Source organism: Lissotriton helveticus, chromosome 9, assembly GCF_964261635.1.
Source record: "Lissotriton helveticus chromosome 9, aLisHel1.1, whole genome shotgun sequence".
NCBI lineage: Eukaryota > Metazoa > Chordata > Amphibia > Caudata > Salamandridae > Lissotriton > Lissotriton helveticus.
This window is the reverse complement of record NC_136070.1, coordinates 927,402,622-927,546,800: the sequence shown is the minus strand read 5'-3', so window position 1 is coordinate 927,546,800 and position 144,179 is coordinate 927,402,622. Positions and strand designations below refer to the sequence as shown.

At 46.7% G+C, this 144,179-nt stretch overlaps 1 protein-coding gene and 1 long non-coding RNA gene across 2 annotated transcripts in view; one reads left to right on the top strand and one right to left on the bottom strand.

Annotated features, from left to right (window-relative positions):
• The first annotated feature begins 45,645 nt into the window (after positions 1–45,645).
• Positions 45,646–126,755, top strand: LOC144782019 (delta-like protein C). Its single transcript, XM_078661132.1, has 9 exons — positions 45,646–46,282; positions 63,580–63,819; positions 93,959–94,016; positions 97,959–98,216; positions 114,201–114,562; positions 117,186–117,402; positions 120,955–121,627; positions 122,450–122,564; positions 125,851–126,755. The coding sequence occupies exons 1-9, from the start codon at positions 46,208–46,210 to the stop codon at positions 125,854–125,856; spliced, it is 2,004 nt and encodes a 667-aa protein (XP_078517258.1). The 5' UTR covers positions 45,646–46,207; the 3' UTR covers positions 125,857–126,755.
• Positions 126,756–143,889: 17,134 nt separating this feature from the next.
• The window catches only part of LOC144783062 (uncharacterized), an 11,627-nt gene continuing 11,337 nt past the window's right edge, over positions 143,890–144,179 (bottom strand). Inside the window, exon 3 of the long non-coding RNA XR_013601381.1 lies at positions 143,890–144,004. This is a non-coding gene — a long non-coding RNA (uncharacterized LOC144783062). The remainder of the gene's footprint in view (positions 144,005–144,179) is intronic.

Here is a 144,179-nt window from a genome sequence, read left to right as displayed (position 1 = left end):
ATTCCTACCCTGCGGTGTGTGTAGCGGTTGGGCTTCAAGCGTGCTATTGTTTTACCAGATAAATCTCATTGAATGATTAACTGAAAACCACTAAGTATTAGGTACATATAATACAATCAAGATTTGAATAAAGTAAGTTCTACTGAACTTGGAGTTGGGCAAGCCAAGGGTCTAGCACACGCTTTCTCCAACTCAAGAGAGCTTAGTCTCCACTAGGTTAGGTAGGTGCCTACACCACATAACACATGTATATCTTCTAGAGGAGAAGCCAGTGGCTCGCTGCTAACTAGCTACAATGGCATCTCATTTCCAGAATTGAGAGCCATATGAGCATCTAGGAAGTTGAGGACCGGGGGAACAGCAAACAACTAACGTCTCATTGAGATTTTGCTCTTAGATGACCCTAGAAAGACCCCAGAGTCTGATGAGGTGGACAGAGTGGGTGGCTCAGGCTTAAGAAAGAGCAATTGGCTCTAGACAGGGAATCCATAGAGCTCCAAAGAGCAACAAGAAGATTGGGACTAGAGTCCCATGGTGGTAGAAACAGTGTCCCTAGAGCTAGAGAATATTCTCATGACCATAGGAACCCGAACAAGATAGTCCCTCCCTATCAGAGTGGGGATGACATCTACTAATGGATAACTGCACTAGAGAGGGCCTGTAATGTACAGAGGGTCCCTCAGGAGCAGTGGGCAGCTATCTTGTGGCTCTCCTTTGCTGACAAAGGTAGAGATAAGCTCCTCACTGTTAGGGAAGAGGATGCTGACAATTACTCAGTTTTGAAGAGTGCTCTCATTGATGGGTTTGGCTTAAACGCTGAACAGTACAGAATTAAGTTCAGAGACACTCAGAAGGCACAGACTCAAGACTGGGTTGACTTTGTAGATTGTGCTACTAAGGCTCTGAAAGGCTGGTTACTTGGCAGTAAGGTGTGTGATTTTAAAGGATTGTACAATTTAATTATGAGGGAGCAGATCCTTAATAATTGCCAAAATCAGTTGTTGCATCAGTACATGGTTGATTCTGATCTGACATCTCCCCAAGAATTGGGAAAGAAGACAGACAAATGGGTCAGAACCAGGGTAGAGCAGAAAACTCAGAATCAAGGTGGTCACAAAAAGAAGCAAGATGCTAAAACCTCAGATAAGGGTGGGGAGATGGGTAAAGACCATAACTCTTCACAAGGGCCCCAAAAACCTGCATCTGGGGGGGGGGGGGTCACACTCTAACAAAGGAAAAGGCATAAAGAAACCTTAGTGTCAAATCTGTAGAGAGAAGATACATTGGACAAAACAAGCCAGTTGTCCATGGGCCAAGCAATCTACTCCAGCCACCACTGCCCTAAGGCAACTGTACCCCCTAGCTCAGTTCCAAGTGGCGGTGTACAGAACAAGGGTATAGTAGGGTTAACCTTGGGATCTGAAATGGATTCTGGCCTAGTCAGAATTCCAACTCAGGCTGTTTTTGTCTGTGATGGAGGCATGGATATTGCCTCCTTATTTGTCAGTCCCAGTAATCTGGGCAAGTACAGACAACAGCCTTTGATCAATGGCCAGGAGGCCATGGCATACAGGGACAGAGGTGCAAGTGCCACAATAGTGACAAAAGATCTTGTGGACCTTGAACAGATCATACTTGGTGAGATGTACCAAGAGATCAATAACTGCACAGTAACTGGCCCTAAGAAAGTTGTGGTTAGCTCAGACCTCCCTGTAGAATGCTTATTGGGCAATGATTTGGAAACTTCAGCTTGGGCTGAAGTGGAATTCAGGACACATGCAGAACTGCTGGGCATACCTGCAGATGTGTTTGCCATGACTAGGTCACAGGATAAAATGTCTTCCACTGAACAGGCCCTGGATCCTGAAAAGATGGACCAGGTGCCTTCCAAAAGAAGGAGCAAAAGGGGTAAGGCAATGTCTCCCCCCAGCTGCAGAGTGAGGATCAGTCTCTTGAGGGAGATGATCCCAGTCCCTGTGAAGGAACAGTCTCAGAGGAACTTGAACCTGATCAGGTTGAGTTCTTGGGGACAGGGGGCCCTTTCAGGGTAGATCTGAGCCAGGAGCAGCTGAGCTGTCCCTCTCTTGAACCCCTCAGACAGCAAGCTGCTGCGGAGGCTGCTGGAAGTGCCAGGATCTACTGGAAGGATGGACTTCTGTATTCAGAGGGTAGAGATCCCAAACCTGGTGCTACCATTGCCAGGTTAGAAGCATTCCTGGAAAACAGGCCAAGGGGCGCCGGGGGCGTTACTGATTCACGCGGACGGGACCCCGCTCATAAAATTCCAGTTCAGGAGGGTCATGGGCTTGGCCATGCAGAAGGCCGGTTTAGACCCAGGCAGTTTTTGGGGCCCACTCTTTTAGGATAGGGGCCACCACAGAAGCAGCAGCTAGAGGGTTTACTGGAAGTGAGGTGCAGAGGATCAGTAGGTGGTCCTCAGATTGTTATGAGCGCTATGTGCGATTGCATTTGCTCTAGAGGTAGTGTTAATTTTGTTTTTTCTCTTCATGGTTTGACTTGCAGTTTCAACATCCTGTCCCGCAGGAGGGAAGCATGCAGCGGTCCATCCTCCCTCAGCAGATTCTACATCCTGTTCTGCAGGAGGGAAGCATGCAGCGGTCCATCCTCCCTCAGCAGTTTCTACATCCTGTTCTGCAGGAGGGAAGCATGCAGCGGTCCGTCGTCCTTCAGCGTGTGTTGTAGACCAGGTGCCCACCTGGGAGCAAGGAGAACAGGACGTATGCGTTATTGGTCATTCATATGTTGAAAGGTTACAACAATTTTTTCTTACAGGCAATTATGAGTGTAGGGCACGGCAGGCAGGTGCCAAAGTCTCTTTCTATGGGCAAGGCTGGCTGCGCCTTGGCCAACTCAGGGATCTGGTGACACGCTTGCTGGACCAGAATCAGGTACCCCTGGCAGTGTTACTTTTGCTTTTATGAGGCAACGACCTGATGCACCTGGGTGGGAGAGGCGCTGTTGAGACCCTACTTATGGAGGTTGGGTGGTTGGTGAAAAGATGCTCCGAGGCACTAATAGTATAGTCACACATGATTCCAAGGTACCAGTAGAGAGGGGGCAAGTCTGTATGGGCCTTGAATCACTCAGTGAAAAGGATTAATAACCGGATTGATAAATTATGCAGGACCCCGAAACTAAGGACAACATGGCATGGGTGCATCCTGGGTGAGCCGTTTTTTCCTGCAAGATGGCGTGCACCTCTCTAGACTAGTTAATGAGGTTTTCATGGAAAACCTACTGGCATGGTTAGAAGGGGTGTTGGACAGGCCACATGAAGGGCTCGCTCCCTCCCCGCAGGACAGGGCCCGGGCCACCGTCAGCACCATTGCCGGCCCAGCCGCCATCTTGGACACGGCACCACGCGGCCGCGCGGCCTCAGCCCGACCCCAACCCTGGGCCTGGCCAGGCCCCGACATCCCGGCACCACCCTCCACCCAGGAGGTGAACGGCCCACTTGGCAGGTCAATGGGAGTACGAAGTGTCGACGGCTCTCCCCCGCCAGGTGCCGAGCACCCCCAGCCTCCTCGGGCGCTGGCTCCACCCCCCTGCTGGGTGTCTGGACTCCCTCATCCCAGACCTCCCGACCTCCAAGAGCGAGGGTCCGGTCATCAAAGGGCGCCAGACCTATAACTGAGGCAGCCCCAGGACAGGAAGGCAGTTGTATCCTGGAGTCGAGAGACACCGCGACAAACTCATCCTTGACGGACTGTTGGCGCTGCCACAGCCCTGCCTTGTGAACTATTGTCCTGCCTGCTGGCGCTGCCGCGGCCCTCTGCAACCTTCATCCTCGTGGGACCTGCTGGCGCTGCCGCGGCCCTCTGCAACCTTCATCCTCGTGGGACCTGCTGGCGCTGCCGCGGCCCTCTGCAACCTGCATTCTCTTGGGACCTGCTGGCGCTGCCGCGGCCCGTTGTAACCTTCATCCTCGTGGGACCTGCTGGCGCTGCCGCGGCCCGTTGCAACCTGCATTCTCGTGGGACCTGCTGGCGCTGCCGCGGCCCGTTGTAACCTTCATCCTCGTTGGGACCTGCTGGCGCTGCCGCGGCCCGTGCCACCTACGACCTCTTCGGGACCTGCCGGCGCTGCCGCGGTCTGACCCATCCGAACACCGAGCTCGAGGATTGTGAGCTATCACCGTTACACACCCGTACCCGTGGGTACCAAGACTGTCCCGCTACCCCCTTCCCTTACTAGAGACTAGAATTGAGAGGATCATCGTGTCCTGATCGCCCTGTATCGTACCACTCTACTACCCGAAGTACCTATAAAAGGTGTTACCATAAGCTTTGTGTGGTGTCCATCTGTGGGGGGGAAGTTACCTGTCTGTGCGATCACTGTGCTCGGCCGACCCTCCAGGTCCCCGTCTAACATTGGTGGCTAGCGGCGCGATCCGAACCAACGCGTACCGTACAGACAGTAACTCACCCTACGACTAAAACCACAATGACGACCAAAGAGAGCGGATCGGCGGAGAAGTTCCAGATGGAAAAGCTGGAAGAATACAACCACCGAGAGCTCAAACAATTTTGCATGGACTTAGGCATTGCTACCACCGGGCTAAGCACAAAAGAAGACTTCAAAAACGCCCTAGAGGCCTGGACAGAGACAAATACCGCAACCCCCCGGGACCCCGCAGCCCCGGAAGTCAACACCACCCGGACGGAGGAACGGAGACCAGGCCCCTCCCATGAAGAGATCCAGGAGCGGGAAAAAAATAGATTACACGAGTTAGACTTGGCACGACTCAGATTAGACGGAGAATTGAAACTGGCGGAACAAAAAATAAACTTAGAACACTTACGGCTCAGAGAAGAGCGAGAGGAAAAACAGAGACAGAGAGACCTCGAAGAAAAAAGACTGGCATACGAGCACGAGTGCAAACTAGCGGAGATAGAAATACGCAAACTGAACAAAAACCTAGGGGTGCCCGAGCAACCGCACTCCCCGGGTCCTACCGAGCAGAAGGTCCACATCCCCAAGGATGTGGTCCGAGAATATCACCGAAACGACGACATACAGCAGTGGTTCAAAGCCTATGAGATTGCCATGACCGCCCACCGGGTCGCTCGAAGTGACTGGGGAGCCGGTCTATGGGGGAGATTCGTCAACGAGGGTCGTGATGCCCTGCTGCAGCTTCCGGACCATCAAATGACGTCCTATGACCACATGAAGGCCGCCCTCCTCAGTCGATATGGACTTACACCCGAAATGTACCGCCAGAGGTTCCGCAACTGCACCCGGATCCCAGGTACGACGTGGTTGGAATACGTGAACTATTTCAGCCGAGCCTTCGAGGGGTGGATCAAGGGTAACAACGTAACCACTTACGAACAACTCTTCAATCTCATTGTATGGGAGCACCTCTCCAACAACTGCTTTGTCGAGCTCAGGCAGCACCTCCTCGACAGTAAATTGACTGAACCCCGGCAGCTCGCCACCAAGGCTGACCGGTGGGAGAGCACCCGAGTGGCCCGGAGTGGGCCGAATGAGCAGAACAGAACCAACCAAGGTCACCATCGTCCCCGAGGAGGAGGAGGAGGCCCGGGCCGGGGCAGAGACGCCGCCCCGGCCGCACCCACTAACGCCACCCCGGCTCCAGCAGGCCGGGGAAACCCCCCGATGCGCCCGGGGTTCCGAGCTAACGTGACGTGTCATCGATGCCAGCGAGTCGGCCACTATGCCAGTGACCCGACCTGCCCGAAGAACCAGGTCCCCGGGCCCCGCCAGATGGCGGCCGCCGCCCTGGGAGAAGAACAAATCTCCGAAGACACGGAGACCTATGAGTCGGAGCAGCTCGAGTGGGAACCCGCCGCCATGACCCTGGCATGCCTGGGAGGAAGAGACATGGTCCCGCGGACTCCCCTGCCCGCCAACACTCGGAAGTACAGCCAATGGGTGAGCATCAATGGGCGCAAGGCCGAGGCCCTGCGTGACACCGGGGCCAGTGTGACGGCCGTCCGCTGTCACCTGGTGACCCCAGAACAAATCCTACCAAACGTACTTTGCCCCGTCCGATCGGCAGACAACTCGGAGAGCCTGTGTCGGATGGCCTGCGTCCCCTTCGAATGGGGAGGAGTGTCCGGCATGCTGAAAGTAACTGTCCGTGACGATGCCCCCGTAGACTGCCTCCTGGGGAACGATCTCGAGAGCTCCCCGTGGGCCGCTGTGGAAAGAAGAGAGCATCTGGGGATGTTGGGTCTCCCGGACTGGGCATGCGTAACCACCCGGTCCATGGCCACCCGCACCATCCCTAGACCAGAAGAACCAGAATGGGCAGCGCCTCCGCCCTTGATCACTCCAGAAGAAGACTTCCTCCAGACCGACCACCCGGACCCCACCCCAGAGGGGTCCACACAGCCCCCCGAGCTTCCCGACCTGGCTCAGTGGCGTCAAGAAGGGGGGCCCACCCAGGAACAATTCCGGCAGGAGCAAAAGACCTGCCCCTCCCTCGAGGGATTGCGACAGCAAGCGCTCGCCCAGAGCCAAGGAGACACCACCGGGGCCCACTGGGTTTATTGGGACAATGATCTCTTGTACAGCGAACAGAAAATCGCAGAACTGGGGGCCGGGCGAGTGCTGGTGGTGCCCCTCCACTTCAGAGACTTCCTGTTGAACCTAGCCCACGATGTCCCCCTGGCCGGGCACCTGGGCCAAGACAAGACCTACCACCGCCTGGTGACTGTAGGAAGGTAAATCCCTGACTATGGTTGCCCCCAACTTTTTGCCTGGTGTTTTGCTGGTTTTCTGACTTAGTTGACCTGGGGCCCTGCTATTCAGGACCCCAGGCCTACTGCTCTCTCTGTAAAATGGATTCCATGTACCTTAGGTACATATCTAAATTGGATACTGAGTCACCTTATCAGTCCCTGTACAGTGTACCTTAGGTACCCAGGGCATAGGTGTACCCAGGGCCTACCAGGGGCTGCAGCATGTATTATGCCACCCCTGGCTGGCCATCCAAATCTGACACAACTGGCTGCTTGACAGCTGGGGCAAGGTGGTGTAATCACCCTTTGCTTTAGATATAGTATACCTATCTCTAACCCTAAAATGGACACACAGATCTCCTATCAGTCACTCCTATGGCAGGCCTTAACAATCCTGAAGGCAGAGTGCTTGGAATCGTGTGAGATGGTGCTCTGGCATGAGCTGAGCCTGTCTGCGGCTTTCGGGATCCATCCCTTAGCCGTTTCCATGATATCGCATACCATATACTCTTAAGTGCATTATAATCCTCGCGGTTATATGCCAACTCTGGTATCGCTTTATCAAAACATGTCGAGTAAGGTGTCATACGAATTGGAATACTAACCCCTCGCCAATTCTGGCGACGGGGTTAGCATTCCACCCTCCTAGAGGGACACGACATGTATGTAACCCCTAACCCCGGTTAAAGTCAGACAGAGCCTTAGCATCCACAAAATGGATGCTGCCACCGAGACACAAGTCTGCCCTCCTGCTGCTGGGAGTCCTCCCAGAGCAGGAGATAAGGACAAAGGGTTTCCTGCCAGGGGCGGTGCCAGCACCGTCCCAGACAGGGTTTTGTGTATTGTAGGTAGGCAGGGCTTTAGAGGAAGGTGACTGCACGTGGCACCCCGGTGCTCACTGTGCATAGGCTGGCTGGAACCAGTTCCAGGGTCACTCCAGACCCTGTGCTGGGGAAAAGCCCGCCAAGGAAGTGGGTGTAACCACCCCCCTCCTAGTCCCACCCATAGGGCAGGACTTAGTCGCGTGCCAGCCCCCTTTTACAGGATAAAGGTAGAGACTGGCCCCCTTCCAAATCAGATCATCTTTGAATCCTGAAACTACTTTCTGCGAAAGGAACTCAAGACTTCTTCCTAAGATTTCTCCCTTGTGACTAAGGAGTAGTCACCCTGCACCCGCAGGCACCATCTAAGAACACTGCGGTCTGCTGCAAGTCCTTCCTCCGGAATCCGACTGCCCAGCTCGACGAGAACCGGCTTCCCTGGCACCTCTGACCTCTACCTGCATCATCAGTCACGCTGAGATTCGTGGGTGTGACGAGACCTCGAGGGACCGGCCATCTTCAAGACTGCACGACTTCTTTCCAGCAAGCCCGCCGAGTGAATTCCTGGTGAGTGCTTTGGGGTCCGAGAAGCCCCCACCCTGAGCAGCTCCAGCACCGAAGAGCAGCCCCCCAGCATCTCCACGATCTGCGTGGGGCCCTTCTGCTTTTTGCTGCTCACCGCGTTGTTTGGCTACTAGCCCGCTGGCTTGTGGCCTTCCTGACGACGCCCGACGACATTTCTGCTGCTGGTCTGGTTGCTCCAGACTGGCCCTTGCTTCCCTCCATCTGAGAAGTACCCTGGACCCTCCTGGTCCACTCAAGACGCCATTTTAGGTCCACCGCGTGGGCCTTGCATTTGCCAAGACTTGTTGCCCAATCCTGGGTCCAGCGACGTCGACAGCAAGAACCTTCGTGGGACAGCTCGCACCTCCATCCTGGTCGCCGACAACGCCTCCTGGTCCGAGAGACTGCAGAGCCCAGCAGCGCCCACTCACCTGACTGCGGTGACTTCGCCCGGTGCCATCCTGGTGCCCACTTAATCACTGGCTAGTGATTCAAGAACTTGGTCCCCTCTGCTTTCAGGTTTTCTTCTTCCTTGATCCAGGCTTGGATCCATCGAACTTTTCTTCACTGGTCGCCTGCCAGCAACTTCTTCCTTCCAGGCTCCTGGTCCGGCAACGAGATCCCCGACGTCTTTTCAGACCTATGCAGCTGCAGCCCCTGGGCTAGGTAACTTCGGCACTTCGGTGTCCCAGCATAGCCTCACTATCCTAGGGTCAGGATCCACTGTCGTTTTCTTCCTACCAGGTCGGGTTCGCCCGTGAACACTAACTTTGCCTTTACTAGCCTCCATAGACTTTGTCCCGCATCCCGCGTGAGAGTGCACACTCTGCACCCGAGTCCCCTGGGTCTCCTAGTAGTAATCTAACGATTCCCTAGTCCAGTCCTAGCGATTCCAAAGCCTATTAGAACTGTTACTTACCTGCTAGTAATTCGCATTCCACTTTTAAAGTATATGGTTTTTCGTGCCCCTCGGGCATTTGTGTATAACGTGCTAACTTAAGTATTTTCGTAAGAGTTTTGTTGTGTGCCTAGCACCCTGTCCTCATAAAGAGTACAGGGTTGTTGTGATTCTAATAAATACACTGTTTATTTTCATAACACTTGTGTGGTGTCCTTTCACTGGGTGTTCAAGGGGTAATGTGATGGTAAAACAGCTGGCTTAACACGCCCTCTAGAGTCTTAGCCTTAGACTGCTCGTATCCATGCTACTAGGATAGCTGGTCTATAAGGTTGACTTACAACCAATCATCAATAAGGGTTGTTTGGACTGATATATAGTGATCACTAGAATAGTGAGCACTGCACATCAGGCCAACTTCTCACATTGGTGAGCAGCGGTTGGGATTTGAGCTTGCTGTTGTTTTACCACACATGCCCTAAGAATATCTTGTGAAAGATCACATAAGTACTAAAGGTACATATAACTTAGCTTAGAATACTCTGAGTTCTACTGAACCAGCTGTTGTAGCTCCTAGGGCCTAGCACACCCTAAACTACAACTCTAGCAAGGGATCAGTAGGCAAACATATAGTGTAGGTAAGTGCACCACTTACACCTCACTAGAGAAGCATGTCTACCCAGGGAGAATCTACTGAGACTCCCCTGGTCAGTGTTGACCCTCCACAGGTCACTTCAAGATATGCAGCTCTCAGTTTCCAGGAGATGAGACAAATCTGTGTCTCCAGAAAACTGAAGCAGGGGTCTAACCCCACCACTCCCTTTCTGATAGGTCTCTTAGAGACATATGATGCCAGAAAGCTTTCTCAGTTACATGAGAACATGCCAGCCTTAGAGGGAACCTCTGGGGATCCAGATCTCCCCAACACTGATTCAGCAGTTGAGGAGGAGGATCAGGAGGTACTCTCTGGGGATGAGGTAGACAAGGGTCTTGAGGTAGTCAGAAGGCTAACTAGGACCAACTTAGACTTACTTGGGCTAGGATCTGGGGGACCCCCAGTACTAACCCGAAGTGGGCCTAACCTTGGAGTTAGGAGGGATAGATCTCTTTCTAGGGACTCCAATAGATCTCTGCACTCTAATGCCTCTTCTCAGGGGAGAAGGAATCCTCCACAGAGGAGATTTACTTCCCCTCAGAGAAGGGAGCATGAGGCTAGGATGAGACAAGCTGAACTGAGGATTGAAAGGGAAGAAATTGCCCTGGCCAAAGAGAAGCTTGCCCTGGCAAGAGAGCAGCAGATGAGTGGGCTAGCTCCCACTGGTGGCAGCAATCTCCCAAGAGATAGAGAGAAGGGTTTAGATACTAAACACCTGACTAAAATAGTGCCCCCCTTTAAGCAAGGGGATGACATCCAGAAATGGATGGCTGCTCTGGAGAGGGCCTGCACTGTGCAGGGCATTCCCCAGAGTCAGTGGGCAGCTATACTGTGGCTCTCCTTTGATGGTAAAGGTAGAGATAAGCTCCTCACTACTAGAGTTGAGGATGCTAACAATTACCAGGTCCTGAAAAATGCACTGGTTGATGGGTTTGGTTTAACCACTGAGCAGTACAGGTTGCTGTTCAGAGACACCCAGAAAACTCAGTCTCAGGACTGGTCTGACTTTGTTGATTGTGCCACTAAGGCTCTGGAAGGCTGGCTACTGGGTAGTAAGGTTACTGATTTCAAGGGATTGTATAATCTAATTATGAGAGAGCAAGTCTTAAATAATTGTCAGAACCAGTTATTACACCAGCACCTGGTAGACTCTGATCTGACCTCTCCACAAGAATTGGGTAAGAGGGCAGACAAATGGGTCAGAACCAGGATTAGGCCCAAGAACCAAGGTGGTGACCAGAAAAAGGAATCAACCAAGCCTCAAGAGAAGGGTGGGAATAAATCTACAGATCAAACCACATCAGGGCCCCAAAAATCCTCTGAGGGGGGTGGGTCCCAGAATCCTTCTAATAACCAGAAGAAACCCTATTGTTATCCCTGTAAACAGGTGGGTCATTTGAAAACTGACAGCAGTTGCCCAAAGAATAACAATAAGGAAAACATACCCCCAAGTAACATTCCCAAACCTCCTGTTACTACTAGTAGTGATCCCCCAGGTGGTGGGAGTGCCCCCAAGAATTTGGGTGCATTTACTTTGGGAGTTCCTGGGGACTCTGGCCTAACCAGGTCCCCAAACTTAGATACTCTTGTCTGTGAGACTGGCATGGGGTTTGCCAACTTCACAACTTGTCCCAACACTTTGGGCAAGTACAGACAGGAGCCCCTCATCAATGGTATAAAAGTTGAGGCCTATAGAGATACAGGGGCTAGCATCACAATGGTGACTGAGAGTCTAGTCCCCTCAAGGCAACTTTTACCTGGTGCCACATACCAGGTGACCAATATTGATGGAGTACAGAGAGATCATCCCATGGCAGTGGTCAATCTCAGCTGGGGAGGTGTCACTGGCCACAAGAGAGTGGCAGTGTCACCAAACTTGCCTGTAGATTGCCTATTGGGGAATGATTTAGAGCTCTCAGCCTGGGCTGAAGTAGAGCAAGAAACCCATTCTAGAATGGTAAACATCCATGGTAAGGTTAGTGGGGCAGTGGTAGCCACAGCCCCAGTCCAAGATATCCTCCCTGAACAGGTCAGGAGGGTTGTGCCAGTCACAACCCAATCTCAGACAACTTCCTTCCCAGAACAGGTTGTCAAGGCTGTGATGGTCACAGCCCACACCCAAACTGAGCCCCCTCCTGAAAAGGTTGGGAGAGTTGTGATGGCCACAGCTCAAACTCAGACAGATGATAGTGTTGTGAAGCCTGAAACTATGGATCACTCCACTCAGACAGAGAGTATTGAGGAGGAAGAGAAATCTCCCTCCCACCAGACTTTAGGCAAGGATCAGCCTCCTCAGGGAACTGATCTGACCCCTTGTGAAGGAACTGCCACAGAGGTAGTCAGGCCTAGCCTGGCAGAACCCCTGATGTCAGTGGACCCTTCCAAGGTGGGACCCAGTCTGGAGCAGGTAACCTGCCCCTCTCTACCCTGCCTCAGTCAGCCCAGGGCTGTAGAGGTCAGGGAGGCCAGTGTTGGACCCCAAAGGGCCCCCTGTCCAAAAGAACTTCCCAATTCACAGATTAAGGGCACTGAAGCTAGTAATCCTAGCCAAGTGAAAATAAAACAGACTCCTGAGGGATCCCCCTTAAATTTAGTTAGGGACCTCCCACAGATGGACACTGTTGGGCACAGCCAAACTTGGGACCTGAGGGCCCCAGACCTGACCTGTCCCTCCAGTAAGCCAAACAGAGGGACCCAACCTCCAGCTGTAGGTAGCCAGAGGTTGACCCTGAGAGCCCAAAACAACTCAGTCTTGGAAAGAAAGGCCTATATGGTGGAAAATGATTGGAGGAAGCTGAGCCCAAAATTAGTGGAGCCTCACTTCAGTACTCCATTTCAGCACCAGCCTTTTACTTTGCCAAAACACGCCACAGGTAGAGATTCCCTATGGTGGAGACCCTCAGACACCCTTAGGGTGAGGGATTGCTTAGTGGACCATGAGTAGGGGGTAACCATGCCAGTGCTGGTACTTCCTTATATGGCCACTCAGGCAATATAGGCTTACCTGGCAAGGATAGCCTTATCTCCTTTCGTTTGGGGGGGGTTATGTAGGAAGGTAAATCCCTGACTATGGTTGCCCCCAACTTTTTGCCTGGTGTTTTGCTGGTTTTCTGACTTAGTTGACCTGGGGCCCTGCTATTCAGGACCCCAGGCCTACTGCTCTCTCTGTAAAATGGATTCCATGTACCTTAGGTACATATCTAAATTGGATACTGAGTCACCTTATCAGTCCCTGTACAGTGTACCTTAGGTACCCAGGGCATAGGTGTACCCAGGGCCTACCAGGGGCTGCAGCATGTATTATGCCACCCCTGGCTGGCCATCCAAATCTGACACAACTGGCTGCTTGACAGCTGGGGCAAGGTGGTGTAATCACCCTTTGCTTTAGATATAGTATACCTATCTCTAACCCTAAAATGGACACACAGATCTCCTATCAGTCACTCCTATGGCAGGCCTTAACAATCCTGAAGGCAGAGTGCTTGGAATCGTGTGAGATGGTGCTCTGGCATGAGCTGAGCCTGTCTGCGGCTTTCGGGATCCATCCCTTAGCCGTTTCCATGATATCGCATACCATATACTCTTAAGTGCATTATAATCCTCGCGGTTATATGCCAACTCTGGTATCGCTTTATCAAAACATGTCGAGTAAGGTGTCATACGAATTGGAATACTAACCCTTCGCCAATTCTGGCGACGGGGTTAGCATTCCACCCTCCTAGAGGGACACGACATGTATGTAACCCCTAACCCCGGTTAAAGTCAGACAGAGCCTTAGCATCCACAAAATGGATGCTGCCACCGAGACACAAGTCTGCCCTCCTGCTGCTGGGAGTCCTCCCAGAGCAGGAGATAAGGACAAAGGGTTTCCTGCCAGGGGCGGTGCCAGCACCGTCCCAGACAGGGCTTTGTGTATTGTAGGTAGGCAGGGCTTTAGAGGAAGGTGACTGCACGTGGCACCCCGGTGCTCACTGTGCATAGGCTGGCTGGAACCAGTTCCAGGGTCACTCCAGACCCTGTGCTGGGGAAAATCCCGCCAAGGAAGTGGGTGTAACCACCCCCCTCCTAGTCCCACCCATAGGGCAGGACTTAGTCGCGTGCCAGCCCCCTTTTACAGGATAAAGGTAGAGACTGGCCCCCTTCCAAATCAGATCATCTTTGAATCCTGAAACTACTTTCTGCGAAAGGAACTCAAGACTTCTTCCTAAGATTTCTCCCTTGTGACTAAGGAGTAGTCACCCTGCACCCGCAGGCACCATCTAAGAACACTGCGGTCTGCTGCAAGTCCTTCCTCCGGAATCCGACTGCCCAGCTCGACGAGAACCGGCTTCCCTGGCACCTCTGACCTCTACCTGCATCATCAGTCACGCTGAGATTCGTGGGTGTGACGAGACCTCGAGGGACCGGCCATCTTCAAGACTGCACGACTTCTTTCCAGCAAGCCCGCCGAGTGAATTCCTGGTGAGTGCTTTGGGGTCCGAGAAGCCCCCACCCTGAGCAGCTCCAGCACCGAAGAGCAGCCCCCCAGCATCTCCACGATCTGCGTGGGGCCCTTCTGCTTTTTGCTGCTCACCGCGTTGTTTGGCTACTAGCCCGCTGGCTTGTGGCCTTCCTGACGACGCCCGACGACATTTCTGCTGCTGGTCTGGTTGCTCCAGACTGGCCCTTGCTTCCCTCCATCTGAGAAGTACCCTGGACCCTCCTGGTCCACTCAAGACGCCATTTTAGGTCCACCGCGTGGGCCTTGCATTTGCCAAGACTTGTTGCCCAATCCTGGGTCCAGCGACGTCGACAGCAAGAACCTTCGTGGGACAGCTCGCACCTCCATCCTGGTCGCCGACAACGCCTCCTGGTCCGAGAGACTGCAGAGCCCAGCAGCGCCCACTCACCTGACTGCGGTGACTTCGCCCGGTGCCATCCTGGTGCCCACTTAATCACTGGCTAGTGATTCAAGAACTTGGTCCCTTCTGCTTTCAGGTTTTCTTCTTCCTTGATCCAGGCTTGGATCCATCGAACTTTTCTTCACTGGTCGCCTGCCAGCAACTTCTTCCTTCCAGGCTCCTGGTCCGGCAACGAGATCCCCGACGTCTTTTCAGACCTATGCAGCTGCAGCCCCTGGGCTAGGTAACTTCGGCACTTCGGTGTCCCAGCATAGCCTCACTATCCTAGGGTCAGGATCCACTGTCGTTTTCTTCCTACCAGGTCGGGTTCGCCCGTGAACACTAACTTTGCCTTTACTAGCCTCCATAGACTTTGTCCCGCATCCCGCGTGAGAGTGCACACTCTGCACCCGAGTCCCCTGGGTCTCCTAGTAGTAATCTAACGATTCCCTAGTCCAGTCCTAGCGATTCCAAAGCCTATTAGAACTGTTACTTACCTGCTAGTAATTCGCATTCCACTTTTAAAGTATATGGTTTTTCGTGCCCCTCGGGCATTTGTGTATAACGTGCTAACTTAAGTATTTTCGTAAGAGTTTTGTTGTGTGCCTAGCACCCTGTCCTCATAAAGAGTACAGGGTTGTTGTGATTCTAATAAATACACTGTTTATTTTCATAACACTTGTGTGGTGTCCTTTCACTGGGTGTTCAAGGGGTAATGTGATGGTAAAACAGCTGGCTTAACACGCCCTCTAGAGTCTTAGCCTTAGACTGCTCGTATCCATGCTACTAGGATAGCTGGTCTATAAGGTTGACTTACAACCAATCATCAATAAGGGTTGTTTGGACTGATATATAGTGATCACTAGAATAGTGAGCACTGCACATCAGGCCAACTTCTCACATTGGTGAGCAGCGGTTGGGATTTGAGCTTGCTGTTGTTTTACCACACATGCCCTAAGAATATCTTGTGAAAGATCACATAAGTACTAAAGGTACATATAACTTAGCTTAGAATACTCTGAGTTCTACTGAACCAGCTGTTGTAGCTCCTAGGGCCTAGCACACCCTAAACTACAACTCTAGCAAGGGATCAGTAGGCAAACATATAGTGTAGGTAAGTGCACCACTTACACCTCACTAGAGAAGCATGTCTACCCAGGGAGAATCTACTGAGACTCCCCTGGTCAGTGTTGACCCTCCACAGGTCACTTCAAGATATGCAGCTCTCAGTTTCCAGGAGATGAGACAAATCTGTGTCTCCAGAAAACTGAAGCAGGGGTCTAACCCCACCACTCCCTTTCTGATAGGTCTCTTAGAGACATATGATGCCAGAAAGCTTTCTCAGTTACATGAGAACATGCCAGCCTTAGAGGGAACCTCTGGGGATCCAGATCTCCCCAACACTGATTCAGCAGTTGAGGAGGAGGATCAGGAGGTACTCTCTGGGGATGAGGTAGACAAGGGTCTTGAGGTAGTCAGAAGGCTAACTAGGACCAACTTAGACTTACTTGGGCTAGGATCTGGGGGACCCCCAGTACTAACCCGAAGTGGGCCTAACCTTGGAGTTAGGAGGGATAGATCTCTTTTTAGGGACTCCAATAGATCTCTGCACTCTAATGCCTCTTCTCAGGGGAGAAGGAATCCTCCACAGAGGAGATTTACTTCCCCTCAGAGAAGGGAGCATGAGGCTAGGATGAGACAAGCTGAACTGAGGATTGAAAGGGAAGAAATTGCCCTGGCCAAAGAGAAGCTTGCCCTGGCAAGAGAGCAGCAGATGAGTGGGCTAGCTCCCACTGGTGGCAGCAATCTCCCAAGAGATAGAGAGAAGGGTTTAGATACTAAACACCTGACTAAAATAGTGCCCCCCTTTAAGCAAGGGGATGACATCCAGAAATGGATGGCTGCTCTGGAGAGGGCCTGCACTGTGCAGGGCATTCCCCAGAGTCAGTGGGCAGCTATACTGTGGCTCTCCTTTGATGGTAAAGGTAGAGATAAGCTCCTCACTACTAGAGTTGAGGATGCTAACAATTACCAGGTCCTGAAAAATGCACTGGTTGATGGGTTTGGTTTAACCACTGAGCAGTACAGGTTGCTGTTCAGAGACACCCAGAAAACTCAGTCTCAGGACTGGTCTGACTTTGTTGATTGTGCCACTAAGGCTCTGGAAGGCTGGCTACTGGGTAGTAAGGTTACTGATTTCAAGGGATTGTATAATCTAATTATGAGAGAGCAAGTCTTAAATAATTGTCAGAACCAGTTATTACACCAGCACCTGGTAGACTCTGATCTGACCTCTCCACAAGAATTGGGTAAGAGGGCAGACAAATGGGTCAGAACCAGGATTAGGCCCAAGAACCAAGGTGGTGACCAGAAAAAGGAATCAACCAAGCCTCAAGAGAAGGGTGGGAATAAATCTACAGATCAAACCACATCAGGGCCCCAAAAATCCTCTGAGGGGGGTGGGTCCCAGAATCCTTCTAATAACCAGAAGAAACCCTATTGTTATCCCTGTAAACAGGTGGGTCATTTGAAAACTGACAGCAGTTGCCCAAAGAATAACAATAAGGAAAACATACCCCCAAGTAACATTCCCAAACCTCCTGTTACTACTAGTAGTGATCCCCCAGGTGGTGGGAGTGCCCCCAAGAATTTGGGTGCATTTACTTTGGGAGTTCCTGGGGACTCTGGCCTAACCAGGTCCCCAAACTTAGATACTCTTGTCTGTGAGACTGGCATGGGGTTTGCCAACTTCACAACTTGTCCCAACACTTTGGGCAAGTACAGACAGGAGCCCCTCATCAATGGTATAAAAGTTGAGGCCTATAGAGATACAGGGGCTAGCATCACAATGGTGACTGAGAGTCTAGTCCCCTCAAGGCAACTTTTACCTGGTGCCACATACCAGGTGACCAATATTGATGGAGTACAGAGAGATCATCCCATGGCAGTGGTCAATCTCAGCTGGGGAGGTGTCACTGGCCACAAGAGAGTGGCAGTGTCACCAAACTTGCCTGTAGATTGCCTATTGGGGAATGATTTAGAGCTCTCAGCCTGGGCTGAAGTAGAGCAAGAAACCCATTCTAGAATGGTAAACATCCATGGTAAGGTTAGTGGGGCAGTGGTAGCCACAGCCCCAGTCCAAGATATCCTCCCTGAACAGGTCAGGAGGGTTGTGCCAGTCACAACCCAATCTCAGACAACTTCCTTCCCAGAACAGGTTGTCAAGGCTGTGATGGTCACAGCCCACACCCAAACTGAGCCCCCTCCTGAAAAGGTTGGGAGAGTTGTGATGGCCACAGCTCAAACTCAGACAGATGATAGTGTTGTGAAGCCTGAAACTATGGATCACTCCACTCAGACAGAGAGTATTGAGGAGGAAGAGAAATCTCCCTCCCACCAGACTTTAGGCAAGGATCAGCCTCCTCAGGGAACTGATCTGACCCCTTGTGAAGGAACTGCCACAGAGGTAGTCAGGCCTAGCCTGGCAGAACCCCTGATGTCAGTGGACCCTTCCAAGGTGGGACCCAGTCTGGAGCAGGTAACCTGCCCCTCTCTACCCTGCCTCAGTCAGCCCAGGGCTGTAGAGGTCAGGGAGGCCAGTGTTGGACCCCAAAGGGCCCCCTGTCCAAAAGAACTTCCCAATTCACAGATTAAGGGCACTGAAGCTAGTAATCCTAGCCAAGTGAAAATAAAACAGACTCCTGAGGGATCCCCCTTAAATTTAGTTAGGGACCTCCCACAGATGGACACTGTTGGGCACAGCCAAACTTGGGACCTGAGGGCCCCAGACCTGACCTGTCCCTCCAGTAAGCCAAACAGAGGGACCCAACCTCCAGCTGTAGGTAGCCAGAGGTTGACCCTGAGAGCCCAAAACAACTCAGTCTTGGAAAGAAAGGCCTATATGGTGGAAAATGATTGGAGGAAGCTGAGCCCAAAATTAGTGGAGCCTCACTTCAGTACTCCATTTCAGCACCAGCCTTTTACTTTGCCAAAACACACCACAGGTAGAGATTCCCTATGGTGGAGACCCTCAGACACCCTTAGGGTGAGGGATTGCTTAGTGGACCATGAGATAGGGGGTAACCATGCCAGTGCTGGTACTTCCTTATATGGCCACTCAGGCAATATAGGCCTACCTGGCAAGGATAGCCTTATCTCCTTTCGTTTGGGGGGGTTATGTAGGAAGGTAAATCCCTGACTATGGTTGCCCCCAACTTTTTGCCTGGTGTTTTGCTGGTTTTCTGACTTAGTTGACCTGGGGCCCTGCTATTCAGGACCCCAGGCCTACTGCTCTCTCTGTAAAATGGATTCCATGTACCTTAGGTACATATCTAAATTGGATACTGAGTCACCTTATCAGTCCCTGTACAGTGTACCTTAGGTACCCAGGGCATAGGTGTACCCAGGGCCTACCAGGGGCTGCAGCATGTATTATGCCACCCCTGGCTGGCCATCCAAATCTGACACAACTGGCTGCTTGACAGCTGGGGCAAGGTGGTGTAATCACCCTTTGCTTTAGATATAGTATACCTATCTCTAACCCTAAAATGGACACACAGATCTCCTATCAGTCACTCCTATGGCAGGCCTTAACAATCCTGAAGGCAGAGTGCTTGGAATCGTGTGAGATGGTGCTCTGGCATGAGCTGAGCCTGTCTGCGGCTTTCGGGATCCATCCCTTAGCCGTTTCCATGATATCGCATACCATATACTCTTAAGTGCATTATAATCCTCGCGGTTATATGCCAACTCTGGTATCGCTTTATCAAAACATGTCGAGTAAGGTGTCATACGAATTGGAATACTAACCCTTCGCCAATTCTGGCGACGGGGTTAGCATTCCACCCTCCTAGAGGGACACGACATGTATGTAACCCCTAACCCCGGTTAAAGTCAGACAGAGCCTTAGCATCCACAAAATGGATGCTGCCACCGAGACACAAGTCTGCCCTCCTGCTGCTGGGAGTCCTCCCAGAGCAGGAGATAAGGACAAAGGGTTTCCTGCCAGGGGCGGTGCCAGCACCGTCCCAGACAGGGCTTTGTGTATTGTAGGTAGGCAGGGCTTTAGAGGAAGGTGACTGCACGTGGCACCCCGGTGCTCACTGTGCATAGGCTGGCTGGAACCAGTTCCAGGGTCACTCCAGACCCTGTGCTGGGGAAAAGCCCGCCAAGGAAGTGGGTGTAACCACCCCCCTCCTAGTCCCACCCATAGGGCAGGACTTAGTCGCGTGCCAGCCCCCTTTTACAGGATAAAGGTAGAGACTGGCCCCCTTCCAAATCAGATCATCTTTGAATCCTGAAACTACTTTCTGCGAAAGGAACTCAAGACTTCTTCCTAAGATTTCTCCCTTGTGACTAAGGAGTAGTCACCCTGCACCCGCAGGCACCATCTAAGAACACTGCGGTCTGCTGCAAGTCCTTCCTCCGGAATCCGACTGCCCAGCTCGACGAGAACCGGCTTCCCTGGCACCTCTGACCTCTACCTGCATCATCAGTCACGCTGAGATTCGTGGGTGTGACGAGACCTCGAGGGACCGGCCATCTTCAAGACTGCACGACTTCTTTCCAGCAAGCCCGCCGAGTGAATTCCTGGTGAGTGCTTTGGGGTCCGAGAAGCCCCCACCCTGAGCAGCTCCAGCACCGAAGAGCAGCCCCCCAGCATCTCCACGATCTGCGTGGGGCCCTTCTGCTTTTTGCTGCTCACCGCGTTGTTTGGCTACTAGCCCGCTGGCTTGTGGCCTTCCTGACGACGCCCGACGACATTTCTGCTGCTGGTCTGGTTGCTCCAGACTGGCCCTTGCTTCCCTCCATCTGAGAAGTACCCTGGACCCTCCTGGTCCACTCAAGACGCCATTTTAGGTCCACCGCGTGGTCCTTGCATTTGCCAAGACTTGTTGCCCAATCCTGGGTCCAGCGACGTCGACAGCAAGAACCTTCGTGGGACAGCTCGCACCTCCATCCTGGTCGCCGACAACGCCTCCTGGTCCGAGAGACTGCAGAGCCCAGCAGCGCCCACTCACCTGACTGCGGTGACTTCGCCCGGTGCCATCCTGGTGCCCACTTAATCACTGGCTAGTGATTCAAGAACTTGGTCCCCTCTGCTTTCAGGTTTTCTTCTTCCTTGATCCAGGCTTGGATCCATCGAACTTTTCTTCACTGGTCGCCTGCCAGCAACTTCTTCCTTCCAGGCTCCTGGTCCGGCAACGAGATCCCCGACGTCTTTTCAGACCTATGCAGCTGCAGCCCCTGGGCTAGGTAACTTCGGCACTTCGGTGTCCCAGCATAGCCTCACTATCCTAGGGTCAGGATCCACTGTCGTTTTCTTCCTACCAGGTCGGGTTCGCCCGTGAACACTAACTTTGCCTTTACTAGCCTCCATAGACTTTGTCCCGCATCCCGCGTGAGAGTGCACACTCTGCACCCGAGTCCCCTGGGTCTCCTAGTAGTAATCTAACGATTCCCTAGTCCAGTCCTAGCGATTCCAAAGCCTATTAGAACTGTTACTTACCTGCTAGTAATTCGCATTCCACTTTTAAAGTATATGGTTTTTCGTGCCCCTCAGGCATTTGTGTATAACGTGCTAACTTAAGTATTTTCGTAAGAGTTTTGTTGTGTGCCTAGCACCCTGTCCTCATAAAGAGTACAGGGTTGTTGTGATTCTAATAAATACACTGTTTATTTTCATAACACTTGTGTGGTGTCCTTTCACTGGGTGTTCAAGGGGTAATGTGATGGTAAAACAGCTGGCTTAACACGCCCTCTAGAGTCTTAGCCTTAGACTGCTCGTATCCATGCTACTAGGATAGCTGGTCTATAAGGTTGACTTACAACCAATCATCAATAAGGGTTGTTTGGACTGATATATAGTGATCACTAGAATAGTGAGCACTGCACATCAGGCCAACTTCTCACAGTGACTCACTTTTTTTGGCCCAAAATGAGGATCGACGTATCCAACCATTGCCGGTCCTGCCCGACCTGCCAGGCCAGTGGGAAGAGCGGCCGCAAACTCAAGGCACCCCTACAACCATTCCCCGTGGTGACCACCCCGTTCGAAAGGGTGGGAATAGACATTGTGGGGCCCCTGGACCCCCGAACAGCACAGGGACATCGCTTCATCCTGGTCCTGGTGGATCACGCTACCCGCTATCCTGAGGCGGTCCCCCTTCGTACGATAACAGCCCCAGTAGTGGGTCGAGCCTTGATGGGGATCTTCTCTCGAGTGGGCTTCCCCCGAGAAGTCGTCAGCGACAGGGGTACGAACTTTATCTCAAAATACATGAAGTCCCTCTGGCAACAGTGTGGGGTCACCTACCGATTCACGACCCCCTATCACCCTCAAGGGAACGGACTGGTTGAGCGGTTCAACCGCACGCTCAAAGGGATGATTGGGGGGTTGGAAGAGCCCCTCCGTCGCCAGTGGGATGTGCTACTACCGTGCCTTCTCTTTGCCTACCGAGAAGTCCCCCAGAAGTCCCTCGGCTTCAGCCCTTTCGAACTCTTGTATGGACACCCGGTGCGAGGCCCGCTCAGCCTAGTCAAAGAAGGCTGGGAAATGCCCCCTCTAAAGAACCCTCCAGATGTTTTCAAGTACCTCCTAACCCTCCGCAACCAGACCAGAAGGTTCGGAGAGATGGCAAAAGCAAACCTGGAGGCCAGTCAGGAGGACATGAAAAGGTGGTACGATAGAAATGCATCCTCCATCGAATTTGAACCCGGTCAACAAGTGTGGGTAATGTCTCCCACCGAACCATGCGCCCTGCAAGACAAATGGACGGGGCCCTTCAAAGTAATCGAGCGCAAGAGCCCTGTCACCTATCTCATCGATATGGAATCTTCCCGAAACCCTCTCCGGGTCCTCCACGCTAATAGACTGAAACCCCACTTTGTACGCTCCGAACTCAGCCTCCTGATGGCAACCGACAATGGAACCGAGGAGGACTCCGAACCCCTCCCTGACCTCCTACGGTCACGGGAGAAGGACGGCTCCGTGGACGGGGTCCGACTCTCGGAGGCCCTCACCCTGGAACAGCGCCAAGGCTGCCGAGTCCTCCTGCTACAGTTCTCCACCCTGTTCTCCCTCACCCCAGGGGTCACCCCCTGGTGCTTACACGACGTGGACACGGGAGACAGTCCCCCTATCCGCCATCGGGCCTACCGCGTACCAGATCGGGTACGGGCCTGCATCCAAGAGGAGGTGGCCAAGATGCTCACACTCGGGATCATCGAGCCCTCAGACAGCCCCTGGGCCAGCCCAGTGGTACTGGTCCCCAAAGCGGCCGCCCCCGGCGCCACGCCGGAGCTCCGGTTCTGCGTCGACTACCGGGGCTTGAATGCGGTCACCAGAACAGACGCACACCCCATCCCCCGAGCAGATGAACTAATCGACCGCATGGGAGCTGCCCGCTACCTCAGCATCTTCGACCTGACAGCGGGCTACTGGCAGATCGGTCTCACACCCCGGGCCCAAGAACGATCTGCATTCTCTACCCCGGATGGCCACTATCACTTCAAGGTCATGCCATTCGGCATGAAGAATGCCCCAGCAACCTTTCAGCGGCTAGTAAACCAGGTCCTGGCAGGACTCGAAGGATTCAGCGCCGCCTACCTGGACGATATCGCTGTGTACAGCCACCACTGGTCCGACCACCTCCACCACCTCCGAGAGGTGCTACAGGCCCTCCAACGAGCTGGCCTCACGATCAAGGCCAGCAAATGCCAAATTGGCCAGGGGTCCGTGACCTATCTCGGGCACCAGGTGGGAAGCGGTCTGGTGGCCCCTCTGCAACTCAAGATCGCGGCCATCCAGTCGTGGCAGTCCCCCATCACCCAGACCGAGGTCCGCGCCTTCTTGGGACTCACGGGCTACTACCGACGGTTCGTGAGGGACTATGGCAGCATCGTAGGGCCCCTCACGGAACTCACCTCCAAAAACCAACCAAAGAAGGTCAACTGGACCCCAGACTGTCAAGCGGCCTTCGAGAAGCTGAAGGCCGCCATGTGCTCCGCCCCGGTGCTCCAGGCCCCCGACTACAGTCGGGAATTTATCGTCCAAACAGATGCCTCCGACCATGGCGTTGGGGCAGTCCTTTCCCAGCTGAACCCCGAAGGACTTGACCAGCCAGTGGCTTTCATCAGCAGACGGCTCCTGGCCCGAGAACGACGCTGGAGCACCATCGAGAGGGAGGCCTTCGCCGTGGTGTGGGCCCTCAAAAAGCTCCGGCCTTATCTCTTCGGCACCCACTTCCGGGTCCAGACCGATCATCGACCCCTGCAATGGCTCATGCAGATGCGGGGGGAAAACCCGAAACTACTACGTTGGTCCATCTCCCTGCAGGGGATGGACTTCACTGTGGAACATCGACCCGGCCAAGACCACGCCAACGCGGATGGCCTATCCCGCTTTTTCCGCCTCGACGAGGAAAGTCCCCAAGAAGATGGGTGACTCTCCCCGCCTTCAGCTGGGGGGGACGCATGTTGGACAGGCCACATGAAGGGCTCGCTCCCTCCCCGCAGGACAGGGCCCGGGCCACCGTCAGCACCATTGCCGGCCCAGCCGCCATCTTGGACACGGCACCACGCGGCCGCGCGGCCTCAGCCCGACCCCAACCCTGGGCCTGGCCAGGCCCCGACATCCCGGCACCACCCTCCACCCAGGAGGTGAACGGCCCACTTGGCAGGTCAATGGGAGTACGAAGTGTCGACGGCTCTCCCCCGCCAGGTGCCGAGCACCCCCAGCCTCCTCGGGCGCTGGCTCCACCCCCCTGCTGGGTGTCTGGACTCCCTCATCCCAGACCTCCCGACCTCCAAGAGCGAGGGTCCGGTCATCAAAGGGCGCCAGACCTATAACTGAGGCAGCCCCAGGACAGGAAGGCAGTTGTATCCTGGAGTCGAGAGACACCGCGACGAACTCATCCTTGACGGACTGTTGGCGCTGCCACAGCCCTGCCTTGTGAACTATTGTCCTGCCTGCTGGCGCTGCCGCGGCCCTCTGCAACCTTCATCCTCGTGGGACCTGCTGGCGCTGCCGCGGCCCTCTGCAACCTTCATCCTCGTGGGACCTGCTGGCGCTGCCGCGGCCCTCTGCAACCTGCATTCTCGTGGGACCTGCTGGCGCTGCCGCGGCCCGTTGTAACCTTCATCCTCGTGGGACCTGCTGGCGCTGCCGCGGCCCGTTGCAACCTGCATTCTCGTGGGACCTGCTGGCGCTGCCGCGGCCCGTTGTAACCTTCATCCTCGTTGGGACCTGCTGGCGCTGCCGCGGCCCGTGCCACCTACGACCTCTTCGGGACCTGCCGGCGCTGCCGCGGTCTGACCCATCCGAACACCGAGCTCGAGGATTGTGAGCTATCACCGTTACACACCCGTACCCGTGGGTACCAAGACTGTCCCGCTACCCCCTTCCCTTACTAGAGACTAGAATTGAGAGGATCATCGTGTCCTGATCGCCCTGTATCGTACCACTCTTCTACCCGAAGTACCTATAAAAGGTGTTACCATAAGCTTTGTGTGGTGTCCATCTGTGGGGGGGAAGTTACCTGTCTGTGCGATCACTGTGCTCGGCCGACCCTCCAGGTCCCCGTCTAACAAGGGGCAAGGAATAAGGGCATGATATTTCTTGAAGGCAGAGGGGGAGGCCAGATAGTCGGGCAACTATACTGGCCTGTGGCGGTAAGGTCATGATTGGTGAGCATAGTTTACGGTCCTTAGCAGGCATCACCATTGTAAATGGGGAGACCCGTGGGGGACAGATGGTCCTTCATGTTACTCCAGGGGCAGTTACAGCTGGTAGGCTGAAAGGGTGCAGGGAAGGGGAAGTTCTGTTTCCGGTAGGCTGGTTGGCCACCCCTGCACGCGCATGCACCCAAGGGAGCAAGTAAGCATAACTGCACGGGCCCTTATGGAGATAATGTTGAGGGCGCAGGAGGTGCCAGGGAGGGATATCCGTCTGGTGAGCTGGGCCCCCCTCCGGTAGGAGATTGGGACCTAGCTTGATCTGGATCTGGGGCCAGTCATTGACCTTGCTGTAGGATCAAACAGGAATACGCAGAAAAGTTAATATTGTTGACCATCGCTTAGCTTACGAAAGGAATGGCTATGTATTAGAAAAATATTAAGGTTAGCCAATGGACATATTGTACCTATCAATGTATTTGACCGGACTTTCTGCGTATTGTGTACATAATGAAAATAATATTCATTATTAATATTTAATCATTTTGTAATAAATACGGCAGGGGTTTAATCCAAACAAGTGTGTTGTTTAAATTGCTTGCCTTGGGGGAAGAGGGGCGGCGAGCAATGCTGGAGCCAGGAAGGGCCCCCACCTCTTGGGTTTGGAATTAAGGGAGGAAGGGGACTGGGCCGTACCTGACCATAATCATAGGGGACCTCTTCTCACTACAGACTTAGTCGTAGTGCGGGCTACAACCCCCTCACTGAGAGGGTAGACCTGAGAATGCGTCAGGATGTTACTTCCTCTTTCTAAGTCTGCTGCATTCTGCAGCACACATAAAAAGAAAAAAATACCTCAGAGGATTGTTTTTGTGCAGGAAGGTGTCCCTTTCTGCACAAAACAATCCTGCTTACAACGCAGGCACCCGGGAGGCTGCGTTGCTGCTAGGCAGCACACTGTGTGTCAGCGCAGGGTAAAGACAGGAATGTGCCGTATTATGTTAAATTCAGTGCAATCCTGCCCTTTCCCTAACACGCAGCGCTGCATGATTTTTTCTTAAATATGCCCCTCAATCTTCAATGATACCTGCTAATCCCAGTGCTTACTTGTCTTTCTCCTGCTTCTCTTTTTGTGTTTATCTCTTTCTAACTCAAAATCTGATGAGTAAAAGCAAGTGCCTGTCCCCAAAAATGCATGCCAATGGGCCTGCAACCACCGGCTCAAACTAAGCAATGGTAATCCTGCTATAAACATGTGAAATGTCACGTGAGTGAGGAGACCATTTCTACAGATGTGATTTCCGAATCACATTTCACTTACTACAATGACCAAACTCGTCTGATTTTGAGACAATTGTGACGTGGCAGAGTCAAACTCGGTCCTGCTTTTTGACAAAGCCTGCCTCTTCCCTGGCCACTTCTGGGGGTTAGGTGGGGTCCCACTGTTTGAAGACCAGAGGCATAAGGACAGAGACACAGATGCTCTTATGGTGACCTCCAGGAGGTCTGTGGCCTCAGCTGCTGCCCTGGAGCAAAGCCTGCAATGACCTCCACCTGCACAAGGTACTGGGGTCTTAAGTTATCTCTGAAAGGGGGAGCCTCTTGGAAGACCTGCAATGTACTAGAAATGAGGGGTGAGCCTTGCAGTAGCCTCCTGGGGCAACACCCCGCCTTCAAAGGTAAAGAAGGGGGTAAACATTAGTGTTCCTGAGCGAGGCCTGCAGTGTTTCTGGTTCTCGATAGAAATGAGGGGCGAGCCTTGCAGTAGCTTCCTGGGGAGAGACCTTCAGCCCCCACCCCGACTCCTCTAGAGATGAGCATGAACTTTGCTGTATTCTCTTTGGGGGCAGTGCTTGAAATGGAAAAATAGAAGTGCAGGTACTCTGTATCAGAGTACCTGCTTTTTTCTGAGAAGTGTCGGTACTCTCCAATTAAAAGTATTAAGTCACTCTTGAGAAGTGCCGGTACTCTCCCTCTCAAAATAATAAACAAAAGTGCTGGTACTCCGTACCGGACAGTACCGTCAACAAACCTAGACTTCAATATCCGAGTTTACTCCTCTCTCTTGACATTCAAGGCTAGTTGGTCACTGGACTGTGTTAACCACCCTATTTTTCATGCTGTATGTTTTGTTATCCCTGGTTTGCTTCCTTACTGACTGCCTACGATGTAATGCAATTTCCGTCCTTGTTTTTTTACAGGGTGTATGTAAAGCGCTCTGATACCTACGGGTCAAGCGAGCACTATATAAAACTTAGAAAATAAATAAATACCGGCCCATTTAAAGCACTGCTTGGGGGGGCCTGCGGAACCCCCATATCCTCCCATCTGGAGATGAGGAGCGGTATGTAGTTCCTCCTCCCCTCGTACAAAATGAGGGTGAGCCTAGCTGTATTTTCCAGGAGAGAGAACTGTACAACACCCACCCCTACAGATTAGCGGTGAGCCTGTTGTATTCTCCTGGTGAGGGGGTGGTGGAGAGGTCCCCTCTCTCCCTGCTAGAAACTAGGGGGCAGATTTACAAGCCCTCTGCGCCTCTTTTACACCGCTGTTGCGTCACTTTTGTGCGTCACGTTGTAAAGCCCTGCACCAGAATGAGGCGTTCCATCGCAGGGGGGGAGGGCGTTCCGGCGCAGGAACACCCCCCAAAAGTGGCTGAGTGAAATCTACAAGATTTCACTCAGTCACTTTTGGGCCCATGCTGCGTCAAAACCCTGCGCCTGCTTGAAGCAGGCGAAAGGATTGATGCAGCATTGTGGAGATAGGGCCCCCCAAAGCATTGCTAGCGCTTGCGACGCAACTCCGGCAATGCGCCGCTTTTACGGCACAGATGTGTGACGCATCTATGCCGTTTTTGCCACATGGTGCGCCGCATTGTAAATGCAACGCATACAGGGTGGTGGAGCTGCGGCGCACAATAACTGGAGCTTATGCAGGGATGCGCCAGTTATTGTAAATCTGCCCCTAGGAGCGAACCTTCTATTCTCCTGGCGGGCGGGGGGGGGGGGGGCTGTAATGCCCCTTGCTAGAATAAGGGCTGAGCCTTTTTCTGTATTATTCTGGCGGGAAAGCATACAGAGAGAGACATTTCCCCACCCTAGAGATGAGGGGTGAGCCTTTCAGCCTCGCTGTACGTTCCTGGGGTGGGGCCTGCAGTCCCAGCCCCACCCAGTGCTGAGGACGAGTGGCGAGCCTCGCTATAGTCTGAGAAGAGGCCAGCAGTGCCCCCGTCCCTCAGCTAGAGTTGGGCGAGCCTCGCTGCGGCCTCCATATGGGAGGCCGTCGGGGCTCGTATCGGGGGACCACCTCTCGATGTGTCTGTGGGAGCCGTCATGGAAGCCGGCGCTGTCTGCTCCCCGGCTCTTTGTGCGGGGGCCCCCTGCACCAGCAGGTTAGGGTAATGAAGGCGGGAGCCCAGCTGAGGCACGCGTCCCTTCATTAGAATCACAATACAGGCCAGAGGGAGCAACAGTTTGCAGGGCTCCCGCCGGCCCACCCCCCACACAGACCATGTGTCGGGCCCTAAACATCAGGCAGGCAGCAGCACTTCAATGCCCCCTCTCTGAAAGGGAAAGCACTGTCCCCCGCGCCCGCCGACGAGGAACTTAACCAAACTTCTGTTCGCATCAATAATGGCTGAAAGGGCGAGTCCTCCTCCCGTTGTGTAGGACAGGCTGTCCCATGCACCCGGGGTCACGACCCCGCGAGCAGCATGGATGAGATGGACAGTGAGGCAGGGCTACACTGGAGAGCGTGCATGACGGCAACACATCACCGGAGAAACACAGCCCAGCCGGGACTCACTGCAGAGAGGGCGCAGACAACATTCACCTGAGAAACTGAGCAGGTGGAACTCAAGGGGGCAGGCAATACAGTGCAGGTGGAACTCAAGGAGACAGGCAATACACTGGAGGTGGAACTCAAGGGGACAGGCAATAAAGTGCAGGTGGAACTCAAGGGGGCCAGGCAATACAGCGCAGGTGGAACGCAAGGGGACAGGCAATACAGTGCAGGTGGAACTCAAGGGGGCAGGCAATAAAGTGCAGGTGGAACTCAAGGGGACAGGCAATAAAGTGCAGGTGGAACTCATGGGGACAGGCAATACAGTGCAGGTGGAACTCAAGGAGACAGGCAATACACTGGAGGTGGAACTCAAGGGGACAGGCAATAAAGTGCAGGTGGAACTCAAGGGGACAGGCAATATAGTGCAGGTGGAACTCAAGGGGACAGGCAATACAGTGCAGGTGGAACTCAAAGGGGTAGGCAATAAAATGCAGGTGGAACTCAAGGGGGCAGGCCATACAGTGTAGGTGGAACTCAAAGGGACAGGCAATAAAGTGCAGGTGGAACTCAATGGGACAGACAATAAAGTGCAGGTGGAACTCAAGGGGGCAGGCAATAAAATGCATGTGGAACTCAAGGGGACAGGCAATAAAGTGCAGGTGGAACTCAAGGAGACAGGCAATAAAGTGCATGTGGAATACAGTGCAGTTGGAACTCACTGGGTGGGGCACTACAGTGCTGGCACATGTAAAGCCAGACATCAACGCAGAATCGATGCTGTTAGAAATCACCAGGGCAGCTCAGTGGAGACACAAGCTGCACGTCTAGAAATCACAAAGGAAACAGAGCACCTGGAACTCACTGGAAAATCAGTGCATCTAGAATTAAAAGGGGAAACAGGCCATCTTCGTACCACTGTGGATGCAGTGAACCCAAAATTCTTAGGGAAAGACGGTGTCATTGGACAGAGCCCCCATGTTCTGGGCAAGGGCAGTTTAAGGCCAGGGGCGGTTTCCTGACGCTACACCTCGCGAGATGTGGGGTAAGGCAACATGAAGTGCACTGTGTCGAAGGAGTGTCGCGTCACTTCTGCCTGCTGCCGCGGTGGACATGGGGTATAAAGATTGCCTGGCCATTGGCCTTGGTTACTTTTTGGATCTGGGCATTGCGGCAGCAGCGTGCGGACCGGCAGCAATTTTCCCTCCCACCTGACCCTATATTTAGGCTTGTCGGTCTATAATCCTAAAGTCACCCCTAGTTAGTAGGTGGGTCCTTCAAAGCAGTCACCCCAGGACAGCACTAAGTGGTAAGGTCCATCAGTCCTGAGCCATCAGAGGATGTACACACCAGCTTGGGGGCTAGGGTGCGCAGATCATCGGGGTGGGCACAGGGCCACTGCTCCTGCCCACCTCCTCGCAGCCCCTTGGGGAGCTTGTGTTTGGGGGCGGGGCCCATAATGAAGACAAGGGTACAGTGACACGGGACCAACGTTCACGGATGCAGGTGGTTGCACCTGTGTGGTCCGATGGCGTTCGATATTGCGGAATGGCCCTGCTGTTGATGGTGCTTGACACAATCCAATGTTATTTCGTGTGATGTTTTCATTTCTCATGTGCCTTTATCACAGAATTTTTATGACTGTTTTTTTACACAAGTATGGTTTGACCATTCTGAGCCTGTTTCTTACCTTACTGTAATAAAATCTACTCCACCAAAACCAAATTTGTCTGTGTACGTTCTGCTGGTGCCTCATTTGGGGTGTGTGGGGTGCAGGCGAAAAGTGGGGCATCCGGGTCCTTTAGACCTCAAGGGGAGAGATAGACAGTCCAGCTAGAACGCACTGAAGAAACACAGCACATCCACAAATCACAGGGAAACAGGCAGAGCAGATAGAACTCGCATAGTAATGTAATGTAATGTAGAGGTACTTGTATAGCGCACGACTACCCGGAGGCATCTCGGCTCTTGTACGAATACCGCTGAGGAACCCTTCCTGGCCTTTCCCTGTGAAGTGCCCACTCCTGGGCACCCCCAAGGTGAAGCCAGGCATCCTAACGTTGTTGGGGCCGTTGTGGAGAATAAGCAGGCTATTGCCCAGAGTTGCAGAGTGGGACCCATGATTAGAATAGGCACCGAGGCGAGAATTAACAGGTCCGAGGAAATTGAGCCCAAGACCCACCGAGGCGGGAATTGAACCCTGGTCCCGGGCCAGACTTCTGCATCAGGGTCTGCCGCTCTAACCATTGAGCCACACTTCTAATGCAGTCTAGTCACAACTTGAAGGGAAACCAGGCAGAACATGCAAAACTCACTGATGACACAGTACTGGGAGACTCACAGGGGACCACGATGAAGCCAGATCTCACCTGGCTCACTAAGCCTGGGACGACCTTCCCTCTCACATCAGAGCCTCTAGCTCAGTCCTTGAATTCCGCAAGAAACTGAAAACCTGGCTATCCAAATGGTCCAAGCCAGGGCCCCACCTTTCTTCTTTAGGTGGCAGGATAACCTTTCGGTGAGATGCACTCCAAATACACATAACATAACGTAATATAACATGACGTGGCATAACATAACATGAGAAACTGTGGGAGAAGCTAGTACTCATCAGAGAAAGAACACACTAGGAATTAACTGAAGAAATAGAGTGGAGCAGGTAGAGCTCAGGTGGAACTCACTGTAGAGATAGAGCAGCTGCCACAGCAAATCCAGTGCATACGCCTCCCCACAAAATGTACATCAATTGCAGAATGGAACAAACTTTCATTCTATTTGATGACTTTATCCTGGGTCTGGTCAAGTGCCTAGGCTTGACCTAATTCTTATTGAATTCGTAGCATGTATGTTAAATTCCATGTATTTCCATATGACTTTTTCATCTCACGTATAAACATAAACCAGGAAGGTGGAAGGCGCACTCATAAATGATAGCCAAGGAATCTTCTTTAGTCCAATAAGTTCAATTCTTTTATTGTGGTAATCATACCAAACAAGTTACACAGCCAACGCGTTTCGTTCCGTGGCGGAACTTCGTCAGGGAAAAAAAAAAAGCGTCCAAGGGGAACGGTGGAACGGCAATGATACTTGAGTGAACAGACGTTACTGGTCAGTTCCTGTTTAGTCCTGAGCACCAGAACAGATGGGTATTACTTCACGTATGTTTAGCAGACCGACTGGCACACAAATGAATCCAGGGATAAGTGTAGGGTCCAGAAAAATATATATGTAACTTGCAAGATGCACCTAATTCGGCTTCCGTTATAAACGCTCAGAACTCGGCGGCTCCCGGCATGATAACTTGTTGACCTTATTTGTGCCTTGGGATGACAGGCACGGGAAGTGTGCTGCACCAGAGTTAAATCTGTATTCACTTGTGTTTTGGGTGTGCTAAACCTTGGTCAGGTCATCCGGTTCGTAATTTATGTATAAACCAGGAAGGGACAGGTATCGGAGCCCAGCATTGTTCTTGGTGATGAGTGCAGGAGAAAAACCTGATAGATCTATCTCTTTCTGTTTTTACAAATTACTTTGTTAGAGATTACACTGAAAAGGGCACCTCTTCTCGAAAGCGTGAAGATGTTTGATAGAAAACCATCCTAAATGAGTGCCGAGTGTATGGTGGCACCAGGACCGAACTTCAGCGGAGCAGGCCTCTGGCAATATCCTGAAGTTTCATTTACAAGCCACCAGCAGACACAATTGGTGGTTCACAGATGGTGTGGCACAATTGGATGTTCTCCAGAAGCTGAATTTGAAGAATATTTGGAAATTCGTTTTCTTGCGAACGGGCCTGCAATCTGTCTTGTTCAAGAACTCGAATGCTCATGTTTCCCTCACACAGCAGTTGGGGAGGTATTGTTGATGTTAAGAGAGCAGATGTGTTTCAGAGTTCAAGATGGCGACCATGGAACCAAAACATCTGGGTTCTAAGCCTGCAACAAGTTGTAGCGATAGTGTAGCCAGAAGTCGCATAGTAAATATGCCACAGGTAGACCTCACAAGGGAAATAACATTCCAGCAGGTACTCAGTGAATAAGCAGACTCTAGCAGCTGGTTCTGTCTGCTGGGGGTGGGAGGTGGGGGTTTGTCGTTTCTACGCTCTGAAAGGGAGGGGGGGTTCTATCACAGGAGCTCTATGTTGTATGCTAGGCTATGGAAGTTGGGGTGTCTGAACAGTTGCGGTTTGTGGGAGTTGAAAAGCTGTCCTATGTTGGGCTCTGGAGGGGGGGTTGCTATGTAAGGTTCTAGGTGCTGTGGGTCTGAACTGTCCAAGTCTGATCTTCCTGCAGGTTTCTCCTATTCCAGGCGATGGGTGGGGGGCCTATTTAGTACTGGGCTCTGAGCAGGTCTGTTCCTCCCCACGCCCTGAGTGTCTCGTCTATCTCAGGCACCGGATGGGTGCTGGGGTCTGTTCTAAGCAGGGTGGTGGGTGCAGGGAGGTCTCTCCTATCCCAGGCCCTGGATACAGAGCCTGTTCTACCCCTGGCTCTGGGTTTTGATGGCAGGCTCTGGGTTCTGTGCTCTGATGGCCTTTGGGCACTGGGGGAGGGAGTCGGTTCTGTGTTAGGCTCTGGGGGCAGGAGGCTGTTCTATACCAGGCGCCGGCTGCTGGCGGCCTTTTCTGTGCTAGGCCCTATAGGGCCCTGACCCCCCAGCATGCTCCCCGCCCGCCAAGACTGATGATACATACAACCCACAATCAAATTCATACTCTAGAGAGAGAGTGGGTGTAAAACGGCCATGTTTAATTATCAACATTCATAAACATGACTAAACATATTAAAATTGATGAGATCAATAATACATTTTAATATTGACATTCAAAGTTTTCTCAATTATACTAAATACTTTTACCCCGGCACTAAGGGGCCCTCTGGCTCGCATCTCCAAACCTAAGCACCCCGCGCAAGGTGCAACCCACCTGCGTCCTTGAGTGATGGGCCCCTGCCCTCTGGTCCTTGTCCGCCATATCTGGGGCCTTTTCTATGCTAGGCCCTAGTTACAGGGGTGGAGAAGGCTGTTTGCCCCAGGCTGTGGGTTCTAAAAGGCCTGATCAGACCCCATGCTTGAGGCATTTGATAGCGCCTGGTTTGCAGTCGTAGATTCATTCTTTAATCTGGGCGCTTGATAAGTTCTCCAACTGAGTCCTTTGCAGTTTTTTCGACCCGAATGCGTTAGAGCGCTTTACATCAGCACCGGTTCCATGTAGGGACTGGGGTACAAGAGGCCTGCAGCAGTCGAGGGTGGAGGTGGGGCCCCTCTGAGAGGTTTCGAGCAGGAGAGGCTGGGGGAGGTGGGCAGATGGCAGGCACACACCGCCGAGCAGAAGCCGCGGGCTAATTCCAGCTCTATTCACGGGCCTCACTTCTAGCGCGCGCACACAATGGCGCCCATTTCCCGGGACAGACGTTCTGCCGGGCCTGAGGTTTCAGCCAGAGGGATTGATGACTGAAACAAATCAAAGCATTGGGGGTGGGGAGGGCGACCTTGGTCTGACTGATTCTGTCGCCTCTTCCCCCACAAAGCGCCTCTCACTACTTTAGTAGTACCCCCTATAAGCAAGCCTCCCCTTCAGGCTTCCACCTACAGCCAGAGCAGGCCTTTGCTCAGATAGAGAAACACAATTTGGCGCCCCCCCCCCTCCCACTTGTCATCTTTAATGCCCAGTGTGTTGGGGATGGGGGCTTGGGAGGGGTAGAGGGAAGGTGGAGGCAAGAGGAAGAAGGAAAACAGACTTCAGAACAGTGTTTACTACACTTTTCTGTGGAGCCACGTTGGATGGGGCCTTTCTGGAGGCTGCTCCTGCGCCCCTCTGAAGGATGGCGCCCCGGGCGTGGGCCCAGCTCACTCATCCTGAAGGCGGGTCCTGCCTACACTCCTCCTTTTATTCATCTTGCACCCTTACGTGAGTGCCCAAAAAACACCGCTACCAGGGTAGGATGCTCAGTGAACACCATTGCACAGGTCACTGTTTCCAGAACAAGCATGGCTGGCTATCCTTCCTTGCTGGGTGAACTGAGTGCCATTCAGGGCACAAGTCGTAAAAAAAGAAGTGGGGGGACGCTGTCACCGAAAGTGACGTCACGACAGGAAGTGACGTCACGAAAGGTGCCGAGCTCCTCATCCCAGAGAGGCCAAAGAGTGAAGTCCAGCTGTTTGGCAGGGGGGACGGCGTCCCCCCGGTAAAATAAGCGGGGGGACGCCGTCCACCCGCGTGTTACCCCGACTTGAGCCCTGGTGCCATTACATTGAGTAACTTTATGCGATTAACGTTGGCAAGGTGCACACTCCGCCACTTGCAGTGCTTAATTTGTGCAGGTGATGGACACCGGAACACAGTTTTGGGGAGAGGGACTTATTGTCCATCATTATTAGACTTTGTCCGAGCGAAAGACAGAGCAAGAGTAAAGAAGGCGGAGGAGAAAGACAGAGGAATAGTGAGAAAGGGGGAAATGGGAATGGAAAGGAACCTTCAAGAGTGAGATAAAGAGACAGGAAGAGTAGAGTGGTGTAAGCTGTTAGAAGAGAGAGACATGACGTGGAACTGATATGGTGCCTGATGGATTCCTTAATTGGCAAATAGCCAGGTTTTAAGAGCCTTCCTCATCAACAGCAGATTAGAATCAGGACTAGAGCCTTGGAACTTTCAGCATCCGCTGGCACTGATGGGGAGTGCCAAAGAAAATCTTTGGGGCCCTCCACTTAATTTTTTTTACAAATTAAACACCATCCATTGGTATGGAAACACATAGCTTTCGTTTGTTAGTCCATGGGTGACTTTTCAAATGGTTCTGAGGTTTCAATCGCAAGTTGAAGTCACATTTGGCTTGTGAAAGTGATCTGTGGTAGTGTGAATGGGGGTGCTCTTGGTGTTTTATAGGTGAAACCTCCTGTAGGACTGTACTGTATCACTGATGCACCACCTAGAATGGTTGGCAAGCTTATTTCCCAGCAGAAGTCACATATGTTAGCTCATTGGCGGTAACCAGTGCTGTTGGGTGTAATTGCGAAATAAAGATACAAGTTGGCTAGAGTGGATGTAAAGAGCAGTGCTTAATTTGAGGCGGTGGGGGCTACCAGGACTCATTTTTGGGCCTTATTTTTAAATATCAGATATTTATGAGAGCAAGAAATGGAAAAACTGACAAAAAAGAAAGTCGAAGGAAGAGAAAGACGGAAAAAACTTCTCAAAAAGAGAAAACAGGAACCTGAAAGAGGAAGATAACCTGGCAGGCAGTGTGTGGTGGTGGATTAAAGAGGCATGGGATGCATTTAGGATTATGCAGTCTTGCTATTCAGCTCACTGACATTCGAATGCACCGGCTGCCGCTTCTGAGCAGAGCCCTGGGCACCATCACTCTTTCTTTCTCAAGTTAAGCACTGGTTAGGAGTTCTGTCTTAATGTATTCTGTTGCATCACAGTGAATGGTGTGTTGTGGTGAAGAGTACTGTTATCAGTGAGATAATAACCAACTAGATGGGACATCTGTTCTGTGTGGGACCAGTGTGCAATGTTGTATCTAAAGCAGGCTTCACCAACGAGTCACTTATGAACTACTGGTAGCTCGCTTGTGTGCAGCCCAACCTGCTAAATTAGAAACTTTAGGTTGGTTTGATTCATTTATGTTTACCAAAATTCAAGACAAGAATGTGTTTATTTGCACAACACATTAGCTATTGTTTGGAGAAAAATAGCTGAATTTTGAAAGTATATTTAAAGCTATTTCAGAGATAAATCATGAGACCTTAGGAAGACTTATTTCTAATATTATTACATTTTGTACCGGGGGATTTGCAGCTATGGCTGTTATCTATTATGCACCAACAGGCATTCCACATTGATAAAGCCTTCTTTACTTGAGAACCTGCGTCTGTGCCTGAGGAACTGAGGTGATCACTGCTGGTAGTCTTGCATATAGTGGCCACTAATGTAATCTTGTCCGCTATTGTCACTGTCACAACTCTAATGATATTTGCAGCCAAGGACGATTCTCACCGATCGTAAGAATCTCTTATTGCTTAAACGTTTGGAAATCCCTGCTCTAAAGTGAACTGATAGTTGTTGGGTATGTTCCCTGTGATTAGAGGTGTGTGCTGCTCAGAGGATGGTGGTACCCAGCTATGGCCCGTATTACTAGTTAAGGGCTAAATTCAGCTTCCTGTGCAAACAAAAGTTTGCAAAGGAACAGTATTACCATAAGTATCCCGCCCTATTCTGTTCCACGTGTAATGAGGATCTGTATGCCATATCCGGACTGTTAGTATGGCCTGGTATTTACTCTGATTAGAAAAACCAAAATTGCGATATAAAATGCTATATAAAAAACAGGTTGCTGTCATTATTACCCAAAGTACCATCCCTACCCGTGCCACTATCTCAATACACAGCAATCTAGGGTCTTTCCCACATCTGGACCCAACCTTGAAACCCACTGAACACGGCCGCAACCTCCGCATCATCCTCGACAGCCAGCTATCCATCAAAAAGCAAGTCAGCGCAGTCTCCACCGCCTGCTTCCTCACGCTCCGTATGTTCCGTAAGGTGTTTAGATGGCTCCCAACCAACACCAGACGAACGGAGGCTTGCGTCACCAGCAGACTCCACTACGGCAACTCCCTCTACGTAGGAATAACAGCCCAACTGATGAAGACGCTCCAGGCAATCCAGACACAGCGGCCAGGCTCATCCTCGACCTGCTCAGGTGGATGCACATAACTCCTCACCTCAGGAAACTCCACTGGCAACCAATCAAGAAGAGATGCCAGTAAAGCTACTAACCCACGCATACAAGGCACTACACAATGAAGTACCTGCATACCTCAACCAACGTGTGACCTTTCACCAGCCCACCAGAAAACTCAGATCCGGATCCCTCGCTCTAGCTGCCACACGTCGCACCCACTGGACAAACAGCGGAGGCCGCTCCTTCTCCCATCTGGCGGACAAGAGCGGGAACGGCCTCCCCCTGCACCTCAGAGCCTCACCATCACTCCAGCATTTCAGGAAGGACCTCAAGGCATGGGCATTCAACTGATAGGAGAACAGGCAGTTCATTAGACAGACTCTGGGTGATGCAGCCACACTCTACAAATCCTGATTGATTCAGCACTCTCACCTCAGTATCTGCCACTCAGTAGCATCCCTAACTTTGCCCCATCACCTCAGCATAAGAACCCCTACTCTAGTCAGGTTGTCCTGTCTCAAATGCCTCCACAGCAACTCCAAACCAGCACCCCGACTATGGTCCGAGTAATCGGACACAGCATACCATATCTCAATACCTTCTAATCTGGTACCTCCCTATCACCTCCTCAATGCAGACCCCTTGCCTCAATACCTACCAAACTACCACAAGCACTCTACCCTCCAGCTTCCTTACCTCTGTATCCAGTGATCTAGCACCTCCTCTTCAGCATCCCCCAATTGAGCACCTCGCTACCTCCCAAACTGTTAATGCAGGCTCTCCCCCACCTCATTATCCACCAACCCACCACCTTATCCTGGGCACTCCCAACCCAGCCCCACCAAAGCATCTCATATCCCAACACCATCACCTCAATTCCCCACACCTCCTCCTACCTCTGGATCCACCTCAGTTTCACAAGTGCACCCCTAGCTCAGAACCCCCTAACAGAGCAACATTCTTAAATCGGCATCCCCTAAGCAAAGCATCCCGACCTCGTTATCTCACCCTCAAAACAGCCTCATCACATCCCTTGCCATAGCAAACCTCCAATTCTAGCAACTACCCAAACACCCCATTTGCAGAAAAATGGAGTTGGTACACTTTACTTTTTCAGAAGACAGCTGGAGGTACTAGGTGGTGGAGTGGTGTTGAGGTGGCACGGAGGTTGGGGGGTTCTGTGCAAGTGCTTGATGGGATATGACTGTTGGCTTTGGTTGGGCTGTGTATGCTGGTTGAATGTGCGCACATTGTATAGATACATGGGTTTTGAGGGGCTCTAAAACACACTGCAAGGGGGCTGTGGGGGCTGCAGGCCTCCGTTGCCGCTGGGGGCCTCCAGGTCGTGCTGCGGTGATCCGTTTTTGGGAATTGTATCATGGTTGCTACAGAGGTCCGTTGGCGCCGAGTGGGCCTTGGGGTCTACAGAAATCTCTGGGTGTCCGACTGGCCATGTGTGCTGCAGAGCCCTGTTGTGGGTGTTCGATAGGCCCTTGGGTGCTATAGAGCTCTGTGGGAGTCGGATTGGCCCTTGTGAGCTGCAGAGCCCTGTTGTGGGTGTTCTATGGGCCCTTGGGTGCTACAGAGCTCTGTGGGTGTCGGATTGGCCCATTTGTGCTGCAGAGCCCTGTTGTGGGTGTTCGATAGGCCTTTGGGTGCTACAGAGCCTTGTTGTGGGTGTTCGATGGGCCCTTGGGTGCTATAGAGCTCTGTGGGAGTCAGATTGGCCCTTGTGAGCTGCAGAGCCCTGTTGTGGGTGTTCTATGGGCCCTTGGGTGCTACAGAGCTCTGTGGGTGTCGGATTGGCCCATTTGTGCTGCAGAGCCCTGTTGTGGGTGTTCGATAGGCCCTTGGGTGCTATAGAGCTCTGTGGGAGTCGGATTGACCCTTGTGAGCTGCAGAGCCCTGTTGTGGGTGTTCTATGGGCCCTTAGGTGCTACAGAGCTCTGTGGGTGTCGGATTGGCCCATTTGTGCTGCAGAGCCCTGTTGTGGGTGTTCGATAGGCCTTTGGGTGCTACAGAGCCTTGTTGTAGGTGTTCGATGGGCCCTTGGGTGCTACAGAGGTGTGTGGGTGTCCGATTGGCCCTTGAGTGTTGCAGAGCCCAGTTGTGGGTGATCGATAGACCCTTGGGTGCTATAGAGCTCTGTGGGTGTCGGATTGGCCCATCTGTGCTGAAGAGCCCTGTTGTGGGTGTTCAATGGGCCCTTGGGTGCTACAGAGCTCTGTGGGTGTCGGATTGGCCCTTGTGTGCTGCAGCGCCCTGTTGTGGGTGTTCGATGGACCCTTGGGTGCTACAGAGCTCTGTGGGTGTCGGATTGGCCCATTTGTGCTGAAGAGCCCTATTGCGGGTGTTCGATAGGCCCTTGGGGGCTACAGAGCCCTGTTGTGGGTGTTCGATGGGCCCTTGGGTGTTCGATGGGCCCTTGGGTGCTACAGAGGTGTGTGGGTGTCCGATTGGCCCTTGAGTGTTGCAGAGCCCAGTTGTGGGTGTTCGATGGGCCCTTGGGTGCTACAGAGCTCTGTGGGGGTCGGATTGGCCCATTTGTGCTGAAGAGCCCTATTGCGGGTGTTCGATAGGCCCTTGGGGGCTACAGAGCCCTGTTGTGGGTGTTCGATGGGCCCTTGGGTGTTCGATGGGCCCTTGGGTGCTACAGAGGTGTGTGGGTGTCCGATTGGCCCTTGAGTGTTGCAGAGCCCAGTTGTGGGTGTTCGATGGGCCCTTGGGTGCTACAGAGCTCTGTGGGGGTCGGATTGGCCCATTTGTGCTGAAGAGCCCTATTGCGGGTGTTCGATAGGCCCTTGGGGGCTACAGAGCCCTGTTGTGGGTGTTCGATGGGCCCTTGGGTGTTCGATGGGCCCTTGGGTGTTCGATGGGCCCTTGGGTGCTACAGAGGTGTGTGGGTGTCCGATTGGCCCTTGAGTGTTGCAGAGCCCAGTTGTGGGTGTTCGATGGGCCCTTGGGTGCTACAGAGCTCTGTGGGTGTCGGATTGGCCCATTTGTGCTGAAGAGCCCTGTTGTGGGTGTTCGATAGGCCCTTGGGGGCTACAGAGCCCTGTTGTGGGTGTTCGATGGGCCCTTGGGTGCTACAGAGGTGTGTGGGTGTCCGATTGGCGCTTGAGTGTTGCACAGCCCAGTTGTGGGTGTTCGATGGGCCCTTGCATGCTATAGAGCTCTGTGGGTGTCAGATTGGCTCATCTGTGGTGAAGAGCCCTGTTGTGGGTGTTCGATAGGCCCTTGGGTGCTACAGAGCCCTGTTGTGGGTGTTCGATGGGCCCTTGGGTGCTACAGAGGTGTGTGGGTGTCCGATTGGCGCTTGAGTGTTGCACAGCCCAGTTGTGGGTGTTCGATGGGCCCTTGCATGCTATAGAGCTCTGTGGGTGTCAGATTGGCTCATCTGTGGTGAAGAGCCCTGTTGTGGGTGTTCGATAGGCCCTTGGGTGCTACAGAGCGCTTTTGTGGGTGTTCGATGGGCCCTTGGGTGCTACAGAGCCCTTTTGTGGGTGTTTGATGGGCCCTTGGGTGCTACAGAGGTGTGTGGGTGTCCGATTGGCGCTTGAGTGTTGCACAGCCCAGTTGTGGGTGTTCGATGGGCCCTTGCATGCTATAGAGCTCTGTGGGTGTCAGATTGGCTCATCTGTGGTGAAGAGCCCTGTTGTGGGTGTTCGATAGGCCCTTGGGTGCTACAGAGCGCTTTTGTGGGTGTTCGATGGGCCCTTGGGTGCTACAGAGCCCTTTTGTGGGTGTTTGATGGGCCCTTGGGTGCTACAGAGGTGTGTGGGTGTCAGATTGGCCCTTGAGTATTGCAGAGCCCAGTTGTGGGTGATCAATAGGCCCCTTGGGTGTTACAGAGCTATGTGGGTGTCAGACTGGCCCATCTGTGCTTCAGAGCTCTGTTGTGGGTGTTCGATGGGCCCTGGGGCGCTACAGAGCTCTGTGGGTGTCCGACTGGAACTTAAGTTCTGCAGGGTCCTGTTGTGGGTGCTCGATAGGCCCCTGGGTGCTGCTGGCAGAGCTGCGTGACTGCTGCAGGGATGTGCGACGGCTGCAGAGTCGGAGCGCACCGAGCCAGACCTCAAAAGAAATGTTCACAGATGTTGATTCGATACCACCCCCCCTTCTGTCCCAACAAAAGGTGCCAATTATTGGGGCAGTTGCTGGTGCGTGGCGAGCGCCTGGCGTGTGTGGCGAGGAGGAGGGGGGGGGGAGAGGGCGGGGTGGTCTTGGAGGGGAAGGGAAAGGTGCCGGGGGGAGGAGGGGGGCAGCCGGGCAGGTGTTGGGCATTAGCATACAGCTGAAGAGGCAAGGCGTCCTCGGCAGCAATTATCTGGAAATCTCTATCCCCCTCCCGGCCCCCCCTCCTCACCGCCCTGTGCCTAAACAAAGAGCCCCCCCTTCCCTCCCGCAGCAAAGAAAGGCAGAAGTGCCCAGTGTAATGACCCCCACGCGTCCCGCTATTACCAGTTCTAAAGAGATCTGGGAACACCCCTCCCTCCCGCCAACCAGAACTGTGTTTGTGACTTGTGGGTAAGGAAGGCGGGGCGGGGGTCCGGTCATGTTCAGCCCCCTCAACACTGATCTTGGAAGTGCACCAGAAATTACAGACCCCCTCGAAAAATGACCAGCTCTGGGCTTGGATCTGCCGGGCACAGGATCATACCGGTTCCTCGTGGGGGTGGGCACAGAGGGAGCCATGTGTGCCAGCCACGCTCCCCCCTCCCCGTGCCAGCCCTGTGTTTAATATTGTGGTGGGTACAGGTGGCTACAGCAATATGAGCCCTCGCAGCTCGCTTCAAAGTGAGTAACTGAGAGTGATGAGCAAAGATATGCCCAGGAGGGTACCCAGGGCACTGGGTTTTGTGCTGATGGAGAGTAGCGGGCCAGTGGGCAAGGTGCAGAGTTTGGAGCCAGAAGCTCTCTGTTCAAAAACCATCTTCCTCAAGTGAATACATTGTGTGATCTTGGGCTGATCCCTTTAAACCCCAAGACACCAGAGATCTGTGTTTGTTGCCGGTGGGTCAGGTTAGTAGACACAGGGGTGGCCACGTCAGCACCCTCACCCGGGTTGTGCTTCATAGTGGTTGGCACAATGCCAGGTCATCTCACTGCCACTTCAAGCACAGATGCCATGCAGTGGGGAGATCCATTATTTGCACGTGCAGCAAGAGAGGCCTGGCTGGCGTTACCAAATCTAGGCGAGAGCATCAAAGAGACCCCCCCCCCAGCCTGGACATTAAAAAATATATATATTTATACACACACAAAGTCATTTAAAGTTTTAAAGCTGACTGAATGAAAGCAGACTGGCCTATGGAAGGGGCAATGCATTTTGAGTTTCTCAATCACTCCCGTTCACCTCTTTACAACTCTCTTCTGCAGTCCCTTTGTTAGATTTTTATGCTCCTTTATCTACATTATCTTTCTGAAAATCTCACACCTCACCTCTTTCCTCTTCAGCACCCTCTTCTCACTTTCTATTGCATCTTCCTTTAATTCACTAATCCTCCCACACACACACCGCGCCCACTCACCTGCATGCACTGAATTTTCTTTAACTTTCGCACAGTCAGTATTGTGACAGCTGTGTACCTCCCGAACACACTTTCATATATATATATATATATACACAATTACAATATGCACACTTGACCATTGCGCGGTGTGCTCAGCAGAGAGGCCAAGGATTGGATGAGCATGTGTTCCGGAGTCCTTTATGGCCCACAGACAGCCACTCTGAGAAATTCCCACTTTATTGTGCCTGAACTCCACAGCTGTCAGTCATGGCACACCCTGAACTCGCACAACTGCATAAGGGCAACTCTTCACTCTGCACACTATAAATGAGTTAATGTGTTGCATAAAAAACTACGGAGGCACACCATGCTGAAAAGCGCAAATTCTCCTAGGAAATGCAATCAAACGTGAAATGTAAACGGGAACAACAACAATGCTCTTCCAAGCCGCAATATCTGGTCTTTTTTGGGCAGCGGATGTCGTTGGTGGTAAGACACAAGGGGGGTGCGGGACATTTACAGGTGATGCACCGTTCCCATCAGCGCCCATCCCCTTCCATCGCCGCCATTGTATAAAAGCAGTCGCTCTGTTGAGAGTCAGATGTTTAGCCCTTCACATCTCCGTAAATCACGCTACTCGTTAATTCCCGGCGTGCCCAAGATCACACAGATCGCCCTACAGACAGGAGGACAATTCCCAGGTGACACCGTGAGGAGAAAAGTCGGACAGAGCGTGGCTCGTTCATTTCTGCAGAAGGGACAGACGGCAACTACCTGTGCGACACCAGGAATTTTTTGGGGCCTTTGGTGCCAGTGCGGTCTTCAAAAAAACAAAGTACCTGCCATAGTGCTGAAATGAGAGGGAAAGTGAAAAGTTTCTTGCATTTTTGTGAGAGAAAAAAAATACAGAACGAGGAAGGCTCCCGCGCAAACACAGAGAGGATGGCGACTGTTGTCTACGTCCATCTGGCACTAGGCGGAGTCCAGACGCGGCCCCCGGGGCACTACGCCCCCATACCATCTGACAAGCAATCTCATAAACGACCCCCGAAAAAAGAGGAACATATGCCTGCTGCACACCAGTGTGCCGAATATGTGGGGGCTTCACCGACCCCTTTGGGGAAGCGCGGGATCCCGCCTCTTTTGTACCCACAAATGTAAACAAGACAGACATCAACGTGGAGGTGCTAGCACTAAACAGCCAGGGAATAAATGTAGGGGAGAGGGGTTCGAAAATGGAAGTTTGGGCAGACATACACACACTCACACACACATATATATATATATACACACACACATATATATATACATATATATATATATATATATATATATATATATATATATATATATATATATATATATATATATATATATATATATACACACACACACAACAATTACTGGCACTCTAAATAATTTGCACAGTGCCCCTCACCCCATGCCTACCCGGAAAAGTACCAAAAAAGCCCCCTGTCGCCCCCCTCACACCAACGTCCGCTTAGAAAAACGTGCTTTCGCTGTTTTATTTTGTTTTTTCATTACTACGATCGATTAGGGTTTTATCATTCCACATCAGCTTTCGATTACTAGCCTAAATCAGATGTTGATATCTCTTCTACATAATGTATGCCACATGTTCTATTAAATGACGTTGCTAATGACTGGCGTTTATTTTCTTTGTTACTTTTCCTCTTTCACCTGCCATTGTTTATATCACCTAAATTATTATAGATGTCGCTTTCTACCAACATTATAACGTATTTATTCTCAACAAATCTGTTGTTCCCTATTCTACTCCTCACAACTATACGGAACTGTGAATTTAAAACTATAATGCTGTGGGGCTCTTTTTTTCATGTCTATTTGGCGGTATAAACTTGAGTAAAATGAAATAATTCGCAAAAGCTCCAAAATAAGGCAGGGGGGAGCATACCCTTTATTTGCCAGCAAAAAAAGAATAACGTTTTGTGGAATAAGTGCTTGTACAACTGCTGTGCCCTTTACACGTGACTACTCTGAAATCACCCTGAAACCGTTTTTTTCTGAAAAGTGTCACCCCCACAAGTATTGGGCCTCACCCCTTACACCTGCCTTGAGCCCAGGAGTAATCTAAACCCGCCACCGACAGATTTGCGTCAAATATGCCCTAATCTGATCAATCGGAATAGCTGAGATTGAAGGTGTTTACTTCTGCTCAGGGGCGGGCCTCGTGTCGCGTGCACCGGTGACTGGGCGGGCTTTGGGAGCGGGGTGGGCGGGGCCAATCAGGAAGCGCTTGTGTGCCGTATGGTCTATTGACGAGTTTTGGGGCTGCAGGGCAGACAGGTGGGCGGGGCCAGCGTGAGGGGCGGGGCCAGAGCGACACCGATCTGACACCGGCGAGCCGGGAGTATAAAGGCGGTGGGAGGCCCCCCCCGGGCCCATTCATAGCGCGGACGCTGCACCTCGAGGTCAGGAGGCAGAGTCAGGAGCAGGCGGCTCCACGCACCGGTGACAGGGGGGTCAGCTGCACGGACTGCTCCCAGGATACCTTGCGCGAAAGAGGGTCCCCGGGCACCAAACAGGACATACCGGCAACAAGCAAGGAGACACCCCAGCTAGAGGAGAGCCCAAAACAAGGCATTGCTTGAGTAAGGCTGCCGAAGTCCGAGGACATCCCAGGAGACTGCAGACAGGAGGGACAGGCAGCTGACAGCATCTTCACAAAGTTAGTTTATCCTAGGGCATCTGAAATGCAGGGGAAATCCTAAGCACAGAGAAACGGGACGTCCCAGATCTCCCAATAAATCCCAGACGGATCCGGGAGGCAGGGCACAGAGGATCCCGTCCAGCTCCTTGGGGACTCCGCCTCGGACTGACAGCCTGGGACTTGGCCACCTCCTCGTCGCGTGCCTCCTTTTTGGAGTTCTTGGACTTCAGACGTCTATTTGCTGGACTAGATTTATTCTTCGTGGGCTGTGATATACTTTACTTCCACCGGCGATCTCTCCGGGAAGGCGGCAGCATGGCCCCGTGTCCAGCCTGCCCCAGAGGGGCCCTGCTCCTGGTCGGACTGCTCTCATTGTTCTGGCCAGCACCGGTGAGTGTTTCCATTTGTTGTCTGTGTTGCTCTCTCTGATATTCCTGCAGCTCAGAGAAATCGGAGTTGCCTGAGCTGTTTTTCTTTTGTCCTCTCTGGTCCTTGATCTGGCATCCGAGCACTTACCTGTCTCCTTGGGGCCTGAACCCCATCGCTCTCATGGCTGCTCCCTAAACTCAGTACTGCCCGGTCCAGCTACTTGCTCGCTAAGTCCTGCCTGTGCGGCTCCCTCACCTGTCCATAACTTACTGTCCATTGTCCTCGTTTCTGCCTTTCCTTCTTTGCTTGCTCCCCCCTGGTCTGTCTTTGCTGTTTCCTCGTCTCCCAGCTGCCCCTTCCACCCTTCGATATCCGTTCCCACATGCACGCGCTGCTACATGATAAAGATTTCGCACCTGGCCTGTCTTTTGTTCCTTTTGTTTTGCAGTTTTATATAGCGCGAAGTCGACATGACGGTATTAGAGCGCTTTACATGAGCACCAGTTGCATTACAGACGGACACGTTCATTGCTAGGCACGGGTAGATTGGATGCTTGAGCCCCACCTCCCACCCCCGAACCTGATTCCCCAGCTTCAAAGTCGGCCGCTCCATCCGTTAACCCACATCCTCGCCTTGATCCGTTTGAGTCATCCAGGATCTGTCTCTGACACTTTTCTAAGTTCTCTGCTGCTCCCTCATTTGTTCCTACCCGTTCCCCCTGATCGATCTGTGATGCTCTCTGATCTGCCTCTAATACATATTCCTAATTTGTCTGAATCTTTGCAGGTGCTGCTCCTCGAGCTCACTTTAGATCTTCCTGGTCACTCTGTGCTGCTGCTCTTTGACCTGTCTCTATTTCTTCCCCATCTGTTTGTAGTGCTGTCTGCCGTCTCTACTTATTCTGCATGACTAGCATTTGCTGCTCTCTAGTTTGTCCCTATTTTCTTCCATATCTGCCTGTGCTGCTTTCTGATTTTGATCTGTCGCTACTTCCCCCAATCACTCTCTACTTCCCCATAGCTGTCTGTCCCTGCTTCTTCCTGGTCTGTCTCTATGTCCCTCTGATGTGTCTGTATGTTGCCCCTATATGCCAGTGTTGATCTGTCTTTATTCTCCCCCATATAGGTCTCTGCACCCCCCCCCCCGCCCCCGAACTGTCTCTGTTTCTTCCTGGTCAGTCTCTGTTTCTCCAGGGTCTGCCTGTGCTGCTCTACTATCTCTCTCTAATAATCTGGGATTTCCCTGCGCTGCTTCTTGATCGGGCTCATTTTCTTCCTAATCCGTCTTTTCAGCTCTTTCTCCTCTCACTTTTGCCACCCCAGTCGGCCCCAGAGTTACCATGGCCCTTTGTGTCCTCCCGGCCTGTAGGTCATGCACCTATCGTGTTGCTAAGAGGTCTCTCTGCACCTAGACTCCATTCTACACTCCATTTCTCTCTGTCCCTTAGTCCCCTATGCACGCTGTGCTCCGCCCTCTGTCCCTCTCGGCCCCTAGACTCCTTTCTACACTCCAGTTCTCTCCTCTGTTCCTCAGTCCCCTATACAGTCTGTGCTCCGTCGTAGACTCCATCCTACACTCCAGTTCTCTCCTCTCTGTTCCTTAGTCCCCTATGCACGCTGTGCTTTGTCCTCTGATCTCTCTATGCCCCAAGGCTCCTTTATACACTCCAGTTATCTCCTCTCTGTTCCCCATTCCCCTATGCACGCTATGCTTCGTCCAACAGTCTCTCTATGCCCCTAGACTCCTTTCTACACTCCAGTTCTCTCCTCTCTGTTCCTTAGTCCCCTATGCACGCTGTGCTTCATCCGCCAGTCTCTCTATGCCACTAAACTCCTTGCTACACTCCAGTTCTCTCCTCTGTTCCTTTGTCCCCTATGCAGTCTGTGCTCCGTCCTCCAGTCTATGGTCCTAGCCTCTATCCTACACTCCAGTTCTCTCCTCTCTGTTCATTAGTCCCCTATGCACGCTGTGCTTCATCCGCCAGTCTCTCTATGCCACTAGACTCCTTGCTACACTCCAGTTCTCTCCTCTCTGTTCCTTAGTCCCCTATGCTGTCTGTGCTCTGTCGTCATCCAGTCTATGGTCCTAGCCTCTATCCTACACTCCCGTTCTCTCCTCTTGTTCCATAGTTCTCTATGCACACTGTGCTTCGTCCCCTAGACTCCTTTCTACACTCCAGTTCTCTCCTCTGTTCCTTAGTCCCCTATGCACGCTGTGCTTCGTCCTCCAGTCTCTCTATGCCCCAAGACTCCATCCTACACTCCAGTTCTATCCTCTGTTCCTTAGTCCCATATGCACGCTGTGTTCCATCCTCCAGTCTCTCTGTGCCACTGGACTCCTTTCTACACTCCAGTTCTCTCCTCTCTGTTCCTTAGTCCCCTATGCACGCTGTGCTTCATCCGCCAGTCTCTCTATGCCACTAGACTCCTTGCTACACTCCAGTTCTCTCCTCTGTTCCTTTGTCCCCTATGCAGTCTGTGCTCCGTCCTCCAGTCTATGGTCCTAGCCTCTATCCTACACTCCAGTTCTCTCCTCTCTGTTCATTAGTCTCCTATGCACGCTGTGCTTCATCCGCCAGTCTCTCTATGCCACTAGACTCCTTGCTACACTCCAGTTCTCTCCTCTCTGTTCCTTAGTCCCCTATGCTGTCTGTGCTCTGTCGTCATCCAGTCTATGGTCCTAGCCTCTATCCTACACTCCCGTTCTCTCCTCTTGTTCCATAGTTCTCTATGCACACTGTGCTTCGTCCCCCTAGACTCCTTTCTACACTCCAGTTCTCTCCTCTGTTCCGTAGTCCCCTATGCACGCTGTGCTTCGTCCTCCAGTCTCTCTATGCCCCAAGACTCCATCCTACACTCCAGTTCTATCCTCTGTTCCTTAGTCCCCTATGCACGCTGTGTTCCACCCTCCAGTCTCTCTGTGCCACTGGACTCCTTTCTACACTCCAGTTCTCTCCTCTGTTTCTTTGTCCCCTATGCTGTCTGTGCTCTGTCGTCCTCCAGTCTATCTATAGTCCTATCCTTTATCCTACACTCCAGTTCTCTCCTCTGTCCCGTAGTTCTCTATGCACACTGTGCTTCGTCCCCTAGACTCCTTTCTACACTCCAGTTCTCTGTTACTTGGGCCCCATCTCCCCTCTATAGCATCATTCTATTCCCTGCCTCCTCTCTATGGCATCAGTCGTCACTCTGTGGTCCGACTGCCAGTTTCTCTATGCCCTTAGTCTACTTTTCATGTAACATCTCTTTGTGCCCCTAATCGACGCTCAGCGCCTGCGGTGTTAGTTACCATGATTTCTCTCGGTTCGCAGCCTCGCTTCTGACACTTCAGTCTTCACACCTCTCTAAGGCCCTAGGTTCATTTCTACACCCCATCCTCTCGTCTGCGTTCAGTCTCAGGTGTGTTTACCATACTCCTGTGTTCACACTCATCCCTTTGTACTTAGCCTCGTTCAATTGCCCCGGTTTCTCTTCGTGCCAATGTCCTTCCTTCAATCCCCTATACCACCGAGTGTAGCGCTCTCTTCATACCCACTGCATTCCTACCGCTAACCATTCCCAGGTCATACAACTTGATTAAAGTCACCCTTTATTCACAAAACGTTGTATTTCCCACATCGATTGCGATTATAGGCTTGTTACCGTGCCAAGAATGCCTTCGCGGAAGCGTCAGGGCGCTAGATCCAGGTTGAGCTCTAGGAGAGCCGAAGGGCAAAGGACATCTGTTAAAAACATCTGTTACAGGACAGTTAGCCCCAGTCTACCCCCTCCCCCCACCCCATAGACATCATAGGGACTACAGAGGGTCATTCCAGTTCCCAGCGTCGAACTAAAACAAAACACTAGCAGACGGACACGTATCCCGCATTTCCATCTCATTTAGCCCCAGTGTGCCCCGTGGAGACAATTCTATAATTGTTTCTGAGCAGTTAATTTATGTGGAGGACGGTGAAAGGGGTTAATCTTTATTAAGTGCTACCAATTTAAGGCAAACGACGGCAGGCCTCGGGAAATAAAGCATTTGCCCACGATCACACAGCGAGCAGGTGGAGGCTACAAGTTAGGAGCCCTCGTTTGACAGCTGCTGAAGGAGACAATAGACCAAATCTCGGCAAGGGCTTTGGGCGTTTCGTGTCAACAACAGGAACACATCTGAAAGGTTCATTCTAAGATCAGTAGAGGAGCGTAGCTAGCAGTAGTGCAGCAGGTGCAGCGGCACCCAGACCGAGTGGCTTAATTCAACAAATTATGTCTGTTTTCTTTTTTTATTACCAAACGAAGGGACAATGGGGTCGAACTTTAAACAGGGTCACGTAGTACGAGCATTTACCCATAGGAGGCAGGGTGCATTTTCTTAGAAGAAGGTGAGTGTGCGCTTATGTAGCGCGCTTTACAGAAACCGCTGTATCGGAGGAAAGAGTTACCATCTCTAGCCCCTGCCCAGCCTGACCCCCAACGACCAGTAGCCGTCCCCTATCCCACCACATCTCGTTCTCTCACTCCCTCAACCTAACCCCTCTACTGTAGCTCTAAGCCTGACTAGCTCTCTCAGCGCCTTGACTCCCGTCTGCTCCCTGTCTTAACACTCACCCATCCCTCTCCCCTGCCTAGCCACGTGCTAACTAACCCTTCTCACTACTCCTCTCGTTCACTGCGTCTCACTCCTCCATTTTCTAGCTCCCATATACTAACTCATCCACTAACTAAGTAGCGCCTTTCATGCATTTGAACCTCAGTGGCTCGGAGTTTAAATCCAGACTCACCAGGCGATGTCTACTCTTGCAGCCATCACTGATACACGTGCCAATTCCCCGGGTATTCCCGGGGCCCTTGAGTATGACAGTTTCTTGAATAACCCCGTCCCATTTCTTAACCCCTTCGCGCCTGTAGCTCCCGCCGCGATGGTCTCCCAGCGCGGTCGGGGTCATTGTGTGTGTGTGTGAGAGTGCAGGGGTGACCCCTGGGCACGTGCCGGGGCCAGCTGGGCTCATGTTAACCACTGGAAGTAACAGCGCAGCCACTACCCTTGACTCCGGGGTCTCGTTGGCCATGGGTTTCTGGCTGGGGCTGTCAAGGGCAAGGTCACCGTTTCTGGAAGCTTGGCTTTTGTGCAACACGTCATGCCAACCTCAGGACAAAAGCGATCGTTGTCTTTGTTAGTTCTCTTCCCTTCACCAGCTACTTTCTGCACTTCGTTTCCTCTCTATTTCCGCCCGGCATAAAGTGGAACTAGCTCAGCAGCTGCTGCGCGTGGTAATAATAACCCGTATCAACTCTTTTCTTGAGACCGGCCTGTCTTCTCCAGCTGAGGGTGGGCATGATGTGGGCGCACGGAAACCCGTTGTCGTTATTTAAGCGGGAGGGCATTTCTCCTGCAAGCCAACTTCCTCTTTCCTGCTAGCCACCTTCCTCATGCAAAGTGCCCGGGAAGCGGTGCTTCTTTGTTAAAACATCTGTGCCAAGGCCCAAGGTATTCCACACCGCAGGGGGCACCCACAGCTCCTGCCACTGCTGCTAAATGAAAGTGGCAGCATTACCTAATAATAAAAATCACACTGAAACAGGTGTGGTATTTTGGATTGTTGCAGGCCGCCCCAAGATGCAGGACTGGCCTGAAAGTGCGAATTAGATCATTGTTTAAATATAATGAATTGCTAAGCGAGAGCGCCACCTTGTGGTGTACTCTCATAAACAAGTGTCGGTGTTAAAAAAAAAAAGAAAAAGGTGGGTGCTGAGCATCAGCAAACACCCGCACAAATTAAGCACGGCTTGTAAGCTGACCCTTACTAGTTATATCTACAGTGTTTGGTGCCAAAACACCATATACAGACATGATCTTTAATTTCCTGGTTAAATGTAGGTCTTTCAAGCGTCTTTTGTGCCAATGGACACCCGTGGTCAACTTCTGCCAGGCATGGGAGAACCAGGATTTTGTCACACAGAACCAAAAGGTAAGTACAGCTCTTTTCACAGGTGCTGGATGACAGTGATCGTTTTTGGCCTTATTCCTGCACAGCAGCTGTCATTCGCCGGGACTGTATCAGGACACCTTGATGGGCTGTGCCTCCCCCAATGCTGGAAAGGATCTTGCATCAGTAGAAACCTTGTCATTTCTGCCGGTGCCACCTCTTCACTACAGCATGGTGGTATCAAATGTCTTCATTATAGAGTTTCTTATGTGCATGGGGTGCCCCATGCTTGCCTCAGGTTGCCAGAAAAGCATCTGAGGACCTCACATTATTGTCCCTCCATGTTCAGCCTTCTGGTTGCAGTTGATTTATTTGATGTGAAAACCCAGCCTGCAAAAACATTACTCAAACATAGAGGTTGTCAAAATCTTGACCGATATACCGGTTTGCTCCCAAGCCCCATCCCTACCTCCTTCTTTTAGCCACTTTCTTGTCTACACAAACCCTTACTAGGCCCTTGGTCTGTCTCTCATAATTCTCCTAGCATTTCTTGCTTTCTTTCCCCACTCTTCAAAGCATTTTTCCCTTGGAAATATTAGCATGCACGAGACCGAAGTTGAAAAACTAAATAGCAGAGAGGAGTGTTCCAGGCCGCAACATAAGTACCAATGAGTTCACCGCAAAACATCTGAGGCCCCAAGAAGTAACGTGCCTGACCTCAATACTTTTTTTACCATAAGCTAGAGGCGGTGGAACTCCTGGGTACTTCCATCGATGGATATACTAATTCTTTTTTTTCTTTCAGGCAAAGTAGGTTTCAAGTAAACCTCAGGGGTTGAAGCCTACTGAACATGCAACAAGCCCATGTAGACAATGAAACTCAAACGACATGAATTCGCCTCTAAAAAATCAGCGTATCTTGGAGCTGAGATACCATAGGGGTAGATGCAGTATCGAAAAAACAGCTTTGCGGAAGGTTGTCAAATCGGGTATTGTTTCACAAGCTTTTTAAGCTCCAATCCAGCTAGCTCACACATAATAACGTTATTATATTAAAATAGATATTCATCATTATTGCATAACGATCTTAAGGTCATTTATCTTGAAAGCAGTGAAATAGCCTATTCCAGTTCAGTGAACTTTGTGAAGTGTATGCCGCAAAATCCATTCAAATTATTGAATTACTTAATTCCACGTGAATTGTTTCAGGACTTTCTGGCCTACCAGTCTGGCTTCCTAACTGCACGCTCTCTTGAGACCTTGCGAGTGAGGAGAAGGAAATTATTTCTCAAACTAGCAGCCAATCGGTCCCTCAAGGGCATCTTCTATTGGCCACCTGAGATGCCACTGTGCGATTTTGAATTAAACACATCTCTGGAGTTCAAATTGTCTTTTCCCATCATGTAATACCAAGGTGCCTTCCTCTGTTTGCTGCAAAGGAAAGTCAGAACTACACGCACACTCATGGTACCTATGATGGAGTGACAGCAATGAGCAGGGCTTTTAAAGCAGGTGATGTCAGGTATCAGCCCTAATACAAAACTGAGAGAATCTCACTTAAGTTGCTATGTGGTCCAAGTAGCCCAGTTTGCGTCTAGAACCTAAAAGACCACATGACGAATGAAAAATGGGGACTCTGGGATTAAGAACCCTTCCCCACCTGCAATGCCGAAAGTGCCCATCTGATCACAAAAAGGCACCGCTGGACCTCATGCACACAAGTGAGGGGGGCTCCAGAAACTTGACACTCTTGTGGAACTGTTTGTACAAGTACCCAGCTAGTTAATGTAACGTTTGGTGGACTGAAATCCTTAGTGTCCCTGTAACTGTGTCACTGCAGTTGTCCGTACACATTTGCCCCATTTTCTTCAGCTACTGAGGTGCTTGCTTTAAAGAGGAACCTCAATCCGGGGAAGTTGGACAAAAGCTTCTGAAGGGATAACATCATAGGCAAACACTCTGTATTAGATGTTGCCCAGATTCTTGCATTCTACAGCTCTGGTAAACTATCTGGTGTTCTTGACCCTTGATGTCTACCTGAATTAACACAGCCATATCCCTACATCAGCAAAAAGAAAAATTGATGGACGGATGCTGATGAATGTCAAACATCCACCTACAGTGCAGAGATCAGGGCCTAAATCCATCGTTTTTTGCTCACCATGCTATTCTAGTTTGGACACAGCCATATGCAACTCAGTCTTGACCAAGTCCTCCCTGGACTGGAAACAAGCATCCTGGGACTGGTTTTGGGTATCACCCCATATCAACCAGGCTAGCTTAACTCCAGTGGCATCGTGAGCATGGGACCCACGTCTGGGGATACCCTTCCCACTCGTAGTGACAAATGCGAAAAGAGCAATTGATGAGCGGGATGCTGAACAATGTGCTGGGTCCAAACTGGATGGCATGGTCAGCAAACAAATGATAGATTAAACCCAGATCCGTGACTAGGGGATGAATGTTCGCATTGTTCAGCATTCTGTCCATCATCTGTTATTTTTGCTTTTGTAGCCCTAAGTATCAAGGATATGCCCAGACGTTGGTCCTGTGCTCACTGAGCCACTGGATTCAAGCTAGCCTGGCTGATGAGGGGTGAAACCCCGAAACTGGTTCCAGGATGCTTGTTTTACGTCCATGGAGGACCTGGCCTGGCAAGTCAGGCTGAACTGTTCCCATGATGAGTAGGGTTAAGACTGATTTACATATGTCTGGGTCCAAACTAGATGGCAATGTGAGCGAAAAAACAATAGATTAAACCCAGATCTGTAACTGGGGGTGAATGTTTTTGCATTGTTCAGCATTCCGTCCATCATCTGCTTTTTTTTGCTTCTATCCCTACATCAGGGCACTGGTCTTCACTGGGTAAGTCCATTCAAGATCACATATTGCCAATAAAGAATTTACACACACTACAATCTTCTGTTCGAATGAAATTTCAAAACATGATGTTTAAGACCACCACCTTGGTTCGGCACATCTTAGGCCAACACTACAGGGGCTGTGCTACTAGGTAGATAGTTAGAACCAAGCGTCTGTAATGCTCTTCCATACCAAGAAAAATCTTCACTTGATACTGAACCTTGGACATGGGCCACTTAGCTGTGGCAACAATATTGGCTCTAGGCGCTACACCTGGTCACCGTCAACAACATGCTCAAAGTACTTAACTGCCAAAAAAGAACATTTACATTTTTCAGCCTTAACAGTAAAGCCTCTAAAACACGCCAGGCAACTGTTTCAAATGTGAGTTCCACACATAGCTAAAAATGTAGTATTGTCAAGAACTAACAAGCTAATCTCCTGCATCGCCAACTATAAGCTTGCTGCCGTGTTTTTTCGTGCAGAAGGTGACCACTGCTCTATCGTTAGTGTATGTGGTACAAATATTTTGGCCAAATGGCCTGAATATTGCCATTGCACTCTGCTACCTGAAGCAAGAACTCTAGCCCTGGCTTTAGAGCTGGCACCGGCCAGAGTTTCTGCTTCACTCTGGCTCCCTCCAGATGCTCCAATTCACACCTATAAGGCTGTTGCTTCTCTGAATTTCAGGACAAAGCTTCTGTTGGCAGCCCAAGTTGTCTCTGATCCGTGAATTGCAACTATTCGTCACTCCTGCGGGAGTCCTTCATCTACCTTAGGGCTGATGGAGTTTAGTTATCATGAAACGTTCTCCATTAGATGATGGTGATACACAGGCAGCCAACAAGTGACAAATCACACAAGATAAGCAACCCTTAGTTGAACAACAGTCTGAAATCTGGAATTTCTTCTGCATCTGAGCAGTAATGTAATGACTTCTCTGTGCTCACAGCACGTTTGTTTTACATGCAGGGCCTCTATACAGAGAATGTTGAGGCGATTAGCCCTAATTATCTCTTGTGATCATATATAAGGTTTTAGGATGTTAAATATGTAACTCCTTTTCCTCGTCTTCTGAATTGCACAGATTCAGTGATGTGCTCTGGATATAGTTCCTTGAGGCTCTGGAAGGAGGCAGCTGCATACATCTTTTGTGCATGCGCGAGAGGCGAATCATGGGCATTGGGGTACCCATCCTAAACTTTTGTTACGCTGGTCTAACTGTGTAGTACAACCACCTTCATGGTTTCCCTAGCTTCATTTGCCTGGAACTTTTGGCTCATGACATGGGTAAATACAGCACAGAGCTATTTTTGGGTAGGCAGTTACTCAATAGCCGATCCACAGTCTTGTAGACGGTCACTGAACAAGCATCTCTCAATGTAAGGCAAATCGTGACTAGGTGGTAGCATATCCATTGGTTTGGTCTCTTGTGGATTCTTTTTCACTAAGAAAAGGCAACCACAAGGGTCATGCTGGTTCTTTTCCACTGAAGAGAAGCTGTTTAACTTCACTGGAGTGAAGATCCATCGAAGACATACCAATAGTCCTTCAACGGTTGTGTATTGCTGATGTTTTCAATAGCCTGTCACATACTGAAGAAAGGGCACCACAGACCTGGCAGCTGTTTCCATTCCACTCAACGACAGTTAGTTCAAGACAGCATGAAACATATTAACAACCAGTCACAATCAGATAAAAAGTTCAGTGGCTTGGCTTACTTCAATTAAATTACAGCCTTAACCTGCATTTTCGCTGAACAGGGACACCAGCTTTGTGCTGACAATACCCATCAATGCTTTCAACTCCTATACTCTGGTCAGATATTGATTTCAGTTAATCACACATTGGGTTTCGACCATGCTTCTCAGAGCCATCTCCCTCAGATTTAAACTTATTTGCCCCACTCCACTTGCCAGTGGTACCCAATATATTCATGGCAGCACCTTTCACGCTCCCAGTCATATTGTAGTGACTACATTTACAAGATACAATATCAAATTCTTTAGGCTCTGGAAACCGAATGCTGCCATCGGCCGGTGAACGTTCGGAGTACTACCTGGCTGGTGCTGCGCACGTTCAACGGCCGACGCAGCCCCGTCCGTTCTTTAAAACGGCCACACTGTCGCGAAAAAACAGCCGCGGTTAACGGGTTAAGAAGGTGGACCTAACACGTTTGGACACACACTCTTTGCCATCCTATTGGTCTGAAAGCCGGAAGATTTATCATTTCCTGGCTATCATTTGCCAGAGTGGGACAGTGAGTCAGATTCCCTGCCGGTATGTGTCCTAGGAGGGAGAAGATGCTGACAGAGTGTCTCCTTTCAGTAATCATGTGCTCACAGATCTCCAGTCTGTATGCCTTCTTCATAATGCCCCCAGAATTAGCTACTCATGCAGGTCCATCGAGTGAACACTTGTCTATTTAAACATTTGTGAAAAAAACACATTAGACATTTTGCAGCTAGCAAGCATTCCCATTTTACGGGGCATCGCCCAGATTTTCATTGTTATAAAAGCTAATGGTATAAATATTTACCACCTCACCTGCCGAGATCCAATCAGCAGACTCGCACATTTTTGCTTGTTCAAGGGACAAGGATCGCTTTAAGGCAGATCTCAGCCATCGTTCAAATACAACTCACACTATCACCGCTACAAGTCCTCCTTAACATCTGAGACGGTCTTCGCTCAACTCTAGTCAGGGAGATGACTCGGTGCTTCACTGAAAGACCCAAATGGCTAATCACAGATCAGTTAGTATGGCAAATCAAATTCTGATATTTTCTACCTTTTGTAAACAAAAACTTACACTTGCCTATCCCGCTGTGGTAGACTTTGCCCTTTGAGGGACAAGAGTTACCAGGAAAAAAGACAGACAAAAGAATGCCGTTTTATTTTTGCAGTCACAAATGAGCGATGGGGGTCTGAATCCCATCCTAGTCCTCCTTCTCAAATCCGCAAAATCTGACTAATAAAGACTGGGATAGTATTCAAACCAGTTTCATATTCTGATAACCTGCTTCTGGCTGCATCACCTGGGGTTCTCAAAAAAGTTATCTTCAAAGGGACTATTCTGGATGCAAACGTGGATGTGTGCTTTCCTATTAAAGGACTTTAGGTCACACAGGGAACTTTTCTCAGTGAGTTGGGCCTCCTCTACTGTCTTCTTGTATCTTCTTTCTTAGCGGACAGTAATTCCCATGAACAGGGAATTTGTCCGATAATCGCTGCTGATTGACTGATGTTTGATTGGTGGACACCAGAAGAAAATATAATTGAAGGAGAAAATGACTGTACTTGTTCTCCATGCTATTCTGAAATTTTAATTTTTCTTTGTCAGATTCTGGATCTCAGGAAAGACAGCCTGTTGCTGAGTGCTCTGTGAACCCTAGAGGCACACCTTCAAATCAACCTGTTGGCATTGCAAGCAATTTGTTTAATTCTTCCATTCTTCATCTTGGGAACAAGAGCTGGAATGTGGACCACTATGTTATGTTATATTACTTTAATTTATAACATGCATAAATCACCCTGGAAGGGGTATCTCGGCACAGCCCAGCTCATAAACAGAATCAGAACTACTAAGCCACGAACAGCTCTGTCTTAAGACGCTTTCTACATTTAAAATGATCCCGGCAACTAAGTAATTGAGCAGAAGCTTATTCCTATACAAAGGAGCTAAATAAGAAAAAGACCTGCCTACTGAATGAGAGTTTCTTATTCAAAGAACATGATCAGGGATTTATCGCTAGATCTTAACGATCTACCTGGTCCGTAAGGGAAAAACCTTGCAGATAGATAATTTGTGCCTTTGCCTTTTAAGGATTTATGTGTCAAACAACACATTTTAAAATTGATTAATTAATGATTTGGCAGCCAATGAAGAGAGTGCAAATGAGGAGAAGCCGTCCTTAGTGGAAGGTTAGTTATGAAATGAAATGAAATGAATACGTACTTGTATAGCGCACAACTACCCTGAGGCATCTCGGCGCTTCTACGAATACTGCTGAGGAACCCTTCCTGACCTTTCCCTGTGAAATGTCCACTCCTGGGCACCCCCAAGGTGAAGCTAGGCATCCCAGCGCTGTTGAGGCCGTTGTGGAGATTAAGCAAGCTATTGCCCAGAGTCACAGAGTGGGACCCATGATTAGACTAGGCACCGAGGTGAGAATTATCAGTTATGAGGCGTGCTGCAGCATTCTGAACCACTTGCAGTTTATGAATCACTGTCTCATTGATGGAAGCGAATAAGGCATTACAATAATCTAGGCCGCTGATGACTGGAGCTTGAATCAAGGTCTTCCTCATTGAATGAGGAAGGAGAGGAGAATGTGAACAGGAGGTGTAGCTCGGGATATCTTCTTTGCAGGGAACCAATGTTAATGTGGTCTTTGTCTGTCCTCTTGTTTTTTGCATGCTGTTAGACTGGTAAGTAGAATATTTCGCCACACCAACTCAGAAGCATGAATTAAACTTTGTAGGACTGGAAACTCAATAAAGATTTCACCCACTGGTTGCTTACTCGGTTGTCTTGGTCAAAGAAAGAAATGCAATTTTTGACTCGATACCTTTGACACTGAGAGTTCGCCAGTTACCATAGTTGCTAACAAGTATTACTCCCTTTTGTCCTCTCTTAATCGCGTGCTAAGGTAACTGCAGGTCAGGCGCGCAACGCCCATAAGGGGCTCAAAAGGGCTTCAGCCCCTCCGTTGTGTGTGTCAGCCCGGGCTGAGACAGCTTCCTGGGCAAACCCACAGTTTTTGAGCTGCTGTAGGCTGGCAGGGCTGGCGTCCGTCTTATTTCAGCTGCACCTGAGTACTTTACAGGTCTTTAAAGAACCATTTACTTGTTAACGAGGCTTTGTTGTTTTTTCATCCCATCTTAGAGCCCCTGCATCTCCGCTCCGCCTATTGCTGGAAGAATTAGCCCCCACCCCCAAATTTGTATTAGTCCCCACCTCCGAAAACTGGCTCTAGTTGCGCATCTGCTGCAGGTTACCCCTATTTTGATCTGCTCCAGACTGGACCAGAATGTTTAGTATCATAACCGGCTGATGTTGAACATCCCTCTACCTCATCTTTGGCTAAAGTGACAGTGTCTATTATTCCAGGCAGGATCCTACATTCCAACTTAGACAAGTTATAGATACACACGTGGCAGCAAAGATGATGGTTGTGACTTGGTGGGGGTGAAATCATGTTTGTCTTTGTTACTAGAAGGAGCCCGTATTTGGGACACCGGATGACGTTCTATTTTTGGTGGTAATGTAAGCAAATGAAACCTTTATTGAGCAATTTTTTGAATGTTGTGAATGTCATGGTTTCTTATTGCTAGTTTGACTATCAGCATGGAAAAAATGTTTAGCCTCAGTTCTCTGGGTAATTCATTATTCCACGACCAGGGTTTGTTTTTCAATGATCTTATTAGTTTGATTAGTTTGCAGTTTTTGTTAAAAAGTTCTCTCTCTAAAAATTATCTAGTCTCAAAACGCAGGTCAGCAGGGATTGGTTTTCAGTTATCCGTGTTGCACTCAAACCTATGCACTCTCTTACAATGGAAAAGAGGCTCTAATAGGCACCAATGTAAAAAGGGTATGCAGAGACTCGCGGGCTTCCTGTACTGGTAGTCCTTGAACTGGTTGACAGGATCCCAGTGTTCACATCTAAATAAAAAATATCTGTCAATCCCTGATTCATATTTTTGAGTCGATTTTCACTCATCACCTTGATGTTGCCTTAGTATCAGAAGGGTTCTCCAGTTTTATATGTTGAGGTTTGCTGAGGATCAGCTAGCGACAGAGACCAACATTGCTGAATGCTGCAATGCTTGGAATTGCGGCGCCATCTTTAAGCAAACCAACTTTTGGTGGGTTGTTCATTCCCCGGGCTCGTTTCCGAATTACATTTCTCTGCAGTTGGTGAAATCATCAAACAGAAAATAATGGTGCAGGAGAAAGGATCAATTAAAAGTCTCTTCCACACGATAACAGCATTTACAATTAGTGCTGTGTATATGCTGTGTCGACCTGTGAATTCCTTACCTTCCACTTCTAATATACCTTCAGATATCAATTTCTTACATTCTTTTTATTCTTCTAGAAAATTACAGGAACCGACATTAGTGTTATGTGTGGCTAATGTCAAATGTGCAGCACCAGGACTAACGAGGACGTCAATGGTAGAAAGATAAGTGTAAGAAATGGGGTTACTGGTTGAAGAGGCTGAAACCCTACCTAAGTAGCAACCACAATCCTTGGAAGGGTGAAGTCACAAGCAAACCCCAAATTAATGTGTGCTCAACCCTCTGGTACCTTGGCACAGAGCAGTCAGGCTTAACTTAGAAGCAATAAAATGTAAAACATATTTGACACCAAAACCTTAAAAAAACAAACTTGTTTAACCAGAGATATGCAATTTTAAAGATTTTAGTGAAAATAGCACCAAAAAGTCTAAACCACCAAGTGCAACTATCTGGTCATGCGAGACCAGGCGAAAATCAGTTACCTTCAAGTCCAGCGCAACGAGTTCCGTTTACAGTGGAAGGGGCCGCGAGGAGAAGACAGAGCGCCATTCAAGTAGCGCGAAGAGCAGGATGGGAGTCATGGACCGTCGTCGCTGTAGCATGAAGTACTGCGTCAGCGTCGCAGATGGTCCTTGCTGGCGCTTCGGCGATCCCTGCGTGTGGTCGATGCTGTATCAAGTTAGTTCCCCTAAACTTCGTGTTGGTGGTTGGTGTGGGCGGCAAGATTTTTGCATCAATGGGCCCATTCTGGAAGAGCCCAAAATCTTAAGGGGGCTCAACTGAGGCCACACGAAGGGTCCACGACCTGAGGGGCACCAATTGGGGATCAGGAACTCACTCTAGCACAGGCCAGCAGGGCTCAGGCAGGTCCAGGCAGCAGGCCGGCTGAGTAGTTGCCGGGAGACTCTGGAGCTTGCTATGTCCAGGTAGCTCAGAACAGGATATCAAGTGGCTGACCTTTGGAGTCACTTCAACCTGGGATGAAGGAAGTAGGCCAATCTTCCCTCTCAGCAAGCAGGACATCAGGCACCAGAGTTGCAGTCCTTCTGGCTGCAAAGTAGCATCCACACGTTCAGGAGTGTACTGAAGAGGTGTCTGAGGTCCAATATTTATACCTGGTGTCTTATTTGAAGTGGGAGAAACTTCTAGAGAATTCCTTTTGAAATGCTCAGGTTTCCTGCCTCACCTGCTCTGACTCCAGACTAACTATAGGGTATATGCACTCCTTTGTGAGAAGGCAGGACACAGTCTATCCAGGTGTAAGTTGGGCTGTGCAAAACCTGCCCTCACTGGCGTAACGAAAAGTGAGGGGGCCTCTCTGCACGGTACTTAGAGGGGCCCCCTCCGGGCTCAATCGGGAGCTCTCCCCGCCAGAGTTCAGTGCCAAGGGGGCCCTTGGAGCTAGGGGCCACCCCGCACCGCGTGGGCTGCGGGGGCCTGTGTTACGCCCCTGCCTGCCCTCCCATCCTACATGTGATGGCCTATCCAGGCACCACTAAGCTCTATATTGTGTGTTGCTGTCCACGAGGAAAACAAAAAGATCAACTGCCAATTACGCCCAGTCCTGTGACCAAGAGACCGGCTGCAGGCACAAAATGGTTAAGGCCGAAAAATGCCAACCTTCTAAAAGTGGCATTTTTAAAACTTTAATACAAAATCTGACTTCACCATAGAAGAGGATTTTCAGTACAATTCCAAAGACCCCAAACAGGAACCGTTTACCGATTCCCATTTGGAGGTTTCAGCTTATTAAATGTAATATGGTAACTCCAATGTTATCCAATGGGAGAAGCAGGTCTTGCAGTAGTGAAAAACGAATGTAAGATTTTTTTCAGTACCAACCTTTTTACATACATTGCACCTTTGCACTGTGGGTTGTTTAGGGCCTCTTCTAAGGATGACTTATATTAAATAAAAAGGAAGATTTGAGCCTGGCAAAGGGTTTATTTTGTCAGGACAAAATGGCATTTTAAAACTGCACTCACAGGCTGCAGTGGCACACTTGATACATGTTTAAAGGGTAAATTAAATAGGTTAATTGGGTATAAGCCAAATGTACCATGTTTTAAGGAGAGAGAACAAGCACTTTAGCTCTGGGCAGCAGTGATGAAGTGCACAGAGTCCTAAAAGGAAACAAAAATAGGATCATAAAACAGGAGGGTGAGGGCAAAAAGTTGGGGAAGACACTGCAGAGTAAGCAAAGTCCAACAATAAGTAATCTGTAACACGATAATAAATAATGCCCCCGCATTCTAAGTAACGTATTAATTTCCCCTTTTGAGCTCCAGCCCCGCATTTCTAAAAAAAAAACCTTTCCCCATCTTTTAACCTCTCTATACTATTCCCTTCTGTGACCACTCTCATTGTCTCCACGCACTAACCCTCCCTAAACACCCCAAATCACATAAACTCTAAACTATTTCTGTATCATTCTACTCTTATTTTCCCTCTCGTCTGTGACTGTATCCATTGCAGCCCCTCTTTTTACCTCCCTAATCTAACCCTTTTTTTTTCTCTTTGCAGGTGCACCCTGCTGGGGTCTTCGAGCTGAAAGTCCACTCTTTCAGTAGCTCTCGCAACCTGTGCCGCCTTGGACGACCATGTCGCCTCTTCTTCAGAGTATGCCTGAAGCACTCCCAAGCCGTGGTGTCCCCAGATCCACCCTGCACGTTTGGGACAGCACTGAGCGACATCTTCTCTGCCGACCCCAGCTCTATTGCAGCAAGCAGCCCCATTCGGGTACCATTCCACTTCAAGTGGCCGGTAAGGAACAAGAAAATAGTGGCTTCTCAATGTAGTTGACAATGGGAGGAATTTAGAGGGCAAAAAAAAGAGGATGTACATGTAAGGGAGGAGGTTTCAGTGTGAGGTGAAGCAGTAACATTTTGTGAGGTGATGAGACAGCACAAAGTGAGATGAAAACACAACCTTGAATGAGATGAAGTAACTCAGTGAATGTTAAGTAAGGCAATAATATTAATTGTAAAGAGAATGGGCCGCATTGGACGGGTAGGAAGTTGGAGGTATTGCTTGAGGGGCAAAAGGACAGCACTGGACGTGGAGTGAGCTGGCAGCATGGGATAAAGGTGCCGCATTTCAATAGTTCCTGCTCCATACATTTATACCAGGCTCCTTCTGAGATTAATTGCTTCTGGGTGCTGTTATGCATAGAGGAATCCACCATTATGACATCAATACATTTGAAGACTGGTGTGGTGTCAGATGGTCAGAACAAGCAGCGTATGGTGACGTTTTTGGGCAAACGGTGGCAATACTTCCAGAGCTCCAGTTCCAGGTCCTAGAAATGTGTATTTCGCATTTCTAAAAGAAATTTAGGAAGTGCTTGACTTGAGCCTTTGGTTTTTGGTACTTGGCACCAGCACTTAATTGCTAACACCCACATATGATGACAGTCTGTCACATGGTGCCGCTGTTTGTTTTATTTATGATGAGCATAACAACAGTTTTTAAATAATTCAATACACATTAAAATAACTAATACCTGCCATTCAAGCCATTCTTATCGTTTTGGGGGCCTGGAATAGTCTGAAGTGTCACACTTGTGAGAACGGGATGGCTGGTAGGTGTGCTTGTACCATCATTGGCAGCATGGAAGGGGCAATGGGTGGTGCAAGCTGCAGTGGCCTCCTGAAGAGAGCCCTGACACTTATTATTATTATTTCTTTTTACAAAATACGCACTGGATTTAAGGAACCCTGGGCTACCTGCACTACTCTGTATAGACTATATTTAGGATATTTTATCTGAGATATTGAGTTGTGATTGTTTTCACACATTTATGCACCAAACCGAATGGCCTGAACTTGATTTGTGCGAATTGAATATCTAAAGGCAAAAAGAGAGGACAGGAGGCAAGAGTTTTTGATAAAGCTATCAACAAGACAAAAGCCAGATTGATAATGCCAAAAATCTGGTGAAGCTGGCACAGTTGTGTTATGCTGGTTCCACCCTAGGGTGGAATGGTGAACTCTACTACATATAACACTAATCAAAGCCATATTGATTTCTATTACAATAGTATAACGAAACAGATGGAAAAGCCAGGCTGTCAATGAACATCACTGTCAGTGCAGAGTAAGATCAACTATTGAGTAATCTTTCACCCTGATTTCAAAGACCCAACACGGAATCTCTTCCAAATACTTCAGAAAGGCTGGGGAGAAGACAAGAAGCCAACAATAGACCTTGCTGGGTTTTAGAGTCACAGGAAAAAGAATTGAAGTGAAAAAGAGAAGGACAAAGACAGTAAAAATTGATGGCAGTTCACCCCTCATTCAGACTTGCCATCTTTTCATATGCACCACAAGCAGCGTGATAGTGGCTCGCTATTCCCCATGATAAATACATCCATGCAGTGCTGGAGATACCCTGCAGATGTTCATTTCTTTCGCCTGGGTGATTCTCCTTTCTGGGTCCCTTCACATAAGACAGTGGAGGCCGAGGTCCTTGAGTAAGAGGTGCCCTTTATTTAGTTGCAAACTTTATCTGCGATCTGTCTTTCACACGCATGTTATGCTGGCTGGAACAACTATCTGCTCCCAGGGACCCATGCTTCATCACGCCCCGTAGTACAACTTGACTCCTTGGTGTGGTAGTCCCTCCTGACAATAGGGAATCAAGGAGAAGAGCCACGTCACAAAGTATAACTTTCACTAGTGAAACTATGGCCTCCTCCCGTGGCATATGGGAGGTGGGGAAGGATGCTGCAGACAAACCTGTCACAAAATAGAAGGCAAACATTCTCCGTGCCGGCCTAGTATGAGCTGAATGTGTTAAACTGTAATGTAATCTACGTTACGACCTGTGTTTTGAGCAGGTAAATCAACCTCTGTCCGGAAAAGCAAAAGGTGATCACATTGGTACAAACTCTACACTCCCCTGCAACCGAATCCTTCTAGTTGTATCCCTTCATTTGCAGGATGCATATTCCTGCCATAATTTCTTCTGTATCTTTGTTTCATGGCGAGTGGGGGGCATTCTCATGTCAGTCATGTTGCACCATCTTTGGATCTGATGTCATATAGCACTGTGGTGGTCCCAGCAGGGGTCACATACAAAGAACAAATGGTGCTTTTTTCAGGTAACACCACTGCCCGTAAAGGAAATGCAATATTACTGAAGGGTAGCCCTTCCCATCGTCCTATTTCATGCAGCACTGCTCAAAACTGATTCCACAGAGAGCTCTGTGTCCCACCGCAACAAGCTATTATTGAGTGCTCATGAAGCTTGGACCTTGGGGTATTTGCCTGTCTCGGAAGCCTTTGTCTTCCTTTCACTAAGGACAGGAATATTGTAATTGTGGTTCAATAGCACTCGTACAGAGCACAATCTGCCTTGGTATGCCATTGCATGCTGATCCTAGCTGATAATGCCCTGCTGATGCACTATCTAAACAAAAGGGGGCTGTGAGTCTCTTCAGCTCTGCCAAGAACCAGTACCTATTTATTTGGGCAATTGCTGAACTCCACGTACTTGCAAGACTGATCCTCTAAATAACCTGCTGGCCTTTCATAAAAAAAAATATTCTTAAATATTTGTTTTGGAATTTCAATCAAAGGAGGTGTCTTTTAGGTGAACCTGTTACTGCCTGCAACTAACACGGAATATTTTCTGTTCCTTTCCAGGGAGTCTCTATGAAAAAGGCCCCCGCAGTTACTCTGAAAGGCAGTAGGGAATTACCTTTATCTGCCTGCTTTCGCTGATTTTTATGATCACTTTGGCCCTTCAGAGATTGTTGTTTACCCTGACTGTGATGGTCCTCATAGCTTTGGGGTGGACTGGAGAAACCCTTCACACTGAGTTATTTTTTCTCAGGATTCAATCACTGCAGTTGTTGTGTACCCCAGAGTCTGGGGTATTGGCGTCCGGCAACATTAACATATGGAGGAGGGGCTCGATGCCCAAAATCACATCATTTATGTTACATGGAGCCACGTCATTTATGTTACATGGAGCCACGTCCGGTGTCTCCAGCAGGCAGTAGGAAAGGGAAAGATTTCCTCCCTTGTGCAACGTGATTCCAACCGATTGGTTGAAGCAGACTAATCCAGCACTCATTGGGGGGCGGCCTGTGGCTGCAATCCCATGGTTGTTTCTCAGCCCTGGGAATGTGCAGTTCGAAGTAGGCATGCCATATTGGCCAGCTTTTAACAGCCAGCCAAGCTGACATGCGCACTGACAGTGGCTGCAGTAATAGTGCAATCAGAATCAGCTGCCGCTGGTCTGGGGTACACAACAACCACAGTGATGGAACTCAGCCTGAGAAAAAAAGATCAGTGTGTCTCCATAAATGTGCACAATAGCCTGCAACCAGAGAGAGAGAGATCTAATACGCCGCTCGTTAAAAAGAGGAGCATCCTTTCAAAAGAATATTATTTTCTTCTTTGAGTTCAGCCTAAAGCTTTTTAAAGTTCTGACAATTTATTTCGTGCAGAGTTTAACTGAGAGCTATTAAAAAATAAAAATGATTTAAGTGTCACTGTTACCTGTGCACACATCACTGCTGATCGTCCCAACAAACAGATCTAAATAAATCTCTCCTTTACTTTATTTACCAACATGCATGGACCTTTTGTAATCAGGAAAATTCAATCCAACCCCTCCGTTACTCGCCATTAAAACAATAATCTTCCCCAATGAGAACTGAAAGCTGAGCGATTGTTCATCTCTTTAGCTCGCTTGTCGTTTTATGCATGTATTTGAACAGGTGAAAGGCATATGCTCTGTTCCAGGTGCACTGTCTGTGTTGCTGCATCAGCAAAGCGGAGGTTGTAGGGCAGGCTATGCACATGTTTTTTTAGTTGACAAAACACCTTGCAACCACACGTGCATCCCGATGTCACATGGTACCACTTATCACAAATGTAAGGCACAAAGAATGAAAACATTTGATTCTTGATAAGATCACAGTAGAAATTTCGAGCTATGTTGGTGTCAAAAAATAAATTGGCACACTTATTTTCCCTCAGACCAAATGTTAGTGTCTAAAGAAATTGGCACACCTATTTTACCTCTGACCCCCGGAGTGTCGCAGAGACTTCCCGTCAGGGGTTTCTCCCACTCTTAAAGAAATAGGCAGTGAAACACCCAGTACAACAAAATAGACCATAATACATGCCAATATTTTAGAAAAGGAAAGTGGGAGATTTCGAAATAAAATCGGGGGAATTTATTTTTCCTAATGGCTTGTATTGAAGCAGAGGTAATTTTATGTGAGAGACAGCAACAATAAAGGCATTTTTGGCTTCAAAAAGTGGCAGTATTCCGCCTGAATCGGGCCTGTTGGCATGTATGGGTCATACCTTCTGAGACCAGGTTCAGAAGAGAGCTTAAAAAACACTTGTTCCTTCACTAATGGGACTGGGCATGGGTTGGGTACGGGGGCTCTAGGATCTTCCACTTTCTACAGCGCGGGGACGCGCCGGTGGGCGTAACCAGGCGCTTTATAAGCTCCCTTAATAATAATAATAATAATACACAGGCTGAGAACAGCTGCCTGTAGTGCTAGTAGCACTCACATCAGTCTCGCAGAGCTGGGAACACGTGGCAGAACTGGGGACACGTGGCAGAGCAAATACCTTGCCTCAACCTGCAAAAAAGTGGATTGGTTGATCATTGTTAAATAACCACCATACTGGTATACTTTGAAGTAATTGCTTTTGAAGCAAAACACTGAAATACAACCCACGATGTACATCATGGTTAACTAATTTCAACCCTCTAAATACAGCATGTTGTGCTCTATTCTAGCTCATTTCTTTTTCGCAGTGCTCCATTGGACTGTTGTGGTAGTTTTTTAAGATATATAAATTGCAAAGCCAGCATTCAATCGTGTGGTCTGCTACATATCTGGACCTTTGGGATGTGCTTAAAAGAACTGAACAGTCTAGACATGGAGCAATAGTGGTAATAATCCACAGCTGCTCCGCTTGAGCTAATCACTATGGACCCCATACAATCGTAAGTAACATTTGCCTGATGAACGGTAAACAAAGTTAATGGTTTACTGCCTGCCAAGCTCTGTGGGGCTCCTCTATTACTTTTGTGAAAGGCAGAAGCCTAGCCAAACATGGCGATATTGGAGGCTGGTGTCACTCCTTCTGACACAGCAGGATTTCTCCTTTCCAATCACCATAGTTGATATCTAAGAAAGGGTTAAGGCATATGGGGCTGATAATTGATTTTTTATTTGCAATTCATATCAGTGAATTGCAGCTGGTTAAATAGGCAGAAGTAGCCCTGGCAAACAACGCTAATTGCCAATGAGCATGAGCATAGAAATGGACACCTCATGATCAATACTTCTTGCCTAACTACACTTTGCATTCTAGGACGTGTAGTTTGGCTCGGTCATGATAAGTGGGATTCGAATACCCAGCCTGCATCATTTATTGCAATTATTTTATCGAATTACCAGTAAAACACATAACTTGTAGCTCTTTGTAATTTGGTTTTGTTTATATTTTGTGTAAGAGGCCAAACCAGGGTCCCTGTTTACATTTAGCATTTCTTCCTGTCAAAGTCTGCATCAGCAGAGAGGTAACATGCACTTAAAGAAATTCTTGAAAACATGAAATTAGGTTGATAAGACTATTTTTGAGAGTTTGACTCGTGCTTTGGCTTTTTGGGAAGCAGCAATATGAATAGAGATCAGGAAGCACAAGATTTGTTTAATAATTTACAGACTGGTAGAACCAGTAAGCCCACAAATGTGCAACAACCTACTAAGAATGTGGGACTTAAGGAGAAATTTAAGAGATTAGAATATCTTAAGAAACAAGAACTGAATAAATGGTGGGACGCGGCCACCCTTAAGCAGTATCTGATCCTCAACAGAATACCTAGGGGTCTCAGATCTCAGATTATGCCTACCTACGAAGACCTGGAATTAGACCTATTAGACAGATGGGAAAAGGAACTAACCTCATCCTCCAGGAATTTGATGAATTTACTAATTGAAAATGCGGATCGTAAAATCAAGAAATTACTGGAGGAAATACATAAACTTGAGGAGGAGATTAAGGAACTCAATATGCCTGAGGCTACTGTCAAGAATTATACTATTCTTGATAATTATTTAAACGATCTTCAGGCTGACATTAAACGTAGGAAGGCACGTAAATTACAACGGGATGAAAGGGATTATAAAGCAGGCCGCGTTTTCACCTTTGCAAAACGTTTTGATTATCTGATTCAACAATCCCGGGGATCTAAACAGAAGTCAACTGCCACTGCTAGTGCGAGTGAGACGGAATTATCCTCGCTGGCTAGCAGTGAGAGTGAGGAGGTGGGAGGTGCATTGCAGGCTGATGGAGTTGTGGAGGACAACAGCAATAATTTTTTAGAGGAAGTGAAACGGGTAAGAATAGGGAATCGGGACAGTACCTTCAAAGGCAGAGGTGGGGGACTGTCAAGACAAGACGAGGATCCAGGGGCAAGGGGTCAGCAGGCTCCAAGAAGAGGAATGAGACTCAGGTCGTGGAAAGATTAATTCAGAGTCCCAATGTACCGAATTGGGAATTGGAGATTATTAATTTGTCAAATTTGATTCTCACTGATGATATGATCTCTTTGTTGAAAAAGGGTCTTGGTTTCTGTCCGAATGTATCGTCAGATTGGTATCATGCTAAAATTGATGTATATAAGTTTGTGAGATTGTTGAAAATCAAGAAACATTTTGTGCATGTACCTATTAAAGCTATAAGTTCTGAATACTCACAGACCCTTAGTGATCTGAGTATAGAGGGAGCGAATGCAACCAAACTACTACTTTCACTAACAGAAAACGAACATGATCCTATCACGATGGCCAAGCTATTGGACGACCTTGAAATCAATAGATTTATGAGTGAGAGTAGTGGCTTGAAACTAAAATCTAAGTGGACACCACAACTGAGTACAGGCAATACAATAGATACTTTTCACAGGATGGTGGAATTGGATATAGATAAATTGATTGATAGGGGCTCTAGGAGCGGACATCAAAGAAAGCCAGATAACTTGACTAGCTCAGAGAGGGCGGCACTGAGGACCTTGAGAGATAATGACGACATCACCATTCGTATGGCGGATAAAGGTGGTAATATTGTCGTCATGGATACCACTAAGTACAATGCAGAGATTTATACTCAATTAAATGACTCTCGTTATTATGAGGTACTTAATGGGAACCCCTTAGACAAATTAAAAACCAGTATTAATATCAACCTCAAGGAGTGGTATGACCTGACTCTTTTGGATAATGATGAATATAACTATTTGATTGTCTCGACACCTAGAGCGCCCTGTATGTATACGTTGCCTAAAATCCACAAAAACAGAGACCACCCACCAGGGAGACCGATTATCTCAGGGATAGGTGGACCCACTGAAAAGATTTCACAGTATATTGATGTATTTTTAAGACCATATGTACAATCGTTGCCCTCTTATATTCAGGACACAAAGCATGTGCTCAATATTATGTCGGATGTGACATGGGAGGAAGGGATGTACTTGGTAACATTAGACGTGGTTTCTCTCTACTCTAACATTGAACATTCCCTTGGTATTACAGCAATAGAGACCTTTCTCAACAAGAGATCAGTAGAGTTGTTTGAACACACGGGGATGCTGTTAGACATGACTGATATTGTCTTGAAGAATAATGTGTTCTTATTTGATCAGAGATGGTACAGACAGCGCCTTGGGACCGCGATGGGTTCCAGATTCGCTCCGTCTTTTGCTAACCTCTTTATGGGGTGGTTTGAGGCGGAGTGGATCTGGGGCCATCGGGGACAGAGATGGATAGAATATATCCAATACTGGGGCAGATATATCGACGACTGTCTCATGATCTGGACTGGTTCGCTTGCTGACTTACATTGTTTCTTTGACTACCTAAATGGGAATGATGTTAATTTACGGTTTACTACCAAATTTGATATGAAGAGAATAGAATTTTTAGATGTTGAACTATTTGTGAAGGATATGGGACTCTGCTCTAGGATGTTCAGGAAAGATACGAGTTGCAATGCGGTGTTATATGCAACTAGCTGTCATCCAAACTGTCAGAAAAGATCTATTCCCTATTCAGAGATGACCAGAGCAAGGAGGAATTGCTCGGAAGACGAGGACTTTGAACATAATTTACAGGACATGTCAAATAGATTCATGGCAAGAGGTTATAACAGAGGAATAATTGGCAAGGCTAGGAGGAGGGCTAAGAATCTACAGAGGCAGCATACTCTAGCTAGTAAAGAGACAATTGGTGATCGTATAGATAAAGTGAGGCTGATCACACAATATAATACTGAGTCTAATATATTGTATTCTATCATTAACAGACATTGGCACCTACTAAAGGCGGATAAGGATTTACTGCCATTCATAACTACCAAACCCTCTATTACGTACAGGAAGGGCAGAACACTAGCCAGCGATTTAAGCCCAAGTTATCCCATCAAAACAAGGAGAGAAGTGTGGTTTGATGATCTGAGGAAGGGCTTCCATAAATGTGGGCGTTGTAACTCATGCAGATGGGCAGAGAAGAAAGTACTACGATTCAGCTACAATGGCTCAGACACATATGCCATCGATGTATTCATCAACTGTGACACGACTTATGTTATATATGTCATTGCCTGCTCATGCGGTCAGATATATGTGGGTAGCACCATTAGGAGACTGAGGGATAGAATGGTAGAGCATTTCCGAGCGTGGAAGAATGGGGACACCAGATACCCTATTGCAGCCCATAGTGTACAACATCATGATAAACAGGAACAACACCAATTCAGTTACCATGGAATAGATCATGTTGCAGTAGACCCTAGAGGTGGTAACAGACAACTCAAGTTAAGAAGAAGAGAGGTAATCTGGATTATGAAGCTTCGGGCAGTAAGTAGGGGTTTGAATATTGACAATGAGTATCAATATTACTTGGGGCAGGATTAACATTGTCCATGTTGAGGATTCTGGCTTCATATAGGATAATATGTATGTGATACTATTAGAGAAGAAATATGTTATGCACTGTGTCTGTTTCTATGTACTAGACAATGTATGGGTTGAGAAATGTTGGGATCCTAATATTAGTCTTATGTATTTTCTCTCAACTGTAGATATTTTCTGCCGAGAGGATCTTTACTTTCCTCTGAACTTTGCAAGCAAATATTATGTTTTACTGATATGTTTCAGTGTATGTTACGGAATGTATAGTTAGATAACTGTTACAATAGGAAATTGTCTTTCCTTCTGTTGGTGGGTAATCTGCCTGTACACCTTTTCTTTCTTTATTTATGGTATCCCATAGTACACTTGGCTACACAAGGTGTTTAATTATTTTACTTTGGCTTGGACTCGACTATGGAACGCGTCCGTTATTTCCTTATGCATTGGCAGTGGTTAGATTTGTTATCTAATTGAACAACCATAGGATTTTTTAGACTTATCGAGGCTACTGACTTGCGCCTCGTTCTCCACTCACCCTATGCATCGGTGGATATGAATTGACAACATGTAGGTGATAGCGACAAGATTAGGTAGAATCCTATTATTTTCAATAAGAAAGATCGGAATTTCTGTCTACAACAATTATACAGGACACGCTTATAATATTTGCGGTGGCACATTACTTTTATTGTCACCCAACGATTAATTGATAACTATATGACACGGAGGACGCGTTAACATAAATAATATCATCTCTCTATATTGGATTGCATAGATATGGTAAGAGAATTTTGTAATAATAATATTGAGATTGACTTTAGCGCGAGTACACCATTAAAAGATGGCGACTATGCTTTAGACTATATCTAGGCATTTCAAGATGGCGCTCACAGCTATAGCGCGACACCATTACAATATGGCGACTATGCTTTAGCCTATAACTTGGCATTTCTAGATGGCGCTCACAGCTAACGCCGGAGCGCAGCGAGGACACTTGCCGCTGTATTACGGGTGAGTGCCTTTGTGTTTCGAGTCCGTAACAGGGTTTGTAATGCGTGTATGACTTAGGTAGGATGCCTGGTCCTTAATGGCTTCCTTCGTGTTTTTTAGGTCGGGACGGTGATGAGGTTCCACTAATTCAGACTACCCTCGGTAAGATAATTATGTGGGGGTAGTATTTTAGAGTATCTACTTATGATACCTAAGAGTCTATCACTTACAGATTTTCTCCGATTATTTTCTTGTCTTTTTGAAGGTCCTTGACTACTTAAAATTGGTACACGTAAATGACATTATTGAATGATACGGATTCGTCTGGGGACCGGGCGTTATTGTTGTGACACATAGGTGAGAACGTACTAAGTTTATAACAACTGTCACAACTACCAGCATTATGTATGTGTATAGTGAATACTTTCGCTATTTAATTTTTAGCGCCCCAGCACACAGTGATTTACAGCATTGGAGTGGGTGAGTGGAGGTTCTATTTTCTAGGCTTACATTAATGAGTTATATGCACAGTTGGTTTATGCTCGTTATGTCATAAGGATATTTTTGTTTTAGCAGGACTGTGACAGAGATGATAAGATATTTCAGGTGAAAGAATCACCACTAGATAGTGGGTGAGTTACTGATTTACACCCGGATTTGGAGTAACATACGCTAACTAATGTCGGGTCCATTATTGAATATGACGTATTATGACTTTCATATGATAATATGAATTATGTTTTTCGCTTGATTTTGTTCCTTTAACTACTGGAGCTATTTGGATATGCGGGCTTCTGCTAGGAACGTAGGGAGCAGTTGAACATATAATTTGAGAATAACTGAGTAATGTCTGTCTTTTATATTGTACAGACATTTGCCGTAATTTTTCTGGATTGGAGAACAGAAGTTTAGAGAGGATTACAAATATATTGCTTTAAGGTGAATACTATACCGCACTTTACTCTTATTCTTCTGCTATTGACACATAGAGTACACACTTTATGTTGGTGACCTTTATTTGTTGGATTTCTTCTTTCCTATTTTTCTCCGGTCTGGAGCCTACACATTAGTTGCACATAAGGATTTTCGGAGGTGATGGGGACTTTATCTTCCTTCCCAATAGTGATTAATATGTATGATTCTAATATAGGGCCTTTGTATATTGTGTTACAGCCCTGAGGAAGTCTATGTGTGGAATGTACACACGACGAAACACGTGTTGGCAACCTTACCTTCACCATTTGAATTGATGTATTGAAGAAATATATATTGGAACTTGATCTACTTGGAACATTTGGAATAAAACTTGGAAGGACAATTTGATGACAATTCCTATACTATTTGTGGTTTACTGATTGATTGGAAGCACAAGGACTACTGGATATAATGATTATAATTTAATTGTGTGCTCAGGGGCGTATAGTACTGTTCTATTTCTGTTTTGTACAGAAAGACGGGGGTGTTGGATACACGCCCTTCCTCTAGATGCACCAAATCTGACTAAGAATATAAGTTACACATTTCCCTGATATTAAGAGGAGCGCCCTGAGTTTGTTTGTATCCCATTTTTTGAGGCTTTTTGGCATAGGTGAGCACAAAGTGCAAGATGCGGATGTGACCATTTTGGTTTGCAATGCAATTACATTAAATCCTTTGCCTCAATAATGTCAGTCAGTCAGTCAATCAGCTTTATTTCGATAAGAAAAATATCTTAAAAGCATTTACATAAAAGAACAGATAAAAACCATAGCATTTAAAATCCATCGGCTAATCAATTAAAAGAATGTGCTTTCCAATAAATTAGATAAAAAGTCCAAATACATGGCCACAATTAAACAATAACTTTCAGCCGTTTAAATCTGATCGACCAAGCCCAGCCTAGGTATTTGGACATACCACAAACGTACAGGGGCCGGGTGTCCTACATCAAAATTCGCAAAGCGACTATATGATGTCTGGTACCTAGCTCCCTGCATAGAGGTTTTAGCCACCTGGATCTCGGAGATTTGTAAGCCAGGCATTCAAATAAAAAGTGGGCAACAGACTCCACTCTAGAGATGCAAAATATACAAAAGGGAGAAGTTTGCGCCGGAATATTCCAGCGAGCAGTCAGTTCTCTCAGTGGCAACAAGCCCACCCTAAATTTAAAATACAAAGCCCTATCAAGGGATTTTGAAATCAAGTCCAGGTAAGGTTCACAAAAGGCCACATCCTTGATCCCGAGGAACTCAATAGTTGTCCTGGTTTGCTTGGGATTGGAACTTAATTTGTCGGATACCCACTGCCAGTACATAGTCTTCAGGACAGCTTTGGGGGGAGCGCTTTTGGATACCCAGATCTTCCTGTCAAAGTCTGCATCAGCAGAGAGGTAACATGCACTTAAAAAAATTCTTGAAAACATGAAATTAGCTTGATATGATTATTTTTGAGGGTTCGACTCGTGCTTTGGCTTTTTGGCATAAGTGAGCACAAAGTGCAAGATGCGGATGTAACCATTTTGGTTTGCGATGCAATTACATTAAATCCTTTGCCTCAATAATGACAATTACATATTGATAAATGAGCCGTTTTGAATTTATGTTCATGCAAATAGATATTGGAATAAACACCAGTAATTTTAGAAGCTTGTGCACTGTGCTCACTTGCCTAGACAATTTTCACCAGTCTTTAGCACACATAACCTTGGCTGCGGTGCACAGTGGCCCTCCATTGCCGTACACCGAGTAACAAAATTAGAGGGAATATTGCTCCAGACCCTGTCACTCAGAAGGTTATTTTCACCAGTCAGACTGCATATGCATGCCTGGTTCCTGAGTTTCAGAGATAATTACTATATTTCTAAGATAGTAGAATCAATCCAGCACAGGCACATGTGATTAAAGATGCAGAATCCTGCATCCCGGAATGAATGCTTTCAGTAGGTAATAGGAACATTAACATCAACACATTTAAGGGATATCTTGATGCTTAACTCTTAAGCATGGACCTATCTAGAGAAATTACATTTCATTACTCTTCATCCTCATTTAAAACAGGGATTAAATATGAGATTGCATCTTACCCGGTTCAGTGGTCATAATTGCTTATATGAGTGGGAGATACTTTAATATCCCACTTTTTCCAATTTCGAGTGCGGAAGACAGCATTTTTGAAAACTTCTGGCATCACTGAGCTTCTTATGTTACTTTTCTTTACTATTTTTTCCAACGACAGGATTGCATTTTGTATTAAAGCTTAATTTCTACCAAACTACTATAATTTACTAACCAGACTACCTCTAGGTGTATAGCCCCCAGCATATCTGATTTATTTTAAAAGTTTTATATAGCGCTGGCTAGACCCGGAAGTATCAGAGCGCTTTACATGAGCATCAGATCATAGTTACAGGTTACATCGTTACAAAGGTTACACAGTTCTTAGAGCATGGCAACATAGTTACTTGTAAGGTCGAGATAAACAATAAGCACAAATACGTAAGGGGAAAAGAAGGCAAGGTGAGAGATTCAGGGGAGGGGGTTGGAGTAGGGGAAGTATATAGAAAATGAAGGTGGAAAGAGGAGGGGAGGGTGCGAGACACAGCATGGGGAGAGGAGGGGAAAGGTGACGGGGACACAAACCGGTAGAGGAGTCATGGCAACGTCCAAAGTCCAGTAAGCTGTGATCCCAGGGGAAGTGGTATCCCTTCCCTATCTCTATTGCGAGAGGTTCCCTTTACGCAGTGGACTCTCTCAGAGGGGTCTCTGAGACTCCAAGGCCAACATACTGTATCCTTCCTCAAAAAGGGGAGAGGGAGTGCTTTGGCAAGGGGTGCCATACCATACCTCAAGAGTGAGTGGCTCCCTTGGCGCAGTGGACTCACTCAGCGGGTTCGCTGAGACTCCAGAGTATAAATATTGGATCTTTCCCCAATAAGGGGAGAAGGAGTGCTTAGTCAAAGAGCACAAAGGACAAAGGATGCTAGGCAGAGTAGCAGGCAAGGGGAGAGATTCACGGGAGAGAGGATAGAAGCTAGGGAAGAGACAATAAGGAGGGACGAAAAGAAGTCTGTCTAAAGACCAACTGGGTAGGTGACGACCAAGGAGGGAATCCACGTCCCATCTCCCCTATAGCTAAACTAACTAACTCCATCGGGCATCAGACAAAATAGTTCAGTCTCAAAACATTGAAAGAGGAGGGAGGGAGAGACCTAAATAGAGGGAGGATGCAGTAGGAGACGACAGGAAGTGCAACAATGTGGTTCAACAATATACTAGAAGAAGATCAACAAATAAACATTAAATCAAACAATCAGCAATACAATTAGGGGAGGAGAGAAAAGAGAGAGAAAGTAGTGGGGCGTAGGGGAGGAGGAAAAGTGAGGATAAGGGAAGAGAAAACCGTAGAGACGAAAGGAAGGCTGTCTAAAGACCGACTGGGTAGGTGACGACCAAGGAGGGAATCCACGGCCCATCTCCCCTATAGCTAAACCAGGTAGCTCCATTGGGCATCAGACAAAATAGTTCGGTGATCTGATGCTATGAGGTAGCTAAGAAACCATGGAATGAAAGAATTTGACAGAAACCATGGGTTGACACAGAATTCAATAAGTCTCCATGGCTATCTGATACATAACCATATGTGGACTGGGCTATAAAACATTTGTTATTTGCCATCTTGTAGTCCCTCAAGGTGTCAGTTCTCTGAATGCATCAGACTGAACTTGCTTTCCTTGGACCTATGTTGACCCACCAATTACTTCAGGTTTTTAAATTGGTACCTTATTATTTTCACTTCCTGTGGGTTAACAACCGTGTGAAGAAGCACTGCATCATTTGTAAGTGGACATCTAGTATCTAGCAGATCCTCCACAAAGACATGTATGAATGGATTAAGGAATAACAGGCAATTACGTTTACCGTGTGAACCTGATCTTCAGTGGATCCTCTAACTCACTTTTTTCAAGGTATTACATCATCCCTTCCTTCACAGGTGGTGATTCCTTTAAGTTTCCTAAGTTTGATTCTTGGCTGACTGACTGGTAGTTGCCAACGAGAACCAAGCTCATGGTTAGAGCAAATCTGATTGTTAGTGGTGCTCCCACACTCTTCTTTCCTATAATATATCCTCTGTGGTACATTGCTTTCTCCACCAAAAGACTTGCCAACTCCTCCGATCTTCATCCAAGTGTGTCTTGTGAGTTTTTCATTGTTTACTTGAGAGCGCGGGTGCTCAGGCGGTTAAGAGTCGGTTCACAAAGCATGGAGTCTCACTCCCCTATTATTAGATGGTGGGTCCAAAAAGGTCTGTGTGCAGGCCCCACACAGCACTACCCCCATAACCATCCAACAGTGGAAGCAGTCAGACTCATCAGTCTCCTTCACATCCCAAATAAATGGAACCAGGATGTCGCAGACTCCTAGAGGATGTGTCTTATAATTACCTGTTGTCACCAGGCACAACACAAAGGGCCTTCAGCACAGGGCATGAGTTAGGTCTCTCTAGGTTGAACATCATATTAATCGACTAGTTGGCAATTAAGCTGTAAACGTTACCAAAGTGGCTGGTGAGTGACAGCCATCTAAAGATCAGAAACCATTAATTCACTCTTATCGCTCCTACATATTGAACAAGATCTTCTAATCTTAGGCTTGTACAATCAGCCGTTATACACTCGAGCCTAACTCATAATCAGGGCCACAGAAATTATGCGACAGGGGAACACCAAATTATGCAACAGGGAGTACCAAATTATGTGACACAAAAAGGCATATTATGCGGCATATTGCAGCACATTTTTTAAAAATAGTATTACTTGGTTATTTTGTGATTTTTACACATGGCAATACTGTCTGGGTAAAGATTTCACTCCTTTAGTCCCAGTTTAACAACCAAATACAGAAATAAGCAACTGCAAGATGGCCAGTTAACGTTTGTGAAGTGCCTTCAACTACGTGCGAGCAGGACACCATGTTTTAAGTAACTTTTGATCTGTTTAAGCTAGAAACAACTTTTTTTGTTAAAATCTGCAGATTATGCAGCAGATAATGAATTATGTGGCAAATACAGCGAACCCGAAATTATGCAAAAAAAAAGTCACGGATGTAGAATTGCATAATTTCAGTGGCCTGCTCATGATGTAGAATAGCTCACGGAAGTCAGGGGATACTTTTCCAGTTAACAGACTAACAAAAGGGGTGGCACCACTCCCCAGTGAACTGCACTGTTATTTTATCTTGGTCGCACAGGCTCCAATACATGCCAATAATGAGGCCCTCGACAAATTCTTCTGATGATTCCTACTCTACATGCAACCAAGTTTACAGCTGCTCTTTGTCCAATCAGACATTTGAATAGATTTCTGAATAACATTCTCCCTATGAGGCAAACGCATATTCCTTGGGATGAAAAGAGAATGGGTTTGAGTTGAGAGAACAGGAAGCAGTGGCGCTCTAAGCAATGTGATCACTGGGCTGAACTGTAGGTGCAGTAGGCACGCGGTGCAAAGCAGGACAGGGGAACACAAACCCAATAGGAAAAACAACCCCTGCACTAGTGTAGGAAGGCCTAAACCAAAACAGAAGAAGAACAGATCCTGGTATCAGGACTCGAAATAACGTGCAAAATGAAATGTACGTGAAAGTTCAAATAAACGTCAAGCACAAAGGTTCATATAGGTGAAGAATATTTATAAGTCAATTGTTGGTCAGTACAGAAAATAATAGTGTGTAACTGAAGGAATGAGTCGATGAATACCCCCCACCGCTCCGGGTAGTGGATCCACTACCCGGACCTCGCACGCCGCTCGGACGCACGGACCTGGTGCGTTGTTTTTCTCCGTCTTAGGTACCTCGGGAAGTTCTGGACGCACCCGTCTCTGACTTCCATTCCCACTTCGAGGAGCGGGGTATTCAGCGACTCATTCCTTCAGTTACACACACGTGGCTGGCTCTTAATTAGATACCGCCACCACGATCTTGATTACATTATAGCCTTTCAGCCCTGATGAGTCCCATCTCCTTCACGGTGTGACGAAACACGAGTCGGCTGGCTATTATTTTCTGTATTGACCAACAATTGACTTATAAACATTCTTCACCTATATGAACCTTTGTGCTTGACGTTTATTTGAACTTTCACGTACATTTCATTTTGCACGTTATTTCGTGTCCTGATACCAGGACCACCTACTTCCTTGGCGGGTGCACAGGATCTGTTCTTCTTCGTATATTCCTTGGGATCTGGGCGTTAAAAACGGTTTCACATGTATGGCCAGAACAAACTCGGACTTCCTGTCTTATGCAGCTGGATGCATGTTTCTATGATTATGAAAACAATGCGCAGTCTGGATGTTCTTTAAGAAATTCCATTATACTTTTTTTCCTGTTTTTGACTCAAAATGAAAAGAAAATATGCTCATCATTCCCTCATTTTAGTTGCACTCCCAGTGATAACTCTCACGTAACCACCCCTTCTAAGAGTTTATGGCACAGCTGGCTGGCATGTGCATGCCGTCCTACAATGGGTTCACTCTAGAGATGGTAGATGCTGCATGGTTTGCAGGGAAATTTAAGGCTGGGAAAAAGAGACACAAAAAGATATTTGGAAGTGGGGTAGCCAAACTGATGAGTAAGTATCTATTTCCAGCAGTTAAAGATGAGTGTCAGTGCTAGACTGGGTCATCGGAAAAGAGTGGCAAAGTCATGACACTATGTTCTGGATGCTTGGTGTTGCTGGATATCTGGGCTTAGGGGTCAGATGGAAAAACTTGTTGTTAAGTGGTTAACATAAACTACAAGTTCATAGGCACCAAAGATGCAGGTTAAAGGAACATCACTGGATTTACAAGTAAAGGGGAAGAAACTGAGTGTATGTTGAAGGGGCAGCATTGAGTGTAAGCCTTACACCCCTATCCAGATCAATCACAAGCTTGCACTATAAGGATTTGGTTTACTTTGGTTTGGGATGGAAGGACATCTTTAGGTTTGAGAAGAAGGGACAGGACTGGTTGTAGAGGAAAAGGGTTGTCAGTTCTAGTGTTGGGAGGGAATGCTTTATTGGGCTTTAGGCAAGAGTGGAGGAGCAACTTGTGGTGCATGTTGGAAACAGTAATGGGTGGGGTGTAAAAGAGGAACATTTGCCGCCAAACAGACAGCTTGCTTCTTGTTTAAAGTAAAGCAGCATCAATGGGTTATGAAAAGCATTAATGCCAACGCTCCTTCACCAGGATGTTTCTTCTAAGCCTCACTCTCTTTTTCATGGACCCCCATGTGCATGATCGGTAACTATCAGAGTTTATTTGTGTGGTATAGAAAACCCAAAGACATGGGTTGTCGATTATATGAAGACTCTTCTTTAGACAAGAGGTGAAATGGGAGGCTTTAGTACAAAGTGTAGAATTACACTGAATGGAGTGTTAAAGGGAAGCCCTAGGATTGAGTGGAAAGGGCAATATTCCATGTGAAAAGGTGTTCAATGGAATCCCACAGCTTAAATGTCAGTTAGGTAGTTCTTTAGGAACCAATGATTTAAGTTCAGTCATGGATGGTAGGATGATAACTCTGAGCTTTACTGGACTTGAGCTCCTGGACCTAGCTTCAGCTACTCCTAAGAGCTCCTATGTGATGTAAATAAACGTATATAGCATGCTATTACCCAAGGTTGTCTTGCTGCTAGCATTCCAAAAAGAAAACCTACCAGAGCCTAAATCAGTTAATAATATTATTTATCTATTTGTGAGAAAAGGCCTGTTTTTTAGCGGTTTCCTGAACTTCCACAAATTTGGTTGAGAGCTTAAGTTTAACGGCAGAGTATTCCAAAGTTTGCTAGCACAAAAGGAAAAACTCCTGACGCCCCGTCTCGCTTTATTTATTCTGGGAAAAGCCACTAGTCTAGCAGAACTTGATCTATGCATACGATTAGGTGAGTGCCAGAAAAATATTTTTGGAAAGTATTCTGGTCCTGTCAGGTGAAGAGCTTTGAAATAATTCCTAGCCCTAACTGGCAACTAGTGCAGGCTCTGCAAAGATTGAGAAATAGAGGCAAATTTTGGAATTTTCAAAAGCAACCTGGCAGCTGCATTTTAAAGAGATTAAAGTTTTTTTCACCAAACTCTTCTGAGAACCCATATTTAAGGCATTACAATAATCCATCCTTGTGGTGACAGTTTTTGGTAATTCTAAAGGTATGGAAAGAAAAACCTTCTTTAGAGTCCTAAGTAGGAAGAAACAAGAGTAGACGGTTAGATTTATTTGGTCTGAAAAGCACAGTTTGGCGTCAAATATGACTACCAGATGTTTTGCCTTTTGGACCAGGGAGAGACGAGAACCAAGATTGGACGGCCACCATGAAGTCATTCCTAAAGAATGGTACCTCAGTTTTTTCTGAGTTCAATTTCAGATAGTTTCTTTTTGCATCAAGCTCATGATGTGAGCCATGCAATTGCGAAACTTTTTAGCCATTCCTTCAGCTTCAGATGATATCAACACCACAGTTTGTGTGTCATCTGCGTAGGGGATTACTGCAAAACTGTAGCTGCAGATAAAATTGGATAGCGGGTGACATAGGTTTTAAAAAGTGTGTGGCTAAGGGAGGACCCCTGAGGCACACCACACTGAAGGGAAAAAGGATCCGAGAGGAAGTCTCCAAGAGACATCTGTTCCCACATCTGTATCACACAAAAACGAGCTCAGCAAGGGCAGCGCGGAGTTCCTGCAGCCGAACATCTCGAGATGGTGGATAAGAAGTGAGTGGTTTAACCGTGTGGAAATCGGTGGATAGATTTAATAAAATCAACGCCTCCTTCCTGCCTTAGGCAACCACCATTCTTTTTTCTTCAGTGACTGTCAATAGGGTCGACCCCATACAGTGATTTGCTCTAAAGCCATTACTACGAGGAATCAAGAAGATTTTAATCCAAAAAATAGAATTTCCTCATTTAAAGCCCTTTCCAGCACATAAGATAGCATGGGGAGGCTAGATATAGGTCTATAGCTTTTCACATTCTGGCGTTCTAATGAGGGCTTTTTTACCAATGGGAGTATTGAGGCTTTCTTCCAGAGAACGGGAAACTGTACTGCAGTCAAAATTGTATTTAGTAGGTTCGTAAGATAGACAGACACTGTCCTGGTAACCTTATGTAAAACATGAGGAGGGCAAGGGTCAGAAGGAGTCACCAACTTTGTGGAGTTAATAAGATTGATTACTTTCTCCACAGAGGGATGGATACATTTATCAAACCTACTGATCAGTACCAGTATTGGTTTCTTGAATATCTGCCACATTGGAGGTGGAGCTATGTCCATCAGCACAAGAGGTATTAAAACTGGAGGTGAAATGCTGAAAAATAAGATTCACATTGGCTTGAAAATACGCCACCAATTTGTTGCAGAAGGATTGATTAGGATTAAAAGTGCTGCCGTTACTCAAGTTAGACAGAGAATTGACTATTGTAAATAGCTCTCTAGTAGAGATTTTGGCCGAGCCTATTTTATCAGTGAAGTATTCAGATTTTGCTGCAATAATTAGTGCTTTATACTCATTAAGAATTGATTTATACTTTATCTTTTCTTCAGAATGATATTCTTTCCTTCACCTGCGCTCTTGATATCTACATTTGCTTTTGAATTCTTTTAGTTATTGTGAGTACCAGAGGGCTGAAAAACTATTCCTGTGACTAGTTATTGTTTTTTCAGGGATTAGCAAGGACACTTCAGATTCTAACCAGCTAGCATAACTGGCAGCTGCAGTTACAACATTTTTGTCTAAAGCAGGACCAGAGCTTGAAAGAATGTCATTTTGTTCCCCAGAATTATAGTTTTTCCAAGTGCGGATTTTAAACGTACTGGTAAAGTTGGGACTTGAACCATTAGTAGAGGGAACTTTAAGTGTAAGAAAAAGGGCCTTATGATCTGTCCATAATAGAGGCAGGACTTTTTCTACACTTAGTCCAGGATTGGTAGTAAATACTTCATCTAGCGTATGATTGGCCTGGTAGGTGGGTACATTTATGATCTGAATAAGATCAAAACCATTAAGACTGTCTACAAGATTTTCAGTATCTGAATTGTCAGGAAGCTCTAAATGGAAATTATTATCACCCATAATAGTGAGATATGGGAGATCAATGCAGGATTCCATGAAGTTCTGCACAGTTTGAATACATTTGCCCCTAGGGTTAGGAGGGCGATAAATAAGAAGGCCTAGAAAAGAGTCTGTATTATTACATTTCAAATGAACATGAGGGCTTCACAATCAAGCTGGGTGGTAGGCTGAAAGGCTACCTTTATGAATTTGCTATACACTATCGCAATGCCACCACGTCTCTTTCCTTGTCAGTCAACTCCTTCAAAATTAAAACCCTCATGGATGGAAATTTTAAAGTCAGACCCTGAAGTGGTGTCAGTCTCCGTCACAAATACAATGTTCTAAAAAATCAGCAAGCTCATACTTGTTCTTGCTTAGGAATCAGGTATCTAATAGGGCACATGAAATCACCTGCGGAGTACCTTTCAGCTCACTTTTCATGGCAAGGGAAAAACGAGGTGCGTTTTTTTCCAAAACAGCAGGGAAGTATCTTTATTAAAAGCAAAGTTACAGGTAAAACATTGGTAAGTGCCTGGTTCACTATAAAAATCGTGAATATTACAGGAAGCAAGCTTACCGTCATTGCGCAATTCAAGAAGGGCTTCCCTTGTGTATGCAGAGATGATAAAAGGGCCAGGGGTCCTGGTATAGAGCGTAGTCCAGCCGTGGACAGGCGCCGACATGTTAGTTTTTGGCAGAGATACTCATGCAAGCATTGGTGAGTCAGCGGTAGTAAGGCTAAGGAAGATAATGTGGCATGACCCTGTAGGTGGTTTGCAAAGTAGGAATGTTTTACAGATGGCTCCCATAAGCAAATGATTAGAAAAGTATCCCTTCAAAGATACTACCACTACCCTCCAGGATGAATATTTAAAGGTGTACTTAGTGGTGATTAGCAAGATTTCTGGTAGACTCCAGGTATTGGATAGCCAGTGAGATATCATGGATAGAGGTGGGCAAGGTAGAATGTAAAGTACTGGTTTCTATGGGGGTCAATACCACCTTCCGCAGGAGAAGCGTTACATTACCTGTAACTGTCCAAGAGCATCCTTTGACAAAACGAGTATTAATGTAATCTTTGCCTGAATTGCGGTCCCCTGGAATTTGGGAACAATCCTTGCTTCCTGATAAGAGGTTTTGGGTTGTAATTAATAGCATTATAGTCACTGAACATTTGAGCAGGGTGAAAACTTTCTGAAAAGTGTAGATGAAGAGTAGCTTCACTGCTTAGTGGTGAATAGTTTCCTGATGACAATATAGCGGCATGCTTGGCTGAGTAACAGAAGGTATAGAGAGGTAAGACTCTGAATTAAAGCTAGTACTACAAAATGAAACTGTCCAAAGCACGGTTCCCCTTCTCCTTGGTGCAACCCCGCTGTACAGAAGTAGAACCAATAAATTCAGTATTTTTCTGATATCCAAATAAACTTTCAGCTCTATCAGGACGCTGGAATTTTAAACGGCAGTCAAGTTAAACCGCCTAATTAACTCGTACCACGAGCTTCCGGCAACTTTGCAAGGGGAGCCAATGCTGCTACCCTTTAGAAAGGCGTTAAAAACTCATCTGTTTAAAACGAAGACATCTCTAACGTAAATTGCCAACTGGGTGCGGGGGGCGTGTCACCGATAGCTATGTTTTGTGTTCCTTTCTTTTTGAAAAAGCGCTTAGAGACCAGTGGTGATTTGCGCTATATAAAACTACAGTAACATAACATAACATAACGTATAGGATCAGAACCATGAATGCAGTAAACAAATATCACAGAGGAAGGTCTCAAGAATCTTTGTGTGCTATTTGGACACACGGTGTGCCGATTCAAGCCCCTTCTCGGTCTTTAAAAACCAGTGCCTCTACTTGTTAATATAAATACAAAACCTTGTTTGACCCAGTTATTGTTTATGAATGATGGAATGTTAGTTGACCTAGTCCTTTTGTCCAGAGACAAACTACTTGTACCAATGTATGCCATGATGACTCTCCTGAAAAGAACTGGGTCTGCGGCTTCCTCACCATTGCTTCTGTCTTGCCCCTTACCATGAACCCACAGTTGTTGCTTATCATATATTAGGACACCTGCGCCACTGGAATACGTACTCTTTTTGCTGAATGTCTGTCATCTTCTGGCAGAGATTCTGGAGTGATACCGATGCGAAAGAGAGAGCAGTTTGTCATATCACTGTTTCACTGGCAGGTGATGAAGGCCCAATGATGCACAGCTTAGCAGACAGTTTCCTCTGAATCTCACACCCTTAAACGATCCCCCGCTGCATCCCTTTCCTACTCAGAAAGCAAAATTGTTCATGGTAGTTCAGCAATATCCCCAAACAAGTCCCAAGATACCAAGCTCACGGTTTTGACAAGAGCAGAAGGCGTGGATGGTAGGATGGGTTAAGAGTGCAAGGATGTCCTGTGCATTGCTTTTTTTCTTCAGAGCTTTGTGAAGCAGTTTCCTTTCGCAACAATATGGTTGGGGATAACGGGGAGACACATTTTAGCATAGAGAAACGGATCTTGATTTAGTTGAGATGCAAAAAATAAAATAAAATAACACCACCGAGAAATAGAAGGGTCCGAGGGATATTTAAAGACCTGCCATAATTCACATCCCCTACATAATACGTTAAACAACAGACAGAGAACTAGGGGTCTTTGTTGCGGTAATTAGGTGCAATAAATCCTAATCCAATTGCAAACGTAGTCAATATAATAGTGGATAACAGATCACGATATGATCTGTATAAATCAGGGGTACATACTTATGCCACCAAAACAGGATCACAAGTGGTTGTCAGTGAGACTCAAGGATCATAATCAAGGATTCCCATCAAAAATCTCTTTTAGATCTATATCCTCATCTGGTCATCCAAAACAACTGGGGGGGGGAGGGTCTGTCCCTAAATCATTGGGACCGTATCCACATCCAATCGCTAGAAAGTTCTCAGTGAGTCAAACCCACACACACCATGTTGACCATGAGTTAGATAACAAAGTATGGGAATATGTGCAGTGCAAACAAAGTAATAAAGTGGTGATGTTAAAATAGAGTGGAGAAAACGAAAATCAATATATTTTATTTAAATGGTTGTTTCACCCTCTAATTAAAAACAAGAACAGTGCAAATAACGGGACAGTCATAAACAAATATCGACTATCTCAAAAAAGGGGCCAACATGTTTCAGCCACTCGGAAACGAGGTTCCACAGGCCCTCCTCAGGGCCTCCGCTCCCAAAGATTTGCTACCGCAAAGTGAATATGAAAAAACTAAGCAAAATATTAAGTGAATCAAAAAGGATATAGATGGACATATTAGTCCATAATCAACTTGCTCCGTATCAAACCTGGAGTGGTCTCACACCCAGATTATCCAGGGGTAAAGCCTCACCTCTCCTGGGCCCTGCTCAGGATAACGGAGGCCACGATCTGTCAGTCGTTGCCTCGGTGTGTAGGCGCTAAGTCAGGGGGGAGGCCTGATCTGTTATCCACTATTATATTGACTACGTTTGCAATTGGATTAGGATTTATTGCACCTAATTATTTTATTTATTTATTTATTTATTTAAAACATTTATATAGCGCGGCTGTCACCTTGCAGGTATCCTGGCGCTGGAAGAAAATTACTCCTCAGGTGGAAAGTAGTGGGAAACTGAGAGCGGGTAGTCAGAGTAAGTAGTTAAGGGAAGAGCCAGGTTTTGATACGCTTTCTGAAAGGAAGGAGTTGCGATGTTTGGCGAATGTCAAGGGGCAGTCTATTCCATAGTTTTGCAGCTGCAACTCTGAAGGATCTTCCCCCAGTCCTGACCTTGTTGAATCTTGGTACTGTGACAAGGCAGGCTGAGGCTGAGCGGAGAGATCTGGTAGGGATGTACCAAGTGAACATACCTTGCAAGGATCTGGGCCCGACTCCGTGCAGTGCTTTAAAAACAAGACAGAGTGCTTTGAAAGCCACTCGCTGTTTCAGAGGGAGCCAGTGCAGCTCGGCTAAGGCTGCTGTGGCCGAGGATCTCCTGGTCCAGCCAAGGGCTAATTTGGCGGCGGACGTCTGAACCCTTTGGAGTCGGTCTAACAGTACAGCTGGGGACTCGAGCAGCAATGCGTTGCAATAGTCAAGGCGACTAAGAATAGTACACCTGACTATTAACGCTCGGGCCTGTGCGGGGAGGAGTGGCATGATCTTGCGTAAAGAGCGCAATAAGGCCGAGCAGGTGGACACTGTTTTCGCAACCTGAGTTTCCATGCTAAGCTTGTTGTCCATCATGACACCCAGGTTGCGGACAGTGGTGACCGGCTGTGGTTTTTCCGGGGCTTCCGGGGGCCAAAATTCGGTAGGGAACAGGCGAGGAATCCGGCTTCCAGCGCAAAACAGAACCTCGGTTTTGGAGGAGTTAAATTGCAGGGAGTTTTTGTGCAGCCAACCAGCTGTGTCTCTCAGGCAGTCGTGAAACGATTCTAGAGGGATCGATTCTTCCCCCTCCCAAGAGAGGATGAGCTGGGTGTCATCCGCGTAGTTTATGGCTTTTAGCCTATGGGATTTTATTAACGTGACAACAAAGACCCCTAGTTCTCTTGTCTGTTAGTTGAGATGCAGCCAGCCTTTTGTGTATGCAGCATAGGTTAAGTATAAGGACAGGGCTTAGTGTGGGTTGAAAATGCCTTAATGGGTGTGCAGCAGTGTGACTTTTTTAGATGTGGGTTTAAGCCTCCTTAGCTATTGACAAATCAGTATTGAAAGTGTAGTGAAGCCTCAGTACTTTGTGTCAGATGGAACATCAGTAGTGTGCAATGAAGTGCCTGTACAGGTTGTTGGGCAGTGAGTGTAGGGTGAAATACAGGTACTAGGTGGTAAGCGGTTAGTAAAGCATGTGATGTTGATAGTGTGGGATGAACAGTCAGAATATGGTCATGTTTTTGTGGTTCTGCAGGTCCCTGACTCTAGTGGAGCACAGATACTGAAAACTTGCCTATCTTTCTTGACTAAGTGAATTGTAAGCAGTGAGCAACAGATTAGCAAGAACCTTTGATAGGTGTCCCAGCCCAGAAAATGTCTGCATAAAAGCATGCACTGTCTTTGAGGAGAGTATAGCAGACTTGGAAGAATATTACCTGTAATCTTTAGTGAAAGATATCACACAGTTTTTATCCGGTGGCCTATTATCCACTTCGACCTGGTGGTACTTGGAGTCTTGCCCATTCTAACCCATCCCCTGAAGGTTGTGCAAGTATTGGGTTCATTCGGTACCCACCAAGCTAGGTTCACAGACTAATTCCATTAGCTATTTTTAAGATTTTCGAATTAAAAATATATACCCTTCCTAGGTGGACTGAAATCTATGGGAAATGAGTATGCCCTCAATGAATGCAAAAAGTAACGGTACTGCTGCATTTTTCAGCATGACAAGCCGAGCAAAGTGTGCAAATATGGCTCACTTACTAACTCATCCAAGAAGAGCAGCCCAGCCCGAATGGCCTGCTCCTGCTGGTGAAGCAAACACAATCAACCCCATCAGTTAAAGTGCCCAATATCTTAAGCTGAAATGTCCCACATGTGTTTGTTAATTTCCCCTATGACATGGAGGCCTTTCCTCGCTTGCTGTCACTAGGGAGAGAGGAAGCAGGTTACAGAAGCTGTGTGGGCAATGGCGACATGTGGGCCTGTAGCTCAATAATGGTTGAGAATGAAGATCATCCCTGTTACACTCCAATAGAGGTAGTGTTAGTAGTGGAAGTGTGAATTGACCGCAGCAGTGGTGATGGCGCCAGACAGAGAAACTATTGCCGGCATAAACCCTTGAGGCAGAGTTCAAGCAAGGCCTAAGAAACTTGCCAATAGGCATTTTTTAATAATCATTTGCGGGTTCATATGTTAATTCCCATCTTTCCAGCATCATTTTAGCTTTACTCTAGTGAAAGTTAGAACTTGCCAAGTCTGGAGAAAAGTGCAGCCTTCTGGGAGCAGACCCAGTTCTTATTAACTATATTCCCAGTGAAATCGACCCTGGAAATGGCATTTGTTTGCCTCGTCGGTTTTTCAAAATATGTGCACGTCAGGTAGAAGTACTAACCCAGCAAACAATAATTTGTTTGTTTGGTTTGAAATGGAGAGATTTTCCAATGATTCCTTTTCACTGTGACTCTTTCTAGCAAAGAAAGAGTCACATATTCTGGGTGTCCTACATATTCATAATTACTTATGGGGACAGATCTTCATCACAGAACCATGGCACTGTGGTAGCCGACTTCGCAGACCCAACTGGGCAAAACACAGAGCTTCCATTCTTTTTGTGATTGTCTTCTGTTCATCAATTACGTTAATGATAATGCTTCAAAAGTATTGATACAGGCACGAGGCGTGTATCTTCTGCTCGAAGTCTGACTTTGTTAACTAATCCCCCCGCATACAGTAAGTAATATGACACACAGGTTATTTCTGGTAATTGATGGTCTTGTAGACCTTTACAGCCACTGAAAGTAGCTATTTATCGCCCAAATGCTGTATATTATTTTTCATATATCCCTTGTCACATGCAGTCTTACTGGAAAATACAAAGGGGCTGCAGATATTCATAGTGAGTTTCACCACGATCCACTGTGGTGGGATTTGTGACCTTTCACTCAATGAATAGATATCGACAGATAGAACTGTTGGCAATTTAGAGCAATTCCAAGTGTTCTCAATGTGCTTCCTCAACTGTAAGAAGAAATTTCGCAAACGGGGAAATGTTATTCACTACGCCTTATGCTATTTCTCTTACGATTCCGACAAGTTTCTTAATATATTATTATGATTTTCGTACAGGGAGGTTATATAATCTCCACATTAAGAGTAAGAAAGCATATGCCAGGATTCATTTCAGACAATGAGATAGGCTTGTGACAGCAATCAACAAAGTTCATAGTCGACTTTCATTTAAAATATTTTCTCCATGTTAATTTGCATCATGTATCCCATGGACTTCCTATGGTTTTCATACACTTTTTTTGCTTTTCTCTAAGAAACTTTAAGATGATTTTAGCATTGAACGTCCATGTTTCCCTCTGATCGCTCACCTTGACCCCTTCAGCCCTTTCCCACTACCTGGTATTCGTCATTTTATAATACTAACAGGGAAGTATGTGTCCTTGGATTCTGTTATGCCTGAATCAGGAATCTTTTTAAGATATGAGCACTCGGCTCATGAACAACAGGGTTGTGGTGACCAAAGGCTTCATAGAAATAATCATAAAGATATAACAGCTCCCAATAGAGTTCGAAGAGAAATTGTTACACATTACGTCTGCTTTACAGCTTTTCATGCTTATTTTTATCTTATAAATGATCTTTAAGAAGTATTCTTTAGACTTGTTAATTAATATCCGGCTAAACGATGTTCAGTAGCCTAGCTATGAAAATGAAGATTGAACAGATAGGATTCTCCCCATGATGTTAATCACTTGTGGTTCTTCAGCAAAGCTTTGAGTTCCTTTATCAGCTATTGACCCCTGACTGACTAGGAACACTGTTGCACAATACAACAAGCGCCTTTCTTTTCTGTAGACATTGCAGTCACCCATACAATTCTTCTCATTGCCACATTGGTCTACTCTTTCTGCTCTCTATAGACCATACATTCTTGATGCCGAATTGCCGTATCGATCAGAAACGTACCCTACCTAGATTACTACTGCGATGCTGCCATCTCCCACCTGTTCATCTATTAGTTATTCTTTGCCCAACGAGTTGGCCAAATCAGTGACATAAGCACCATAGTCCCACAGGGTTCTTCATTCAATCAGGTTCTTCAGTTAACCAATCTTTTGCCGTACACAGTTGCCCTTCTGGATTCTATTTGTTGGATACAGCTTATTGATAAAAGCTGAAGAGAAGATGAGATCTATCTAAGAATGGGTCTGGGCTTATTAAGAAAGAAAAGTTTACACTTTTGCTTGAGAGGGTGTGGGGACGAGGGCACGTTCTTCCACATTCTTTGGGACTGCCCCAAAAATCGGCCACATTGGGTTAGACTAAAGGATATAATGGAAGAGGTGGTGGGGGCGGAGGTCCCGTTGGAGGCTGGCTAGGTGGCACATTCTGGGGGTCACGGGAGTGGTAACATGGCCCAAGGGAGATAAGATATGGTTGGCTTTCACAAGCATGGTGGCAAAACGGAACATTGCACGTCTCTGGGGGAGTGACTTGGTGCCAGAGGGCGGAGAAAGTCATCTACAATAGTCGGGGTTGCCCCAAAAAGTGGGGAAAGATCTGGCAGGCATGGAGGAGGCACAAAGGGGACTGGTCGGGCACCCCGTCGGCACGCAGTAGGAACTCCCCTTGCTAAACATCGCACACGACAGGCATTTGGCACTTCCTCCCCTGGGAGGCGAAGGGCCCTGGCTTCTGATACGCTTTGCACATTAAATAGGGGTGAGGGGGGGGGCGGGAGGGGGGAGGGCTCGGAGGGAAGAGGAAGGGCAGGGAGGTGAGGTTGGGATGGCGAACCCCCTGGCTTGGAGGTAGACCGTTATTGTACCCGCCGCCTAATGCTTTGCCATAGTTTTATAATGTAAGCACTACCGCACTTTCACTGCTCCAAGATGTGTCTTATGATGGAATTGTTTATTTCAATAAAAAGATGTTTAAAAAAAAGAAAGAAAAGATGTGCACAGAATGTGATAAGCTGACAGAAAATGCCAGGTCTGTCGCATGGCTTTGAGTCCACGCCTTTTAGTTATTAATGTAATTCTATTTGATAAAAATAATTCCTGGTGCTCTGGTAAGTAACGCAGCTCTTTAACAGAGTTGACAAACTACTTTGTTACAACACATACAAAGTGCTGGGATATATTTGCACATTATGGGGCAAGGAGTGATGCTGTGTATTTCAGATTGCATGATCCTTAATTATAAGCCTTTGTGTATTTCAGGGTACTTTTTCCCTCATCATTGAGTCCTGGAACACAAACAATGCTGAGGCATCTACTGGTAAGTGACTTCAGGTTACTCAGAATCCCACAGGGGACTTTGTTTGTAGACACATGTAGGTATGAGGAACACTGTCCAAATACTAACCATATCACAGTAATATGGGTGCTTAAGCTTGGTGGCAGTAGGATGAGCTCTGTTTAGATACATCTACGCACTGTCAGAACTCTGGGCATATTTTTATTTTGACACAATTGGTGCAGTTGCCCTCTCGATTTTATTAGACATAGCCATAGTCACTGGGCCTGGTGGCATCAATCAATCTGACATGTGCCACCGAAGTAGCCATCACTCAGCCGTAAAAGAACATCTAGTAAGATTTTTTTTTGCCTACGACTCAGTATATATAGCAGGGTTGTGTGGCCGTCGGTGTTACACCTAGAAAATGTCTGGAGTGCAGAAATTTCTTGCCTTGGGAGAACATGATATATTTCCACTTGCAACTCTTGAGTACAGTCTGCATGCTCATGTTTCCAGACATTGTACCAAGTCATGTTGTCACTTCTAACTAATGGGTGATTCTCATGCAGTCGTATGACAGAAGCGAAATATTTCACACCCACCTTAAATTACATCTTTTTTGTTGGCACATTTAGACACCGACTGACATTCTTTGATATCATACGTGACCACCATTGGCGCCGTCAGCACAAACAGGTCCTTTTGTTAGAACAATGCCCAGCTGGCTCTTTGTTGACTACATAACCACTAATGATTATTCATTGTTGGTACACTCAACTGCTGATGGGCACTCACTGTTGGTACATTCAACCACTGATGGACACAGCAGGGGACCCAACTATCGATGAACAATTTTTATTGGTATATTAGTTGAGTACCCTTTGTTAACACAAACAGACTCTGTTGGGGTACTCTTTGTTGACACACCCAATGCTCTTTTTTTGGAACACTTAACTTATGATTGGCACATTTGGTTTACAAGATAACTTCTGGCTATTTTGTGTTGAGGCTACAACCATTGGTGGGCACTCTTTGCACCCCCTGTTGGCATGCCGCACCATTGAGGGACACTGCTAGTTGGCACACGTAGTCAATTGTGGACACTCTGAAGCAATGATGGGCGTTCTTTGTTTAAACACCATCTCACAAGGAGTTACTCTGTGCTGATCCACCCAGTCAATAGGAGTGTCACACAAAGTTGATGTGTGGGGGCGGAACAGGTGTTTCCATCGAAATCAGAATTAAGAGTTCTCCGGCATTGTTGCATGTGTTAATGCAGCAGTATTTTCCAAGTGTCAAACTTCTAGGTCAAGCTTAAAGGATTTGTCCTTGGAAAATACCCATTAATTACTAGATGACGTGAAAATTGGTGCAGAAGCTCAATGTTCCCTTCCATTGGGTCCTTCAGTGGAATCACTTTACTATTTCACTTATCACAGTATTATTGCACTGCAAATACGAGGTGCTTTTTGGTGGAAACTGAATGCTCAAGCTTTTCCATTCATGGCTAGACTGAGGTTCTGCTGCCTTTGCAGAGTTTTTTATATAGCGCGAATTAGACCCGAACTGAATCGGGTATCAGAGCGCTTTACATAGCACCAGTTACGTTACAAGAGGACAGACACACATTCATTTTAGGCACGAGGAGATTAAGTGATTTGCCCAAAATCACAGGAGGTTTTTGGCGTCGTTACCGAGACTCGAACCCAGATCCCCAGGTCCGAGGTCGAGCGCCCTAGCCGTTAGGCCAACTCCTCTCCCCACTCCTCTCTTTATAAGCAGACTTGGAAGACTGCCAAAGGCAGGAGGGGACGCTGCCTCACAATCATGATCGCTGTTTGGTAGCGGGTGCTTCAAGTTCTCAGCCCTATCAAAATCAAATATACAGCAAAACCATTGCATTTTTCTCTGGATATGGTATGAGAAGAGTTAACAAGGAGAGTGTTCTATCAGATATTCCTTTCCCAAAATTGCGAAAGATTTGAATCATTCTATGACAGTATTTTCACCCACTGATCTGGTACTGCCATGGAATAGCTATACCCACTGATAGGGTCAATAGCTATGACATCTTCTGCAGAGGCTAAAGTTTTACTCTCATCTGATAGAAGAAATACACAGAGCCGCTGTTGCGGACAATGATAAAACCCATATGTCTGATCCCAACTAATTCTCCATGAGAAGGTCATCAATGCCAACTGACAGAAACACGCAACAGTTACGTGGTTACATATAATTAATAGTAACCCTCTATCTAATATAATCCATCTGTATAGAGTTCAAAACACCAATAGATACTTCAAATATAGTTTTATTTGTCTTTAATGTACGTATCCATTGTATTTTTATAAACCAGTGCAAATATATCCTTTTTTTCTTTTTTCTTTCAGATATTTTGATAATTTTTATATAGAAATATTTTTAATTTCTTTTCAACCAAATGTTGAAGGCAAAGCGGTAGATGACAGTATCATCTACCGCTTTGCCTTCAACATTTGTACATTCTGATACCTGTTTATTGTCTGTTTTTTTAGCAAGATTTTAATATATGGTTGAAAAGAAATTAAAAATATTTCTATATAAAAATTATCAAAATATCTGAAAGCAAAAAGAAAAAAGGATATATTTGCACTGGTTTCTAAAAATACAATGGATACGTACATTAAAGACAAATAAAACTATATTTGAAGTATATATTGGTGTTTTGAACTCTATACAGATGGATTATATTAGATAGAGGGTTACTATTAATTATATGTAACCACGTCACTGTTGCGTGTTTCTGTCACTTAGCTATAGACTGTTCCTAACGTACCTTTTCCCTATGTATAGCAAGTGAAAGAGAAGTATATAGGGGTCCCCTTTTTTCTAATAAAGGTCATCAATGCGAGCCATAGGTTAAGCAAATAACCGAAAAAGTAGATTCTTAAATAATAACAGAAAACTAGCTATAGTTAATGTAAGCTGTCCTCAGTCCAGGAACGGACCATGTGTGACACCTATCTCCTTCCCAGCATCCTGTAGGTAGACACATTGAAACTCCCAGGAGTAATTATTTGCTCAGCATCCATCACTCAGACAACAAAGTTGAGTCAGATATGTAAACATTTTTTTCAGTTTTATAACCATGTATGGATACTTTTTTTAGTGGTTTTGAGTTTAGATTTTTTTCAGATTTTCCTCTTAGAAATGGATGTTCATAAATGCTCATAACTTTCAAAATTGTTTTATGTGAACATAAAAATACTTATTGAAATCTGTATTTTTTTTCTCCTTAGGAAACTTTTGGAGCACCATAGGGTTTTTCCCAACAGTTTTCCTACAGAATACGGTCATTCTGTATGGACAATATTACCGGGCAGTTTGTAAAGAGTTTTTGAGGAAATATGCTGGGTGGTTGGAGTTGCCTGATCACACTTTTTTATCGCACACAGAATTGCAGAAGCTGTAGTCTTGCCTCAACTGTTCTGAGCCATGACTGCTTCAGATAGAATGACTGGGATTGTCTTATTTGTTAGTTCATGGGATAGACGGGGGTGCTTAGAACAAGGAGTCAAGCCTGGTCTTTTGGGTCATACAATAGGCATATAAGGGTTTAGGAGAGAAAACCATGCTTTATTTATTGGGTTAGACAAAACGTAGGGGAAATACTATAATTGACACCCAACCCCTACAGGTTGAGTCGCACAATAGGCAGAGTGTTGGAAGAGAGGTCATTGCCATTTTTTATTGGACCCTCAGCAGAAGAGATGTTAAAAACGGGGATCCTGACCTACTTGCTTGATCACACAAAAGATTTTATGAAAAAGGGATCCATGCCCAACTTTTTGTATCTAATTTATTGGCTGCTGAATGTTTAAATGGGCATGTGCTCCACTTTTGTGGTTGCATGCTAGCAGGTAAAGTGTAAATGAAGGGCCGTCATCTTGAGAGGTTCAGAGGTGCATGTCTGACCTGAATCTCATTTCCTCTCACCTTCAGAAAACAGTGATAACTTGCTCAGCCGCTTGGCCACTCGGCGGCGCTTGGCTGTGGGTGAGGACTGGTCACAGGATGTGCATCTTGGGGAGCAGAGCGAGTTGCGCTATTCTTACCACGTGTTGTGTGATGAACACTACTATGGAGACAGCTGTTCTGACTACTGCCGTCCCCGGGATGACACTTTTGGCCACTACAGCTGTGACGAAGAAGGAAACCGCCTATGCTTGGCTGGCTGGAGGGGCGAATACTGCTCTGAACGTGAGTGTGGATCACTGTGCTTATTATTTGCATCCCCGGCATGCTGTAATGTGTTAACTAGTGTACCTGGCCAAGAAAGTAGTTTAGGCACTTAATTACAGACAAATCCATGAATTATGTTCTGACAATTTAGTGGAAAATACAAAGAACACCAATCGCCCTTAGCATTCACACTACTGGTAGTGAGATATCCCCAGCCTTTTTACCACTGTGACCAAGAGCTTGTCTGTATCGCCTGAAAGTAAACTCACTGTCTGACCATTATTGCCTACTCACTTAATGCTCCCTTCTCCTGACACTTTAGAGAACATTTTGAGACAGAGACTGCGCCACTCTGATCAGGGCTGCATGCACAGATCCAGGGCTAGTCGCACTCTTCGCCCTATCCTTAAATCCCACCCCTCAATAGCTACAATGTACCAGCTATTCCACTGGTGATTTAATGCACAGTGATTACAATTCATTTTACAATTCATTTTAACTGTGCTCAATATGACCTTTAGTATGACCTTTCTTCCATACACGTTTTCAGGCCATCAAAATCAATTTTCAGAATGAACCAAGAACACTACTGGTTGGTTCAAGAGCAAAACAACTAATGTTTATCTAAGCACACGTTTAGTTAGACCTTGATTGAAGCCCCTATCAGAGTCTAGACTCTTAGACCACATCACCATTGATGATTCACATTTAGCGCAAGAGCATATTTGCACTACCTATAAATTCAGGAGTCGTGATCCGAGGTCAAGAGGTTGCATTTGAGTCTTCCGAGCTTAGGTTTTGCAGCGTGAATCTTTCTGGATTCACTATGCTGTGCATTATTCCGCGGTCTTGTGGTTGGGTCCGGATTCGTAGTCTTTTCTTTGTTTTTTTTTTTTTTTTTCTCTTTGCCCAGGTGGGCGTCGGCGTCACACCCCCTTTGGGTGTATTTCCGGTGACGTCGGCATGCTTCCTGCGGAAGCTCCCACTCTTGGGCGCCATCTTCAGATTCTTTTTTTCCGCGGTCGGGTCTGGATCGTTCCCGTTTGGGCTCCAGACATTTTTGGAGAAAGAAGAAAGAAAATACAGAAAAGACGAGGAGAAGTCATCTGAAGACTCCAGGGGACTTCACCGACGAAAGACAAGCAAAGATAAGGCGTTTTCCATCCAGATCTTCGACGACCGTCGACGAACACGCGACCAGAGAGGCCCTGGACGCTCGAGGATGGACAACACGCCGTTCAAGTTCTGCCGTAACTGCCACCACAAGTACGCGCAGAAGGACCAGCACCCGGTATGCAACCTTTGCCTACCGGTGGACCACGAAAGCGGAGACTGCAACGCCTGTTCCGCCTTCACCCCGAAGACCCTTCGTGTGAGAGAGAGGCAGAGGGTAGCACACGCCGCCCTGCAGGGGAAGGCCCCGACCCCGTCGCTCTACGAGCTGGGGATGTCCTCCGAGGAAGAAGACAACGCTGCCGCCGAAGACGACAGCTACACGGTCGTAGAGACCGATTACACGAAGACTTCTGACAAGGTAGGAGACTCTTCGGCCCCCAAGAACCCGAGAGACTCTGAGTCTCGAAAAATCGAGGGCAAGACCCCGAAAGCGCCGACGCCAAAAAAGGCGGCGTCCGCGACTACTCCCAGGCCCAGCGGATCCTCAGAGAAGGAGTCCCCGGCGCCGAGAGCTGCTGATCAGCAGAAGACGTCGAAAATCGTCCCCGAAAAGGATCGATCGACGAGGGAGAAAGACCCGAAACTGTCGACGACGACCAGAGACCCGATATCCGGTTCGACGTCGAAAACTTCGACTCCGAGAGGCACGGCGACGAGCCATCCGTCGAAGAGAGCGGCGGAACCATCCGACGCGGAACACGCGGCCGAGATGGAAAAGAAAAGAAGGCGCCTCGAGGCAGAAATGGAGAACTTCATGCAGCGGAAAAAAGATTTCGACGCAAGGATGAAGGCCTTCACGATCCCTCACAAGACCAAGCCACCAGTGCTGGAGGCGGTCGAGGAGGAAGAAGAAGAGGTCGCCGAAGTCACCGAGCAAGACCAGGACGTCGAGGTGTTCGACGACCAGGAGGAGTACGAGAATCCCCACGAGAGCTACAGCTATGGGGAGGAAGATGAGGGCAGGACAGACACAGAGTCGGCGCCCTATGACCTTCAGGAGGTAGATTACATCGATGTCGACACCGACAGCCCGGAGGAGGTGGTCGACACCTACCCCTCGAGGCCCTCGCCGCCGGACGACATCGGGGCCTACAACGCGGTGATACAATCTGCCGCAGCAGCTTTCAAGCTCAAGCTCGACGAAGAGAAGCAGAAAGCAGACTTCCTTCTGGAAACATTGCTCCCAACACAAACGAGGAGCCAGTTCCTCCCGATGCTCGAGAGCGTCTTGGCTCAGGGGAAGGAAGCTTTCAGGGAGCCCGCAACATGCAAGGCAGTAACTCCCAGAACTGAGAAGAAGTACAAGCATGCCGCAAAGGACCCGGCCTACATTCAGGGCACGGTCTCCGCAGACTCCATTATCACGGCCACAGCAAGGAGGAGGGCTAACGTACCCACTACCTCGGGCCCGCCACCGGATAAAGAGAGCAAAAGGATGGATCTGGTGGGCAGAAGGATCGAACGGAATGCCGCGACCCACTGGCGCATGGCTAATTCCAACGCCCTGGTAAACAGACACATGTACCAAATCATGGAGGGACTGGGGCAGTTGGTGAAGGACTTGCCCCAGGATGCCAAGCAGAAAGCCGAAAAGCTAATTGAAGAGGGGAAGAATGCTGCAAATTCTTGCCTTAAGACGGCCCTGGATGGGGCAGACACCGCCAGCAGGCTCATGATGATGGGCGTCACGGAAAGGAGACACGCCTGGCTCAGGATATCCGGTTTCAAACCGGAGGTGCAACACAGCATCCTGAACACACCATTCAACGGCAGTACGCTTTTCGGACAAACAGTTGATGAGCAACTCAGCCAACTTAAGAAGGATAACGAAACAGCAAGATCCATGGGAGCATTGCAGTTCAGAGGGAACAAGAGGGGCACCCCGTCACGGAGGCCCGGCGGAAGAGGCGGAAACCAGCCAGGTACATCACACCAGGCTTTCCAGCAAACGCACCAGGCAGACTCGCAGGGTCAGCAGGGCCATCAGAAACAGCCCTGGCAGTACCAACAAAGAGGCCAGTCCTTTCGAGGGAGAAATGGACGGGGACAAAATAGAAGAGGGGGCCAGCAGCCCACCTCCAAGTGACTTCAAAAAAATCCGTGTGCCCACCCACAAAAAAGATCCCAGGGGGCAGCACGTACAGATGGGTCAAGACAAACTAGACACCTACGACCACAGGACACCAGTGGGAGGAAGATTAAGATTCCACCTCCAGGAGTGGAGAGGAATCACATCAGACAAATGGATCCTCAACATTATCCAATTCGGATACTGCATAGAGTTGGAGGCGAGGCCAACAAACAGAAAACCAAGAAGAAAGCCGCTAGCAAGCAAGCAGCTGCAGTGCCTTCAGGAAGAAGCAAAAGAACTCCTGCAGAAGCAGGCCATAGAAAGGGTACCCTTCAAGGAAAGAAACACAGGAGTATACTCAACATACTTCCTGGTACCAAAAGTAGACGAGACAATGAGGCCCATTCTCGATTTACGGTTCGTGAACAAATTCATAAGAACGCAAAAATTCAAAATGACCTCCCTGCAAGAGGTGCTCCCACAGTTGCAGACCGGGGACTTCATGGTCACTATAGACCTCAAAGACGCATACCTGCACATCCCAATGAACAGGAAGCACAAGCACATGCTCAGGTTCACCGTCGGAGAAAGCCACTACCAGTTCACGACACTGGCCTTCGGTCTAAAATCGGCACCAAGAGTTTTCACAAAGTGCCTCGCAGCAGTCGCAGCGCACCTAAGAAGGCAGGGAATACATGTATACCCTTACCTGGACGACTGGCTGGTGAAAGCAAACTCATACCAGAAATGCAAGCTGCACGCACATACAGTGACCAGCACGCTCATAAACCTGGGGTTCTCCATCCATTGGAAGAAATCATCAATGGAGCCGGAACAAGTGAAGATCTTCCTGGGAGCACAGATCAACACCTTACAGGGCAAGGTGTTCCCCAGCGAGAAGAGGGCGAGGGCGCTGGTGAAGGAAACTCGCCTCTACCGGAAGGGACAAGCTCGGACAGTGAGGACGGCGAGCAAGATCATGGGGATGATGGCATCATGCATCCACCTGGTACCGAATGTACGACTCCACATGAGACCCATTCAAGAATGGCTACAGGAGCAATGGTCACAAGCTACAGGCAGTTGGGAGGATCTAGTGGTTGTAACGCACGCAGTGCAGAAGGAGATGACATGGTGGACCATGGAGAACATAGCAAGGGGAAAGCCTCTAACGCCCCCAACGCCAACAGTGACCATCACCACAGACGCATCCCTGAAGGGATGGGGCGCTCACATGGAGGAGCTCAAGGTGAGGGGACTGTGGACACCGACGGATGCCACAAAGCACATCAATTACTTAGAATTGAAGACAATCTTCCTTGCACTGAAGGCCTTTCAAACAAGACTGTACAAGCACAGGGTATTGATACAAACAGACAACACCACTGCGATGTTCTACATCAACAAGCAGGGGGGCACACAGTCCGCACCGCTTTCAACGCTGGCGCAGGAGATATGGAGATGGGCCATCCCTCTCAAGATAGACCTGCTAGCCATACACCTACCAGGGAAGGACAACATACAAGCCGATTGGCTCAGCAGGCAGACATCGGCATCCCACGAGTGGGAGCTCAATGCTCAGGAGACAAGATACCTGTTCGACAGGTGGGGGACACCATCGGTGGACCTGTTTGCCACACGCCAGAATGCAAAATGCCAAAACTTCGCATCCAGGCAGCCCGAGGAGGGGACACTGGGGAATGCCCTATGGATAGATTGGTCAAGGACATTTGCCTACGCCTTTCCCCCGATACCACTGATGCACAGAGTACTGAGCAAGTGCAGAGCGAGCAACATGACACTGATACTGGTCGCACCGCAGTGGGCGAGGCAGACCTGGTACTCGCAGATCATGGAGATGACACAGTGTGCACCCCACAGATTCAGCAGGAGGAAAGATCTACTGTCCATGCAGAACGGAGAGGTACTGCATCCAGAGCCAGAGAGCATGAGCCTAGTAGCGTGGCTCCTGAGGACATAGAGTTCGCACATTTGAGACTACCAGAAAGCACCCTGAGGGTACTTCGGGAGGCACGAAGGCCCAGCACTCGAAAGTGCTACGTTGCGAAATGGAAAAGATTCACAATATGGTGCAGACAGGAAAGACTCCACAATAAGATGAAGAGGGACTCCACAGTGCTAAGGTACCTGACGCACTTACTGGAGAAGAACCTTAGCTCATCCTCGTTAAGAGTTCACTTGGCAGCGATAGTAGCCTACACAAGGGGAGAAACGTGCAGGAGCTTCTTCACATCACAGGTGGTGAAGAGATTCCTAGAAGGAGCGAAAAGGATCGCACCACCCAAGCGGGTGCCGCCACCTGCATGGAACTTGAACACAGTCCTAACGGAACTCATGAAAGAGCCCTTTGAACCACTTCACAAGGCCTCCCTAAAGATGCTAACTATGAAAACAGCCTTCCTGGTTGCGATAACGTCCTTACGCAGAGTAAGCGAGCTTCAAGCGCTGACGCTACAAGAACCATACATACAAATACACAACGATAGAGTTGTGATGAGGACTGACCCACACTTCATGCCGAAGGTGGTATCCAATTTTCACATGAACCAGTCTATACAGATACCGAGTTTTTTCCAAAAACCCACAACCAGCGCAGAGAGAGCTCTGCACACCCTGGACGCCAGAAGGGCAGTCATGCACTACATTGAAAGGACAAAGGGGCACAGGAAAACGAAACAGTTTTTTGTGTCCTTCGCAAACAGCTTCATGGGCAAAGCAGTAACCAAAAGGACCATTGCACGATGGATCGCACAAACAATCCAACTCTGCCACAAACGGGCAGGACAGGAACTGGCTGAGGGGACACGTGCCCACTCCACCAGGAAGAAGGGCGCTACAATAGCCTTCCTGGCTAACACACCCATAGAGGACATATGCCTGGCGGCAACATGGGCTTCGGTGCACACGTTCACGAAGCACTACTGTGTGGACATACAAATGAACAAGGAAGCTCAAGTGGGACAGAAGGTGCTACAGCACATATTCAACACCCAACGCTCATCTTCCACCCAGCCGCCACAGAGATGAGAAACCGCTACAAAATCTATGCACAGCATAGTGAATCCAGAAAGATTCACGCTGCAAAACGAATAGTTTTCTTACCTGTCGGTGTAGTTTTGCAGCTTGAAGATCTTTCTGGATTCACTAGCGAACCCACCCACCTCCGCCAGAAAGATGAGGCTGGAGAGAGAAGAGGTGGTTAACTAAAGAATAGACTTTGAAAATACAAAGCGGTAAATACAAACTAAGAAGAACATTGCCATTACTTCGGAAACGAAAGAAACACGGAAAAAAAGAACCCGAAGATGGCGCCCAAGAGTGGGAGCTTCCGCAGGAAGCATGCCGACGTCACCGGAAATACACCCAAAGGGGGTGTGACGCCGACGCCCACCTGGGCAAAGAGAAAAAAAAAAAAAAAACAAAGAAAAGACTACGAATCCGGACCCAACCACAAGACCGCGGAATAATGCACAGCATAGTGAATCCAGAAAGATCTTCAAGCTGCAAAACTACACCGACAGGTAAGAAAACTATTCGTTTCTGACAATAAACCCCTGGCCTAAGCTCCATTCTTACATAAAATGTCTGTTTTGACTGCCCAGACAAAATGATTGCCAGGTTCTCCAAAAAGGAGAAATGTACCAACTATTCCAGTCATCTCTGCCAGCTGGTCATGGAGATCAGAGTCTCATCTTTGCACCACAACAACCTCCTTTTAGGCATCCATTAGTGGGGAACGGGGACAGACAGATTAAGCAAATTACTTCTCGCTCCATGCTAATATGAGTTTTTCTCATTTGTAGGGAGGATCAGTTATCTCAGTTCAAATATGTTTCTGCTGCTCTGTTTATATTGTATATCATAGAGATAAGATGGCTCTCTGTGTACACTATTTATCCCTAAAGGTCGCACAGTTTCACTTAGATTAAGCAATCGACTGTCCCTTTTTTTTGAGAGCTCATTCCAGTAGAAGTCCCAAATTACATGGTATAACCCATGACATTTCAAAGACTCATTCCATTCAAGGAAGCCTGTGTACGGTGATCACTTGGGCAACACTGTGGCCCTGCGACGCATTGCTGACTGGATGCTTCGTATGAGCAGGATGTACAATTTGACCAAGTAGTCCATTCCATTCCAGCATGGCTAGTAGAGGGTTGGACAGTTCCTAAACTGCTTAGACAGCTGCTCGCACGTTACAACGTAGCATGAAAAAAAAAATGACCTGCATGGTAACTTTAACGTTCTTAGTGCCACATGTTCTACTTCATTTTGCAGTTGCAAAGGATGCGATTTATAAGAAAAGAACGCTTGAGACCGATAATCTAAACAAGCGCTTACGTAGTACGTTACCAAATCACTATGTGGAACTGGCGTGATTCACAGTGGAATGTCTCCATGTTTTGCAGCTGAAATCAGGTGGCAAAACTTTATATTTTACCAACTGCTGAAAGTTAGTGGTAAATCATTGGCAAAAAGAAAGGGGTCTCCAAGGGACCCTTACCCTTTGTGAATGCTTAATTTTTTTTCTTTTTGTAAGCATTTTTAACCACTGCCTACTTTAAAAATGTACAATCATTTTTAAATTTTTTTTTAACACATCCCGTTTTCCTTTTAGGAAAAAGGATTGCCTTAAAAAAAAAAAAGACAATTATTGCTTCATTAAAAAGCAGTCAAAGACATGGTTGTCTGCTGACTGACCCAAGCATGCCAGCATCCCTGTTATTGTTGCCATTCGTAGTGTGCTGCAATTTTTCGACTCACCTCATGCATATTAATACGTCAGGTTTGATTGTGACCCACTACAAATTGGTACATAAGTCGGTTCACAAAATCAGAATCAATGCAGTAAACGTCAGTGTGGAATTTGCAACCACTTTTACCAAATCGCTTCTTAGTACATCCGATCCTTAGGCACTCTTTGAATATTAAAATTACACTATTCATCCCATTTTTGTTTACAGTAGTTATCTAATTACTACCCTTTGTGAACTTTGGAAAACCGAGATCGGTGAGGAGAAGATATACATAAGAGGATGAGTCTGGCTGAACACGCACTTGAGAATAGACCTTGGGATGTGAATACTATTTATAATAGTATTATGTTGAACAGCTTACATGATGTTGGCTAACAGTCGCAATCTACTTCACATCAGTTTTCCTGGTCTTGTGCCTACTACTCACAAAAGAGACAGTTAACGGTGAAATTTGTTTAATCCGCTTCACAGTAGCCAGCAACAAAGATTGATTACCTGTACCAGTTCAACATATTTGCCTCTGTTGATGAGGCAATTTACTGTGTACATTAGTTCCTAAAATGTCACAGAAATATACATTTTGCCAACCTGTTAAATATTCACTGCATTAAGTTAACTGTAAAACTGCATTTTTTTGCATCTGCGTACTTTATTTTTAATCCAAGCATTTTTCTAAAGGCCGTTTGTAGTCCCATAATCTCTCAAAGGCGATTTCTGATAACAAATTTCATTTTAGAAAGCATCATTTTTTTACCCAGCATTCTAGTTATTTCCTATGCATAATTTACGAAGTTCTAGAACTCGTCCATGAATAAAAGGAAACAAAATGAATTTGGATGAGTCCAACTACTAAATAGTGAATCAAATATTTTCTTTTGCTCAGACAAAGGACTAACATATTTTATTTACCAAGGGGGCTCTCCTAAATAGCACATTTTTCTAAGGGCTTTGAAGTTCGACCATGCTTAATTAATTGGCTGGATATATTCCTCAAAATGACACAGACAGTGAATGAGGTGCTGCCCTGGTCAATACTCGATCATAGCTCTTTTCCCCACTGTAAAGGTCATTACTGAACCAAGTAGATGCAGATGAAAGACAGGGATGGCTGAATATGCAATTGCACTTACTACACCCTGTGCTGCAGACAAATATTAAATTCGAGCCAAGTTTGTAGCCCCTTGTTTGTGGTGCTGGAATTATTAGCAGCTGGTGAAATATGGACCGAGGTGTGCGCAGAAGCTCTTATCATTCCAAGTAAGAACTGGGCACACAACTTTGCCCTGGTTAACATTGTTTCTAAAAGTTCTCAGGCCGAGAGCCTTGGCATAGCTGTGTCCCAACTCTTATCTGGGGAGTGTAGGGTGCTCCAGGGAGCAGTATTGTTGCCAGTGCTATTCAAACTCAACATGGCACAAACCACTGGGGAGTCTTATGACCTCAAAAACCATTATAATGCAACAGTGCACAACTTACACCCTATAATACTCTAGGGGAATATCCGATTGCCAGAGGTGATCTGCCCTTCCTGACACAATAATGCCTCTGAAAAATACAGAATTGGTTAAAAGTGTATAACCTGTCTGTCTCCATGTGATCAAAATCTGACAGGACTCTAGTGCATCAAAAGTGCTTTTGTGTGTGTGTTTTATGCAAATGTCTATTTTCTTGTATTACTAATGTTTATCATGCTATTGTGAGTGGCCAAATCTTTATGTCCCACTGGAAAATGACATAGATCCGCTCTTTCCATGTCCAGGCTTCGTTACCTTTTTTAATAAACGATAAAAATGAACGCCGATACCTGACAAAACACCAACAAAAGACACTACATTTTTTTTAATAGTCTATTGTATACCATGACACAACAGCAACATATACAACAAAGCAAATATATTTCACTTACACCATAGCTTAGATGAATGTTTTCTTCCTGCAGATTCAACATCTTTGACGCTGCTTTGCTGTATACTCTAGCGTCTTTGTCAAAGGGTCCCAAACGTAGCCAAACCTGCCAAGGATGTCACTACTTGTAGCATCAATGGCACATGTATGGCACTTGGCACACGTCACTAGCACCCAGACCACCAATTATACAGTCTGAAGAATTGGACTTGAGCCCTTTTCTTTGAAAGCTAAATTAGTCGGTGTTGGCTAATGGTTCATTCAGGATTCCTCATCAAGAGTTTTTCACATAAGCGAATCATATGTTTGTATTGGATATTGTTCCAAGTGCTGCCTGTTTTCTGTGAGCCTCTGTCACAATGTCTCGTCTTGTTCGAAAGCACGTGAGGCCTCTGAGTGTAAGTCTCTTTTAGCCCGAACTCATTTCAGGATGATGGTTTCAAATTTAGAGTCTGCAATCAATTCAGTTAACTGTTTTGGCTGGTGCTGGCTGATTGTTTTATGGCGACTCGTTAGCACTACACATTAAAAGTATTTTACCGCCAATGTCAAAGTCAGACAAGTGTAAAAGAATGGCTCATCACTTCTGAGTTCTGTGCCAATCTCCTCCTTCATACACTGTCCTTGTTTCATAGGCCTAAATTGAGATGTGTACTCTTCTGTGGAACTTCATTATCAGCCTTCACCCAATTGTGCTGGCCTTTTACAGGTTGGGTGAGGCAATCACCGTGCAGGAAGGCTCTTCTCACCCTAAAACCCAGCTAACTGGTCATGGAAGCTGGCATGGCAGTTTGTATGCCTAATTCAGAGAAGTTACCAAATACAACAAGATGATGGACAGAGTGCTGAAACTTTTCAACCACTCACCCCAGTCAAGAGATCTGGGTTGAATCCATTGTTCTTTTGCTGACTATGCCACCCCAGTTTGGACCCAGCCATATGCAAATCAGTCTTGACCCAGCTCCTCATGGGAACAGTCCAGCCCGAACAGACAGTCCAGGTCCTCCCTGGACCGAAAACAAGCCTCCTTGGACCAGTTTCAGGGTATCACCCCTCATCAGCCAGGCTAGCTTGAATCCAGTGGCACAGAGAGCAACGAACCCACGTCTAGGCATGCCCATAGCCACTTAGGGCGAACATTGCAAACACAAGCAGATGATGGACAGAGTGCTGAAACTTTTCAATTACTCAAAGAAGGTGCCACTTAGTTTGCCGTGGTCGCATGGTATATGGCTTCTTGTCTCCTTTACCTATGTGAGGTCCACATAACTCAGCAATGGTCAAATACATTGATTTTTAACAGTAAGTGGTGCTTATAGACAACCATGATACTATTCCCAAAAAATGAATGGCATGAAATATCTGTGCCACTACAACCTGTCTAGTCCCGTCAGTAAAGCTGCGGATCAAAACTGAAAGACAGATTGTTAGACCCTGCGGTTTTGGACTAGCTGGGACGCATCAAAACCAGTCAGAATCCACAGTTCCAAATAGGATGAGTATGATACCATTGTCTGATAACCTGTGCTCATCCTATGGTAGCTTGGCACTGAGCAGTCAGGCTTATCCCCAGGGCTCGAGTGTAAAGAACTGGCACAATACCACCCTCGCAACACACTGCGTATGCTATAAAAAGACTCCACACCGTATGTATAAAACACTTGTCTTTGTATTATACACACACACTTAAATTAAAATGAGATACACATTGCATTGTGTATACACTCTAGAGTTATACACAATTTTCAAACTTCTCTATTGAAATCAAAACAAAAACACATTGTATATACAATTTACAGTTTTATGCAATTATCGAACTTTCCCATCAGCAGAAAGGTCAACAGTCACAGGCCTTTGACTACTCCTCAAAACCCAGACCCTCAGTCTTCAACGACACCAGCCAATGATACATGTTGTCCCGGCTGGCGCCCCGTTGACTAGACAGTTGGAACCACCTAACACGGAAACAGTTACTTAGTTTTGTCTATCCGGATTAGATCTCCAGGTGCCTGACGGCACCTGAACGAGTGCGGGATCGCAATCCACACGTACACAAAAGGTTGTGACCCAGGAAGCTGCCTTGTTACAAGTCTGGAGAAATGTTTTCCCCTCAATTGGAGGTGTGACCTGTCAGCGGTAGGTGCCCACAAGACACACAAAACCACTTGGGCATGTCAGAGTGTTCTCCACAACAAAGCACCTTGTGGCGTGGTTCTAGGGAGAGGGGGCCAACGACCTCAGACAGAGGCTGCGTTGTCAGGCACGGTCATCCTCCCGATCTGGAGGCCGAAGCAGTCACAGCTCCCGGCTCCGGTTCCCCAACACCCCTCAGACACCACACGCTCTGGAACACAGGTCCCCTAGTTGCAAGCACGGGTCCCTCAGACTCAGCAAATTTCCCTGCACTCCTTGAACTCCTAACATCCCGGTACCTTAGGTGGCTGCTGATCTTTACGTGCACACTCCTCTGCACAGCATGATGATGGTGTACATCAGGATGGTCCTTGTCCCAGCCACGATCACTTCCACCTGTCTCTGACGCACCCAGTGCGGTCCTTACGATCTTGTGGAGACAGTGAGAACCTTTGTGTCCCTGGGATCTCGTGGACAGGAGGCCAGCTCACCAGCCCTTGGAGAGACCCACGCCACGACAGCTGGCACTAAGCTGCAGGCCAGTAACATCCAGGCAAAATAGACCAAGTGATAGTCCCCTTCCAGGAGCAGGACAAGCTCCAGGCCACCACAAGTCTGCAGATTGTCCAGTTGCAGTCCCTCCTGCCCTAATGATTCTTTGTGTCGATGTCCCAGCATCGAACTAGCATAGTATGGTTACCAATCCAAAACCGTCTCTAGCTTCTGAGGCCAGGGTCCCAGTAGTTATACCTACAATGGCCTTTGATATGATTAGTTCAAAAGGCCACCTTTGAAATGTGCTGGCTTTCTCTAAATGTTGTCCTGTCTACCATGGGAGGTTTGATCACAATCTTTAGTGGGACCAAGACTCGGCCCCTTGGAATACAGGTGCCAATATCACCCTCACACAAGCGTCCCAGAAAGGCCCCTGAGAGTCAGAGGTACACAGTTTCCCTTGAGCCCCTATTTTATTGCCTTCTATCAGGAATGCACAGATGTGGCTGTCTCCCTAGTACCCAGCTGTGAACTAGGAGATAGGCCAACAGAGCCATGAGCATTAAAAGGCCCACTTTCCCAAAGTGACATTTCTATCACCGTAATGTCAAACTCACTCCCATTTCCGAGCAGAATTCACCATTACGATACCAAACACTATACTGTTACTATCCTTCTCATAGGAAATGCTGCTTAATAGCTTTTCCCTACATGCTCTCATGCTAATCCAATGCGAGAAGCAGACCCCATCATACCGAACAACCGATCCGGTGTCATTCATGACCCCTGCATGTAATGCACAGGCATACATGACCAAACCTACCTCTTCCCAAAACCGCACCCTGTCACCAGAGAGAGCTCTGATATAGCAAGAGACATGCAGATCCTTGGCAGGTAGCTTTTAAATGCCAAGCCGAGTAAAATTAACGTGCACACAGGTCACCCCAGGGCCAACCTGTGGCACAATCGATTATGCTACCTCTGTGGATGGCACAACTAGGCAGCAGGCCCTGGAGGCGCATTCGAGAAACATGACGCAGGTATAGGTCTTACCCCTTGACAAGGGACTTTCACCTAACTCGAATCGGCCAATCGTATATACACCAATCGCCAGTTTGTACGACGAGCACAGAGCTTTGGCACTGCACAGCAGTGTCAAACGTGCTCACAGTCAAGGTTAGCATCCAGAGCAGTGGAAAACTGGGAAGGAGAAAAGCAAAAAGTCGAGGGAAAGCACCCTAGAAAGGGTCATTTCCAACACAGATACTCTGAGGCATTCAACTCAATGGAACCAATCTTACCCCACTGAAGTATTACCTAGGTGGACTTCTTTGAAAGCAATCAACAGGAAGCCAAAACCAGTTTCGGGAGGATGCTCCCATTTTAAGCTGGAACTTCTGTCTTGTATATGGTGTTCCTCTCGTTCTAAGACCCTTTCAATCCGTGAAAGCTGAAATTAGCTAGGATTGGTCAGAAAGGACTTTTATTTAAACTTCCTTCTTCTGTGTTCCCCGCCACCCAAGGGTAAGCACACAGCAGTTGCATGGGTATGCAAGTGGGTGAGTAGAATGCATCTTTGCACCAGAATGTAACATTGTTTCTAAAGGATGTACTGTCCTTCTGATGATCATTCACACTCACCCTGCTGCCTGCCATTGGACACCCATATAGTGATCCTTTCCTGCTAGCAATGGAGAAACAGGGAGGAACATTTGTGAAAGAAATGTTGAAGGGGCCATTTAGACCCTGAGGGGCTTCAGTTTCAGTGGTCTGATGACACATCACCAAGTGAGCTTGGCCATCTCTCCTGCCTAGTCTAGGACCTGCATTCCATTCTGGCACCGTGTATGGATAGATGATGACTGCGCAAATAAACCAGATCAGAAGCGTTGTTGCCTCCAGGTAAGCAACTTCAAACACCAGAGCAAGACATATAACACAACACATCCTCTAACATAACGTATGGTATGTTATACACCATAGTGAAATGAATAACCCAGAAAACACGATAATATAGTGCAACAAATGCCATAAGTTAATACATAGCATCCGCATCACATGGCACATTTAGCCTAAAATATAGCATGACCTGGGGCCTTATTTCTGAACAGTGTCCTAGCCCCAGGGAAGGCCAGAGGCCTGTGGGTTAGAACCGCTTGCCACACTGCAAGGCCTGGTGGCTTAATCTTGACATTTTGCAGTGATGCTCTTTGTTTTTTCTTATTCCCCCCTGGGCAGCCGTGGCGGGGCACCAGCCGGAGTGTTTAACTTGCTTTACACAGTGTCTTGATCCCTGGCATATGGCGCACCGTGAGTTAAGGCTGTGGGGCCTGCTGAATGCAGGCGGCACCTTTGACAGGCCCCGTTTGGATGGGAGGAGAGGGTTGGGACAGTGGGGAGGGGTTTAACCAGCTTTTCCTGGGCTCGTCCTTACAAAGCGGAGGGTGGACAGGAGCAGGCTTCCCCTTGGTAACATTTCTTCTTTCCCAAGTCTGGTTGCTAAGCAGGAAGACTTTAAGCTGGGTCCTCTGGTCCCCATTCACACAAGGCGGTCTCCTTAACTCTGCAGCTCCCAGGCCCCATTGTCAAGCCAACAATAGATGCTGGCGCTGTGAATAGGGGGCACGCGTGTCCGACCCTCCCCCAAATCCTCTGCCCCGTGAGGCGTGTGGTACAGGGCGGGAAGGGGGGATGCTGGGTCTTTTGTCTGAGCTAGGGGACGACAGCTGCCTGATGTTGTTTAACTGCTTAGTATGTAAAAATAATTCCATGTATTTTCTTTGTTTGTTGTTCTTTTTTTCTTCTCTTTCCTCCCCTCTTAACGTTTCTCAAAACCATTTTACATTCTTTCCCTTCCTTCCGATATTCTTTTTATATCCCCCTTTATTCCTTTGATTTCTTTTCTATTTACTCTTCGTGTGTATTTTATTTTATTTGTTTACTTTTTCTTCTTTCCACCTCTCCTTCACTTTTACACATTCCTATATTCCTGTTCGCTTCATTCTTTCCTTCTTTGTTCCTTTCTTCACTCCCACCGTTTCATCTTAACCATTACTCTTATCTCTGCCTTCTTTCATATTATTTTATTCCCTACTACCTCCTTTACTTTGCTTTCCTTTGTCTTCCCGACTGTCTTTTGTCATTTCTTCCTTACCAAATGGCCTTACTCAATTTTTTCCTCCGTACTCATTCCTGACATCATCGATGTACTTCTTTTTCGTATCTTTATCCTTCGTTTACCTTCATTCTTTTTCATTCCCTTGGTTTTTTTACCTCCCCATTTCTTTCTACTGTTATCTCCTACTTTTTAAAAAACGTTATCCTTCCTTCTCTTTGCTCACTTACACTTTCCATGCTTTCTATCATTTCTCTTCCATCTCGATCTCCATCTCCATTCCACCCCCACCCCCCTTTTCCCCTCCTGACTCTGTTGCCCACCTGCAGCCGTTTGCCTGCCTGGCTGCAGCGACAGCCACGGGTACTGCGAGCGCCCCGGAGAGTGCAAGTGCCGCATCGGCTGGCAGGGCCGAGTGTGCGACGAGTGCGTCCGCTACCCCGGCTGCTCGCACGGCACCTGCAGTCAGCCCTGGCAGTGCAACTGCCAGGAAGGCTGGGGCGGCCTCTTCTGCAACCAGGACCTCAACTACTGCACCAACCACAGGCCCTGCATGAACGGCGCCACCTGCAGCAACACGGGCCAGGGCAGCTACACCTGCGGCTGCAAGCCCGGCTTCACCGGCAACGTCTGTGAAATCGAGATCAACGAATGCGACAGCAACCCTTGCAAAAATGGCGGCAGCTGCAACGTCAGTACCAGCAACTTTCATACTATACTATTCTGAATTATTATTTCCATGGGCAGTTGGGGTATTGTATACAGAAATATTTTCTGACATGTTTATCACGCCCTAAATATTGTTTACAAAAATATCATCCCACTTGGTATTGATTTTCTATTCCTAACTCCAAAGAGCATACATTTTATAATAGATGATATTTATGACACAATATTCATGGCAGATGATATTCTGATAATGATATATGACATATTCTCGCTGCGAGTTGTCTTTTTTGGGACTTTCGTCCATTAAGCCAGTCCATGCCTATTTTGTTAGGCCCCTATTTTTAATGCACCACTACAAAATGTATCAGAGATCATGGATATCCAACATAGATTCACAAGGACTGCTGGCACACCAGATTCTATGGCTCACAAAATGAACAGGGTAAATTTAATGGACCTGAATGCAAAGGATTTAAATACTAAGGGGCTAATTTACAAGCCGATTGTTCCACTGGTGCGCCACTTTTATTGATGCACCGAGAGCGCAATGGGCTTCCTCATATTTACAAAGTCATGTAAAGTCTCCCCATCTGACTTTACATGCCCTTGTAAATATGTTTCCCTTTCACACATAACTCTGTGTGAAAAGGGTGTTCCATGGGCGTTGCTGTGGGTGTCCCACGCAACATCCATGGAACCTGAGGCATCCCCTGAATTACAACATTTTGTAAACCTGGGAATGCGTCAAAATCCTACGCCTCCGAAGGGAGGCAGAAGTAGGCGCAATGAAGAGAAATACTTATATTTCTCCTCGTTTTTTGCTCATTCTATGCATGCTGCAGAATGGGGAGAGGAAAAAGCCTTTATTGACTATTTTTCTGCAGTAAAGTCTCCCTTCCTGCACAAAAACAATCATCCCCTCAGCACAGGCACTCTTGCAAAATGACGCAAGGGTGTCAGCAAGGGAGCATGGCTGCTGTTGGTGTGCCAGCACAAGGGACAAGGACAGGAATGCGCTGTATCTTGTAGATACGGCGCATTCCTGCTCTTTTATTTTGACGCACAGCAGCACAGTAGGAAGGCTTGCTGCACTGCCATGTGTCAAAATATTGTAAACGAGGCCTTAAAGGTCACCCTGAAAATCTGGCCTCGCTCTGGCACTCGAGGACCAATGCTGGGCATCAGTGTTTCAAGAGGAAGCAGTGTTCATCTAACATGTTATTCTGAATTGATAGCTTTTGACAGGATGGCATGAGGAAAGTTTTCATGGGGCGAACAGTCATGAATTAGCTCAAGGTGGTCACATCTTTTGCAGGTACTAGATCTCTGGTGCCTAGAGGTGATTCAGGTCATAGTGAGCTATATGAAAAGTATCTTTGTATCCTGCTGACTTATACCGCAGAGGAAACTAGAGACAACAATATATGTCTGAGACACTTAAATTATCAAAGCAAGCAGCATTTATTTTAGCAATATTGTACTCTCACAATTAAAAGTGTGACACTCGATTGGGTGTAGAGACACAGAAAGAGCATAGGGACATACTTATTTAAAGATGGTGACCCTGAATTCTTGGATCTGCCCCCAAAGCAAAAGTGGTTGCAGGACACACTGGTTGCTAAATTAAAAGTGCTTTTGGCTGACAGGCTCATTAGCACAGGAAAGAATGGATTAAAGCTGATGCTGAAGTCAGTCTCAATTTTTAGAGTAGAAGGTCTGATGTCTCCTAGCGCAACTACTGTGTGACACCACAGTAAAGTGGGACTCAACGTAAGGAGCTAGCTACACATAATTTTGCCCCTTGAAACCATAGCCAGTATTGTGGTTGGTTAGGACAGAGGGAGACACAAGTAACATATTTTTATTGATCAAACTGATGCCTCTATTTTCATTACCCTGGAACTGTTTCAAATGAAAACTAGTTGAGGAAGCTGGCTCTGTACTTGTGAGTTGACTATGCTGAAGATGGAAGTTCCTGGGTTCTATATAAAACATAGATTGCAAAAATATTACTAAAAATAGAGAGTGCCAAAATCGCGTCCTTCCATAACCATCTCCTTGCATACATTTCTACCTGTTTTGAGTTCTTAAATTCAGACTATTCCCACCATACTTGGGTGCAGTGCTTAATAGTGGGTTTAGATGCATGTAAAGAGATAAATAACAACAAAATGTTTATTTTACATAAAGACTTTGGCCGTCTATATTTTAAAGTAGAAGCTTTAGCAGTCTGTTTTTTCAGGATATGTTTTAACCTGAGGCTGGCTGACTTTTTGCATTCTTCCCACCCCGCGCTTGCTAGTCTTGTTGTGCTCATTGGAGGAGTGGCAAGTAATCCTCCTCTGTGGACATCTGCAGAAGTAGGTCCTGTACTCTGGAAAGTATGTGGCTCGCCATAGGTGACTGGAGATTTTAAAAACCCTGCCAGTAACTAAAGGTGCCACAACCAGTCAGTGATTATTTTAGTGGAGAGTTTTACCAGGAGAACATTATGACCAGGAGAAAAGGGACACTGTGACATTTTCCTACAAGTCATTGCATGTGGTAGTCTTAGTAGTAGGGCAAATTAAATGTCTACTAGTTTATAGATCCACTGTTGTTGACCAGGTGACTGACCTCTAATGGTGTGTGTGTGTCTCTGCCAGGATCTGGAGAACGACTACAAATGCACCTGTCCTCAGGGCTTCTATGGCAAGAACTGCGAGATTAGTGCCATGACCTGCGCGGACGGACCATGCTTCAATGGAGGCACCTGCGCAGAAAAGCCTAGTGGCGGCTACACCTGCCGGTGTCCAGTGGGCTACCACGGCTCCAACTGTGAGAAGAAGATTGACCGCTGCAGCAATAACCCTTGCCTGAACGGTACAAACAGCGCATGAATACGTGGCGATAGAATGTTTGTTGTGCTGTTTGTTTATTGAGAGTGGAGGCAAAGTTGCATGCTGTTGAAGTGGGTGAAAATTCAAATTGGTTGGGTATTGCTGGAGTGTGAATGATCTTTAGTGCATGTGGCTTCTCCGCAGTCTTGAACTGGTTGAGAAATGCGCTGGCCTTACACTTGATTGAGTGTAGGTGCAGTCTTGTGAGATGGTGAAGAATGTGTATAGTCTGTTCAAACTGGTGACTGTTTGAGAACTTGTTCTTCTTTAAGATCTAGTTTGCATATTGTATGGGTGTGTGTGCTGGTTGGAACGTGTAGCTGTGGCAGCTGGTCACAAGAATGTGCAATGGTGGGAATTTAGTAGAAATGAATGGACTTTTGGGAGTGGTGGAGATTGTGTACAGTGTTCAGTAGAAGGGACATATTGTACAGTTTTGGAGCGCGGTTTGAGTACCTAAATGTAATCTGTGGGTGTAGGAAGCCAAGCAGAATCTCCCGAGAGACATTATGCAAGAATAAGGTTTTGGATGAGGTGATACCTGATGGTGGGTGATGGGAAGAGCTTGGTTATTAGGTGGGTGAGATTCTGTGGTTCGGTGACACTTGGAGGAATACATTCCGGGACATGTTGTTCAGATTGATGTGCAGTCACTAATCTGGCTCCTCATGACCTTCTAGGACAGTCTAGCTTGGATTAAATATCAAATGCTGCAATGCTCAAGCCTGCAGTCTCAAGGTGGGTATAGCCCCTTTTTTCCTAATTGGTGCCCAATTTCCACATATGCATGCAAAAGTCCAATAATCACACCCTAGACATCACTTTTTCATACTTCAAGCATGAGTTTTCCCAATCAGTCCACTGCCCAGTCCGCAGCCAGGCAAGTCCTGCGCGGGACCGGGAGCTAAAAGCATCCATGGCAATTTACTAATACCTGCTCCATATTGCAGAGAATGAGGGACTGCAGCAAATGTGCAGGATACTCTCTTCTATACCTAGCACCATACATTAGCATTATTTATCTGCAACAGAAAATCCTGCGACACCAGTACAGGTATTGGGTTACGCTCCCTCTAGGATACTTTCACTTTTGTACGGGGTGAGGATTCCTCATATTGAATACACTGTCCCATAGCTCAGACGGCGTTTTTTCTCTTTCTAATATAGCAGGCGGCCTATGATACTAGGAATCAACACAGTCCTTCAGAATTTGGTGTTTTTTCTCCTTTAAATGTGTCCATTTTCTACCCCCTGTAAAGCGAAGGGACCCCATTCAAAACAATATGAGTTGCTAGAGCAGGGGAAATATATCAATATGCCAAAGCCTAGGACAACTCTTAGATTATTTCTCTCAATTTATACAGTCTGAAATGGATTGACACTAGCAACACATCAACAAGGCATGTGAGAGAAGTAAGAGAAATTTCTGAAGCGATTATGTTTTTTCATTTATATATACATTTCTCAGTATAATTCAAAGTATTAAAAACAGAAACATACTATAATCATAATTTGATTAGACATATCATCAATAGCCATACATTCGTACTCCATTCGCACCTGTTGTCAGAGAAGAACAACCCACAAATACACACTGGAAACTAACTAAATCAGATGTGATCGAATGCAATTCATACGGAACAAATAATTTCTGAGGTGTACGTTAAACATCCATGATACAGTTATATTAGCAACAGTAAATCCTTGCCGTGGCCAGTGATCTTCCAAATTAAACTACGCATGTTTTGGCACATGAGAGCCTTCTTCAGGAAAGCCACTTTATAAAACTATGTTACAAACCTGCAATCACATGTGCCTAGTTAATTTACGTCAAACCTATGCATTCACAAATAATTATAGAAACACTGTATAGTTCACGATTTGTCACCAGTGAGCTAGATACCCAAAAAGAAAATCACTAAAACGTGTTCAACGAAAATAAAGAATATTGTGTATTTAGAAATAGAATTAACCCAAAAGATGAGAAAAAGTTAAGATTACACAAGACTATCAGACTGAAAAGGCACTGATAGTCCAAGTAAAGTACTCAGAATGTATTTACAGGGGAAGAATAAGAACAATATAAGTCCATACAGGAGGAAGAAAGAGAAGCCAGGGAAAACATCTCTCCCATCTGTCATTGATTGGGGTTCTTATGATATATGATGAAAGAAAATAATGAACCACTTCATTGATGGATAGTGCACCAATGTCCTGTTGACAGGAAAGAAAGAATGCAACACTGTAAGGTATCTCAATGTGTTCAGAGGTGTGGTATAATCCTGCAAGAAAACTTAAAAAGCGCATGATATGTAAATAGATGGAAAGTGTATAATGCAGGCTGTCGCAAAGAATGAATGATGTACAACAGGTGGTGGAGAAACCACTTAGGATCATGGATGTCTTGGAGCACATAGCTGTAGACTAAACATACAGCCAAAAGTCCGTATTACACGGTGTAAATATGTCCAGTAGAGAAAAGACTGAACTCGAGCGATTCTTACTCACTAATATGGTTTACTGTAATAAAGGAATCACAGTGTAGGAAGAGTGGATAGGCCAAAGGTACAGCAACTAGACCCAAGATCTTTCCGGTCCAAGTAGGTAGAGAATGGATGAAATATCCACAGCTGTGGACCAAATGGAGACCGCAATTATACTCTTACAAAATAGGCAACAAATGATTCTTACCACAGCGGTTTTAAAATAGAGACCACCAACAATGTCTCACGGCGGAATAAGGGACACCAGGTCGAAAACGTGAGCGGTAACTCACGACGACATACACAGCCGTGTATTGCACTGCAGGTGAGGAGAAAATGTATTTTAACTGCAAGGTTGGAAGAGATTTAAACTACATGCTGCCCGATACGGGGAATAGGGCTTACACAAAGTTTGCGAAGTGGAGCAGTCGCCAATGCTACTTCCTACAATGCCTCTATATCTGAGGTACTAAAATCAGGAACATACCAAAAGTTTCATCCACGGTGGCGGCATGCCGTCCATGATGGAAATAGAATCTCATGCTAGCCGGCCTAATAAAGGTCCAGAGTCCACCCCGCCACTCGCAAGGGTGTGACGTGTAAGTGGGAGCCCTGAGGATTAAAGGCAGCCATCTTGTGATGGGGAATAAGAAAATGAATACGTTGAACAAAATAATAATCGAAAAACACAGCCACATGTTTGACATGCTGACATATTATTCTGTATTCTCCCAAAAATATAGTTATGTCAGCACTGCAGCAACTACTAAAAGGGTTGAATAGACTATCATCCCCTTATATATAAATTCAAAAACATAATCGGTCAAGAAATTTCTCTTTTTTCCCTCACATACACGTTGTGGCATGTTGATGTGTTGCTATTGTCGTTCCATTTCAAATTGTATAAATTGATGGAAATAACCTAAGAGTTGCCCTAGGATTTAGCATATTGATACATTTTCTACCCCTTAACATCCAAGGGTCCAATTCCACGCTTGGAGGAATGTGAGATACCAATTTCTGTTTTTTACTCAATCTTTTTCTTTTCCAAGGTGGGCACTGCCTGGACATGGGGCGGAGTATGATCTGTAAATGCCGGGCTGGCTTTGCTGGCATCCGATGCGAGGTAAACATCGACGACTGTGCAAAGTATCCTTGCGCCAATGGTGGCACCTGTGTGGATGGCGTCAACAGCTACACCTGCTCTTGCACACTTGGCTATGGTGGCAAGGACTGCAGCATCCGCATGGATGCGTGCGGTTCCAACCCTTGCCGCAATGGGGGCACTTGCTACACCCACTTCAGTGGCCATGTTTGCGAGTGTCCTCCTGGATTTATGGGTTCCACATGTGAGTTCCGGGTCCAGAACCCTACCCCATCTCCCAGCCGCCGTGTAGCTGATGACCAGTTTCCGGCATCTGTAGCTATCTCCTTTGTACTGGGGCTGATCACCTTGGCTTTGGTGGTGTGTGCCGCTGTGGTGCTACTGAAGCAGATGCGCAGGAACCAGCAGAAAGCTAGGAATGCAGTAAAGAATGACTTGGAAACCAGGAACAACTTAAAGGAAAAGGAGGCCTTCCTGATCTCCCCGGGATGCTTCAAGGTTCCCAACAAAGACCCACGATTCGGCTCGGACTGCTTGAGCGACAACTTCAAATACAAGCAGAAACTTCTGGAGCGCAACGTCTCTGAGGCAGAGATATTTGGAAGGAAGAAGCTAGAGAAGTAAGTACACTCCTTTCTAAACATCTTATTAAGTGCTCTGTTTCTTTTGTCTTGTTTTCTTCATTCCGATTACTTCATCTAGTTTGCTTTTATTCTCTTTCTTCTTCTTATTCTCATCACTGTTCTTGCTTTACTTAGTCCCTTTACCTTCTTTATTCCTTCCACCTTCATCCCTCCTTTTCATTCCATCCCCAATTCTTCGTGTATCCTCTTCTCAGCCATCTTTTGCTCTTTCCTTGACCTTTTCCTTTCTAATTAGTTTCTTCTCACCCCTGCTTTTCATCTGCCAGTCGCTTTTCACTTCTGTGTTTCTGTTCTTTTTTTCACTCTTCCCTTCCTCCTTTCCTTGCAACTTTTCTTATTTTACTACAGCTTTTACGTAATCGTTGGCAATTTTCACTCAAATTAATTAATCTTTCAATTTACCTTTTCTCCCACTACTCATTTTCTATCTCTCATTGTATTGTTGCTTTGCAGAGTTGTTTTTCCACACTTTTCTTCTTTCTTTTACTGTGATTTGATGTGTTTCTTCAATTTTTTGGTTTGCAATTTTTTTCCTTCCTTACTTAAAAAAAATCTACTCTGACTTATTTCTTTCTTCCCTGTTACTTCGTGCTTCCAGTCAGATCCTGTTTTTGTGTTAATGAGGGACTTGATTCTGCAGTTTATCTCTCCCTCGTAGCTATGCTCTGATTTGATGCTTTATTTTTTTTATTGATAGTTAGCCCGGCAGAGAACCTATGTTCCACCTTGTGTCCTGTATTACTATAATCCCATCTCCCCCTAAAACATTTACTAACTTGTGCTTTCTTTACATTACAGTAAAAAGTCTGAAGGGAGGCTTTGCAGTCCACCCATTGGTTACCCTAAAGAAGGGGGCTACCGCCCTATTTATATCATTCCGGACCCCCCAGAGCCGTGCATTTATGCCACAGAGGTAATGAATATGTCAGAGGAGTGAGTCGAATAGCAGCTTCTGCAATAATTTTTTTCTTTCAGAACTGTAAGTACCACCGGAAGCCTCTCCGGACATACTTCTATCCCCAAAGGCTGACTTGACGTTTTGCCCCTTCACCACTTAGACATACATGTTTTTTACAGTGGGTTTCAAACTAGAAGTAGGTTTGTAAAAGTGATGGGTAACCAAAGGCACAGGTTCTAAGGCATTATTCTAGGGCCCATAGAGCATCTCAGAAGCTATCAGAGGGTGGCATTTCCCCAGAAATGTTGTACACAACTGATCGTGGAAGTGAAAATATTTGGAAGGAGTGTTCAGCAGTTACCCCTTAAAACCAAATTTAAAAAATGCTAACTCAATGCCTCGAGGAACTCTTACATAGGACCTATGACTTATATTTTCCTAAAAATGGAGAACTAATGATATTGTTTAAAAATGATAACGTATGTATATAAAAATTCAAAAAAACGAGTAATCGTAAAGTGAAATTTAGTTGCAATGATGTCTTAATGTATTTATTTAGGGCCCACTGTACATTAATATAGGGATCATACTACTTTTTCCATAGTGAAATGGCAAGCTAATGTGTCCCCATTTTATTATTTAGTTAAAGCATGCTATACTACATGGCCTTATATCGCTGAGGTCTTCCGGTGCCTAACTTCGACCAGCCACGTACGCTCCACTTCCCCCCACCTCCCCTCTAAAAACTCAAACTCCACACAATTCCTTGGATTAAGGGTTGTAAACCCCGGCTGTATTTTATTACATACATTATTGAAAGCAAAATCACAGTTCATTTGCACGTCTGCATACAGAGTAACCCTTCATATTTACATCATTATTTACACCAGGTGATGTGTGCCTAGCCTTAACAGATACACTAGACATCACCTTCCTACCACTATCTAGACAGGTTCCTGTGTATCCCAATTTATGCCTCGAGTGAGCTCATGATTGGCTCTGTGACACTTCTCTGGTCTAGGCCCGGCCTCTCCGCCCAATGAACTGTGGGGTGTTCCTCCTTAGGGGAGGACCCCACCCCTCCCATCCCAACCCCCTTCGGGGGTGTGCCCTGTGCAAGGAGCACATCTGCCCTATAGTACCTACCTCTGGTTACCCCTTACACCCGTCATTTTCCTCTCCCCCAAGGGCTAGTGCTAGGTATGCCCATTGCGCATGCGTGGGTAGTTGACCATAAGGGCCAGATGACAGCTATCGCTCGCAACCCATTGCGCACCTAGAACCTTTCCACGACCTCCTGCCAGAACTCCTTGGGTGGTCCTGTGACCCTGCTGCTGTGCAAATGTAAGGAAAGGTAGTGCCTAATTGACCCCCTAATCATGACCTCACCCGCAGGGACCCAAACCAAAATTACGACAATTGCACTTGACCTCAAAAGAAACAAATTGGTTACCAAAACACACCGACAAGCCCAATACCCCACACATGGACACCGAAACCCTTTTTGCTCTGGGGTTGGCTGGTGGGACAAAAGAGGTGCTGCTGGATGGACTGCAGCGGGATCAGAGGGCAGCATCCTCTACGGTCAGCGATCAGGAGTAAAAGACCCGACTGCCGCCTTGCGCCCCTTTTATTGGGCAGGGCTTCGTAATCCAAATGGGCTTGTGCCCCAGAAGTGGAAACCAACGACTTCCAGTGTCCTAACCCTGCCAAGAGCCAATTGCTGCCCCCAATGTTACGGGGCGGCAACTTTGTCCCCCGGTGTGCCGGCCCAGCGCAGCCGCCATGTGTGCTGCTCCCCCAAAGTGGGGGAGCCTTGTCCATTCTTATCACAAAGGTCACTTCACCCAAATCTGAAATGGCCACCACTTTGTGATCTACTTAGGCAGACCCTGCTGTAGCTTCAGCACAAAAATCAAATCCCGCTTTTTCCCTGCCTGACTCTCCAACACCCTGCCTACAGTGGCATGGGAATCCCTCTCTCCTCCTGATTTTTCTTTACCCACGCTCTTAAGAGGTATCCTACAAATATTTCCCGCTTGCCGGCCTACATTTCAGCTACCAATAGATTTTCTTTTTTTTAAATACCAGCTTTTAAAATAAAGGGTTAATTGTAATGCATTTTTTAAAAGTATCCTTTGCTTTACATTTAGATCAGAGCAAGATCAAACCCCCTCATTACCCTTCTGTTAACTATCTCCTTAGCCCCACTAAACACTACAGAAAATGATGCACCCAGCAGGCACCACCATGCCATTATGGCATTGAAGAACAGGGAATAGGGGATTCATACAGTGCACTGTAGTGAGAGAAATTATAGCAATGGTCAGAGGACAAATATATTGCCCAACATCAGAATGAGACTGAGAAGCTGCTCAGTCAATCACGTTACGCCACAGTGTAGCAAACAATAGGCATAGTATGATGCCAAATCACTCAACTACTGCAAGTGCTACTGGTCTATAGTGCAGTAAAATATGTCAACGCTACTACAAGTAACACTGAGGGGATCCTTCAGGTTAGTTTATCACTGGATATTAAGTTAATATGTACAACAGGTAAGGTCGCTAATGGTATAAATTAGGTTATCTCAGATTGGATGCATGATAATTGACCCTTCTAGGGATAGCCCCTGGTGATACCCGAGTTATGGTGGACTCAGTGCAATGTTACTTGGGTGTTAGAAATGCAGTATGAAATATAGTGTAGGCAGTAGTCGATATCTGTTAACTGAATGTTAATATTGTTAGGCTAGCTTGGCTAATATTCTGTGTTCGCTCTAACTAAACTGCTGTCTGACATAACTGATTGGTTCTTAGGTCAGCAATCTCAAGGAAAATGTGTAATTCTGGGAAGCACATATACTCCATGTATTTTAAAGTTGTTACTACTTGAAAGAGTAAAAAAAGTGAATTCCTGTCTGACCCCTGAGGGTGCAAGGAGAAAATATATATCAAGGTGATCTTTAAAGTGAATGATAGCCAGATCACAAAGATTTTGACATTCCTCCAGAAATAGGGAACAAATACTGGATGAGTATTATAATCCGAACACAGACGTATATAACTTCATATTGATTATGGAGATCATGGAGAGGTTCAACTATGCAACTGAGATAAAAATGGTGGAATGGAATTCTAGCCACAGGGTTTCACAGAGGTTGCAGCATTGTCTCAAGCATTTTCTTTCGTTAATTTAGGGTGCCATTTCATGTCTTGGCCAACCATTAGCAGGCCACTGAGACCGAGCATGCTTACACCCTTTAGAAGTGTAACCTTTCCTCTTTGGTTCTTTTTTCTAGGTTTAAAACTTCTCTGACCTGTGGCCTCCACCAATAACCAATGTTTACAACTTTCCTGGACTTCTGGAGTTAGATTTTCTTTATTTTTTTATTTATATATAGACCATTTGTTATATTTAATATTTATTCCTGCTGCTATTTATAAAATACTGACTGTGGTTTGAATCCTGGCGGAAGCAGGGATGGGATGGAAGAGCGTATGACACTTGGCGTCCCGGTGAGTGTGTAGGATGGGCAGAGCCGGGGGAAATGTTGCACTAACGGCAAGGTCATGATGCATTCCATTTTGATTCCAAGGGACTTCTGCGCCAGAGTTTTGGGCAAAGAGGCGGGTCCTTTTTTTCCAAACGTTACCCCGGTAGTCGTATCATGGTCCATCCACAAACTGTTGTGTTCATCCTACTTTCAATGCATGAACAATGACTGTATCTTCTCGGTGGAACCCAGGCCAAGTCTAACAGACAACCTAAAGAACTCTCGACCGAGTGAAACTGTTTCCTGAGACTGGGAAGACTTTGGACAGAGTGGTGTTGACAGGACCTTCTCCTGACTTAATCCTGATAGATTTACAGGAGCAGCTGACTTAGGGCCAACGTGTCAAACCTTTTCTACTTCAGGACAAAAGACAAATAAGAAACACGGACTACAAACCTTTTACAGAAAACTGAGCTTTATCAATGAGAAACAAAGTTTTGGGTGTAATATTTTTATCATAATGTGTTTTTAATTATAATTTAAAAAAATGCTACTTGTACAAAGCTTTGAGATTCCTTTTATATATCGCTATATATGCATATTTAATTTGTATATTTTGTATATTTATAAGACGTGTTTGTATATAGATCCCCTGTCAGTTTTCTTGTATGGCTTTCTGTTGAAAGGAATATATGAAATATATTTTGCCAAATGCACATTTGAGTTTCTTTCATTTTTTAATGTATTTGTTCTTGTTCTTAGTGTTAGGAATGGTGCCTGGGAGACCACTTATCATGGTACAGAATGCCAAGAGATTATAATCTCCCTCAGGGTCATGCAGGCACACAAAGGAATGGGTAACGCCATGAAGGTGAGCTAACCGTGCCCAGTTTGCTCGTTTTCGTTAAATCCCTCATGGAAAACACACTGCATGCGTTTGCATTTTGAAGTGCTGTTTTCAATGCTGCTTTAGAAGGGGTTCCTCTTCCTGAATGTGTTCCCTGGAACTCTTATCTTAATGTTCAGAAATATGGTTCAATAAAACAGAGGAGGTGTGAGCTGCATACACAAGGCGACCAAAAATGTTAAGTCTTCCAGTGAGCCCATCTTCAGCAATGGTACGGGACTGGCTCCCTCTAACCTCTCCGCCACATCCCACAATAGCCCGGTACACTGGTCCGCCTGTTCGACGGCTCTCTGAAGCTAAGGCCCGCAGATCTTTCTTTGGCTCCTTCCCCTAGAATTTCCTTGACCGGGCCATCCTCTTGCGTAGCTCGTCCTTCCTGTTTAGGGGGCCTTTCATGTGCAGGTGCCGTGGAAACCCCCCTCTTCTACTGGCATCATCAGCATGTCCGGTTTCACACAGCTGGAGGGGAAAGCACACTGGATGGGAGTGTAGGAAGAATGAGGAAATGCAGCTAACGCACAAATAAGAATTCCTTGAAAAATTTGATGCCGTCAGCACTGACCACCGTAGATTTCAAACAAGCCCTCAGGTTTCTAGTATAAATATTTTTTCAGTGTGTCTGGACACCAGGGATAACTGCCAAGCAAAGAGATGCCTTCAACCCACTTATGACAATTCAACTGATGCTGCCAAGCCCGTTTGCACCACCAGCTCACTATTAATCTGTATAGCAACAGATCAGTTACAAGTACCCACTGGACCTATGAAAACACCTAGCAGTTTCTAAAAAAAAAAAAAAAAACATCGAAAAAGAAAACTGCTCACCACTATAATAGCAAAACCTGCACCGTCTCGGTCTCATGCCAATACTACATCGTCCAAACTACCATCCCTTTCTGTTTGACTTGCCATCACCACACACAAATACAAAACTACATTCTTCAACCTCTCACCGCAATACTGCTCCAGTCACCAAACCACAAGGCTAGAGCTGACCGCCTCAACACATTTCTAAAAACCCTACCTCACCTATACTTAGCGTGAAATGGGAAGGCAATGGGTGTTGCTGTGGGCGTTCCACAGCAACACCCATTGATTTTGACGCTGCCCTATATTTACGAGGGCCGCGTAAATATGGGGCAGCGCCAAAATTAAGACCAGGGAAAACCTGGTCTTACCATAGTGCAACAAGGAGAAATGTTTCATTTCTCCTCATTTTTGCTGTTTTCATGTGTGCTGCATTGAAACAGAAAAACAGCAATTATTGTTTATGTACAGGAAAGTCCACTTTCCTGTACATAAACAAATCATTTAAAAAAATTCCAATCTGTAACTTTTATGTGTGCTGCAGTATGCAGAACACATAGAAGTTACAAAACGGCATGTAAAAGATTGTTTATGTGCAGGAAGGGGATCTTCCTGCACATAAACAATCTTCTCCTCAACGCAGACACCTGGGTGCCTGCGTTGGCGGTAGGCTGCTAAGTATAGCGCCAGCGCAGGTGGAAACGCAGGGCTGAACCATATTTTTGTTAATATGGTACAGCCCCGCGTTTCTGGAGTGGCGAAGCACGCATTAAGCCATGGTGGCCAACGCCACGCTCCGCCACTTCACTTGTAAATATGCCCTCTAATGCGACCCGTCCATAACCAGTCATGGCCCCTTGGCTACACCCTGCATCCACTAGTATTTCAGTAATCCCCAGACTGCTTATCCCATTCACCTGCTCAGCTTTGAAGCGAGCTCAGGACTCCCATGACTTCCTATCCAATTCACAATGTCATACAGTTGGCCTTACTGAAACATGGTTTATGGGAAAATACGTCAAATCATCTTCCTCCTCCAAGCCGTAATATCCAGATGAAGAACAGAGAGGGCAAGAGAAAAGGTGGGGTAGAATAACATATGCCATTGACATTGGCCTAATATGCACCAATATATGTGATATATTCCACTCATCATACGAGTGTGTAGCAGCCCTTCGCATCATTAAATCTTATGGTTCAAATTGCAGCAGTGGTCTACTGCCGCACTTTGCCCATAATTTACTAGAGGAGTTAATTGAACCTACAATCCCTACAATTAAAGTCAACAAAAAGTTGCTCATAGGCATTTTCATCCCATAGGTAGACAAGTTATGCCAGCAATGAGCCTACTTGTGGCTGTGCAAGCCTTAGGATTCTAATGGGTGGTGACAGGGCAAATGCACACTGCCTGGCACACAATCGCCCTCTTTTTCCACACATACCACTGAAAATCGAATTTGGTGGTTCTGCTGCTACTATAGTCCTAACAGTGCTTCCTCTCTACAAGCATGTCCAACCGACAGAGCCCACCTACCAATGGCAACAACAGTAATTCCATCCCCTCTAGAAATTACCACAGAGAGCTTTGAGCTCACTTTACAGTGCCACGAAGCCCAAACAACAGAATTCAAAAGAGCCCGTGAATATGTTGGATTACCTCTGTCACAATATACACGTGCTCTAGACATACTAGTTCTTGTCAAACTGCTAAAACCAAAACAAGGTATCCAAGCACAAGTGGTTCAGCAGAGAACAAGCAGCCTTAAAAAGCATCACTCTTGAACGCCAATGTTGCAGGTCCAAGAATGAAGAAGATAAAACCTGTTAAACAAAACACCCAAAACACAAAAAATCACAGAGCACCCAAGAGCCGAAAGGCCTACCTCATCAAACACCTTAATGAAGCTCGAAATTACGCGAACAAAATCTTCTACATTTTCCATACATGGCCCAATCCTGATGCTTTCCAACAACATTCTGAAGAGCGACTTGAGAAACACGTAAGAACATACTCTATTCACATTAATTTTACCATTTCGTCTACAACTTGCCTTGTCCTAATTCAGACCTCTGCACACTGATAACTCTTAAACTAACTTACGAGATAAAAGAAACCGACCTGCCCATGACCCTTAGCTCAGACTTTTGCTTCAAACAATTCCTAAATGTCTTAGCAGTAAACATTACAAACATGACAAATGCCTCCTATCGGTAGTAATGATAGCCCCCTGAAACATGCCATGCTCACTTCTTTCATTAAAAAAACTTTTAGCGCAAGATTGGCTAAATCCGACCCTGGTTTTAAGCTGCCCTTTCAATTATGAAAACGGTGATGCTGAGACATCTCCACAATTATGTTGACAAACTCATCCTTTCCCTAGATGAAGAGAAGTATGTGAATCGACAACACTACATGTAATAGTAGATGCTTAATAGGTAAGTAGCATAATCCTCACATTCCTTGCCATCTTGAAAGCTCACTGCACTGATACCACAATACTGGTTGAAAGGCTTGGGTGGATGTAGCTGGGTTGTTCAATCATGGATTCTGTCTTTCCTGGTCGAAGGATAAAAACGTGATTGGGTTCGCTGCACTGTCCATGCATCCAGTACTACATCCCTCTGTTGTCTGCTCTCCAATTTATATGTTTGTCCTCTGTCTCAGGTACAATAGTACCAGGTAAACTTCCACTGCACATGGAGGAAATGCAAATCCATTTCAGGCTAGACAACCAACTCAGCAATCCCACCAACATCAGTCTGTACTTGGAAATTATGCTCCATTGGATGGAGAAGAGGGTTTTCTGCATGAATGGGGCCAAACCTGAGATGCTTGGTGGTATATTAGATCCTCATATTACCTTTAGACTAGCTATTAAGTTTAGAAATCTCTCCTTCAAATGCATAAAAAGCTAGGAACCAAAAAATATAAATTGGTTTTTAAACGTTGTCTGACCCTAAGTCAACACAGCAGTCAAATGCATCAACCTTTCCAATCTCTGTAATATCCTCACTCTTCTTCAAACTGACCAGGGAGTTAGGGTGACCGGGACCCTTGTCATGGCATGCCTGGATTATTGTAACACCATTAACACTTTCCTCAAGAAACTAATCAGAAGATTGCAAAGGCAACGAAATCAGGCTGCTAGAAACTGCATTTAGCTCCCCAGGCATACCCATTTCAAGCCTGCCCTGATATATCTAGCCTGTCTTTCAGTAGGCGCTGGATACGTTTCTATGTACTGTCCACAAAGTCTACTGGGGTACAGGCCCAGAATAGTTTCAGAAACTACCTCACTATGTGCCAGCCAGGATTTATTTATTTATTTTAGAGGTTTTATATAGCGCTGGCTGGACCCAGGGGTATCAGGGCGCTTTACATTTTTGAGACAAGAAGGTCAATAAGACATGGGACATACATAGCATCAATGTATATAAACAACATAAAAGTCTCCGCCTGACAGATTTCACAATGATAAATATGGGAAATAAGCACACCAAAATGTGGAAGATGCGATAATCAAAAATATCATAAGGCACAAATTGAAAAGAGTCGGAAAATTGCAGAGTCAGGATAGGGAGGTTAGTGGTCCGTTAGGTTGGTAAGGAAGAGAGCGGGAGGGGCAGAGGGTGGACAAGGGAAGGGGGGTGCAAGGAGAAGTGAAGGTGGTAAACAGGGAGGGGGAAGTGACGAGGAGGAAGGGCGAGTAAGGCTGAAAAGGGGAGGGCGGATGCATCTAGGGTCGGACAGATGTGGCCAGTGGAAGAGAACAGATAGGGATTAGGGTCCCCAGTATTTATTGAGGAGATGTAGTTTGAGTTATTTTTTGAAGCTAGAGTAGGAAGGGTTGCAGCGAAGGTCAGTTGGAAGGGCATTCCAAATGCAAGGAGCGTTGCCGGAAAAGGATCGTGACTGGGTGGTTTTCTTTTTTAGAAGGGGGGATAAGGAGGGTGTTAGTACTTCTCAAGGAGCGGGAGCAACCGGCTTTAGTGAGTTTGTTAGCGAGATAGGTCGGTGTGTTCTGATGGAGAATTTTGTGTGTAATGCAGGCTGTTTTGTAAGTGGACCTACCTTCAATGGGGAGCCATTTAAGGGTTTCAAGGGCAGGGGAGATGTGGTTGAATCGCTTGCAGTCTGAGGTAAGCCTAGCTGCAAGGTAAAGCACAGATTTAAGAGGTGCTAGGGGGATCTTGGGAATTCCGGTGAGAATGGCATTGCCATAGTCGATGCGAGAAAGAACAAGGGATTGGACTGCTAGTTTGAAATCATCGATAGGGATGAAGGGCTTGATTTTCTTAAGGTGGCGGAGAGTGAAGAGGGCTCCTTTGGCAGAACTGTTGATGTGTACCTTGAGGGTTAGGAGGTTGTCAAGGGAGATCCCTAGTGATTTGACTGAGGAGGACAAAGATAAGGAGCAGTTGAGGGCATTAAAGTCAGAGATCCAATTCTGAATGGGGAGCTGGTTATTTTTAGGGGAAAAAAAGAATAATTTCAGTTTTTTTAGGGTTGAGTTTGAGGTGGTTAATGTGGAACCAGGCTTAAATCTTGATGAGTGTTGTTGAGGTGAAGGATGTCAGCATGAGTTTTAATCTTATAATAGAGTTGAGTGTCGTCGGCGTAGAGATGGTAGTTGATCCCGGCTTGTTTACGAATGAGTGTGAGGGTTCCATGAAAAGGTCAAAGAGAGAGGGAGAGAGGATGGATCCTTGAGGAACTCCTAAGGAGATGGAGGTAGGGTTAGATAGGCAATTTTGGATTTTGATTTGTTGAGAACGGTGTTGTAGGTATGAGACGAACCATTTGTGTGTCGTACCATTCAGGCCGAATCGATCTCTAAGAACATTGAGTAGAGCAGAGTGGTTAACAGTATCAAACGCTGCAGAGAGATCAAGGAGGATAAGAAGGCTAGATTCACCATTGTCAAGTGAGTGGTGGATGTCGTCAACAATGTTTAGCATGGCGGTTTCAGTGCTGCATCCTTTCCTAAAGCCAGATTGGAAGGGGTCTAGTAAGTTAAAGTGTTCAATGTGTCTATCTAGTTGGAGAAGGACACATTTTTCCAGGGCTTTAGAAAGAAGGGGAAGGTTGGAGATGGGACGAAGGTTATTGAGGTCGTTTGGGTCTGCCAAAGGATTTTTGATAATGGGGGTGATTTGGCCTAGTTGCAATGAAGTGGGTAAGCAGCCGGTGGCAAGGGAGCTGTTGATAATAGAGGTCCAGGAAGGGGTGATGATGTGTTTGAGGTTTTGGACAAGTTTGGAGGGGAGAGGGTCTTTGGTGTGGGAGGAAGGCTTGAGTTTGGTAATGATGTTAAAGACGTCTCTTTCAGTGACTGGCTGGAAGTTAAGCCATGCGCCATTGTTTTTAGGATGAGAATTAGGATGATTGGAGTCCAGGAAATTGGAGGGCAAGGGGGGGTGAGGGAGATCAGAGTTATGATGGGCAGTAGTGGGTGTAGGGGGAGTAATGATGGAGGGTGGGATAGGATATTAAGAGAGATGTTCGGATTGGTGGTAGGGATCGCAGTAGAGAGGAAGGATTGCTCAATTAGTTTAATTTTGTCTGAAAAAAAGAGAGCTATTTCTTCACATCTAGTCGTAGAGGCCAGTGGGACAGGGGGAGCGGAAGCAGTTTGATTGTGCACAATGTTGAATAGTTCTCTTGGCCTATTCTGAGCTCGATCTAGTTGTGACCTGAAGAAGGATGTTTTTTGTCTAAAGATGTGTTTTTTGTAGGACGATCTAGCAAGTCTGAGGCAGGCCAGGTTAGAAGGAGAGGGGTGCTGTCACCATAATCTTTCAGTCAGCCTGAGTCTGCGTCTTTCATTATTAAGGTCTGTGTTAAACCATGATTTGGAGGGGATATTTCTTTGTTTTTTGAGTTTGAGAGGGGCTAGAAGGTCAAGGGTAGCAGTGACAGCTTTGGTATATTGTTCGATAAGTTCATTCGTGTTAAGGGAGGGAGGGATAGCGAGAAGTTGGGCATGAAGTTTGGATTCAAGTAAGTCGGGAGGGATATGACTGAGATTTCTGATCAGTTTCATGGGTTTAATAGTTTTGGTAGGAGGGGGGGAGGCGGAGGTAGTTATGGAGAATAGGATAAGGTGATGGTTGGACCAGTCAATGGGAATGATGTTAGATAAGAGGGCTAGATCCTTGCTGGTAATGATAGCGTCAAGGGTGGCTCCTTTGGAATGGGTTGGTGACTGACAGATTTCAAGTTTCAAGTTTCAAGTTTATTTAATATGATAAAGGAACTCTTTCGAGGTCCACACAAAACCAAAATATACATACAAAGAAAGATGCATAAAATGTCCTTATAACACTAAACACAAATGAGAAAATAACATATTAATACAAATCCAAGAAACATTTAAAGAAGCCATACAGTTTAAAACAAAACATTTCATTAGGAGGGTTAATCAAGGCCATCTGAAATGACTGGGCAGAAAGAATATTAAGTTGTAAGCAAATTGGACGTAACCATCTGCGCCTGTAAGACATCAGGACTGGACAAACAAAGATGACATGATTTAAGTCCTGAACATGCTTCTGACAAAGATCACAGAGAGGAGAGTGACCATACCAACTAGCATAAAGAACTTTCAGCGGAAGCAGGTTTTGTCTTATTAGGTACATTAAGCGACGAATGCCATGAGGGATGTTCCAGTACATATAAGGTTGCGCTTTCCGCAAGATACATGAATCAATGACAGGGGTACAACCTTTTTTTAACAAACGGGCATTTCTGTCATGACAGAACCCCAATTCCCATGAAGAAATCTTCAATATAGATTTTAATTGATAAGAGGATAACGAAAATAAAGTTTCTTCATCCAATTTCAATTGAGCCACAGCAAGTCTAAAATTTTTTACAATCAAAGAATGTTCATTTAGACTTCCTAGCAATTCATTTTTTATAAGAAATCTCAGGGTATTAGACTCACTTTTTGCTATGCCTACAACCCAGCGAATGGAGCCAGCCAAACCTTGAGCCCAACTGCTACGAAGGCCAAGTTCCTGTCTCATAGCAGCAGTCGAACTTGCTGAACTAACAGATAGTAAACTACGCAAGATTTTCCCTTCCGTGGAAGATAGAAAACTCCATTGATTTTGCTCTATTAACTCTAAGCCGTATAACAGGGAGGCAGGGACTTTTGCTCTAAATACATCTAAGAGAATTGAGAAATGCCTTCTACCTGTAGCTTTATACAAGGCTACTAAACTCTTTCCCTGTGAAATAGCCTTTCGGGAGTTATCAATATGGGCTTTGTCACTTAGATTAGTTGTGACAATTTTACCAAGGAAGGTATAAGATTTCACAGTTTCCAATTTTTGCTCCCCCACACACCAAGGAAAATTAAGAAATTTAGGTTTCTTCCTACCGGAGAAACACATCACTTTGCTTTTTGCCGTATTTATCAATAGGTAATGGTTTTCGGCATATTCAGACAGTGCCTGCAAGCGATTATTTAAGCCCTTCGGGGTAAGGTCCAAAATCAGGATGTCATCTGCATACATAAGGCATGCAATTGGAACCCCCCCCAAGGATGGGGCAATACCAGCACACGCTGAAAGGGCAACAGGTAAATCGACTGTATAGAGGGAGAACAGCAAGGGGGCCAAAAGGCAGCCTTGCTTTAACCCATTAGAAGTAAAAATTAGTTTGGATAAGTCGCGTTCACCTCCCAAAAGAACTCTGCACCAGGTATCTGAATAGAGTGCACGAATTAACTTAATCAGATATGAGGGCATACCTAAATCAGATAACTTTCTCCACAATAATATCCTATCCACTTTATCAAATGCGGTGGAGAAATCAATGAAAGCCCCATAAACCTGCCCACCACGAACTTTAACGTATTTTTCTGTGAGGACTTGTAAAGCCGACAGGTTGTCTAGAGTTCCATGATTCTGTCTGAAACCTGTTTGTTCAATAGGTAGAATTTTAAATTCAGTTACCCATTGATTCATTAAAGTGAGAATACATTTTGCGAAAACTTTACCTATGGCGTCAAGCAAAGCGATTTGACGATAATTTTGGGGAAGATCTCTTGCCCCTTTTTTATATAAGGGGGCAATGATACTTCCTTTCCAGGAGGGGGGGACTGTTCCGCTAAGAAAACAGAATTTAAAAACAGGAAATAGGATCTTGCTCCAGAGTTCACTCTGTTGTTTCAGAACTGAGATGGGAACTTTATCTGGCCCCATCGCGCCCGAGGAACGCATGTTCATGATCGCAAATTCAATTTCCTTTTCAGAGGGACAATCAAATATGCATGAAACATCATTGGATTCCACCCTTTGTACTTGCACATTATTATTACTGTACAGTTTCTCAATGTATTGGACCCAAATCTGTTCCTCTATGGCAATCGGAGTGGCACTGGCTCTGGTCCCACAGCCCTTGCCAATTCAAGACCAAAAAATTTTTGCTTGACCGTTATAAGAAGCTTCCCTCAGTTGTATCCAGAGAGAGTCTTCCCTATCACGTTTTAGACGGGCCTTAAGCCTAACTCTCCTTCTTTTTAAAATGGACAATTTATGCTTGGCTTCTTGAGTAAATGATAAATATTGCCCCCTTATTACTTTATTGATTTCTATATTTAAAGCCCGCAAAGAAGGAGGGACTGCAAGCGATTTTTTCACCCCGGGTTTTTTCTTCGCTATTGCAATTACCAAATCTAGAAAATTAGCGAATCCTAACAGCTCTCTCCCTTCCCAGAGAGATAAACTCTTTAACAGTTTGATTCAAAAGGGGCAGCAGATTTTCAAAACAGCGAAAATTCCAGAAACATTTCCCAGAAGTGGAGTCGAAGTTCACCAGATCCCTCTCCATACTCCAAGAGTCCACTTTCGGAAGACTGACGGAGACTGTAAGCAACAACGCATTATGGTCACTAAGATTAGACTCAATGACTTGCATATTTTTCAACTTGGAAAATAGAGCATAATCAACCATGACATAATCAATGATTGAATTTCCCTTATGTGATTTATGCGTACAAGCTGCCGGGGTGTCAGAAGGAAGCCTCCCATTTACTATTAAACAGTCAGCTTTATGTAGACCTTCTAGGACAAGTTTACCTCTTTTATTAGTTTTAACTTTGACAGGGAACTGGGCCGATGGGATATTTAAAGATTCTTCCCTAAGTTTATTTCTGAATAGAGCTAGCCCACAATTGGATATATTACAGTTCAAATCCCCAAACATTAGTACATAAGGAGGCGAATCAACATCCCTCGCAGCATTTAAAAAGGAAAATAACGTTTTGAGACCGTCATTATAGCAGCGATTTGGTGGGATATAGATGTTTATTATTACCAACGATCTATTAGGGCAATCCTCAAAAACATCTTTTAAGGTTATTGCTTGGAACAAATTCCCTGGATCGAGATAATGAGAATAATTCCATTTTATTCTATTTGTTAACAAACATGCTATTCCTCCCTTTGCATGACCTCTTCTAGAAGAGGTTGCACTCTTTTCCAAAACGAGAAAATCCTTTTCCAACGCTATTCTACCTTCCACCCATGTTTCTTGTAAACAGATTATATCCACCTTGTGTGAATGCAAAAAGACTAGTTTCTCCTTATAATCTTTAAAACCTGCTGTATTCCACGAAATGATCTTCAGCTCTTTGTTAAAAATTTAAATGCGGTTTAAGGCCGGAAGAAGCTTTACTTGCTAAGACTCCCGGTAGCCAACTCCATTTAGATTGATCATCCTTCAACATTTGTTTCAAAGGGGGATTTTTATACAACACTTGCCTTTCGTTCCTGGACACACATATTTTTAAATCCTCTGATCCAGAACTAGACCACTCCGTCAACTTCGAACCCAAATGGGGAGAAGATGACAGATTGGGGAATACCTGACAATTACGTTTTTCCCCAAAATATGGAATAACATCTATTCCTCTAATTTGCAATTCCGCAGCCCACTGTAGAATAAGGTTTGACACTACTTTAGAATGAAATTTCACCCTTGTAGATCTCCCTAACACAGAGTTAAGAAGGAATACTACGTCCAAATCAGACGTTTGAATTAATTTTAAACCTACAATCTCTTTGAAACAACTAAGTAGGGCAGATCTATTTAAAATTAAATCAGTATCAAATAAGGGCAAAAAATCAAGAAAAAAAGTATCTACAGTTATTTTTTCTTTAATAGGACTAACTACAGTTGGGGGTGCCTCTGAAAGAGGTCGTGCTGATGGATTAAGAGAGGAGCGACAAGAATTAACAGAAGAGGAAGTGACCTTAGGAACATCTTGATAAGGCATTGCGGATGGATTAAGACAGGAAAGGAAAGGATTAACAGCGGGTGAAGAAACCCTGTGGAGAAAAGGATTAGTAGAATTTATAGGACCTAGACCCGTAGAAGTGAACTCCACTTTAGGGGAGGCAATCAACGCTTCTACGGGAAGAGGCAACTGGACAACCTTAGGGGAATGTTCTAAACTTGGTTCCACCCTTTTGTCAAATAAGAGTTTTCTCTGTCTTTTTTTAGAGATTCTTCGAATGGGTTTTCTCTTCTTTATTTTAATCTTTTTATGTTTTAAGGGGATCGATTCGTTAACTATACCAGTATTTGCCATACAAGTCTCCTCATTTTTAGACTGAACGGAAAATATTGGAAAGAGAGAGGGGGTATCAATTTTGTGGACGACAGGGGACGTGGATACTACCTCAATTTTATCACTAATAGAAGTTATACAATTAAAACCAGCCGAAACCGCTTTGCGGATCTTAAGATCAACAGGACATGCTACTGAATTCATAGCTTTTTGGCTGTCCATGAGGAGAGAAGGACAGACAGGATCCTGGTCTATTTGATCACTTGAAGGACTTTTTTTGGGGAGCTCCATCAGGTTGGTAAACATAGGAGGGCAATCAGACATCGGACCATTCTTCTGTTGCAAAAGCACTTTTAAGATTTGATTTACCGTGTCAAAAATACATTCAGAACCTCCAACAAATTTTTCCAGTAGACTCAAAATCGAAGAAAGAATAGATTCCAAAGAAAACAAAGATTTGGAAAATAACCTCCCATCAGCATTTAGAGAACCCTCCACTACATTGTTCAGAATAGGACCAGAACAAGAAGAAAAGTTTAATTGAGCCGGTGAAAAATCCAGTTTGTTAGAGGGTGTGCTACTTAAAGGACCCGTACTTGAGATGGTTATAACTTCATTAGAATTTAAAATGGCCCTAGCTTTCCACTGAAGAGATATCAACCGATTCTTGTGAGCTGTTAGATCGATATCAGGTAATGTAAAGTCACTGTCTGGGATCGGTAAATTAACTGGTAAAACAGGCAAAGGGCCAGTTGTTACTATAACATTAGGAGCTTCCACAGGAGACTCTTGGGGGGAAATAATACTATCAGAATTCAAAACCTTACCACCCGCAGACTCATGAGGACAAATTAGGCCTGGTTGAAATCCATTTGACATCAAGCATGAACCCCTTAATATTTCGGGACTGAGAGGTAATAGCAGAGATTGACTAGGTAACAAACTCAGGCAGGATGGAATGTTAATAACCGTATTTGCGGCTTCCAGAACATTGTGCTCAGAACCCTCACTCGGGGTTTGCAACTCAGGTGACTTCTCTTTCCCTTTGTCCCACAAGTTAAAAAGCTGACACTGGCCTTTCAATTGCATGGCGGATGTAATTTTATTACGTAAAGGGTTAGATTTCGTTTTAGACCCAGATTTCCCTACAAGGACACGACCAGAACGTAATTTTTTGGCCGTCATAAGACCAGTAAAGTGAAGGTAGAGCAGGAATTAAGACTCCCAACAAACAATATTAGCCTGCAGGAGTAAATACCAATTAGGAATATAACAAAACAGAAATCAAAGGGAGAGGGCCCAGCCCAGCCTACTGCAGCCTCTGACGGCCTCAGACGGTCCCGCCCTTGTCCCGGGCTTCTCCCGGCGCGCTCCCGCGTTGCGGTACCAAATGACAGATATATAGCTGCGCTGAGGTGTGGGAGGAGCCAGCAGGGAGAGCGGGTCAGCTGGTGTAGATGCCGAGGGTAAGGCGCTCCTGGGACTGGAAGTCCTGCGCCTCCCCTCGCTCGCAGCCCTGCTTTCCCCACCACCTCAGAAGCTCAAGCGCCAAAGTTTTCAAAGCACTGTCCCAGATAAGTGCAGGCGAAGCGGGACCCGCGAAGCGGGTTCCGCGAGTAGTGAAGGCTTAAACAAGTTAAAAGAGCAGCAGCAAACAGGAAGAGCGAGTCCTTGGTGCTCGCAGTCCAGAACGCCTTCAACGAATGTAAAACAACAGGTGAGCAATCAACCAGGGCAAGAGACGAGCAGGCTTTAGCTGCGCTGAGGAGTGGGAGGAGCCAGCAGGGAGAGCGGGTCAGCTGGTGTAGATGCCGAGGGTAAGGCGCTCCTGGGACTGGAAGTCCTGCGCCTCCCCTCGCTCGCAGCCCTGCTTTCCCCACCACCTCAGAAGCTCAAGCGCCAAAGTTTTCAAAGCGCTGTCCCAGATAAGTGCAGGCGAAGCGGGACCCGCGAAGCGGGTTCCGCGAGTAGTGAAGGCTAAAACAAGTTAAAAGAGCAGCAGCAAACAGGAAGAGCGAGTCCTTGGTGCTCGCAGTCCAGAACGCCTTCAACGAATGTAAAACAACAGGTGAGCAATCCTGACAGATTTGTTTGAGGTCATTAATTTCGAGAAGGTCAGAGAGGAGGGAGATTAAGGGATCTTTGGTATCATTCCAATGGAGGTTAAAGTCTCCCAGGAAGATGTTTTTAGATTTGGAAATTGAGGATTGGGTAAGAAGGTTAGATAGCTCGTCAATGAATGGGTAGTGATTTCCAGGCGGATGATATATATTGTGAAGGCGGATGGGGGGGAACCCTGTATTTTGAGTTCGGCTACAAGGTATTCAAAGGAGGCATATTCGGCGTTATTGATAAGGGAGAGCTGTAGTTCGTCTTTGAAGATGATAGCTACACCACCGTTTTTTCGGATGGGTCTATCTTTCCTAATGATGGAGTAGCCCGGAGGTGAGAGTAGGTCTAGAATGCTTGTAGAGTGGTCATTAAGCCAGGATTCTGTAAGGAACGCGATGTCGATGGATTCGCTAAGGATGGTTTCAGAGATTTCTATGGCATGTCGGGCAGCGGAGCGGCATTTAACTAGCATGCAGGTGAGGGGTTTGGGAGATGGGAGGGCATGGATGGAGGTGAGATGAGGAGGGGGTCTAGGTGAGACAGGTGAGAGGGGAATACGACTAGTCCCCAATATGACGGGGATGCTTGAGAAGGGGGAGGCGTGTTCATGGTTGATGAGTATGGAGGGTAGGAATTTTGATGGTCACAAATCTCCCGGTGAGAGAGGGTGCAAGAGGTGCGGAGTGATCTTTGAACCCGGCAGAGCAAGGGCATTGTTTTCCACGGTTTGGAGGTTGTGGGGTTTATTAGACCAGTGCTAGCGGTGTTTCTTCGGGGAGGGAGGGCGCTGGATTTGAGGTTGTAGAAATCGTTCCTCAGACGAGAGAGATCTCTGGTAAGAGTGGAGAGGTTAAGTTCGATGTTGCGAAGGGAGTTTGACATAAGAGTGAGGGGGTAAGTAGGGTGTGGGGAGGAGGAGGACAAATGGGGTTCGGAGTTAGCTGCAGAGGGGGGTCTGCTATGAGGAGGCAGTGAGCAGATGCAGGCAGGAGGCCTGTTCTGAGGAGGAGATGAGCCGATGCAGGCAGGAGAGCAGGGAGGGCTGTAGTTGAAGGGGAGAAGGAGTGACATGTCGGGGTAGGGGGGAGATGAGACCTCTGTGGATGAGAAGTTTGGAGATAGCAAGGAGGTACAGTTGCGGATTGGTGTAGGAGTGAGGGGGGGATAATGGGAAGAGTGTAGTTCAGGGGGGGAGAGGATGAGTTGGGAGAAGAAGGGTGAGGGGTAGTGTGATTTAGAGGGTGTGAGGCTGAATTGGGAGAGGAGGAATGAGGGGGTGGAGGAGGAAAGGAAGGGGAATCTGGGTGAGGAGTATTGTGATTCGGCAGGTGTGAGGATAAGTTGGGAGAGGAAGAGTGAGGAGGGTTGGAGGAGGAATGGAAGGGGAATCTGGGTAACTCTCAGTGACATTATCCAACAAAGATCATTGCTTAGAATGAAACATGGAAGCAGCTCCCTTGTAATTCAGGGGCATAAATAGAGGAAAGCTATTTTCCCACTTTGAGATCAGAATCCAATCACCTTTGATTAAGGAAACTCCTGAGGATCAAACTCTTCAGACTTGTTTTTTATCTGTTTTTCTATCAGACCAGGCTTGGTATAGAAGAACATCAAATATGGATTCTCTTCTTCTGAACTGTCTTTTACACATCTTGCTCTCTCAAACCTGTACCTTTTTAACTTCTCTTGCACTCTTAAGTATACGAAAGGTACCATGCACTCCTTTATAAATCTCGAACTCTCCTAAATAAATGCTTAAATATTATTGTGTTGGTAAAATAGTAGCATTCTCTCTCGCAGTGACTAACACACATAGAGGAGAACTCTCAGAGATTTTGGGTTCTTCTGCATTCTTCACCTACAAGAAAAATTATTATTTTAGTCTCAAATAGTGCAGCTCATAAAAATTATATTAAAAAAGCAGTAAAGTCATCTTGCACAACACTTTCCAAGCATTGCTGCAATTGCACACATTTGCAACTCTCGCTCACTGGGTCAAAAATGTGTGCAATTTCTTTTCTTCTGGAAGAAAGTGGACAACCTCGCCGAGCATGCTTTCTATCTCTCCTGCCCTACAATTTGTAATAGCGAAAAAGGTTCTTAAGTTCCTCAACTTATGGCCACTCTCACTCAATCCATGGATTTTATGGATCATCGCTCATTGGTAGGCAGTCTCACTGCTGCTTACTCTAAAGCTACTTAGTTTTTTCTATCATCTGTTACATTTAAGCATTCTGTCTCCCACCTGAAAATTTACAGTAGCGACTCATATCAGGTGAAAGTGGTGGGATCCCTTGGGGACCGAAGAGTCAGTACAAAAACATACAAGAGGATAGCCAACTAGCAGAGTATACATGTGCGCCCAAGAAACCAAAAACATAACTCCTTGCGTGATAGGGATCAGGCCCTTGGGCATCTGTGGGAAACAAACCAAACAGGCAGTTCTTCTTAAAAACCCGCACACCACACGCAAAAAATGAGAGGAGCCCTGCACGGCATTCATGCGCTGCAATTCACAAGGGCTACTAGTGGGGAGAAGGTTAGGGAAAGGTGGGAGGGAGGGAGGGAGGGAGTTATTTGGTTTGTCGGTAATATACATCAAATACAATTATCTAAGCCCTGCATAAAATGGACGGGTAAAGGTTTCCTTTTCCTCCTCGTTTTTGTTAACAAGGTATTGTACACTTGGAAATTAATGTTGTGGTCTTATGCTCTCTTTTCTTCCGCTATAACTCATCAAATTTACCTATTCACCATAACGCTCAATTCAGTGTCATAACAAGCATTTACAATGCAATGGTTTCGCCTTTGGAAAAGTTAGAGCTACTGGCATTGTAAATGACAAAATTTGTATTTATGTGTTGGTTTTGAAAACAGATAAATAAATGGCATTGTCATTTACATTGCCATTAGCTTAATCTCTCGCAATTAATGCATTAATACACGAAGCAATGTCTTTTTTTCTACAAAAGTAGACTGTGCAGATACCTTTAGAAAAATCGCATGCACACCATAGTCCCTGGCCAAACCCAGCCTACAATCTGGCCTCATTAGATACTGAGAAACATCATAATATCTTTAAACACATATGAATAACGTTTTTACAGTGCATAACATGAAGAGAATCACCTCTTGTTGTTCCCAAATTTGCCAGTGAAGAAACACGAGGCACTACGCTGCAGGGTGGTCTGCCCAGGATCATACAATTTGGGTAAACGTGGACGCTGGGATTTTCGCCTAGGTTTTCAGTTGGCATTATTCAGCCACACGAGGTATCTGCAGTCTACTTTTGTAAATATATTGCTTATATTAGTTAATACACAGACAATAACATCACAGAACAAGCAATAGCGACTCTGTAGGCATAACATCATTTTACTTAATCTACCTACACTTCATTTTCTGTTCCACTAAAGAATGTCTATACTTATTCATTTGATATATTCGCTCAGTCTATGATATGGAATCAGGTGACGTGTTTGCTTCTTGTCCATTACAGCATTCCCATTTCATGTGTTCCTTAAATACCATGCGGGACAAAAAATTAAGCGATCTAAAATAAAAGACAAGGAGGAGATGAATTCTGTTTCTGCTTTGTTCGGATAAGCGCGTCAGCAAAACCTATTGCGAAGTTTCATATAATTACATTATGTGATATTGACACACCAGGGCGCAGATAAGGAAAGTGAGGCAGTTGGAGGCAGCGGGAAAAAGGGATAAAAAGACAG

What these genes read in the sequence shown, in the direction of transcription:
- LOC144782019 (XM_078661132.1), top strand. Translation starts at nt 46,208, where the DNA reads ATGGCCCCGTGTCCAGCCTGCCCCAGAGGGGCCCTGCTCCTGGTCGGA. An exon ending in CATTCCACTTCAAGTGGCCG is followed by an intron (nt 63,820 to 93,958) that starts GTAAGGAACAAG and finishes TGTGTATTTCAG; the next exon opens with GGTACTTTTTCCCTCATCAT. An exon ending in CAATGCTGAGGCATCTACTG is followed by an intron (nt 94,017 to 97,958) that starts GTAAGTGACTTC and finishes TCTCACCTTCAG; the next exon opens with AAAACAGTGATAACTTGCTC.